At 32.3% G+C, this 144,179-nt stretch overlaps 6 protein-coding genes, 2 long non-coding RNA genes and 1 pseudogene across 14 annotated transcripts; 6 read left to right on the top strand and 3 right to left on the bottom strand.

Annotated features, from left to right (window-relative positions):
• Nucleotides 1-19,181: 19,181 nt before the first annotated feature.
• LOC112720018 (pentatricopeptide repeat-containing protein At4g20740) lies at nt 19,182-24,636 on the bottom strand. Of its 3 annotated transcripts, none has more exons than XM_025770811.3 (4): nt 24,501-24,636; nt 20,560-23,082; nt 20,132-20,290; nt 19,182-19,479 (listed from the first exon to the last, which is right to left on the bottom strand). In XM_025770811.3, the coding sequence occupies exon 2, from the start codon at nt 22,944-22,946 to the stop codon at nt 20,784-20,786; it is 2,163 nt and encodes a 720-aa protein (XP_025626596.1). In that variant the 5' UTR covers nt 22,947-23,082; nt 24,501-24,636; the 3' UTR covers nt 19,182-19,479; nt 20,132-20,290; nt 20,560-20,783. The 3 variants fall into 3 exon arrangements, with proteins under 3 accessions (XP_025626596.1, XP_025626597.1, XP_072062455.1); XM_025770812.3 differs by having other exon boundaries at nt 20,560-23,018; nt 24,501-24,635; XM_072206354.1 differs by lacking the exon at nt 24,501-24,636 and having other exon boundaries at nt 20,560-21,181; nt 21,284-23,434.
• On the bottom strand, nt 24,351-34,202 carry LOC112720867 (cell division control protein 6 homolog B-like; annotated as a pseudogene).
• LOC112720017 (pleckstrin homology domain-containing protein 1) lies at nt 33,892-36,926 on the top strand. The gene has a single exon (XM_072206355.1). The coding sequence runs from the start codon at nt 36,301-36,303 to the stop codon at nt 36,784-36,786; it is 486 nt and encodes a 161-aa protein (XP_072062456.1). The 5' UTR covers nt 33,892-36,300; the 3' UTR covers nt 36,787-36,926.
• Nucleotides 36,927-56,773: 19,847 nt separating this feature from the next.
• On the top strand, nt 56,774-68,148 carry LOC112720016 (villin-1). 4 transcript variants are annotated; one of them, XR_011867198.1, is made up of 23 exons: nt 56,774-56,911; nt 57,669-57,806; nt 58,223-58,322; nt 58,566-58,634; nt 59,494-59,727; nt 60,019-60,196; nt 60,312-60,438; nt 60,780-60,945; nt 61,881-62,031; nt 62,132-62,217; nt 62,315-62,470; nt 62,872-62,940; nt 63,036-63,104; nt 63,198-63,365; nt 63,845-63,973; nt 64,141-64,288; nt 64,425-64,435; nt 64,943-65,083; nt 65,639-65,822; nt 65,902-65,967; nt 66,116-66,332; nt 67,317-67,495; nt 67,768-68,148. XR_011867198.1 is itself a non-coding variant. In XM_025770807.3 (23 exons), the coding sequence occupies exons 2-23, from the start codon at nt 57,751-57,753 to the stop codon at nt 67,879-67,881; spliced, it is 2,730 nt and encodes a 909-aa protein (XP_025626592.1). In that variant the 5' UTR covers nt 56,774-56,911; nt 57,669-57,750; the 3' UTR covers nt 67,882-68,148. The 4 variants fall into 4 exon arrangements, 3 of the variants coding, with proteins under 3 accessions (XP_025626592.1, XP_025626590.1, XP_072062454.1); XM_025770807.3 differs by having other exon boundaries at nt 63,198-63,335; nt 65,639-65,764; XM_025770805.3 differs by having other exon boundaries at nt 65,639-65,764.
• Nucleotides 68,149-87,407: 19,259 nt separating this feature from the next.
• LOC112720013 (non-specific phospholipase C1) lies at nt 87,408-94,406 on the top strand. Its single transcript, XM_025770803.3, has 5 exons — nt 87,408-88,349; nt 88,466-88,638; nt 90,158-90,510; nt 92,209-92,385; nt 93,664-94,406. The coding sequence occupies exons 1-5, from the start codon at nt 87,759-87,761 to the stop codon at nt 93,984-93,986; spliced, it is 1,617 nt and encodes a 538-aa protein (XP_025626588.1). The 5' UTR covers nt 87,408-87,758; the 3' UTR covers nt 93,987-94,406.
• A 129-nt stretch (nt 94,407-94,535) lies between these two features.
• LOC112720015 (uncharacterized) lies at nt 94,536-95,708 on the bottom strand. Its single transcript, XR_003161990.2, has 2 exons — nt 95,267-95,708; nt 94,536-94,787 (listed from the first exon to the last, which is right to left on the bottom strand). It is a non-coding gene; the product is annotated as an uncharacterized lncRNA (long non-coding RNA).
• A 113-nt stretch (nt 95,709-95,821) lies between these two features.
• Nucleotides 95,822-98,356, top strand: LOC112720014 (PHD finger-like domain-containing protein 5A). Of its 2 annotated transcripts, none has more exons than XM_025770804.2 (2): nt 95,822-95,969; nt 97,785-98,356. In XM_025770804.2, the coding sequence occupies exon 2, from the start codon at nt 97,835-97,837 to the stop codon at nt 98,165-98,167; it is 333 nt and encodes a 110-aa protein (XP_025626589.1). In that variant the 5' UTR covers nt 95,822-95,969; nt 97,785-97,834; the 3' UTR covers nt 98,168-98,356. The 2 variants fall into 2 exon arrangements, with proteins under 2 accessions (XP_025626589.1, XP_072062463.1); XM_072206362.1 differs by lacking the exon at nt 95,822-95,969 and adding an exon at nt 96,094-96,114.
• A 15,497-nt stretch (nt 98,357-113,853) lies between these two features.
• LOC112723757 (uncharacterized) lies at nt 113,854-115,357 on the top strand. The gene is made up of 2 exons (XR_003163154.3): nt 113,854-113,985; nt 115,066-115,357. It is a non-coding gene; the product is annotated as an uncharacterized lncRNA (long non-coding RNA).
• A 21,119-nt stretch (nt 115,358-136,476) lies between these two features.
• On the top strand, nt 136,477-139,267 carry LOC112720864 (uncharacterized). The gene is made up of 5 exons (XM_025771955.1): nt 136,477-136,614; nt 136,714-137,065; nt 137,688-138,653; nt 138,750-138,763; nt 138,851-139,267. Exons 1-5 carry the CDS (start codon nt 136,477-136,479, stop codon nt 139,265-139,267), a joined length of 1,887 nt encoding a protein of 628 aa, XP_025627740.1.
• Nucleotides 139,268-144,179: the final 4,912 nt, after the last annotated feature.

The raw sequence follows: 144,179 nt of genomic DNA, 5'->3' as shown, positions 1-144,179 counted from the left end.
CGGTCTTGGGAACTTTCCTTGTTTCTCCTTCCTTCCATATACTTGTCCAGGAGGCCTTGCCGGGCTAATCTTTCCAGTAAGTCTTTGGCAATCACGCATTCATCCGTTGTGTGTCCATATTTCTGATGGAAAGCACAATGTTTACTTTTATCGACAAATCGTTGATCCTGGTAACTTCCGGCTCGGGCTGAAGGCTTTATAATTTTAGCATTAAGGATTTCTTTGATTATTTTCTCTCTTTTGGTGTTGAATCTGGTGTAGTTGTCGAATTTTGGGGTGAGCCTGAATGGCTTCTTCGGCTCTTTATTATTTGGCGATCTTAGAGATTTGTCTTCCTCTTTTCTGGGTTTTCTTTCCGTCCTCTCAGCCTCGCGTAGCTCTTCGATCTCCATCTGTCCAGCCGCTTTTTCCCGGAACTCTTCCAGTGTCTTCGGCTTAGTTACCACAATTGTTTCTCGAAACTTTTTGGGCCAGAAGCCGGCCTTAAGGACATGTAAGTGGACTGCTGGGTCTAGATCTGGTATTTCCTTTGTTGCTTTAGCAAGCCTGGTCATGTATTCCTTTTAGCTTTCGTGCTGTCCTTGTCAGATGGTGGCAAGGTAGTTGAATCCGTGTACGTATATCCTCGAGGCTGCAAAATAGTCAATGAAAGACCTCGCTAACTCTTCAAACGAGGAGATTGATCCTGCAGATAGTTTAGAAAACCCAAGTAATGCAGCACCATCAAGATAAGTAGAAAAAGCTCGGTAGAGTACAGGTTCATTGTTAGCGCCATTAAAAACATCATAGATTGGAATTTTTTAACATGAGCCCGGGGGTCACCAATCCCCTTATATGGCTCCAGTGAAGTGGGTAGTACGAAATTCTTCGGCATCTGAAAATTAGTGATCTCCTCTGAGAATGGGTTGTCCAAAGTCAGCTTTTCCTTTGGTGGGTTGATACTTAGAGGATCGGTCTCGCCCTTAGCCGAACCTTTGGAGTTTCCTCCCTCTTGCTTCTCAACATTGTTGCGGGCGGATAGTTTGGCTATCCTCCGGACTTCCGCCTGTAGTTCAGTGATTTGAGCTAAAAGCTCCGCTTGCGTGGGTTGATGAGCTCCGTTGTCAGTCATGCTTGGGGACCGGGGATCTTGTTAACGCAAAGAAGAAGAGCTAGATAAAGAAAATTATGGGGTCAGATAAATATTCGGGCCCTACGGTGGGCGCCAAATGTTCCGTTCAAGCTGGGCCAAGGTATAGGACTCCTTTTCCGGCTGCTCGGTCTTCGGGAAGAGCTATATGTCACTTGAGGAGATTGGAGACAGATCTCGGCGAGGCGAAACACGGCGGCGAGAACACCTGCAAAAAACACTCTAACGCTCAAGTCAGAAAAGAGTATTAAGGAGTCAATACGAGTATATAATATGAAAAAGGTATTCAGAACCTAGCTTTACTGAGCTATCTGATTTGTTTATATAGATGAGTGACGTGTTTTACTTCAGTTTGTTTATTCCGAGATTCTGTATGTTGTTATCGTTAACGAAATGAATGGGTCACATTTATAATACTCAGTCAAATTATGATGGGGCTTATCCGTACTTTTAGTGCCTCCGGATTATATGGTCGGTTATGAATTTCGGATGTTAGCGCTGAGCTTGTAGGGTACACGTCACAAGGAAAAGAATCAGAAAAGAAAAAAGAATAAATTTTTCTTTTATCTTTTTTATGAAATTAGGAATTTGGTTGAAAAAATTTTACATTATAGACACTTAGCTTGATTAGAAAGTTTTATACTAAAAATATTTAATTAAAAAGAAATGAAAGCTAAGAACCTAGAAATTAATTAACCTATATATTTCGATATGGGACAGGTTCACCCGATTTTCTTTCTCACCAAAAAGAAAATTTCATAAACAATGTTATTATTTAATATTTATTTATGATTTCTTTTATTTACATGGGTGAAAAAAATGCCACAAATAGTTGCATTGAATTGAGTGTTCTTAAATCTCAAAGATTCTTCATTGGGTCACTCTCGTGCGTAGTAACTAGCACATGCAACAACTAACGATGTTCATGTCCGTGAACTGTTATTATTATGAAAATAAAAATTATACATTAAAAAATTAAAATAAAGCGTGACATTGTGACAATTATTCATGTTATGTGTTCCAAGAGAGTAGGACGATCGAGTGATATTAGAGCATATATATGATTAAGTCAAACAAATAAAGCTTCTAAAAGCAAAATTCCAATTAACAAATACATAGAATAGTAATAAGATGAGAAAACAATAATGCAATCGTTTTCATACCAAAAAAAAAAAAAAAATCAAGCATATATCTCTCTCAAAGGTAAATGAATGGAACTTTACAAGGAATTTAGTGAAGTCTATTTTATTTATTTTTAATTTTTAATTTATGTGTTTGAAATATTTGTTATGGAAAGCCACGTTGGTTTACGAAAGCGCTATATGAATGAAACTAATTAAATGAAACAATATATATGTTCAAAAAAGTTGAGCCAACATCATGTGGGAGAAAATGAAATACTACTATATATCTTATCGTTTTTGTTTCACACTTATGCATTGAAATGAAAACATGGGTTTTTTCTTCTTGGTTTCATGCATGAAATATTGAAATGAAAACATGTTAGAAGCATATTCTAGCTATGTGCCATATAGAATTTGCCAAAATGCTATGTATATATATGTATGACTTTTTATTAATCATCGATTGTCATTATCATTAATCATGTATTGCCCCATCCCTCTTTTGTTACTTATATTTTGGCCTATAGCATAACTTCTTTTAATTAAATTATATAAACTCTATTAGGAATATACTAAAATCATTTATTAATGTAGAATATGCATTAAAAATGAGTTAAACCAAACATGTATTTATATATATATACAAATTTATAGGACTGATTTAGTAATTGATTTTTTATGTGTAAATAATATTTTTAAAATACTATATATAATAATACACTAATAATATAAAACGTTTTATATAGTCGTTCAATTACATCTATTTAATTTTTTTAGATGACCATTCACTTATTAGTCAATGCAAAAATGAGTTATTTTTGTTGATGTAATATTTTATAATTGAATACACTTATAAAATTATTTTGCATTAATAGTGTATTAAAATTAAATTCTAATCTTGTAAATGAATTTCATTCATAAAATTGTACCTCCTAAGATTCATACGGTGAACAAAATTTTCATTAGATTTTTTTCTTAATTTTTTTTAACGATTGTTTTAAAGAAAAAGATTATTTTTTGTGATTATAAATTTTGGAACATTTAATAGATTGAATATAAGCATTGATAATTTAACATTTTTATATTTTCAACTAAAAGTTTTTGTTTTACAACCTTAATAATGCTCTTAGACACTCGCTCGTTTATAACATCTTTATAGTAAGAAAATTAAAGTAGAACATAAATAATTGTATGATTTGAACCCTCCCATCATAGTTTAACCCAAATTGATGAAGTTATAACAAATTATGGTAAACTCAAGGTAATCCAGGAGGCTGACCTGATTATATCACTAATTACTAATTAACTATTTCACATAATCTTATCTTAACATGATAAAATTTAGTCAAGCCCTGAACATGATAAAATTTATTTCACTATCACTATTAAGATAGTGACTTGAGCATGAAGAAAGAATATTTCATAGAGAAGTGAAATGATTATAATAAACTGAATGAATCACTATGATTAAGCTTATTGAATGTACATTGTGTTACGCCATATATGTATACTACATACACAAGCTAATAAGGGTAAAGTGAGAAATCTTAACTAATATAACAGAATATGTTATTATTAATTAACCTTGACAATCACAATTCAAAGATATATATTATTATTGCCTTGATTGGTGGTCTGTTGTCATCACTTGCACTAATTATCCAAGCATTAATACATCATGAAAAAATCAAGAGATTTAACACTTTTATTAAGCCAATATATTGAATTAGTACTTAATTTTTATATTATTAAAATTTAAAATTTAAAATTTAATATTTAAGATTTAGATTTATCTAAATATTGATATATATATATATATATATTTTGTTGGTCATATATCATTATTTCGTTAATACTTGGAAATCGTTATTGTCAGAGATATATTATTAGACAAAGGAGAGGAGCTTAGTTTCGACAATAAAGGAGCTATAGTCTCCCAAAATTTTTATAAGAGAACTAGCAGTATTATTACAAAAGAATAAATGTAGTTCAATTGATTTAAGTCTCATATTTTTATATTAAGTTTGTGAAATTAACTCTATTTATTCAATTATTTTTTATTTTAAACATTAATATATTAGACTTGGATTTTAATAGACTTTTTTAAATTAAAAATTATATTGGTTTATTCATACAAATTAAAATATCGTTCTTATTATCATTTATTATTATTATTATCAACAAAATTTTATAATTTTAATATTAGAATTAATTGTAGTAAAATTAATTTCTTTTATCTATATAGTTATTTATTTTACAATAACATCTTGGTTTGGACTTTAATAGACTCTTATAAATTAAAATTTTTATTGACTTATTTATAATCTCATTCTCATTATTATTTATTATTCTCATTATCAATTAGATCTTATAATTTTAATGTTAGAATTAGTTGTACTAAAATTAATTTCTTTTATCTATAATGTTATTTATTTTACAATAACATCTTGGTTTGAACTTTAATGGACTTTTACAAATTAAAAATGTTATTGGCTTATTTATATAAATTAAAATTTCATTCTCATTATTATTTATTATTTTCATTATCAATTAGATCTTATAATTTTAATGTTAAAATTAGTTGTAGTAAAATTAATTTCTTTTATCTATATAGTTGTTTATTTTATAATTTTAATTCTAAAATTTCTAAAGTATTTTATAATATCTGTCTATATATAGTTATTTATTTATCGTCATATTAATAATAAACTTAAAAATAAATATATTTATAAATTTTATTTTAATATAAATACTCTTATATATAATTTTATGTTAAAACTTTTTGCCCTCCAAAAAATCTCTTCAAACTCTATCACTGATTGACAACAACTTATTTATTAAACTATTAAATAAAATTTAAATTCACAGCGAATTTGTCCTTAACTTACTAAGTTGGAGAATATTATGAAAAAAATAACTTAAGCCTTTGAAAAAAATATTTCATGACATGATATCATAATTTTTATAACCAAAAAATTTAGAGTTTAATTTTTATTAGACCCAAAAGAAAAAAAATTAGCGGCATAAAACAAATTATAAGAAAAAAAATTTGTCTAAAAATTCAAAGAAATTAAAAAAAACTCTTATTTAAAGAGTATGTTAAAGATATAACTATTTATGTTTTTTTTATCAATTTAAATTTTTAAAAAAATAATTTAATGAAATTTGCAAAATACTAGCTTGTAGTAATCTTGATCAAGCTCATTTTGTCTTTTCTAAGATATTCTAAAATCATTTGTATTTCTTTCCAGTGGTTAGTATCAGGATCACTACTATATTTTGAAAGCTTACAAATTGCAAATGATATATATTAGGCCTTTTATAATGCATCACATTCACATGCATAAGACTACCACAGTGAAATAAAATTTTGAAAAGTTGTCAAATTTGATTTAAAAAAATTGTACTTTTTTGTATTAATAATTAAAATTTTGAATTTTTTTTTCTTTTTTAGCCGAGTCTAAAATGAATTTTTGCTTGCCTTGGTTTCAAATAAAACTGATTAATATTGGATATATTTTCACAATAAGATACTAAATGAAATGAAAACAATAAAACAAAAATTGGAATCCTTATCGCAAGTTTTTTAGTTAAACTCATGAAAAAGTATTTTTAATGTTTACAATATTATCCTAATTTGTATGTTTTACATGTTTTATTTAATACTTTAATTTATTTTGTTGAAAATAATTGAGACTGAGAACCTTCAGTAATCTTAAAAAAAAAACATTTTAATATATTCAATATTGCATATCTTTTTATTTTAAATTCATGTGGTTGAAAACTACGAATTTTTTATTTTAATAAATAAAATAAATATATTAATTACCAAATTAAATAATTTTAAAAGTTATTACTGAAATTCATCACCTTGTTATATCTCGTTTACACTGTGTATGAGATGAATTTACACATATTTCGTTTACAATGTAAATGAGATAAGACACGTAAACGTCATACGTGTATATTTTGTTCACGCTGTAAACAAGATACGTGTAAATTCATCTCGTTCACAGTGTAAACGAGATATAACTTGGAGACGGCTATATATATATATATATATATATTGTTTACAGAATTTGACCAAGCCAAGCGCTAGTTTGAACTTTTCAACTACTTTCTCTTCCTTTTTACCCCTTTCTGAGCATGTAATCGATAATTACGATTATGGCGCACGCAGCTGGTAACGATAGAGACATCAACAGGCTGAACGACACTTCGCATTACGCTGGGACAGTCGACTTTGCGATTAGTTTTAATTTATTATATTTTAAAAAACCATATATAGATAAATGTGTGTATGTAGCTATGGTTAGGGTAGTAGTAAAGAAGTAGAATATAGCTTGTATAGTTAATATGCAGTACGTAACTAGTAGAATTTTAGAATTCTCTTTTATTTCACTTGTCTTAGGTTGTTAGTTCATAATTATTAGTTTGGAATGCTATCTGATTTAGTTATTTTACCCCTTTTAATTTAATAATTAGAATCTTTTTATATCACATATTAAAACTTACGGAATAAGATTTTTCTAAAAAATATGCAACTAAATATGTAATTACGTTGTTATTTATAAAATCTATAATTTATAAAGAGGTATCTATTTAGGTTTAATATTGTTTTTCTGAAAATATCTAATAGAAATTAAAAACATGGTAGGAACTTTAAATAAATATATATATATATATATATATATATATATATATATATATATATATATATATAAGCACCTATTTAAAAAATTAGTGACATTGTAAATGGTACGTTAAACTTAAAAAAAAATAATAAAAATTTTAAAATTATTTATTGATAATTGTGAACATATATTTTTTTTTTAGAGGCCTCGCCTTCTACCGCCTCGACGAGTGAGTCATACCCTTCCTGCACCGGACGCCATCGTCCCGTATCTGAGAGAGGCTGGATTCGGAGACACAGTGCCTCTCAGAGACTTCACATTCGATAATGCACTGATTACGGCATTCGTGAAGCGATGGTATCCGGAGACGCACACCTTTCATCTCCCGTGGGGTGAGGTTACTATCACCCTGCAAGACGTTGAGTACCACCTAGGGCTATGCGCCCACGGGGACCCTGTTGGGGTGCTTCTGTGACTTTGGTAGGTGGTACCACATGGAGATGTGGCAGTTGGTGGAGCGGCTATTGGGTGCCAGGCCTCCGGTGGCTCCACAGCAGGCGACACAGAAGGAGTCCTTCACATTGAATCTGGTGTGGCTGCAGGATCGTGTTCGACAGATGCCCGTTACGGACGACCTAGGGCCCCTTTGACAGTACGCTAGATGCTACATCATGTTGCTGATCGGGAGATATCTGATGACGGACAAGTCGAACAACTTGGTCCACCTTCGATGGCTCCCACTTCTTTAGGACTTTAGCCAGTGTCGGGCGTTGTCTTGGGGCTCGGCCGTGCTGGCTTGGACGTATCAGTCACTTTGCTCGACAGCACACCGAAGTGTCACGAACATCGTTGGCTGCACTCTATTGTTGATGTCCTGGATATATAGCAACGATTTCCTTAGTGGTGTCCATCGGAGTGAGTGATCTACATGTATCCTATGGCGGCGAGGTAATAACTACTTATGTCTTTAATTTATTTATGAGTTTGTAACTATCTACGAGTTTCTGTATAATGAACTGATTTTATTGGTGTTAGGTTGGTTGGAATACAGCAGCAGAGCAGAGATCAGCATAAGGCCAAGGTCCTGCATTGGAGAGTTTCGATCGACAGGTTACGATTTGATGATGTTAGTACCATGCTTTACCTAACTGCAATTTCAGTTTAGTCGCTTATGTTGCATTTGTTTATAACTACTAATTATTTGTTATGTCACGATTCTCTCAGATTGTATGGAGGGCGCGTATGATGACCCTGCTCTGGAGGCCCTGTGCCCTCCTTGGTTCGTCTAGGAGGAGGAGTGGGGGACATGGATGTTAGTCGTCCCTCTTGTCTGCTTCAATGTTGTGCATTTTCACCAGGTTGGCCGGGTGAAACGTCAATTCATTGGAGAGTAACAGGTTCCTTACACTCCAGTGAACCTTGACAGGTATCGCTGAAACCTTATTTGTATTTGTCTCACTGATCTCAAAGTTAAATTATTACAATATACATATGTAGGCCACATCAACCCCGTCAGACTAGTTACTTGTCTGTATTTATTCCGACAGGTTCCTGACCTCCACTGGCTGGGGTGAGGATGTTTGGTGGTTGACAGACATCGCGATTGGTATGAGCGCTGGGAGACCCGTTTTCATCCAGGTCACAGGATCTCCATTGTCCACACATTTGACACCAGGCCGACGCAGGAGTATTACGATTGGTGGCGTGGGGCTTGCCGTGTGAGGTACCTGTCAGGCGAGGAGGTACTAGAGGATCCGAGGCCTGTCGAGTTACCCGCTGACGTACAGCCCACTGCCAGCCAACCGAGAGACGATCTCCACCTTCCACGGGGCATGCCAGATTGGCGTAGGCGGCGACTGAGGTTAGGGTTGATACCCAGCGACCTTCTCGGAGGGACAGGGGTGCTAGAGATCAGAGACTAGAGGAAGGGGTTAGGCGAGAGAGGTTCAGGCCTTGTCGGGCGCGACTGGATGTAGAGTTCGACAAAGAGGCAGAGTATGACCGACAGGAGGATCATGTAGACCTCTCGTCAGACAGGGAGGATGCACCTACTCCTCCACCTCCACCTCCACCAGCCCACGCACCGCATCCTGCATCCGGATCAGAAGGGCCACAACATCGGGCCATCTGGGACACACCACCACCCGGTTGGTATGATGCAGGACCATCCAGCATCCATCAGAAGGAGCAGATGGTGGAAGAGATATTCTTTGACGATGCCTTCCAGCTTCACACCGTTGATCCGGCACAATGCAGCGCATAGCAAAGTCATTCCGGAATGGGAGAGAGCAGGGTGTCAGACAGTATCAGCATCCATCTGCGCCTGCGTATACCTCGGTGTAGATGCCACAGATATCGCCTGCATCTGGACCGTCATATGCGACGGGGGTATCAACCGGGTTCACAGTATGCCATTTCGCCATCCACACTTTTTTTGTATGAGGGTTTGAAGTGATAGCTCTGTTGGACCGCACCTTACAGGACAGGGATGCTTACGGAAGGGTTGGACTGTATCATAAGCAAGATGACCTTGCAGATGAGACTGTTATTCAGTTGTCGATGGTCCTAGGACATGGTGGGTGCTAAACAACTGTGAACTCCTCCAACCCTCCGGACCTCCCTGACGAAATAAAATAGTGATGTTTAGGTGGCATGCATAAAAAATATGTAATCTATGGAAACCATGAACTACAAGTTATGCCTCAATGAATCTTGAACTCACCAGTATCCGAGCTTCTGTCGAAGGACAACACGGAGACTCCATGGACAGCTATTTGCAGCTTGACGGCATTGCACATGGTACTTCAGTCGATCAGATTCGATCACTTGGTACTCTGCACTCCGGTAAATACTATAGCTCTTCACACCGTGCATCACTGCATCTCGGCATTTGAATCTGTGGCCAACCCGAAACTCTACCCCACCGTCTAGGTTGTAATCCTCCTCCCCATGCTGGAAAACGGAGTTCTCTTGTGCATGGCGTCCAGATCCAACATATGATAGTGACTTGGTACATCGGATAGCGCCGGAATCGGGTTGGGGGGAGGCAAAACATAGCGCACAGCTACCTGAGCGGGCGTCTCTGGTACAAACCCCTCGTCATCACCCCCTCGAAAGAATCACTGTCGCCACTATCGGCAACGTACTCCTCATCAGAGTCTTCTTCACCCATCTCCATGTCCTCCACTAGAATGGCGACATGAACGGGGGTAGTGCGAGAGGTCGATCATCTTGTACGTAGGTCGAGTGAACAGAACTACCGCCACCAACATCTCCAACCTCGGCAGAAAGCTCCATCACTTGCTTTGCCATGATTTTCCCATGGATGTCGAACATCAATCGCACATGCTCGTCTCCTATAAGCCAAATAGTCAAAACTGGAACACTCCATTACCCAGCGGTGCCAGCAACCTATAGCTCACCCATCCGACCTCCCTCGTTTCGGTGCCCCCAAGATTTCTCAATATCAAACTCTTCAACTCGGACAACAAACTCACACGCTGAGTCCGCAACAGAATCGAATTCTCACACTCAAATATCACCTCATTGTCGCCATTTCTCATACGACAATGGGGTAAACACACACAACTATGTATACCCTATTACTGGCCATTGTTGCCTTCTTTTTGTGAGAAAACGGGACAGAAGAAGATATGAAATAAATGTGGAGAATCTCAAGAGTTAGACATCCTTTTATAGCTGTTGAAAAATTGTTTACACGTATCTCGTTTACAGTGTCAACGAGATATACACGTGTGACGTTTACGTGTCATATCTCGTTGACACTGTAAACAAGATACGTATAAATTCATCTCGTTACAGTGTAAATGAGGTTTAACAAGATGACGAATTTCGGTAATAACTTTTGAAATTATTTAATTTAGTAATTAATATATTTATTTTATTTATTAAAATAAAAAATCTGAAAACTATAATGAATAAAAACCTTATTTTAACTATCTTGTATATATAGGTCGATATTTTGAGAGGCCAATTCTACACTTTTTAATTTAGATGTGGAAGGGAGAATGGTGTAGGACGCAGATACGGAGTGTATATATAGGTGCTTTACGCAAGTGTGGTGTCAGGAACAAAAATCGGACCGTCTGATTTTTGAGTACACAAATAGAAGGGTCCGATTACCTTCACCAAAATTTAAAATTCCTCTTCCACACTAATTGGACTGTCCGATTAGTAAGCTTAATTTTTTTTACAAATAAATCGGATGGTTCGATTTCTTCATCCCTATTTCAGAAAAAGCTATTCCAATATCTATGTCTAGCACATTTTCTACAATAATACACAACACACACATACTTCTCATATCCAAAAAAATGAGCCCCAATTCTATGGTGCCTATGACTTGACGCCTAAATTTTGCCTAACTTTTTTTTTGTAGTAAGTTTTGAATTTTTAAAAATTATTTATTTTTATAATTTTTAAATTAAATATTAATTTTTAACTTTTTTTAGTAAATAGGCACCACATTTAGGCACTATAGCATTCACCATTTTGAAATTGCAAGAGAGAAAATAAAAAAGAGCGGTGTAGATCATAACAATATGCAAGATCATACCATTTTCATTATTTTTAGGTTTAATTAATTTATTAGTTTCTATAATTTTATTAAATTTGTAATTAGATTTTTATATTTTTTAATTAAATTTTTATATTATTTTTAATTTTATAATTAGTTCATTTTTATATTAAAAATATTAAAATTAATAGATTATTTTTTTAAAAAATATGTAGTAAAAAAAATTTAATTATATTTTTAATTGTAAATACTTTTATTTTGTGAAAAAATATTTAATTAATTTTAATATTTTTTACATTAAGAAATATTTAATTATAAAATTAAAAACAGTATAAAGATTTAATTAAAAAATTATAAAAAATTAATTATAAATTTAATAAAATTATAAAATATAATATAATAATTAAACCCTATTTTTATGAGTAGCTCTACTTGTGAATAATACAAATGATGAAGAGTGGTCACGGCATTTATAAAAGTGATGGGACATTGAATAATAATGCCCTTATTAGGTGTGAAAAGTCTAAACCATTGTCCCTGTCTGGTGGAGAGTACCTTAAAGCAGTGGGGTTGGTAACTCACTCACAACCAGCACTTTTTGATTGGTAACCTTATGACTTTGTAATTGCAAATTGTTGAAGCCAAACCACACAAATCTTGAAACTATGTCACACATAGAACGAAATTAGAAAACACTGAAAAATAATTATTTTTTGGCACTCATATAGGATAATAATTTCTCTTATAGTGGTTTAGTTATACCTTGTAAATTACTCTAGATCTCTCCATATTGTGTAACGTGTTTTATTTAAATCTTTTAAAATTTTTAAGAAGCAATAATTTATTTTTCTATTTTATTCTTAATAATAAGGTAATTTCAAAAACAAACATGTTATTAATTTTATAAGTTTACACTACTACAATAATAATTTATTTTTCTATTTTTGCAAATTATTTTTATAAGTTAATTTAAAAAACAAACATGTTATAAATTTTATAAGTTTACACATGAATAATTATGTCTCACATTAGTTTTATATGTTAACTGTCATCAAGATTTTTTTTTATTTATTTTTGGGAATATATTATAAAAAATTAATTTTAATACAGTGTCAGTGTATAGTAACTTCATATATATTCAATCATATAATATTATATCAAAAAAATAATAATTATTTTTATTAATTGTATAAATGATCATCTAAAAAAATAGATATAATTATATACAACTGTGTAAAATATTTTACACTATTAATAGATCAAAATTAAGCTGATATTATGAATAGCAAAAGTTTAGAGAGAGCAATAGTGAAAATTTATGTTAATATGATAAAGGGAATATTCCACTTGGGAAGACTCCTTATCTTGATCACTTCTATAGTTACATAAAAAGTTGGCATCGAGTAAATTATTGGAATTTGTTACTGTGTTTCTTATGTAAAGATATTAATTTTTTTTATCTAATCAATAATATAAATTTTTATTTTCAAATTTTTAAAATTGATTTTAATTAATAGAATATGTGACAATTTTTAAACCGTGTATTACTATAAGAAATTAAGAATACTAATATCCTGAAATTATACATGGTACTGTACCAAAATTATTTGGTAGATGTTATGATTTTCTACCACCAATTATTGGAATGAGAATGGAGGTTGAGATCCATGTGGTAGTCCTTCTTTGAATCTATAATTGTAAGGCTGTGATGTCAGCTTATTGTTACATTTATGACAAAAATAGAAATCAGAACGTGAATTGAAATTAGAATGTGAATATGAATGTAATCGCTATATTATAGTGGATTCATCAATGTATCTGCAACCTCCCTTTCTTGCTTTAAATTTTTATTCAAAAATGCTACATAATAATAAAAATTAGTCATTAAAATCAGTTATTATAAATCTATAAATCAGTTATTATAAATCTATATAGATTTATAATAACTGATTTTAATGACTAATTTTTATTATTAAAAATTAGATAATATATAAATATAAATATAAATATAAATATAAATATAAATATAAATAAAAATAAATATTAATATATATTAGATTTCACATTATTCTGTTTCATATATCATATATATAAATAGATATGAAACAGAATAATATAAATTTAGAAAATAATAAGATTAAATAAAAAAAACTATTCTATATTTTTAAAATCAATTTTTTATTATTAAAATATTCTTTTATTTATTTATAAGAATTTAATATTAATATATAAATATAAATCATATTAGATTTCACATTATTCTGTTTCATATATCATATATATATATATATATATATATATATAAATAGATATGAAACAGAATAATATAAATTTAGAAAATAATAAGATTAAATAAAAAAAACTATTCCATATTTTTAAAATTAATTTTTTATTATTAAAATATTTTTTTATTCTATCTATTTCATTTGCTGCAATAGGACGTGTAAACCAAAAATCTATTAATAGATAAGAACACATTCCAACTAATTCCCAAAAGATATAAATTTGGATCAAATTCGAATTAGTAACTAACCCCAACATTGAAGCATTAAAAAAATTCATATAAGTAAAAAATCTCAAATATCCTTAATCGTGAGATATATAATTATCACTATAAATAAGAACCAAAATGCCAACAGTAGTGATTAATATTAACATAATAAGGGTAATTAGTAAATCGATTTTTATTATGTTACATTTTCATTTTCACGCAAAGTTGTTCGTTCGTCATGTTAATAATTAATACTGAAAAAAAATTCAAGTTTTAATTTGATTCATGCATCTACCATAACTGAACTGAATATTTTGTCTCTTTACCATTTATAAAATAACTATTTAATTTTGTCATAAACATATTATACTACTTAATTTTGTTGCATCTGGATCTAATTTTGACTCTAAACATTTGAAGAGATCACTAATTTGAGTGAAGTAAAATCAAGCAATATAATAATTGTCATTTTTTAAAGACAAAACTTTCATTTATAGAATAGTCAAAACAGTGAATGATAGATAGCAGAGAAAACATATAATTTATATCTAATAAAATATATATATATTTTTTACGATCAACTATTATCTAATAGCTAGAAGACGCAATATTTAATTCCAAAAAATTTTAATTGTAATTCCTCCATCGTCAGAAAACTATTCCCTTGATTAATTGGCAGAGAATATAGTACCATGCACATAGTCCACAAAGTTATTGCACTATAAAAAAATAGAATTAAAAAAAAAAAGATAAAATTTATCTTTTATAGAAGAAACAAATTCGTTCACGGTGGTGTTACGTGTGTGTAACCCTAATAAAAAGGTGAGGTTTTATTTAGGCATGTAGATATGTTTAGTAGTTAGAACTTAGAATTCGGATTGGAAAGAAACAGAAAATTTGTTTTGTTTTGTGTTTAGATTTTTTCTTAGAATAAAAATATGAGAAATTAAATTGGTCTCTTGAATTGTCTTATATATTCATATCAAACTTTTGATTATTCTAGTAATTAATAATTTTACTAAAAAATATGTAAAATAATGTATATATGGCAAATAATTTGTTAACAGATTTTCTGAATTCGTAACAAATTTTTGTAAATATAATTATGAGTTTAATTTTGATACGACGACAGTGTAAAGTATTTTATACAGTCGTACAATTATTACATCTGTTCTTTTAAATAACTATTCATGTAGTCAATGTAAAAATAGTTATTTTTGTTAATATAACATTATATGATTGGATGTACACGTAAAATAATTTTACATTAATAATGTATCAAACATATAATTAGACAAAAATATTTTATAACAAAAAATAATCAAAATAATCAAAATTTATCTTATTTAATATTTATTAATTTTAATAATAATAATTAATAAATATTAAATAAAAACAAGTTGGACCTTTTTTTTTCTTTTGTCTCCTACACCACATGGAACTAAACCTAAAATAATATTAAGAGATTGAATGAAAACTTATTGGTCCATTGAATATGGAGCAGCCGTGTGTAAGTAAAACTAGTACACTTTATTTATTTTGATAGATAATTCTGGTTAGCTTTACTTGGGAAACAAAAAATCTTTCCCAGCTTTTTCACTACTTGAAAGGGCATTTAGATGTGGCGTCTGTTGGGTTTTGCAGGTTTATAAACAGCAATTTATTTCCAACCAGATATTTAGAATTTGTGATGTGAATGTCATCTATAATATCTAATATCTATCTTGCTTTTAGTTACTTAATTAGCTTGGTTACACTTTGCTAGCACTACTCTTTAATAATTTAATGTGTTCTTATCTAATTTCTACTTACATGGAGATAGCTCTATCAAGAAAGAAAATTATTTTTTAGCTATCCATGATTTAATAATTAATTAATAATTGTTCATTTTAGTCTTACAAAATTAACAAATCCTCTAACTTCATCCCCCTCTTCTCCATAAAATAAGATCAAATTACATTAGCATAATAACTGATAAGTGTTTTCATAGAATAAATAAACACTTGAATAATTTGTAAGACAAGTTAATATAATTAATTTTGTTGGTCACAATATTAGATATTTGGATTTTGTGACACAAGAAAAGACGTTTATTTACAACCTTTTTTTTTGTACAATTAGAGGGCCACTTACTACTTGATAAAAAGAATTTTTTTTTTTGGAAAAGTAAATTTGAGTGAAAAAGCAAAATTTTTTATTAAATTTATAAAGAATATCTACATTATATATAAATTTTTTTTTGATATACTTGCTTTCTACTACCTTTCTTGACAAAAGTTTATCTAGATACATCAATAATCTAAAAAGTGGAAAAGATATTTATTTTAAAACGAAAAAACACAAAATATATATTAGATATATAACTGCTTGTGCTATCAGACCAAGCTTTTAAAGTAAATAATTTCATACAACAACAATAAAGCATGATCCCACTAAAGAAGAATTGAATGCTAAATTAGGGTTCTTCCAGAAGCGGTTATTGTTTCTACGTGAACATAATCATGCAATAATAAGTCCAAACTAACTCAGCAGAAGAAAAACGTTGAGAAATTAAAAAAAGAAGCTGAATAAATAACATGATAGGGTTTGACATATAATAATAAGAAGAAAAATGTTACACGATCATTAGAATTTATTTGTTTTAGTCATCAATTCAATTTCTTTAGTCTAATTTCTTTAATCTAAAAATTAAACAACATACTTTATCTCATACTTTTAAATATTAATGATTAACTGATGACGGCTAAAATAATAAATTTTGATGACCCTAGCATTCCTCTAATAATAATAATAATATATGAGGACAAGAAGCCAAAATAAAATGCCACTATACCCCAGCACCATGTACCCCAAGCGCCACATTCAATCTTGTTATCTCCTCATCCAATTCTTCTAGGTAGCATTTGTTTTGAAATACTGAGACAGAGATTGAGAGATTAAGACTCAGTATCGTGTTTGTTAGTTTAGAGACTGGTACTAAAATTTCTGTTTCTATCTCTAAAATTTTAATATTTCAGTACTTCCAAAAAGTAGGGACACATGGGACTGAAATTTTTAGAGATGGAGACTGAAACTTTAATAACATTTTATACCTAAAATACTTTCATTTCAATTAATTAATTCTAATTTTACCCTTTGTACAAATTAAATTTGATTTTCGTTCTTGTTTCAATTCCTGTCTCCCATTTTGCACCAAACAGAATATTAAGATTTATTTCAATCCCTGTCTCTTAGTTTTTCTCTCAGTCTCGGTCTTTCCGTCTCTGTCTCTCCACCAAACGTTACCCTATTGTTCTAATCTCAATCTCCCTCTTTGTCACACGCACATTGTGGCTCTTTGTTTAATTTGTTTTCTTTTGCTAGCAATAACATCATCAACCTAATATTGACCAAAATAACTTTCCGTGTTATAGGCCTTATTCTCAGCCACTTATGAACAAAAATCCTAGTGTTGTTATGCATGGATGAGAGGATATTTTTGTAATATGAATTATTCATGAAGAAGAGAGAATTTAGAACACTCGAATATATCCGTGAAAATTTCATATAATATAAGTACCACGCATAAATTTTCACTAAGAACTCTCGGTTATGTATATTTTATTTGGATTAATTTTTTTAATTAATGATAATAAAAATTCAGACATTATTTAAATTATGCGAAATTTTTAGATGAAAGAATAATCTATTGTAAGAAAATATCTTGGTGTTGGAGTGTCCAAGTCACTATCTAGATGCCACACCTAATAGTCTCCATCGGCGATTGCTTCGACTTTGAGGGGCCAATTTTGATTGTTAGCATTCGTGAATTGATTTTCCATTCCTATTCATGCCTAAATATATAGGTTACAAAGTCCTTATATTCACTATGAAATATAAATTGGGGGAGGATAATAATTAGGTTATCTTTGGTTGTCATTTAGTCCTTTTTTTTCAGATATTGCTAAATAAAAATTAGAATCCAAAAAACATGATATAGCATTGTTTGTCCTTTTCAGTTTTTGTAAATAAAAAATATTATCTTGATTAATTCATCACAAATAAAATAAGAGACAAGATAATAAAACTTATCGTACTATTATCACTTTAAAAGTCGTTAAACACATGGAAAATGGCGACTTTTAACTCAATTTTATCTATAATATCTGAATACTAGACTAGTCACGAGTCACGACTGAGAATATTATCAGAACATTCATGCTCATTATTTTGAAAACAAAAATATTTTTTAGTAGATTTTAATTGAGATTACTTCATGTGATCACTTTAATAAGTATCCTCAAACTCTCCAATTTTTTTTCACTAAAGTATTGATCTCCTAATATTTTTTAATAATACTATAATTAAAAAATATACATAAAAAATACAAGTTAAATATAGACTTTTTAATTTTCTATGAATTAAATGTAGTGAAAAAAACATTCAAAACTTTCTATAGGACAACTTTTAACTATACATATGTATGTATGTTTCACATAGTTATTGCTTTTACGAGGGTAGTATCTCATTATCTTTGGGTTTTTTTTTTCAGGAGGATTGATTGGACGGCTTCTAAGTTCTAACCTTAGATATCATACATTACAACACTCATACGCACCCAAGACTAAGTTTCCATTAGGAAAGTCAAATGAATTAGCCCAACTTGCCTAAACCTGCGAGTTAAACAAGCTGACCTATTTAAATCCATTTTATTTATGGACCATAATTTTTTAGCATAGACTGTTTATAACCAGGCCCATAGTTAAACGGGATTGCGCATTTCTTTTATCTTTTTTAAAAAAAATATTTTAACAAAAAATATCACTTACATAAAAATATTAAAAAAAGTCATTTTAGTTAATGAATCAAATTTTTAGGTTGGATAAGAGAGAATGTTGGCTAAAAATACTAATTTTTTGTAAAAAATACAAAAAAAAATTAAACGAGTGGGCTGTTTAGTCCACAAGTTGACCCGTTTAACCCAAAATTTAAATGGATATAATTTTAGAGATAAAAACCCACCTATTTAAACAGATTAACGGGTTGGCTTGACGAGTTTGTCACATTGTGGATTAAAACTATTTTAAGAAACTTCAAACTTCTGGCCCAAAAAAGAAAAAAAATTATCTACGGAAAAATAATCGCTGGATAACATAGCATGGACATGCCCCGTCCCAAAAAAAAAAAAAAAAAAAAACATAGCATGGACATGCATGAGAATTACTAACAAGCATGTCACATCACATGCAAATGTCTTGTCATAAAGCAATTTTCTAACACTAATGAATTGCTAATTTCTCCTCGAGAAGAGAATCGCTTAATTAATATTATGATATTGTCTGGCTGTTATTGTTGAGGAGACAAGAATCACTTTATGGTTGTTGAAAGTTGTAACTAAACCCTAAGCTTAGTTATAAAACTAGAGACCATGACAAATTAATGCTTTTTTCCTACAAGGTGCCTTGCACATCAGGGAAAAAGTAATCTTAAGTATCTTACCATGGCTTTAGCTAGTTGACTGAAAATTCTCCCCAAATAATTTTAACATGCTTTATCAAGGTATATCACCATATATGATGAACCACCTGCATATGCACAAGAACACAAGCCATTAGATTTGTGGTAAAAAACTACAGTAGTGTAAAAGCATCTCAAATGTATGTGTATCAACATAGATACAACAAAGCCTTATCAATAGAGGTAGGCTACATGATCAAACAACACCATTCTCTTTTGATAAGTTCTTCAAAGTTATCCTTGTCTCCTCATATTCCTAGCAACCGGTTTATCCCTTCATCTGATCCACCTTCCCGGTAGTATTACTAAAATCATGTTTACATGGACACTGTGTTATCAAAGCGTAAATGTAGCTGACCCTTCTTGTTACCGGGAAAAATGGAAAACTTGATTGGTTATTTCGAAGTTACAGTGTTGCACAAAAAAGAGCAGGGTATCCAACTATTATCATAGTAAAGATATTTGGCTGAAGATGATAAACAACTCAAATATTCAATAGGGGGAAACTAAAACAGAAATTATAAGTAGAGCATGAATAACAAATCTCTATAGCTGGAAGCTTGGGACTAATTCGTCGCTAATCTCTAAATGCTTTGAAATGATATTTGGCATGAAGTGAAACTGTTATATAAGCAAAGAAAAGAACTCGGAACAGAAAACAAGTCCCTACAAAATGTGCATGCTAATCTAATAATAATTGTGAATTGTTTTAATACATACTTTTGCTCTTGAGATATCAACAGCAATGGTGAATTGTGCTTCACAAATCTTCGTCTGTCCTATTAAATATTAAATTAGTTCCACTTCGGCTCCTTAGGAAAGCATCTTCCTGTATATAATGTTCCAACAAAATGCATCTTGTCGGAATCATCACTGGACCTGAGAAATGAAATTGAGAAGTTACAACAAAGTTTTTTCAATGGGTTACAAGACCTAATGAGAGGAGTGAGAGGATAAGATAAGGAGAAGGATCAAGTGTGAGTAAAAGGATTTCGTATTAACACTTGTATCTATGTAATACTCTTAATTCTACTCATCAAACAATACATTTATGTAAAAAAAATCATGAAGCAACGATGAGCTTATGCTATGGATTAATATCGAATGCACCGAGGTGACATTATTTTGTCAAAGAAGCAACAGATTACCTCGACAGAACTATGGATTATGAGTTATGTCCAGCAACCCAAGTCTGATGCTTTGAAAAATCATTTAAAGCTACCACCACACATATGAACCACAAGAAATAAGATGTTTGAGAAGCAGCCAACCACACCATTGGAACTCTTCATTCCCTACTGCTTTTCTGCATCACTATGCATATTCAACATGTTGAGAGAAGAAATACATCAATTGATCTGCACAACAGTTTTCAACTTGGCAAAAACTTAAAACCCTTTGATTTTAGTTTAGATTCTAAACCGAAGAGCTTAATTCCTGATAGCACCAAGTCTGCGGTCCTTTGCTTTGTGTGATTGATTAGTAATTCGTCATACACAATGGTGTCAGCTTCGGTTAACAATCTGCGATCCCTCAAGTTTGAAAAAACCTTCCTGGCCTCTTCAATTGTTCCGTGCTTAGACATGCCAGATATAACTGCAGCACATGCCACAATGTCCAGAGGGCAACCCTGTTGCATCATCTCATTCAATACTTCAATCACTTTCTCGGCATCATTTGACTTACATGAGTGAATGATGGTAAGACTATATTTGAATTCCATAGGACCACTGTCTATGTTGGCAAGGCAATCACGGACAAGCATCATACCTGCATCAATCTCGCCAATTTTACAAAGCCCCTTGGCAAGGAAACTGTAAGCAGCAACAGAAGGAATACAAGACATCTCAATGATCTTATTGTGATACTCACATGCCTCCTGAATTTTACCAAGATCAACATGGCATAGAATTGTTATACTGTATGTAAATGAGTCAGGTTTCAAGTTTGAGGCATTCATTTCGTCAAAGAGTAATAGAGCCTTCTTTATCTCACCAACCTTGTGTAGAGAATCCATAAGAATATTGTACATTTCGACACTAATATAACCTTTTGCCTTCAAGTGTGTAAAAGCCTCTAATGCTACTAATGGTCCCTCCTTCACCAGAAGGGATAAGAATTTGGCAAGATCATCAATAACTGGAAAACCTAACTTCTCCATCTGCTTGAGAAGCTTGAAGAGTTCTTCCATTTTTTTTGCTTTAGCATAACACAGCAACAATGGTTTCACTGATAAAAAATTTGGCTCAAGGCCCTCCTTAATAGTAACTTGGAAAAGCTTGTAAGCCTTCTCAATCTTATTCACATTGCACAAGCCTTCAATAAGGGAATTATAAATTTCTAAATCCGCCCTATATCCTGAGTTAACCAAATCCTTCAACAAATCGAAAGCCACACCAATCTTCTTTTCCGCCACAAACGACTCTATAAGTGACCCATATATAGCTCTATCTATCAAATGACCCTTACTCTTCATCTCCTTGAAGAACTCATAACCCTCTTCAACCCTCCCTCCTTTCGACAACCCTATAATTATAGTAGCATAAGCCATCACATCAGCCTGAACCTTATCCTTCTTCATTTCTTCCCAAACCCTCAAACAACCATCCAAATTTCCCTCCGGAACCAGCATCCGAACCAAAGCGGTATAAGCAAACACGTCCGGCTTGCACAAATTCACTCTCATTCTCTCCAAAACCTCCAGCATTTCGTCGATTCGCCCGGCCTTACACAGCCCCTTAATCAAAATCATGAAAGTAACAGCCTCTTCCACCAATCCATCCTCCCTAAAATCGTCATAAACCGAGAGCGCAAGATCCAAATGATCCGTCTTTACCAACGCATCCATAACCCTATTATACAAAAATACCCTAGGCTTAACGCCAAACTTCTTCATCTTCTCATACACATAGTAAACCCTAAGTCCCCTATTGGCATCAGAATGCATTCTAATCAAAATCTCAAACTGCTTCTCACTGGGGGGTTTCCCCTGCGAGTCCATAAGTTCGGGCAGCTGGTCAGCTGCCCGGAACCGATTGCTACGGTTCAAGCAATAAGCAAAAGCATTATAGGATGCAAAATTATGGTGGAAGCCTTTCTGCTTACCAGCCCAATGGAAGAATTTGGAGGCGAGGGTAGGGTTTGTTTGGAGCTTGAGAACCTCAGCAACGAGGGTGGGTGGGACCCTACGGAGTTTGTTGAGCTCGGAAACCACGGAGGGGCCCCAGGTGTGGCGGTTCTTGCGGAATGCGTCGATGATGAATCGGGCGATGGGAGAGAGGCGAGGGGAGGAGGAGAATGAGAATGAAGGAGACGGGGAAGGAGGTGGTGAGGGGTTTTGGGGGAGGAAATGAGGGTCCCACTTGTGAATGTCGAAGGGAATGGAGGGTTTCGAGGGGGGTTTCTGGGGTTTGAGGGTTTGGCGGTTCGAGAAGAGACCGCCGCGGACGGTTGGGCGGTTCTGGGAGGGCGTGCGGTGGCCGTAGAAGAAGTATGGCTTGTTTGCTTTGGGGGGTGGTGATGCTGGCGGGGGCATTTCTTAATTGGACTGCGTGCCGTGGTGGTGGTTGTGACTCCGGGGCCGGCAGTGAAAGGAAGAGGAGTGTGACTGTGTGAGAGCGAAGATGGAGCAGAGAAAAAAACTGCGTCAGTTTTACGAAATTTATGTGTGCCTGCAAATTAATATTCTTGACATTAATTTTTGAAGTTTGATTTCAGTTTTTATCTTGTTGTGCAGCAAATTTCTCGATATAGGAGATTTATACAGTAGATATAGGAGTATAGGCCTATGGGCTATGGCAGTATATTTTTACTTCTTATTGGAAATGGGTTTTGAGATGACACAACACAGCACAAACATCCTAGTGAGAGTTAACTGAATGAACCATAGTTGTTAGAGCCGAAGAGGTGATAGAACCAATCAAGCTATTGGGTCATTGAATTACTGACCAGTGAGTCATTGATTTAATTAGTTAATCCAGTTCCACATAAATAAAAAATATAAAATAATAAAAAATTTAAAATTAAAATTTAAAATATACATTTTTATTAGCATTTAAAAAAAATTAAGTCTCAAATTCTGATGGTGTATTTGATAAAGCCATCCTAAAACAATATATATACAACAGCAATAATATAGAACAATATATTACACTCTAAAACAAAAAATTGAATAATCTACCTAAGAATCAACAAGTTATAATCAATCAAATATAATCAACAACAATCAAGAATCAACCGATTTAGTTAATCAACATCATTAATCAATTACTCAGTTAATCAACTTATAACCAATTACTCAGTTAATCAACTTATAACTAAAGTTCTACCGAAATAACCATTTTATAATAAAATTTTATAAATAAAATATAAATAAATACACTAAAACATAATTATAATCTAGTATAAACTTTAAAATATCATTTAAATTTAAAGTATTATAACAACTAAAGTCTTATGATGCTATTAAAAATTTAAAATACAAACTCAAAAATCAAATAACATAAGGGAATATCCAAATATAAAATGTCAACATAAAAATTTCTCATCAATCATCAAAATTCGCAAAAATTTACTGCAGATTCACTGCATTAAGATCATCTTCACCTTTATTTCCACCATGTTACACAGAAGAATCAAAAGATACACAAATGAATATTTTTTGGTTGACCCTATCATCCATAACTGAAAGAAAAATTCATTGAATTAACTAACTAATTCAATTTATGCTTTTCTTTATTGAATTAACTTCAAAACTGACCAATTTACGTTAGCACAACAATGAACAACTTTAACAAAAATTGACAAGATTTAACAAAGATTAATAAAGTTTTTAACATAATTTTAAGTTTTTAACAAGTCAAGTACAAAAATTAACAAAGTTTCCCAATTTTAACAAACTTAGCACAATGATTAAGAACAGAAAAAAGCACAGAATGTCTGAACGAGCACAAAATTGATCATCAATAAAATTTAACAACAAAGGAAAAAAAAATCAAGATTGAGCAGTGAATCAGTAACAGAGTTATCAAATTATCATCAAGCATTAAGACAGTAACAGTGAGCAGAGGCTTGAGGGAGAGCGACGGACGACGGGAAGCTGGCGACAAACACTGGCGAGCTGGTGACGGACGACGGCGAGCTGGCGACGAACACTGACGACGCACACGACGGATGGACGACGGGCAAGAACTGCGGAGCAGGACCTGGAGATGCTCGCGTTGGCGAACTAAGGGAGGGTCTTCGAGAACGACGAACCAAGAGGATTAGCGAACGACCACGGTGAGACAGGAGGGCGGCGCGATGAGGCTAAGGTTATCAAGGAAGGGTTGTGCGATCGAAGACCTTTGGAACTTGGAAGAGCTGCGTGAGGGAGAGGGGAGAGACTGGGTTTCAGTCTTTCAGAACGGCAGAACCCTTTTCCTTTTTTAAATTAAATATCAAAAGTCAAAACGGCATCATTTTAGATAAACCGGCCAGGTTCCGGTTCAGTTCACCGACCGAGAACCGACCAATTCAACGGTTTTTGCACAGTTTCTCATTGGCGGTTTTTTTAGAGGATCGAGCCGATAATGCCATTGGTTCACGGTCAAACTGGCCCGACCAGCCGGTCATATCCGGTCTTCAGAACCATACTTATAACTCAATAACTACCATACTTATAACTCACTAACTAAAATACTGAATAACTTACAAAAAAAAATTAAACATACCTGATGCAATTTGCACTCAGCAGTGGGTAGAGAAGAGGGAGATCGGAAACCAAGCATGGCGACGAAGAGACGCACAGCAGGCGACGAGTCAATGAAGGAGATGTACAGGGGCCGACGGGACGAGACAGTACCCGACAACATTGCAGCAATCGGCCGGTGGTGTGAGCCTCTCTAAGTCGCTGTGTGAGATTGAGAGGACTAGGTCTTAAACTCTCAGGTGGGATCGGGGCTTCGTTAGCCGTTTTAGAGTTTCCTTTTTTTAAGAGAGAAACGATGTTTTATGTTAGGGGGCAAAAAAATGAGCTCTGAATCGATCGATTCGGGTTTTTTAAAACTCGTCGATTCACCTTTTTTGGTTAAGACCAGCCAGTTCGAACTGAGTCTCACCGGTTCATTTTCATGTGCGGTCAAATAGCTCACCCGAACCAACGTTGTGACAAATTCGCCAGTTTTTCAGTTTGACTGGACGAATCGATATGATTTTGACAACTATGGAATGAACTCATGATTTGATAATAAAAAATGAGCCTAATTTTTTGTCAGATGAATTGAATTAGGTACTTGTGATTTAAATTGTGAAGGCTTACAAGAGAATGCAAAACATAGACAATGGTAATTACCTTTTCGAATATCTCAGGATAACAATCACAGATATTACAAAACCTTCATTGACAAATTTCAACTTGAGAAAAGAATCATTTAATGAGGTGATAAATTCTGACCTATGTACCCCCCCCCCCCCCCCAAAAAAAAAAAAAAAAAACAAGCAAGGCGATTTAGCTTTTATTGTTGATGAGAAAAGAATAAGTTTACTGTCGTAACTAAGCTTCCAAAATTTAGAATAAAACCAGAGATAAAATCATGTTTTCTTTCTTTGCTTGCATTGCTCTCTAGGAAAACAAATAATCTGAATATCTTATCACAGCTGTTGCTTGTCAGCTGAAAATTCTTCCCAATTCCCAAGCAATTTCATATATAATGAAATAACCTGCAAGAGAACAAGGAACCAAAAAGTACGGGCATGAGTTGCATTTAAGAAAAATTAAAGGCATGTAAAAATAAGGGCTTCCAACCTTTATCTATGGAGTGGAGAACATAAAACTAATTAATCTACTGTCTCACATCAAGCTAAACCAAAATCACCAATCATGAGTGGATCATTGAAGAAATTTCTAAAAAATCGGATTCCCTGTGTCATGAAATTTAAATAACACAGAAATGTTACTGCAAATTCAGAAAGAAAATGTAAACAAATTATACAAGGTCCTAAAGGCCAAAACCACTACCTGCAATGCAAAAGTAATATCGGCCTTGTCAACTTTTAGTGTTACCCTTTTCAATTTATCCTCTCGTGATGGTCCTAGTTTAATGAGCCCCTGCAGTTATAATATGTTTCATCATTTTACTTATTGCCACTTTGCTTCATTGGAATATTCATACTCAACGGCAGCAAGCTACATCTAGAAATCCATAATCAACTAGTTTAATGAGGCCCTGCAGTAATAATATGTTTCATCATTTTACTTATTGCCACTTTGCTTCATCGGAATATTCATAATCAACGGCAGAAAGCTACATCTAGAAATCCATAATCAACTTCTGTACTGCTTTGTTTCAGATACCTGGTCATTAAGCACTCTGCACATGTTTGAGAATTCCAAGATTCCTGCTGGGAGAATCAGTGATGATTTGCATAACTCAGAGTAAGATTTATATAGCTGCAAGATTATTAGAACCTTAAGAATCAATATATATTTAAAAAAAAAAGAGGAATCATTTAATTTTTGCAAATTCAAAAGCTGTAAAGAGCACCTCTCCAAGGATTGTATCTTTCTTAGATCCACAGAAATGTTTCATGGATGAGCAAAGTATAATCTGCAAAAGGTACAAATTCAGGGGTCAAAGGTTATAAACAGTAGCTTATTTGGTATTAAAAGAATGCTTGTGCAATTAGGATTGGTTACTACTCTGTAAAAAAAGAACAAAAAACTTGATTACATGTTCAATACCTAATGATCCTTGTTAAATAAATCTTCAACGACCACCTACCCTCTTAATATATGAAATTGCTACAGGTGTGTTTCTTTACCCACCCTTCAATGACTTTCAACTTTCTATGACAGCTCAAATGTAGTCAATGCGAATTTTCTGTAAATCCCTGTCCAATTCTAGTTTACACCGCAATTAACTTTATAGTAGAGACTATATTACAGAATTTTGTGAATCCATTATAATTAAGTGTCCAAATAAACATTTCTTTCATTTTCCCCGCTCACTTGATAGTACTCTTAAAAAATAGTTACATTGAAAGTAGAGATCACTTAGCCTAGCTTATATACTTAACAAGAGGTGTTCCATTTCAGTAATTGTGTTAACTGTTAACTCAACAATTCACGAGCATATTCAGGTTAAGGCTACCTGTTGATGATGTGGCAAAGATTGTATAGAATCCACCACTGGTGATCTATATGTGTTTGACAAAGCACGAGCCATATGATCAATGGATCTTAGGCCTTTGTATTAACAATTCTAGTAAGATTGAATAAAATTAAATTAAATAAAATTCCTTATAAATAAATCTAATGTATAGCAATTTTGCACATCATTTAAGTCCTAATATAATCAAATTAATACATTGTATTATAAAGATTGATGATATACGAAACTTGCACTCATTCCATCTATTACTTCCCTAAAGTGCTTTCACATTGTCTTTAGTATAAACCTATTTTATAATCCTCAATTGTCATAACTGTAAATTGAAACCAATTTTTTCTATCACTTACAATATCAAATTCTTGTTTCTTCATGGGATCAGAAACTGTAGCCATATTTTGTTTAGAGGATGATTTCTCTTCCAATTGAATACAGATTCTCTAACTTCTGCTTCTAGCATCTCTATCGCACTCCTGAAAGAAAATAAACAGTAAAAATGATTTTGCTTGAATTTTCACAACCTAAATTGTCAAGGTAATCCTTTACGTAACAAATCACCTCCGCATCATCAAAGATGCCTCATGTTCCAATGGCAATTTCTAAATGTAAGCTTTAAGTTGAAGTCTTTAAGAACAATGAAAACATTAAAAAAAGGGCCTGAAAAGCTCCATTTCAAGTTTTAAATTTTTAATAAAATGAACAATCTAAATGACTAAGCAGATAAGAATGCCAAAATTCAAAATCAGATATTTTTACTTCAGAAATTGAGAAAAGGGAATTATGTGAAGGCTGCTTGGCTAACAGGGATATGCAACAAAAGATGTAAAGTTGTTCAAGTTTGATAATATTTTCATCTATACAAAAAAACAGATTTGAAAGTTGAAACAACTTATATTATATTTAGTATTGTGATAAAGTGACTAACCTAAAAATGCAAAGAGCTTTCCGCATATCCCCAGAAGCTGCAGCAACTTTCTGTAAAAGGCAGTGAACAAGAACGGTACATCACTATATCATTCGTGTATTCATCAGAACTAAATCTGTGAACTAATTCAGAATTGAAATCAACTACAACCTCCAAAATTATATTTTAGACCATGAATGAGAAAAGAATAACAAGGCAGTAAGCCTTGCATTAACTTTGCAATTATAACAATACATTTGAGTACTACTTTCACACAAGTAACGGTTCATACTTATGTACTATCCATGGTATATTGAACACTTCTCTCAGGTGATACATTGAATACATTTTACATTTTTAAATATAGTAAGATAATAGTTGAACTAAACGATCTGATTATCTCTAGCCTCTAGATGAAGTGGCCAATGTAAAATCTGGTGAAATTTCTAAAATCAATTAACAAGATGGTATTTGCTTTAAAAGTTTAAGAATTCTTCCTTGGCAAGAGATTTATATTCAGTTTTTATGTGATCTAGTATCCTAGATAAAGGCATTACAGGACAACAGCAAATGTAAACTTGCGGAGACATTGACAAATGGACTTACCCTAGCACATAGTTCTAGTGCTTGACGTTGAAAGACAGTGTAAGGAAGTTCCTGATGGTGAAAAATAGCTATTAGTAAAAGGGGAAAAATCAACAAGGGGAAATTTAACTTTTGGTTTATTTTTCCTTCAGCTGCCATAAAGATGCATATTCAAATCATAGTATCTATGATAAAGCAAATATGTTGTATGTTTCTATTATAAATGATTTGAGGTGGACATGAGAACAACCTTAAATTTAATAGCAATGAACTTACATTTAGCCTTTCTTCAAGAATCCTAAGGATTTGATCTTTAGAGTAGGAACAAAAAGTTACAACAGTAGGCTTGCCTGGAACATGAAGAAAGGAAGAAATTAAAAAAGTAAAAGACAAAAGAAAATTACAGTCAAACAATGTTACACAAAAGGTTAAACTTCATTGTTAATGCCATTGAGATACAATCACCAAATAGTTTAAAATGAAACAAAAGCTCATCGTAGAAACTTATTGACTTGATTTACTCACAATTAAGAGATGTAAGCATTGGAAGAAATCGATCAGCTAGGTCAATGGCATTTGCTACCCCTGAACAAACAAAAGCATGATTCAGAATAAGCTGAAGCCTTTAAATTACAAGATATGACCAAAAATAGAGTCAAACAATTTTACATCTTGTAAGCAATTTTACCTATTAATATACATCTGGCAAATGGGAAGGGGGTAAGCATGAAAAGGTCATGGAGCACAGCCCGGTCTCTGGTTATTAGGTAATCTAACTCATCAGCAACTATCAACCTATTAACACAAATCCATACACATGTCAAACTTTGATAACATCCAAAATATTCAAAAACAAGCAGCACTACAAATGATATATGTGAGCCATCTAACGCTACAAAAAAAAAAAACACCTGGGTGTATATATTTAACAAACAAGCATGTGTCTTACATCATATTCCTGGTAGAAGATTTCTGTGAATACATGTTATGAAGTTGTTGCAAGGGTGTTGCCAAAACCCTTTTTCCCCGTGATTGGCTCAACCCAAGTATGTAACGACCCAATTTTCAGTATGTCATGATCATACTGAAAATCAAGCGTTACTAACTTGTTTTCCTAAAAATTAATTAAATATTTATTATTAAGCCTGTAATCATATTAGCGCGAGATCGATTTTTCGAAAAAACCAATAATTAAATAAGTACGATAAAATAACACAAATATCAGAGATAGAGATAATATACATCATACATACTACTTACACACATATATATACTGTCATACAGGTCATAAGTTAGCGTACAACCCTTCACATCTTGTTACTATATACATAATCAACACTACGGGCCCTGGTCCATATAGGAAGCCCCTAAGCTGGCGCCCAAAAACTAGCCTAGTCAACTATATACATCCTACTCTCTCAATAAGTCTAATCAAAAGTGAGAGATTAAACACAAAAGCTAGACTAACACAAAAAACTCCCAAAGGCCACATTCTCAGCTCCCAAGCATCAACTGTCGTCGTCGGAGGAAATCTCAATCACATCTCCTCAGGATCCTCGTCCTCATTATCAATAATCTCAAGAGGAGTCATGGCACTCGTGCTGCTGCTCTGCCCCACACTCGTCGGTCCACTAATGGAGGTGGTGTGCAGCTCCTCAGATGAGGGATCAGACGAAGACACTGAGATCTGCTCTACAGGAATATCCCACTCAGATATAGGCTCTGGTACAAACTCCTCCATTAGTGGACCGACAAATGTGGGCCAGAGCAACAGTACGAGTGCCAAGACCCCTCCTGAGATTATTGAGATTTCTGATAATGAGGAAGAGGATCCTGAGGAGTATTTAGAAGTGATTGAGATTTCCTCTGATGACGAAAGTTGACGCTTGGGAGCTGAGGATGTGGCTTTTGGGAATTTTTTGTATTAGCCTAGCTTTTGTGTTTAGTCTCTCACTTTTAATTAGACTCACTGAAGTAGGATGTACATAATTGACTAGGCTAGTGTTGATTATGTATATAATAACAAGATGTGAAGGGTTGTACGCTAACTTATGACCTGTATGACAGTATATATATATATGTAAGTAGTATGTATGATGTATATTATTTCTATCTCTAATGTTTGTGTTATTTTATCGTACTTATTTAATTATTAGTTTTTTTTTTGAAAAATCGATCTTGCGGTACGATCTCGCGCTAATACGATTACAAGCTTAATAATAAATATTTAGTTAATTTTTAGGAAAGCAAATTAGTAACGTTTGCTTTTCAGTATGATCATGACGTATTGAAAATTAAGTCGTTACAAAGTATCTATTAGAACCAGTCATTCAGTCAGTCAAACAAGCAAACAAGACTACAATAATATATGCTTTGGTTTCCTCCTACCTTGGTGAAAATATCAGATGTATTGGCAAGGGATGTACAATTTACTGACAAAACATCTGGCAGTGGAAAACCTTCCTGCAAAGCAGACAAGAAGTGGTTAGTGAAAGGAACAAAAAACCATATTATAATCTAGATAGAGCATTTCAAGTTATAGAGTATGTATAGTGTGATTGCTCAGATAACCCCAAATTGAGCATCAAATGCATACAATTACAATGGGATACTAGTGCATATGGTATTCTTCTAGTCCATGAGGAACATATTAACCCAAAATTGAGCATCAAATGCATACAATTACAATGGGAAACTAGTGCATATGGTATTCTTCTAGTCCACGAGGAACATATTAACAATGTATCAATGGGACCAAACCATTAAGGGGTAAGAAAACTAAAAAAAGAAAATTATCATTCATTACGTCAAAGGATACCACTTCTTACTGCATCAATCATAGTAATTCTTCCATGAATTTCCACCAAAATATCGCAAACTATGCAAGAAGAACACACACCACCAACCAAAAATCATTTCAAGAGATATATAACACATACATCAGAAGGAAATATTCACAATCCTAAAACCAATAATATTGCAGCAAACACAGTATAAGTGTAGCTTACCTCTTTTGCCCAATTGAGTAAAGCCTCTTTCACTTTCTCCATGGACAACGATTTTCCAGTTCCTGGGCACCCGCATATGTGTTAGGATTTGATTGAATTAGTCCCACATTGCTTAGGATAGCAAATGGAGTGGGTGGCCTAAGCTATAAATATGAGGCTAAGTTTTTCATTTGTTTTTGCATCAGTCAGAAACACTTTAAGCTTGTATCTGATTTTTCTTTTCCTCTGTACTCTTTATTAGAAAGTGTTGTGAGGTGTAGTTAGATATTTGCTTTGAGAGAGTGTGGGTGTACTGGGGTGCCGGTGAGAGAAAGAAGTCTATGTGTTGTAACAATTTTCACATAGTGATATTCTCTGGTTGTCATTTGACAACGGCCGTGGTTTTTTCTCCGGTAATTGAAGTTTCCACGTTAAATTCTTGTGTTGTGATTGTGTCTATTTTATTTCTCTGTCAAAGGTATTTTCTCAAGGGGGAATGGTGTATTATTCCTAACAAGTGGTATCAGAGCTTCGGTTTGGTGGGATTTATTCTTAGTATGCTCTGTGGTTGCAGCCTAGTCTGACCTTCCACATCAGAAAAGAATTTTGTCCTGTGGCTTGAGGTTGATCTTTGGTTGCTGTTGTTGTTGCTGGAAGGCAGTGTGACACTGTGAGAGTGCAGTTTGGAAAGGTTCTGGCTAAGGAAAGACCTGGTATTTAAGTGTGTCCATTGTGACCCACCTCTCTTTCCTGTGGACCCTTCCTAGTGCACGGTTGAGTTATACTATTCCAGTATACGGTTGCAACAATGTCAGGATATTCAAGTGTTGTGAAGCTTGAAATAGAGAAATTTAATGGAAGAATCAATTTTGGCTTGTGGCAAATACAAGTCAAGGATGTGTTGATACAATCAGGTTTGCACAAGGCGTTGAAGGAGAATATCTCTGGTTGCTCTCTCTATGAGAGAAGATGATGTTCTCTAGAAGACAAGAAGTCCACAATTGCACACGGGCATTGGTTGGCGTTGAGATGCAAGGTGTGTGGCGGAGTTAGGTTGATGGCTGAAGAACTTCCAGGAAAAGCCAATTTGGAAGTTGCACCATGAATTTTCAGCAAGGTTTCGATCTGTACCAAGGTGAAATGCTTGGAGTGGTCTAATTCCAAGTGAGTATACTTTCATGGTGGAGTATGATAGTTTTCTGAACTATGATTGTCGGTATAGACAATGGCAGCAAAGAATTGTCGGTGTTGACAATGGAAGCTGAAGATGTGTGACTATTTCAATCAAGGTGGAGATTGTTAGGATTTGGTTGAATTAGTCCCACATTGTTTAGGATAGCAAATGGAGTGGGTGGCCTAAACTATAAATATGAGGCTAAGTTTTTCATTTGTTTTTGCATTAGTCAGAAACACTTTAAGCTTGTATCTGATTTTTCTTTTCCTCTGTACTCTTTATTGGAGAGTGTTGTGAGGTGTAGTTAGATATTTGCTTTGAGAGAGTGTGGGTGTACTGGGGTGCCGGTGAGAGAAAGAAGTCTATGTGTTGTAACAATTTTCACATAGTGATATTCTCTGGTTGTCATTTGACAACGGCCGTGGTTTTTTCTCCGATAATTGGAGTTTCCACGTTAAATTCTTGTGTTGTGATTGTGTCTATTTTATTTCTCTATCAAAGGTATTTTCTCAAGGGGGAATGGTGTATTATTCCCAACAATATGTACAAGCTCCCAGCCTTCTCGTGCTCAACGCAGGATTGCAGAACCCCAAAACCATATCCTGCTCCTCTTCTCGACAGACAACTGCGGAAGGTGCAGTTGCAAGGTGCAATGCCTCCTTCACCACTCTCAATTGCTCACCATCTATTTCTCAACAACACAACGCGAATGATCAACACACCAAGCATATTTTCCACAAAATTATGTCCTATCACAAATCTATCTTTAATCTAAGTATAAAGTAAACAATTCGCCACAAAGACAAAACAAAGTTGAAATAAACCCCACCTTTTTCAGATTCCAAAGGGATTTCACAAGTTCAGGTTTCCGCAATACACCTTGATTTTCATCAGCACCAATTTCATTACCCTGCCAGACAATCAACTAAAGATTAACCAATCTGAGCTTGAAAGTATATGACAGCACCAAATTTGCAGAACAAGAGATTCGCATTTGCAGCAGAATGGGGGTATGGGAAACGGAGGTAGTTGTGGGATTCAGCTATTGTTATTATAGATAGAAGGGGAACTGAGATTGAGTTGAGAGTGGGTAGTGTTTTTCGTTGAGCAGGAAAACCTTCGCACTATCATTTTCCTCTTCGCTCTCCCGCCCCCAACCTCAATCGCGCTTGCAACGCCGTATTTTCGATCCCCTTTTGTTTTTTGTTTTTTGTTTTTTTTTTTTTTTTTTTTTTTACCAAGGATAAGAGAGTATGAAGAGATTATACCATTTGAGCTATAACTTATTGGCGTTTTGTTTTCCTTTTAACTTATTAAAAATAATTAATTTTTATGAATGGTAAATTTGTAACTATAAAAAGAATTTTATCCAAATAACTAATTTTTAAATTTATTATTAAAAAATTATTTAAATATATAAATCTAATTGAATAATTATATAAAATTTTTATATTATTAATGTATTAAAATTAATTTTAAAAAGTATAAACAATATTTTCAATTGTATAATCTTTTGATAAAAGTATTTTTGAAATTTATTAACGATAAAAATATTTTAAAATATAATAAAAATAATAAAAAATAATATCTTTTTACAAATAGCAAATGATTTTTGTAGTTAACAAATTATTTGTGTATTTAATTAAAAATTTTGTGAAATATTTAAATAATTATTTAGAAGATATAATAAAATAGGACCGGACATAAATTTTTAGATTCTTTTTTATTTTGAAAACATTTTTTATTTAAAAAATTCAAAAATAAAAATTATATTTCTAAACTATTTCTAGGAAGCTACATGAACAAGTAAATTTGTTAACCAAGTACAATAAAAGTAGTTCAATAAATATATTTGCTCACAAGAATGACAACCATACATTAAAGAAATGGGTGTATGGTTGCACAAGGATTGGATTGGATATAAATTATAATTCTATCTTATTTATACTGTATTTATTGGATCCGGTATAATATCTACATTTTTTCAGGTCGGATTAAATATCGGGTATATCTGCATAACTAAAAAAACTATTTTAAAATCTTGTTGGACAGTTTTTATAAAAAAAAAGTTCAAAAAATCCTTTTTTTTATCGGTTTAAATTTATTTATTCTTAAAATATTATCAATAAAAGTTTTTTTGAATAACAAAAAAATAATAATAACACAATATTTAAGTTTAATTATTCTAAGTTGAATTACAATATAAAAAATTAAAAACAAAATATCATAAACTATGTTATTTATATGAGACGTGAGGATATGCGGATCTGCAGATCAGATCCGCAGATATCACTGCTAAATTTGTAATCCGATCTTATTATAGTACGAATCGGATCTGATAACTTTACGAAAATAATATCCGTAAAATTCGAATCAGATGTGAATAATTACCGTAAATATGTAGATATTATCCTATGTATGTGCAATCCTAGATGTATGAGAGGAAGAATCCCAACATATTCAATGCGTATAGCTGATAGGATTTGGTTTAATATCGTTACTAAAAATATTTGGTCACCTAATTTCTTTTATGAAAAAATATATTTAATTATTGATATTTTTATTATATTTTAAAATATTTTTATTATATCAGTAATAAATTTAAAAAATATTAGTATAAATTTGTAAATAATTTGCTAATTTGAGGGTATTTTAACTGATTTGCTTATATTTAAACTTAATTTTAAATGTTCGTGTATCAAAAATATATTTTAAAAAATATTAATATTTATTTCAAATAGTTAATTAAAAATAAAAATACCTTTCAAAAAATGAAAACTAAGTTGTTTTTAAATTATGGTTATATAAAAAAGCTTTTTTTTTTTAAATTTAAAAAAAATTGTAAATAGATTATAATTCAAATAATATAATTTCAATTTACTCGTGTAGAATCACGGGTTGGGAAAAATCAGATTTTCCCAATTGATAGATCACATCGAAAAATTGATAGAACACATCCGGGTCGGGCGTAGTGAAATTATTGGTTCTAACTCCCAACTACGATTCCACTCACAGAGCTGAGAGCTTATCCCACTGAAGAGAGAGAGACAAGCGAGAGAGAAGAGAGAGAAGAAAACCTTGAACCTTCGATAATGGAGGATCTTTGGCGATCAGCAACGGGTCAAGACCCGCGTCCCGAAGACTACAACGGAATCGAGTTCTGGTCCAACCCTGAACGCTCCGGCTGGCTCACAAAACAAGGCGACTACATCAAAACCTGGCGCCGCCGCTGGTTCGTCTTGAAACAGGGCAAGCTCTTGTGGTTCAAGGATCCCTCCTCCGCTTCCTCACGCTCCTCCGTGCCACGTGGCGTCGTCAACGTTGCCAACTGCCTCACCGTTAAGGGAGCCGAAGACGTTCTCCACAGGCCCTCCGCTTTCGAGCTCTCCACGCCGCACAACACCATGTTCTTCCTCGCCGATTCCGATAAGGACAAGGAGGATTGGATCAACTCCATTGGCCGCGCGATTGTTCAGCACTCGCGCTCACTCGCCGATAATGAGGTCGTTGATTATGACAATAATAGAAACGCTGCTCGCGATGTTGATGCTGGTAACAAGAACGATGCCACGCGCTGATTGTGTTTTTCACGCGCTTTCTCTCTGTTCTCTATTTTTGTTGTGGATTGCTTTGTTTAATGTGATGTGTATGTATAGTTTGTAAAATGTTTCGGTTTTTTTTATCCTTTCTAATTTAATGTTGGTGATTGATAAAGAAATTGGCCTTTTGGTATTTTTGGGTGATGGATGTGTGAGTTTTTTGCTTGTTTGGTGCCGATGTTGCAAAGCAAATCTAGTTGAATCTTAGGTTTGAATTTCTTGTTAACAAAGAAATATAATCTCTAGGGTTTTGAGTGATTTGGATATGTGAGATTTTGGGGGGTTTTGTCTGAAAGGGGTGTTGTAAACCTAGCTGAATTACTAGTGGTAGTGGGGAGTTCTGTTCTGTTTATAAGGTAGGACCAGAGATGGGGTAACTGTGATGATCATTCTCGAAGGTTCAATTCCTTCTTTTGTTATTGAGATCGTAAGCATGGTTTAATTTAGGCCCTGACACATGAAAATTTTTAAGTTAGTCACGAGATTGCATTGAATCACAGAGTGCAGTATCATTGACAAAATTGAACATTCTGAAAAGTGTGGTATACACTGGATTTGGTGATATTCACTATAGTTGGGTTATTCCCTAATGAATGAGATCTTTGGCTTTAAGGGATGATGGCATCTAACTGAGAACTAAGAGGAGGTGGTTGGTAGTTAGATGATCTGATTGGGAGTGTGGTAATTGCCATTGAAGTATCTAAGGCATGTAGTTTCGGTTAACAGATGATTTTCTTTTTGGAAAGTGCTATCTGATGATACCATGTTAGGGACTTAAGGTTGCATTCTGTTGGTTGTGCCTCACAGATCTTAATCTCAGGCATGTCGTTTCTGTTAATATCGTGTAAGGGACTTACAGTTGTATTCTGTTGATTGTGCTTCACATATCTTATTTCTCAGACACTGCTTCTGGTATAGTTAGCAGACTACATTTTTGACTCCATAACATGGTGTGTCTCTTTCCTAATTAACTGAGGCATATTCTGTTGTTGTTTTTGCTTACTCTAGCTGCCTTGCACTCCTCTTAATATTTGTTGGATTTGTTTTTCATATGAATCAATATGAGTTGGTTTCAACGGTTCTTTTAATTTTTCTTTTCCAGAGTTCTTTGTTGATTAAGAAGTGCTTTGGATTTCTTTTACCCTTCATTCTTGACTTCCCCATTCTTTTCTCCTTTACCCTCACTAAGTGTGCAAAACATAGCCGGATATATCAACATCCTGGAATGGTTGGTCCCATAGATACATTTTAAGGACCCCCTTGCAATGAAAGTTAGGGAGCTTCATGAGGGGAGATATGATTTGTGCTTAACTTTCACACTAGAGGACCTTACCAAAGATGTCTCTGCTTTGTGTAGGACTGTAGGGATAGGATAAAGAGTTGTTGGTTTTTATTTTAGTATTTTCAGTTTCAAAATATGTGAAGAAAAATATGAAAACAATAATACAATAAGAAAACGAAAATAGAACAGAAAATACAGGATCTTCTTCAAATTTGTTGCAGAAATTGTCCACTTGAAATTTCAAAACAATTTCCTATTGTACAACAAATTCTTCTCCTGCTTGAGGAGATGTCATTGCCACATCTCAACAAGAGGTTCATTCACAGCAGTATCTAGTGAAATAAGAGCTTGATATGGGATTATGGGATATGGAGGTAGGTTATTAGGATGGTGAAGGATATGCTGTTTTGGTTGAAGAATGAGGGAAAAATACTGATCATGGTCAGAAAAGCATTACACAGCTTGGGCTTTTTTTTTGTCACTTTTTCATATTTTATCCCTTTTATACGATTTTTATTTTTAATATTTTTTATTTTTAGAATTTTGTGAAAAAAAAAGGAAAAACAGAATTTTATTGTTTTTACTTTTTTTTCAAAAAATTCTAAAAATAGAAAAGACTGAAAATAAAAAAAATATTTTTATTGTTTTTATTCACAAAATTCTGAAAAAAAAAAGTTCTGAAAATAAAATATCTGAGTACCTAAACAGACTAAATGTAGTACGTAAACTAAATGTACTCTTCTGAGTTCTGATAATAAAATCCGGATGGGATGGTTCAATTTAGACCAAATATAATTATGTTTTTCTTTTCTTTTTGGACAGTAAATATACTTATGTTTAAGTGATATTATTAATTTATTATGTTCCTTGGTTCTTGACCTAAAGAGTGAAAGCCCTTAATCTTTGCTCCAACGTCCTCCTTATTTGTTACTGCTGATGCATTTCCTTGCACTCGAGATTTGATTCCCCCTTCAATTAAAACTAACAATGTGCGGAAGAATGATTTTGTTACAGCTTTGCTTTAATCCTTCAACATAGCATGGTAAATGTTTTTGTGACTGCTTTACTTTAGCTAGACATGAATAATAATGCTATTTTGCCCAATTTTTTTTTTTGGAATAATTTTTGCTTGAAACAGATGAAATTTATGTGGCAATTTTGTTTATTGGTGACAAAAAAATTATGGGTGGTTAAAAAATTTAAATTGTTTGTATTATAGTTTGGCAAATGTTTTGGCTATTGATTTTATTTTTATTTTATTTTATTGTTGAAATGAAAGTGTCTTGTTCTTGCTTTATATGCATGGCCAGCAAGGGGAAGCAAACTCAAGTAAAATAGTGTTATTTTCTTTTACAAAAAAAAAAACAAAAGTTATTTTCTTTGGATGGTTGGCCACATTCTTTTTATGGTTAATCAATGATCATTGTTATGTTACCCTTTTGCACATCAAGTTAAGAACAATACAAACAAACAAAAATATAGATGAAAAACCAAAAGTAGGAATCGGGTACATTTAATTAAAATTTTATATGGTTGTGTCATTTGTTGCTCTTTATTCTTTTAATTGAGCATTAATTGCTAGGATGATTATGTTTTTTTTTTTAATTGGGAATCGAAATTTATCATACGTTTTTTCTTTTCTCTCAATTCAATTTTGTAATACATTACTAAGTTTTTTTTTTTTGTCCACGGTATCCCTAACAGGCCAATGATTAATTCGTTACAGATCGGAGCTCTATTTAAGGGTCTGCCGTTGGCCAATGAATTGCTGCATGCACAAGGTGGGATTCGAACTCTCGACATTTGCTTAAACGGACGAGTGTATTTAAAGAGAGAAGCACGAACCTAGGAGAAGAAATTATCTCTTCTCAAACACAAACGAACACTTATAATTTTTATGACTTTGATTAAAAAAAATTGGAGTTCTAAAACTTTGATTTGATCATCATCAGGATTGATTTTTCTAACAACGAAGGATTTTTTTAAATAAATAAAATAAATATAAAATTTATCCATATAGATATGCATATAAAAATTTACTTTTTTTTTACTTTGTTACATATTTCAGTTTTGGAAAAGTCTAGGGGTCAGCAACTTTTGTGTTTTCTGGCCAGCACTTAACCATCAAAACAAAAGTGAGTGATCTCTCATCATTAGATGTAATCTCACCCTATTAAAAACACTATTGATGACCAATTGATAGTTACAAAATACTAAAATTGCTGGCTTCCTAACATTCCTCTTTCAGTATTAGAGAGGACATTTTTTTTATTAACATATAATGTTTGCAATTGTGATACATTTTAAAAAAATTGTTGTTCCTATCATATGTTTACTGAGGACGAGATACACTTGAAAAAATTTTCGTTTATACTAAGCACGAGATACATGTTTAAACAAGTAGTTATTTGTGGAACGTGATATGCATAGGACATGAAATAAAAGGGAGAACTGAAGAAATGAAAGCGCAACTCAGTCGCAGCCTCGCAGGGGATATTATATATATAAGCCCCTCTATGAATGTATCTCAATTTCGTTGAGAATGAGATAGTTATTACTTATTAGCGTGTCTCGTTTTTACTGACAACGAAATACATTCAATGAGGAGCACATGTCTTTTTCTAACTGCATTCGTGATACACTAATAATGTATTCTTACTTACCTCGATCGTACTAAGGGTGAGATACACATATGCGTAAATTTTATATTTATTTTATTTATTTAAAAAATTCTGATAAAGTATAATGGGGGAATTTGGATCCATTTGAATCGTAACTATGTTTGGTAACTAGAAGAATTATTTGACATACGTATAAAGAATCTATTTTTAATTATTTAATATTAATTATTTTATTATAAATTTATTCTTCAAAACTTATCTTTTGATAAGGTTTAGGATAGAGGATTTATAATTTAAAATTTATAATTCAAAAATGTTAGTTGACATTGATAAAAAAAAATTAACTCTTTAGTTGTATTCAATTATTTGTGTGATGTCATATAGGAAGAAGTGAAGAACTGCGTTTGTTCCTCTCTCTTTTCAATCAACAAATTGAAGGTATTTACAAATTTAATTAATTAATATTATTCATATTATTATTAATATTATTATTAATATTAATAAATGGTTATTTATTTGGTTGAATGAATATAATTTTTTAAAAATTATATATGTTTAAAATATTGTATTTATTGGTTAAAAGGACACAATTTTTTAAGAATGATGTATGTTTAAAATATTGTATTTATTGGCAATAGAAAAGATACAATCATTTGTATACGTAACTAATCATAATTGCTACGTGCAATATGTATAAATAAGTCTTTGTCCACTATTTCAGAGATAATACAATTACTAAGTGTACAATTTACTCAACCATTAAAAAAATTTCTTTATTCAAGAGAGTTGAGAATTTCTTACTATTACTAATTAAGAAATTCTTAGGTTTCATTGTATCCTGGGAGAGTATTGTCATTAACCATATAGCAACTAAGTGTGGAGACAAATATCTCTCTAAAGAAAACGATCTAATTGTGCCTTGAAACCACTATACAAATATAAGATTTTGTCATCTTCTCATACTAATATACCCAACAATTTTAGAGAGATATTACTTGAAGATGACACAAGATCAAAACACCACGTTCAAGGTCATGAATCAAGAGTTTGTTAAGTTAGATCGCTTAGATGGAACGAACTTCAATCGTTGGAAGGACAATGATGTTTCTTCTTTCAGTTCTCAATCTTGCATACGTGATTGACCCAAAGACTACACCAATTGCCAATGCTGCTGAAAAATTTCACACTGGAAGAGGAAGAAGAAATTGTTCAATTGAAGAAGAAATGTGATGAAGATACTTTTGCATGTTGAGGTCATATGTTAATTCAATCACCATTGGATATTTGAAAATCTTTGGAAGAAAAGTACAATACTAAACAACAAGGAACAGATAAGTTTATTATGATAAAATATTTTGAATTTATTATGAATGATATTATGGATCAAATTCATGAATTATAAATCCTTCTAAATAGACTTCGTGATCCATAAGTGGTGATCCTTAAATCATTACAAGGTGAAGAGAGGTGGAGAATATTTTTCTAATGAATTTGATCACTTTTGTGAATTACATGGTATTGTGCATGAATCTTCCGCTCCATATACTCCCCAACAAAATAGTTTGGCGGAAAGAAAAAATCGTACCTTAGTGGATATGGTTAATTCAATGTTACGAAATGCAAAATTGCCTTACAATTTGTGAGGTGAAGCATTATTGACATCATGTCATATCCATAATAGGATACCATCAAGACATAAAAAGGTTTCTCCTTATAAAATTTGGAAAGGAAGGAAACCTAATTTAAATTATCTTAAAATATGGGGGTGTTTAGCCTTTTATCGAGTTCTTGATCAAAAGAGAACCAAATTGGGGCAAGAGCAAAAAAAAAAGGCACTTTTATAGGATATGCTCAAAATTCTAAAGCATATAAATATTAGACTTAGTGTCTAATGTAGTTATTGAATCAAATTCAACTTCTAATTTAGAATATCTCCAAAATGATACTAATATTTCACAAGAAATATATATGGAGCAACTGGAAAGCTATGTGCTATCCGAAAATGAAAAGAAAGTTTTCAAATTAATTAAGTCTTTGTATGGGCTAAAACAAGCGCCTAAACAATGGCATGAGAAGTTTGATTCAGTGGTGTTATCAAATGGCTTCTCACATAATAGTGCGGATAAATGTATTTACTCAAAATTTACTAAAGATTATGGAGTAATCATTTGTTTATATGTTGATGATATGTTAATCATCGAAACAAATTTAGAAGGAATTCATATAACGAAGGAGTATCTAACTTCTAAATTCAAGATGAAGGATTTGAATGAAGTTGATACAATATTAGGCATAAAGGTGCATAAGAATGAAGTTGGCTTTACTTTAAGTCAATCTCATTATATCAAAAAGATATTGGAAAAGTTTGATCATCTCACAATTAAAAAATTCAATACGCCGTATGATCCTAATCTTAAATTAGAAGGAAACATGGGAAGACCTATAGCACAATTAGAATATGCTAGCACTATAGAAAGTTTAATGTATGCAATGCATTGTACTAGACCTGATATAGCATTTGCTATGTGCAAATTATCAAGATTTACAGAAAAGTCTAGCAATCAACATTGGATATAACAAGAGTTCTTGGTTATCTCATGAAAACCATAAACTTGGAATTACATTATAGTGATTATCCCGCAGTTTTAGAAGGTTATTCCGACACAAGTTGGATTACAAATCTTAGTGACAACAAATTCACTTCAGGATGTATTTTCACCATAGGTGGTGGAGCAATAAGTTGGACCTCAAAGAAACAAACATGTATTACACATTCTACTATGGAGGCTGAGTTTGTAACTTTATCAGCCGCAGGTAAAGAAGCGGAATGGTTAAGAAATTTGTTATATGATATAAAGTTGTGGCCACAGCAGACAGCAGCCATTTCAATCTTCTGTGATAGTGAATCAACCATGTCTCGAGCATATAATAAGGTATATAATGGAAAGTCTAAACATATAAGTTTGAGACATGAGTTTGTGAGGCAACTAATAGATGATGGTGTAATTACCATCACTTATGTAAGATCTCAAGAAAATTTAGCAGACTCTTTGACTAAAGGTTTGTCAAGGGATAAAATCAAAGAGACTACTGCTAAAATGGGATTAAAACCTATTATTGCTAAATGATGGGAATCCAACCTTATTCTAGTAGACCACTAGTTTCAAGGTTTAATGGGTAATAACAAGTTACTTAGCAATTAGAGCACTAAGGTATAGGATTTAATGCTATTTACAATAAATTAGGAGGGTGAGTTTAAAATCTTAATGGAATGATAATATTATCTATCAAAAGATTCCACCTATATGAATATAAGAGTGGTGCCACTCTAATCGAGAATTTTAGAGGTTTTATTCTCGTAAATATTCATGAAACCAGGATGAGCACAAGGCCATATAAGTGCTTAAAATTGTAAACTCTTAAACTTGGAGGGTATAAATAATGTGTGCGATTTTTGGTACTGGCATATGGAGTATAGGTTTAATCGATTAGACACCTATTATTTCGTTAGAACTTTAAAATTTACACTAAAAGAATGTTTAATCTTAGTGACACATTCTTTATGCATATACTTGTATGACATTTAAATTTTGTAAATAGTGGGGGATTGAAGGGTATTTACAAATTTGATTAATTAATATTATTAATATTATTGATATTACCATTAATATCATTATTAATATTAATAAACGGTTACTAACCGTTTAGTACCATTTGGTTGAAGGGACACAACCTTTTAAGGATTATGTATGTTCAAAATAGTGTCTATTGGTTAAAAGGACACAACTCTTTAAGAATGGTGTATGTTCAAAATATTGTATCTATTGGTAATAGAAAAGGCACAATCATTTGTATACGTAACTAATCATAATTGCTACGTGCAATATGTATAAATAAGTCCTTGTTCACTATTTTAGAGATACAAGTACTAAATGTACAATTTACTCAACCATTAAGAAATTTTCTTTGTTCAAGAGAGTTGAGAATTTCTTACTATTGCTAATTAAAAAATTCTTAGGTTTCATTGTATCTTGGGAGAGTATTGTCATTAATCCTATAGCAACTAAGTGTGGGGACAAATATTTCTCTAAAGAAAGCGATCTAATCATGCCTTAAAATCACTACACAAATATAAGATTTTATCATCTTCTCATACTAATATACCCAACACAAAGTAATTAATAATTAATCTTTAAAAAAATATTTAAAACTAAAACGCAATAAAAACATTCAAAATTTAAATAAAAAAATACGTAGAATGAAACAAAATACATCCCATTTAAAGTATAAAATTTAATATTTAAGTTTATTATTGTAGATTTAGAATTTAAATTTAGGATTTATAATTTAAGATAATTAGAGGCCGCGGGTGACCAACAATATTAGTAGTGGTTGGTGGTGAGATGGATGAAATTGTAGTATCGAAAAGGAAAAAAAAAAAAGTAAAAAGGGACAAAAAAATGTGATTCTTTTTTATTGGATTTTTTGGCCAACTTTATATTTTTTGGTTGAATTATTAGCGAACGGTATTAGTTCTCTATAATATATATATATATATGATTGGTTGAGTTGGAATTTGATAACAAACTTATTTTAGTTGAGATTTTAACTCTAACCTAAATAAGCAGTAACATTTTTGGTTAATTATAAGTCAATAATATATTGTCACATTAGAAGGAATATTTTACCCTCTATATTATAAAGAGTTCTAGAGTAATTGCCATAATTTAATTAGATAATAGGATAAAATATGTTGATTGCTTTCTGCCTAATTTCATCATTACCAAAAGTCCAAGAGCATGTGAATTTTTTTTTTTAATGCGAGAATCTACAACATTATTTTAAATTTTTAGTAGACCATGCTATACTGGCTAAATGATTATACTTGAAACATGCTTTCTTTTAATCATTCATATTTTTCCCTCTCCAAGTTGAACGGAGTGACACCATTAATATCTATGTTGGGATAGAGTCGTTAAAATTTTGAAACGTATTCAGTAGAGGTTCACAATCCAAATTAGGTTTAGCAAAATAAAGTTCGTCTTGAATCATATTTGGGTGCAACGATTAGCATTGGAACATTTTAAACGCGTCAAAAATATTGCTATCATTTCCTTTTTTTTAAGTCATGATTTTCATGTTTATAAAACATTTTAGATATAGAAAATAAGACAGAGATCCAAGAATTTGGATCGACAAGAGTATCGAAGACTTGAGAATGAGTCTTTTTCAATTTTTGTGGATAACCTTTCTGAAAATATATCGAAAAAAGAGTTGTTTCAATTGTTCAACTGGACGGGACGTATAAATGATATATATTTATCATGAAAACAAAAAAGTGATAATATATCTATTTTTGCGTTCATACGTTACACTACGAAGGGAGAGACCTTGAAGGCTATAAGGGATATGAATAGGATGAGGTTAAAAGGTAAAGTGATTTTTGTGGGGGAAGCGAAATACAGGAGAATATCGGGTACGAATGAATTGAAGATAACTCAGAGAAAGTCAGACGATCAAAACACTACTATTGGTCAGCCACAACTCAAGGAGGTTTAGGTAGACGCCCGGAGGAATACAACTGAACCAAGAAAAAAGACGAAAGACCTAGATCCACGTGAAAACAAATGGACAAAAAAGGTGGAAGTAACTGTGGCAAAGGAAAATTTGAACTGGTTACAGAGAAGTCTCATAGGAGGGACAACAACTGCTATTAATTTTAACTTGTTGAAAGATCAGATTGCAAAAAATCTGCTTCAAGTTACCCAAGTTCGAAAACTGGGCGCATACAAAGCTTTATTGACCTTTGATAGTGTGTTAAGCGCTGAAGAGACATACACTTTTAAAATGAATAGCCTTCTACAATTTTTCAGTGTCTGGAGATGGGAGGAGTCAGAACGAGTGAAACCAGAAGAGTGTGGTTAGAATGTTTTGGAGTGTTGTTGCATGCCTGGTCCGTTGAAACATTTAAAATCATAGGAGGTCAATGGGGGTGAAGTAGTTGGATGTGATACGATGACAGAATCGTACAATTACTTCAGTGTTGGACGAATGCAAATTGATACTTGTGTTATGGACATGATCAACGAATGGATTCATATTACAATAAGCATTAGCAGATTTGATGTTTTGGTGAAAGAGATGGAGCGCGAAACATATAGAATAGATTGTAAATTGGATAATAAGGCTGATGGGGACACAAGCTGTGAACAGCAAAGGATAAGTACTACAGGTAATTGTTCAGAGGTGGCTGTCAGATCGGTGGAGCAAACAAATCTACCGGATTGGGTAAACCAGGCGGCAGAACTGATGATGGCGGTGACGCGGGTGGTGAAGAAGATAAGGATAGAATGGCAATTTTGGAAAATATTTTGAACGAGTGGGTTAATGAAAATTTAAAACAGAATCCTCTTAATTTGGTAACCTACAAATCAAATAATGATGTTAATGAAGGGAGTGCTGATTTTGTGGGAGAAGCCATTATGAGAAATAGAGAAGATTCGGATGAAACTGTGTCATGGATTTTTGGCAAATTGAAATGTAGGCTGCAGGGGGATGCCATAAGGGGGAGAAGAATAAACACTAGCATTAAGAAAATAGGGCCCACAAATGCTAGTTATCTTGATATGGGCCACACATTGCAAACGGACCCGTTTCTACCATCAGGATCAACCTTGAGGGGAGCTGGGGTGGGCAAATTGAGTGCCGGTGCAGGTCTTGTGGAACCAGGTCTTGTGGAGCACAATACCCTAACATTGAGCCGACCCGTCCATAGTACATCTATGGGACGAAGGCTAGTTGGGGGAGGGGGTGCTGATTGGTCCCAGGACACACGAGCACGACCATCTGGAGAAATGTGACAATGGCTGAACTGTGGGAGTCATGGCTTCAATAACCATGTGGCAGTGGCCAATGGTGGCACTGCATTGGAGCCGGTGATGAATGTTGGGTGTGGGGACACGATGGTGGTTGGGAATGTCGACGGAGCGGCGATTCTGGCTGAGTTGGAGTATGGAAGTTTCAAAGGGATTGAGGGGGCTGAAAATATGGGGTTTGGGATGGATAGAGGTTATGGAGATGATGGTGCTGTCGGTGATAAAAATGGTGGAAGTGGGGATTTTAGTGATGAAGGAAACTTTGGGGATGTCAATGGGGATAACGATTCAAATGGGGAGAACAACACTGTAAGTGAAGCTGAAGATCGAAACTGGAAAAATAAGGAACTAGAGGTCTTTAATGTTGTAAAGGGACGTGGTGGATCGAAGGTATGTCGGAGAATGATGGTGCAAGGAGGGGATGGAGTTGGAGATACTCAAAGGGGGAAAGCCGGAGATGAAAATGATGGGGATATCGGTGACAATCAGAGTGCAACATTGGAAGAGTAAATGCTGGAAAATAAGAGGACATGGGAAATAGTAGTGGAGTCCAGTGTAGTGTTGTACAACGAAGAAGACAATATCATGGCTATCCTCCAAGCTCAAAATGAAGAGATTGCTCAGAAAAGAAGACTAGCGAAACAAAAGGCGAAGGCAAGGTGATGCAGACCTAAGAATAAAAATATAGGCTGAATATGTTGGATTTGATTGAGACTAAAAGGCATGTAATGACGAAATTTGATGTAGCTAGAATCTGGGGGTGTGATAGTGTAAGGTGTGAATATATTGAATCTAAAGGTGCATCGAGGGGATTGTTGAATATGGGATGAAACAATTTTTTAAATGAGTAATTGCTATAAAGGGGAGAGGCTCATATTAAAGTATAATTTTAACTGTGCTTTTTTCCTGGTTTATGGTGCTCATATTAGAAATGAAAAACTTGTTGTGTGGGAGGAATTGAGTTATATAGCAGGATTATGTCAGGTCCCTTGTTGCTTCATAGGAAACTTTAATGAGATTGTTCAAGTGGAGGAAAGAAAAGGTACTACTAGCTTAACAGCATCTGATGACGAATTCAAGAATTGGATACAAGATATGCACTTGGTGAATTTACTGCTTAATGACCGCAAGTTTACTTAGTTTAGAGGTTGTTCTTGCAATTGGATTGATAGAGTTCTGCTCAATCTGGAATGGGTTGAGGAGTTCCCAGAGATTTGCTTAAGAGGAGGACCAAGGAGGCTGTCAGACCATTGCTCGATGATAGTTGGAGATACAAGGTTGAGATGTGGACCGAGACTGTTCCGAAGCCTTGACTCATGGTTCACACATGAAGGTTTTCTAAGAGTGGTTAAAGAGGAATGAAGGGGGCTAGGGGAGATACAGTTTACAGATAAATTGAAGGCCTTGACAAACTTCTGGGGAGATGGCACAGGGACAACTTTGGCGATATGGATAAGAAAATTATGAAGTTTGAAGAAGATATCAAGAAGATAGATGACATGGTTAGCAATGGGGTGTATGACTGAACGATGGAGGCAAGAAGAAAGGCGTTAGTGACTTGTTGTCAGAAGTGGTATGTGAGAAAAGAAGTGCATTGGAAACAGATGTCGCGATCCCGACTCGCGAAGGACATGGACAAAAACACCAGGTACTTCCACAACGTAGCTTCAACAAGAAGGAGGAATAACAGGATTGATGCGTTGGTAATTAATGGAAGGTTAGTAAGAAATCAAGCGAGAATAAAAGTAGCTATCAGAGAGTTTTACAAGAAATTATATCATTAGGAGAAGTCTCATTTGGTGGGCTTTAGGGATGCATTGGTAGATATGATAGCTAACGAGGAAGCTGCGACTTTAGAGGTGTTGCCGTCAGTTGAAGAGATCAGAGATGCAGTGTGGGACTGTGAATCATCTAGGGCATCTGAAAGTAATGGGTACAACATGAATTTCATTAAGAAGTGCTGGGATGAGATTGGGACTGAGTTCACGGCAGCTATGCTGGGATTCTTTCAGACATCCATGTTATCGACAGATTCTAATATCACATGGGTTGCATTAGCACCTAAGTTCATTGGCGCTAAGGAGATTAAGGACCTTCGACCAATTAGCATGGTTGGTTGTGTGTATAAGGTGATTTCTAAGGTATTGGTCAGGAGGACGAGATCAGTTATGCCAAGCCTAGTTGAATAGACTCAGAGTGCGTTTGTCAAAGGTCGAAAAATACATAATGGGCCTCTTATTGCATGTGAAACTGTACATTGGCGTAAAATGAGTGATAAGTTTGGAAAACTCCAAAATAAAATTGATGATGATCAAACATTATTAAAATAATTAATTACAAAATTATTAATTTGGTCCTTAATTAACATTTGTTAATTAATAATGTTGTGTTGTGCAGATCTTAGCTTGGGCCGAAAAATAACAAGCCTAATATAATTTAATATTCAGCCTTGATGCAAAATTATTTTGATTATGGTGGCTGAAACAATATTTTGTTAATTGGGCCAGAATGAATGCAAACAAGCCCAAAAATAACAAATTGGTGCAAAACCAAAAGGCTTGGTCCGAATTGAAAAAAGAGAAGGAGAGAACTTTGCATGCTTAGTTCGGTTACCCACTTTCAATCTTTGATGGATTTCAAATTTATTCAACTTACTTTAATTGCATTGGAACCATGAGAGAGAAACATCAATTGATTTGATTGACATCATTGCTATCACACGTTACTAAGCAAAGGGAAGTGGAAAACTTAATTCATTTTTAATTCTCTTTCTTAGTTCCATTGAATATTGTTCAAATTTCTCTCTCTTCTCTCTCCTTTCTCTCATCACTTTTGGTCATGTCACAGAGAAGAAGAAGCTGCAAGTTATCAGAGTTTAGGCACTGTAGCAGTGAAGCTATGCTCAAGCAAGAAGCCATTGTGATGATAGTATTGGAAAAAAGAAGATCCACAGTAAGGTGTGGCTGAGATCTTTGCCACTTATGGTAAGAAGTGGTAAGGAAGCCTCAAGCTCTCTATACCCAAAAATGGAGAAGATCCAACTTGGCCAGAGGAAGTAGATCCCTTTGAAGCATGACTCGTCTCTACTTTTGATCAACCACCACAGGAGGTAGCTACTGTAGCTACATAGAGGATGAGGCAGAAGATAAGAGCAGGAGGAGCTGTCAAGCAGTCAAGGAATCATCAAGGACTATGAATCCTTCTTGGGGAGCAAGTCAAGATGGAAGGCCCGGATTGATGGATCTTGGTGAGAAGGGATGACACAGAGGTAATTGCATGTTAGTTATAGCATTCGGCCTCCTCTCTCCTCTCTTTGGTCGAACCGGTTTTTGCATGAAGAAGAAGAAGTTGGCTCGGTTCAATAGTTTCAACCTTGGAGGCTTCCCCTTCTATAAATAAGGGAGAACAGCCAGGGTTTGAAGTAAGGAGTTAAGAGTGCAAAGCACAGAGTTCTCATAGCTACCCAAGCTAACAGAAGTTTTTCTCTTTCAATATTTTTCATGTTGTATTTTTCAGTTTAGTTTTGTCTGTCTTGAGTCTCATGGAAAAAGGCAAACAATGAGGTTTGTATGAAAAATCCAAAAAGCGAAAAAAGGCAGAGTATACAAAATTAAAAGAAAAATCCATAAATATCCTAGAGGTCCTTTGTACATCTGTGTTGTGTTTCATGATTCTATGGGAATTTTCTTGCAAGTTGGGTTAGCACTTAGCAGTTGAAAGCTTGGTAGGTGACCAAGTCAAATTCAGGATTGGGGTTAGATTCTGGACTTGTCCCAGATAGGAAGGGTAGTTCCTAGGGAGAATTGGTGTCTGTAATCAAGATGATTATAGTGAAATTCTATCATTGTTGTGATGGAGACTGGATGTAGGCTGCACTGCACTTAGTAGCTGAACCAGGATACTTATGGGTGTGATTTTCTCTCTCTACTCTACTCTAATTCTGATTCTGTTCGAAGGAGACAAAATTGAAAAATATCTCCTCATTGGTTACGAGACAAAAAGAAAAATTCTCTTGACTAGTGACGAGACAAAAGTAGAAATATCTCCTTAAGCGTTTTTAAAAGGACAGCAAGATTTACTCAGCAAAAAAAGGGCTAAGATTCAACCCCCCTTTTCTTAGCCACTGATAACCATCAATGAGGAAAAAGAAAGCAGCAATAATCAAACTGGACTTTCAACAGGCATATGATAGGGTCAAAGGAGCTTTGTGGACATTGTTCTACAGAAAATGGGTTTTGGGCGAAGATGGAGAGAGTGGGTTATGGAGTGTGTAGGCACAACTTCTATGTCGGTGTTGATAAATGGTTCATCAACAAAGCCGTTCAAGATGGAAAGAGGTCTGAAATAAGGTGATCCCCTATCTCCATTATTGTTTGTACTTGTTGTTGATGTACTACATAGAATGATTGGAGAGGCAGTTAGAAATGGCTAGATATCCCATTTATTTGTTGGGAGAGATAATATAGAATTGTCACATCTCCAGTTTGCCGATGGCACTGTCTTGTTCTGTCTGCCAGAGGAGGATACTATTAAGAACTACAAGAGGCTCCTATGATGTTTTGAGTTGATGTCGGGGCTAAGCATCAATTTCGATAAATCCAGCTTGATCCCAATCAATTGTGAACATCAGTGGATTCGAAGCATGTGCAGTTTATTGGGGTGCAAGGAAGCTTCTTTACCTGTCAGATACCTTGGAATTCCTTTAGGAGCTAACCTGGGGTTGATCAAGACTTAGAAGCCAGTTATAGACAAAGTAGAGGAGAAGTTCAGCTTATGGAAATTGAAGATTCTAAACAAAGCAAGAAATTTGGTACTCATCAAAGCAGTATTAAATAGCCTGCCGGTTTATTATTTAAGCTTATACAAGATGTCGAAGGCCATGGCGGAGAAACTGATTTCGTTACAAAGAAGGTTTTTTGTGGAGTAAGAAGGATGGAAGGAAGGGTATGGCTTTGGTTAGATGAGATGTGGTCCAAGCTCCGAAGAAGCTAGGGGGGTTAGGAGTCGGAGATGCGATGGTTCGTAACACTACACTCTTGTTTAAGTGGTGGTGGAGGTTCTCAAAGGAGGAGTGTTCATTGTGGAAGAAGGTGGTATGCTCTTGTAATAATCTCTCCCTTAATGAGCTGTTGTCCACCCAGGCTTTACCAACTAGAGGGGGTCTATGGAAGGACATTTGCCAGCTACAGATTAAGGAGCAACATATAAGAGACAAGATCATAATTGACTTGTCCATGGAGGTTGGTGATGGTAGAAGAACTCATGTTTGGGAGATGGCTGGCTAAGTTGTGGTCCTCTAAAGGATAGGTTTCCAAGGCTCTTTTCAGTTTCAATTCGAAAAGGCTCTGTCATAGGGGCTTGTGGGTTCTAGGATGGGTTAGAGTAGATATAAAACTTCCAATGGAGGCATGAGCTGTTCCAATCGGAGTTGGAACTTGTGAATCAATTACACGACACTTTGCGACCGATTAAATTAACCTTTGATAGAGAGGATAGAGTTGTCTGGAAGTTTGACAGGCAAGATATTTTTTCTACTAACTCTTTTGTGCATGTGCTACAGGCGGAAATACTTCCGGATAACGTAACAAGTTATAGCTTTACTAAGACTCTTTGGAAAGGATTAGTCCCTCCAAGAGTAGAGCTGTTTGCCTGATTTGTCTTGATAGGTAGAGTGAATACAAAGGAAAGGTTGTGTCGGCTAGGAATTGTTAATCAGGGTGATAATTTGTGTGTATTATGTAATAAGGATGTTGAATATGTTCACCATTTGTTTCTTGGCTGTGAATTTACTTGGCAGGTGTGGTGTGATTGGTTAACTAATTTTGGCAGACAATGGTCCTATCCAGATACTATGAAGGAACATTTTCAAAGCTGAACAGGTATTACAAGTAGGAAAGAGGAGCGTAATAAGTGGTTCATAAGTTATTTTGCGGTTGTTTGGAATGTCTGGTTGGAAAGGAACAAGAGGTTGTTTTAGAACACAGGAAAAGATGCTGAAAAAATCTTCAATATGTCTCTACTTCACTACAAAGAGTGCAGGTGCGAGAATCCCTTTTGTTATTGATGATAATGACGGAGATGACATTGAGATAGCTATTGGTGTGAGATTTTACTAGGTGTTTTCAAGAGGTGTTGTTTTATTGTTTTTCTAGCTTTCTCGCTCCACTTGTGTGTTGAGCTTATTTCGTTTAAAAATATATATATTTTAGATATATTATGACATTAATTATAGTTAGTCACAAAAAAAAATATAAGTCACCAAAAAAAAAGACATCAATTATAGTTAGATATATTAATTTAAAATATTAATAAAATAATGATAAATAAAAAATATAGAAGAATAATTTGCAGTTTTTTTGTTTGGCCATTATAATTATCGGCATTCTTTTTAGGTGGTGGATTATTGACATTTGATCTACCTAAAAATGTATTCTAAAGTCTAAACTGAAAAATATATTCAATTTCTTATATTAGAGAGCCCACACAAACCCACTCTATACACACGTGAAATTTATATAGGTAATTAATATCTCTGCTACTCTAGGTTATAAGATTTAACTCTTTAGTATAATGAGTTGTCTATGATTAAGGTTTTGGATATTTCATATATATTTTAAACAATATTCTGGGCAAAATTAGGAATATATTAACTTCAGAGTATTTTTATTTTCAATGATCAATATCAGACAATATAATAATAAATAGGTGAGATGGTGATTTAATATTTTTTTTTTAAATAAAAAACTCAACACAACAAAAAATAGAATAATAAAAATATATAGAAAAGTGTTAGAAAAACCAAAAAAAAAAAAATCAATTTATAGTCATCTCTAATATTATAATTATTAATTATTAGAATAAACATCATTACACTCTTTATAGCTTCTAAACATCTTATTAATAATTTTCGCTGCACTTGTTTTTTTATTTCTAAAAATCTTATCATTTTTTTCAACAAAGTATTCTAAATGATAGCAAAAAATTTAATCAATCATCTTTTATGTTCTTCCTTTTTTATATGCGCTCTTGTCTAGTTCTTAAAAGTATTACTTAATTGTCTCTAGAATTGTTCATAATCTACCATAAGCAATCAACCAAGCACACTATACGTGCTAAGTAGACTCATAATCAAGGAACATGTAGTGAACATTCTCAATATCCTTTTTACATAATACACAAATATTATCCTTTTGATCAATAACGCTAATATACATAATCTCTTCCTATATAAAATAGTTAATAGAATAAAATGTCTGTTTTATCAAATTTTTACATAATAGATCCGTTTTGGTTTGAGATCGAGAAAAACTTTGAAAAGATATTTTTCAACACACCACATGTTAGTCAATTGTCCTCCCAAAATTGAAATTTTCTTCCATCTCCTACCTTCAAAGACAATTCTCTAATTATCTTATCTCTCAGCTCATGCTTCTTTGTTCAGCTACATCAATCATCTTCTTGGTGTTTTTATCCTAAATTTCACAATTATTTTCATAAAAAATCAGCACTTTGAGTTTTTAATCAACTTTGACACTAAAAGTTATATTGAATTTGAATATAAGTACATAGAAGACATGTGTAAGCTGAAAAGATTAAAAAAAAGTATATTGACTCTGCAAGTTTAGCTGTTGTATGTGTGCCATCAGGCATGTTTAGTAAAACTGGTTTTATTTCTTGAAGTATTTTGAAAGATTTCATAGAAAAAATAATATAATTGGTGGTTCTAGAGTCAATGACCCAAGACTTTAAAGAAAAAATAGATAATGACATGATGTATCAGATACCTTCATTGGATAGGAGGGTGGTAGTGAAGATTTGGTTAATGTTATGTTTTGGTTGTTCATCCTACTAATTTAAAAGAGTAAATAGTGATTCCTTCTGATTTGTTATAGATTTGTACAAGGCTCTTTCTTCAAATATGTTCTTGATTTCTTCTACTTCTCTCCACACTCACTACACCATAAAAAAATTTGAGAGTTCAGAGAGTAAAAAAATTAGAACAATTCTAAGATGTGAGGAGAGAAAATGAGAGTTGAGATAAAAAAAAAGTGTAGTTCTCTTACCAATTTCACAAGATGAAACTTACAAGAACAAACCTTAAGTTTCTAGTCTCATTTTCTGAATTTATTTATATACCAACTGATTCAACTCATTTACTAACTAGAAATAAATATCTAATAACTAATTCAATTATTAGTTTATCATTAACTGTCTCATGACTAATTTTAAGTTAGAACTTACTAAAATTATAGCAACTAATAATTGAAAATGAATCTTCTCCAATTTTTTTAACACGGGATAAAATGCAGTGTAATCTCTCATCTTTAATTCTATAAGTGGGACCAAAAATAAATAAGAGAGAGAGCAATCAATGGTTAAATTAAACACTGGATACCATCCAATTTTTTTTCTGCAGGAGAGAATCCACTCCCCTAATAACTAACCACTTATACTATTGCTCCTATGTGATTCATACTTCATGTAATAGTATCCGAACAAGACAGAATAGTTAACCTATTTTATTTTAGAAAAATTTTAAACACACATAAAAAATTAATTATTAAATTAATTATTATATATTTATATATAAGTATATATTATTTAATTTATTTTTTAATACATATTTTTTATTTTAATATATATTTTATATAAAAAACCGAACTAATTATTGATTTTTTTATGGACATCTATTATCTTTGTTTATTTCATCAGGTGCTTTAATAGTTTAAGTTGCACAATTACCACCCTTTGGGCAATGAAATGATGCAAGTGAAAATTGCAAACTTTCATAAATTCTATGTATTGTTTAAAAGTTCCTATATAATCCTTCAAAATAAAGCAGTAACTATAGACATATAATTTTGGTGAATGTTAACTTAAATTTGACTTAACTCACTTTCACTAATCTAAATTCTAAAAAAGGAGTAGGGAGACAGCAAGCTGAGTACTGTTTGATTAATCATGATTATGGATATTGATTAAGCTTAGTGCAAACTGCAAAGTGAACCTTTTGTGGGTCCCTTTACAAGCTGGACGATAAAGTCAAGCATGCTTTCCTTTCTTACTGTTTCCTTCTTTTTATTTCTTCCTTTCATTTATTTATTTTTTAATTTTTTAATTTTTGTTGCTGCTTTTGGTGAAGTCACTTTCTATATACCAAACAGTATTAATTAATCAATATTCCAAATAAACAATTTTTGTTTAGACTTTAGACTTTGAATGTGGCAAAATCGGAATATCCAACATTTGTTCTTTTTCCCCTGCTCTCTTGTCTCTGTTACTTCAATTCAATTCAATACGCGCTGAATCATCTGAACAAACGCAAGGTTTGATCTCAGATTCTGTTCATTCAATTTGTTTTATACATCAAAGCTTTGCAGATTCTCCGTTTTGTTTTGTTTTGTTTAAGCTTCTAGAAACTTCAGATCATTGGAATGACCTTTGACCACTTGTCTTTAGTGATTTCAGTAGCTTAGATATGAACATTTTGTGATTTGTAACGTGCACTGTGCTTGAATGTGATGTTGATTTTGTTACATTCATTTATTGTTTTTTGTTTTGTTCTTTTTGATAAATCTCAGGCATTTATTATTCCTTTGTCAAACTCGCTTGGATTTCTTGTTTTTGGTGGGGACAATCTTGTCACTTCTCAGTAGATTTAGATGTTTGTACTTTGAATTATGGACTATTCATGTTATAGAATGATTCAAATCTTAAAAGAAATAAGCATACTGCAACTCATATGAGAAGTTATCAAGCTGAATAAGAAAATAACTATAACAGAAACATGGAAAAAGTTGATATGGGCTATGATAACAGCTTTCATTCATCGCTGTAATCGCTTGACAGTTGAGTAATCTACACTAGTTCAGTTATTATTTTTCTTTGAATGCCAAGTTTTCTGTTTGATGTTAGTTATTGTATAATGGTAGCTTTTCTTTGCTTAGCTTATTTACTATATATAATACCTAGTTCTCAGCAGAAACTCCTCAAGTTTCATTCTTTCTCATTGCTTTGTCCCTAAATCTTACAAACCAGAATGTGGTCTGAAAAGTGAAATCATATTATTTACATTTGTCTCAGGTTCTGAGGACTAACATAAATCCTGGATTGAAGATTTATCTCATTATCAACTATTTTGGTGGAATATTAGAGCATACAGATAATGCCGGTTGCCAATAAAGACTTGGATTCTGCATTCCTAAATGCAGGAGCAAACCCGTATCCTTACAATCCATTTATGTTAAATTTCCTTATATTATGTCTTAAGTCTATTGAGTATTGACTATGCTCTAATTATCTTCAGGTTCAGTTTTTTATTTTTTATTTTTTTGATGGGCTAAAGAAAATTACAAATAAACTTGTATCTGCTATCATTAGATGAATTTCTTCTTCATTATTGAGGTGATGCTAAGAAAGGAAGTTGGAAAATCGGTTTTTGCATTTTAATAGTGGCCAGTTTTAAAAAGTAGTTGGTGGGCACATTGAAGTGGTAGCCGGGAGACTTAACTTTTTAGTTTAATCTTTGTCTCCTAATTCTTCCAAATTTGTGTTTCACATAAAAGAAGAAATTTTGTTAAAATGGACTTCCTTTCTTTCACCGGCTTTTCTGATTTTCACTTAATTTTCAATTTTAGAGGCTTAGAAATTTGGTGTATTGAAAATCAGCAGTTGGTTCCAGTGTCAAAATCAAGCCATGGAAGATTCTATACTGGAAGTGCATACATAGTTCTGAATGTAAGATACTGGCAACCTTATTTCTTTCTCAGTTCTTTTCAATTCATGAAGTCATTGATCGCTATATCACAATCGAAAAACCCAAGTTTTCAAAGATCCCATCACTATCTTTTCACTGTTTCACTATATTTTTTACTTTACCCTGCTGCTTTTGGATTTCAACTTCACCATAATGTCATTGTTAGTAGTTTTCTCTTTTCTGTATGTGAAATTGATACCTTTCTTTGTGTTTATGGAAAACAGGCAGTTTTTCCAAAAATTGGCACTCCTCAATATGACATACATTATTGGCTGGGAAATGAAACAAAGAAGGTTTTTATCCACTCTTGTTTTACTGTCTTGCTTGCAGTGATAGTTGTTTATTACTCTTAATTCTTTTCAGGAACATTTGTTTTAAGCTTTACTACACTTATGTCTTCAGCCCTTAGCCTTAATGCAGTTCAACATTTTCCTAAAACAATTTTATGTCTTGTTTCTCATCATTTTTTTTATGAAATTAAATTGTTCTCTAATTTGAGTAGACGGTAGAACTTCTTATAGATGTAAAACCAAATGGAAGGGCTCATCAAACTATACTAACTAGTTTACAGTGCTGGAATTTCCAAAATAAAGCTCGTTTGACGTGCCATTGCCGATTTGGCTCATTTCTGTTTATCCGATAGACATCAACAAAAAAGGGACTATTATGTCTATGTGTATTGGATTATAATATCGTGCCATTATTAATAAATGTGGTTAGATAGATTGACTGAGGAAGGATATTTGGTATATTGGATCCAAGAAATCGATGCCTAGAAGCTCATTCCAAAGTTACTTATGTTATTAATGAAAAAAGTTCTATACGATATTAGTTATGGACAAGTGCCATGTTGAAGCAATAATTGTTCTTTCAATGGAACAAATATCTATGAATAGATGAAGGATAGTCCAATAGTTGAAAGTAGAGAGAGAAAGATAAATATCACAGACAAAACTATCATAAAAGATTTAGATTTTAATTGTTTCATTGTTAACATAGACACTAATTTATGTAGCCAATCCCACCTTATCGGACAACTTGGTTGTTGTTGGAGAAAATATGATGAATTAAATAATGAACATAGTAATTGAGTTGCATATGAGTGATGATTAAACAACATGATCTGCATATTGCACTGTTTCTCATAAGCAGGTGGACTCGGCTTTGGCATCAGAAAAGGCACTTGAGTTGGATGCAGCCTTAGGATCATGCAGTGTTCAATACAGGGAAATTCAAGGCCATGAATCACAGAAGTTTCTATCTTACTTCAAACCTTGTATTATACCCGTTGAGGGAGTGTTTACATCAAAGCAGGGGAGCTTGAATGGTGAATACCAAGTCCGCATGTACACATGCAAGGGGGAATATGTTGTTCATGTGAAAGAAGTAAGTTTTCTTTGAAGTTTGATAATTAACTGCTTCTGTCTTCTGATAATGTCAATTTACTCCTTTGCTTACTCCTTTTGATAGAAAATTATAGTTGTATACACTAAAGCTATTTTCTATTTCTCTTGTCTCTCCATAAATATTGTATGATCTTCAAATTAGTTCAACTGGATTTGATTTTTTAGCCAATGATTTTTTCAAGGGGATGGAACATTGATTGTAAGCTTTACATGATTACTACTGTTGATCTGTTTAACACATATCTGTATGACATGCTTATCAATTTGCTAGGTGCCTTTTCTGAGATCATCATTAAATCATGAAGATGTATTCATATTGGACACTGCATCAAAAATCTTCCTCTTCAGTGGATGCAATTCTACTATTCAAGAAAGAGCCAAAGGTTTGGAGGTTGTTCAGTATATCAAGGATAATAAGCATGGTGGAAAATCTGAGGTGGCAACAATAGGTTGGAATATGTGCTTCCTTTCTTTATTCTTATAAGTTATAACCATCTTTTTCTTTTCTTTTCTTTTCTTTTTCTTCTTTTTTTGAGTATAATCATCATTGTATAATTATTGTAGAGGATGGAAAATTTGTTGGTGATTCTGATGTGGGCGAGTTCTGGAGCTTCTTTGGTGGTTATGCTCCCATTCCCCGAGACCCGCATTCTGTGCAAGAATCCGTGGCTCCATCTGTAAAGCTGTTTTGGTGAGCTTCAGAAATTCATGTGCATGTTGCTGGTGTGATTGCATCAATGCGTGTGTTGATAATCCACACTTGCTTATCCTTATTCATCTTAAAGATCTCCAACGTTGTTATATTGGATCAATAGTTGAACTGATTAATATTGATATGCTTAACTTTTACCTTTACAGGATCAACTTAATAACATTAATGTTAAGAAACAATCTAATTCGTTTTGTTATTTGGTTCAAATGAAAATAATTTTTTAAGGAAATGTGTGAGATAGAGATAGAAGTAGAAAGTAATTCTGTTTACTTTCTGAATACCTATGTTACTCTTAACTAAACAGTTTGTTTTCTCAATAGGATAAATTTACAGGGAAAACTTTGTGAAACTGGAAGCGAACCATTTAGCAAAGACATGCTTGAGACAGACAAGTGTTACATGTTGGATTGTGATAGCGAGATTTTTGTTTGGATGGGAAGGCAGACATTATTGACGGAAAGAAGGACAGCAACCAAAGCTACAGAAGTAAGAGTCCCTTTCTTTCAAGTTTCCCTTTTTTCTATTTTTCATGGAAGCCTCAGGTTTTTCTCGGTCTATGGTGCTATCTTTTAAGAGTTAATTTACTTCCAAGTTCCAAAGAATCAGGCATGTTGAGATTGTGGGTTTTAGATAGAAGAGGCAGAAGAGAGAACAAAAGGTAAATGAATAATATTATGAAATAGGATGATTTGATACAATAGACAAGACATTACTCGTATTTATAATAACAACGGGGATAGGAAAGGCGTAATCCTAATTAAATAAGCAAATAATTAAGAAATAACAGTAAATATTAATATTAATTCTAAGAGATCACATCTGATATTTTCCTTAATGTTCTATTGATATTATCTTGATTTCTAACAAGGCATATATACCTGTACTTATCTCAAACTTTCATTCTTTAATTTAAATCCAGCCAACTTAGTGGATCTCTACCACATGCTCACTTTCCACGTTTGTTCTTGAAAATTTTATGTCAGAATCCTAACCATGTTATTATAGAGCCAAATTGTGTCCCCAAAAGAAATATATATTCTTAGGAGGGTTTGATCTTCAGATTTCATATTCTCTATATACCTTGTAGCCACAGTTCTAAATTGTGATCTCTCCGGTCCTTTTTTAATTTGTCACTTCAGCCATATACTCAAGAATTGAAACTAAAATCAATGCTTCATTATAAAATATGTTTATTGAAATGCTCGAGTTTAATTTTCAAAATCTAATTGATCCATTCTATCAATCTCAAACTACATTTCTTGATTAGTGATGTACTTAGATTTTAGTAAAGGGCAGTAAAATTGGAAATTTAGTAATAAATTCTTTGTTGAAATGTGCAAATGACAGATAAGTAAGACCAGGAAATTTTCCTTAGAGTGTTAATGTCATGGCCTATTCTCACTACCATCTCCAAATACCAGGATTTTGTCAGAAATGAAGGCAGATCAAACAAGACTCATTTGACATTTTTGTCAGAGGGATTGGAAAGTCCGATATTTCGGTCATATTTTACTAATTGGCCTAAAACAGCGGAGCCTAGGCTTTATGAGGAAGGCAAAGAAAAAGTAGCAGGTTTAGTACCTTATACAATTTAGTTGTGTTTAAGAAATATGCAATCATTTCCATAACCTGTAGTTAAATTTTGAACATTATTTTTCTTCTTTCGCCACAGCCATATTCAAGCATCAGGGTTATGAAGTGAAAGAGCTTCCGGAAGAAGACAATGAGCCGTCTATAGATTGTTCTGGGAAAATAAAAGTATCTTATTGCTCAAAACCTTGCACTTTCTTGTTTCCAAATAGTCATACTTGTTTTTTAGCCAGTGTTAACCGTTAACTGAATACTGCAAATTCAGGTTTGGCTGGTGGATGGTGATGAATTATCTCTTCTTTCAGTTGCAGAGCTGACAAGGCTTTACAGCGGAGATAGCTATATAGTACAGTATACATTTCCTGGAAATGGAAGGGATGAAACTCTCTTTTATGCTTGGCTTGGCTGCAAATCTGTAACAGTAAGCAATAGGCAATGTTTTTTGTTATGTATCCTGTAGGCAATTTTTTCTACTGAAATTCACATAAATTTATTAAGTATTCAAAGTTGTATTATTTACAGACAATCTATTTCCTTTTCTTTAAAATAAAAATTATATACTATAGGATAGTCTAATGATGTTTTCTTAGTTTGTTGGAATTGCAGCCCATGACATCTTATTTGGCATTAAAATTAAAAGTGATTTGGAAGTGAAATTTTATTTCCAGAAGCTGTCTAAATTTTACCTTCAATCTTGTAATTATTATTTTTTTTTTTCGTAGCCATGAATAAACTCGAATTCATGTATTCGGATAAGGGTTGGTGGTGGTGGTTGTTATTGTGAAGAAACTCTTAATATGTTCTATTATTTTTGGCTTGCAGGAGGATAAAACAGCGGCCATTTCTCACATGAATATTATGGCTGATTCAGCAAGAACTAATCCAGTTGTGGTTAGTGACATTCTTGCCTGCTCTTTCATAATAAGTTGTCGAATAATTATGTGCAACAAATAAATTAATCTAATTTTCATCACATGCCTGTTCAGGCTCAAATTCATGAGAGTAAGGAGCCAGTTCAGTTTTTCTCAATACTTCAGAGACTAATCATATTCAAGGTATGTACACACTATAATCTCATTTTAAGGCTATAGCTCGTAATTTTAATAGAAAGAAGCATGCGCTGAATTTTTTATTTTTCTTGTTGTAAGGGGGGAAACAGTTCAGGATATAAAAAGTTCATAGAAGAAAAAGGTACCACAGATGAAACCTACAATGAAACACAGGTAGCTCTGTTCAGAGTTCAAGGTACAAGTCCAGATAATATGCAGGCAATCCAAGTTGATCAAGTATGTTTCAGTGACATTCTTAACCCAGGGGTGAAAGTCCATTGTATTTTTTTTTTAATCTCTAGTTACTAGAAAAACTGAGTTCCAAGGCTTGAAATGTTAAATGTGTTTTCTCTTTTGAATAAATAAATTAAATTGCATCAGTTAATTCCAAGCTTTAATAAAGCTCTTATTCAAGTTGAGAGCTGGAGTCACTAATATATTTCATTACTAACTGTTTCAAACTTTCAATATCTTGTTCTGATTGTATATGCATTAAAAAATACTGCAGGACTGTAAGAAGTTATACATATTTATAGTTTTTAGTAAATATAATTTATTTGATGGAACCATAATAACATGATAATTAGAATAACTATTTTTATTTGTATTGTTTTCTCTTGGTCTGTTTAACTGATTTAATTGAAAACTGTTGGCTAGCACTAAATTGTATATTGCGTTCAATTTCTCCATGTCGAATTTTCTCACTTTTCTATGCTTTCTTTGATCATATAACATAATTTTTATAGGTTTCAACTTCCCTGAATTCATCCTATTGCTACATTCTGCAAACTGAGGCATCTATCTTTACTTGGATTGGGAACCTATCTTCGGCTCGAGACCATAATCTTCTTGATAGAATGGTGGAATTACTTAATGTATGTCACAGTGCTACAATCTTATCTGAATGCTATTCTCTGGGAAAGAAAATTTAATAGAAGTTTTGGCATTTTGGTTCAGTTAAATTATGTGACTGGACATTATTTCTTTCTTTTTGTGCTATTTCTTCTAATGACCTGTATAACATTTTGAATGCAACTTTCAGCCAAAGTGGCTACCTGTATCTGTGAGGGAAGGTAATGAACCCGATGATTTCTGGGATGCACTTGGTGGAAAGGCGGAGTATCCAAAAGGAAAAGAAATTCAAGGATTCACAGATGATCCACATTTGTTTGCATTGAAAATAAATGGAGGTAAGAAAAATACCCTTTTGAGGAAAATAATCTGCTTCTCACTTGGTTTAGAATTATCCTGGATGAAATGACAGGGAATGCATGTCTAATTGATGGTTCTGTTTCTCACGCAAAATTTATTTGGATTCCATCTCAGGAGGTTTTAAGGTATATTGGTTCTACAAATTGAAACTCTTCATGTGCTTTATAAAATATTATGAATTGGATATCTATTACATATGGTTACATGTGTGTTTTGTTTGGCGTGCGGAGAGTACAAATCATGGTTCCAACTTCCAAGGAGAGGAGTCCATGTTTCAACTTATTTTGATATGTTGCTGAATTCATGTTGGGTTATATTTTAGCTTTAATTTTAAGGTTACCAATTGAAATTTTTTTATAAAAAATATACAAAGTTTAAGCAGAAGGGAAAATAGCTCTCTTTTTCCATTGGACCAAACCATGATTTGCTCACTATAAACCAAAATACACCCTTAGCTTTTGAGAGTCAGCAAAACACATTATTGATGAAGACAGACAATTCAAAAATAATTTAGTTTCATACGATATCGTCTTATTAATTATTATTGTTTCCATGGTTGCCAGGCTTTGTCAAATCATGTTATTAATAGTATCAGATTTGGACTAAGTGTGGCCTTGATACAACATTTTCAGGTGAAAGAGATATACAACTATACACAGGATGACTTAGTTACAGAAGATGTTTTATTGCTTGATTGCCAAAAAGAGATTTATGTTTGGATTGGCTTACATTCAACTGTCAAGTCAAAACAAGAAGCTCTCAGCCTTGGATTGGTAAATTGTCTACTTTTCACTTATGATCTTTTTAAATATATTTTTTCCTGAACTGATAGCCCATTTGCCAAAATAACACTTAGAATTGTGAACTTGACAGTTAACACTGCTTCCTTATCCAAAGCTATATTAAAGGCATTTTGTCTGTTAATGGTCATTTCACTTAGCCGTTTATATTTCCTATACATTATTCAATGTTCATAGCTACTTTATTATACCTTGTAAGTATTCTAATTTTTCTTTTGAAACATTGGACTTTAACCCTCTTGGACTCTGCTATCGAATCAGCTTTAGTTCTTCAGTAAAAAGGAGTCCTGTTGGTTGTGAAAATAAATTTTGTTCAGTGAGTTTAATTATAATTCGTAGAAAATAATTTGGATAGTTTTTTTTTTCCACAGTTTATTATTAATTGTACGATAGCCGTATGATAGGAAGTAATTCTTATTTCTCTATTTCTCTATAAGATGAGATCAAATTTTACACTTTTCAGTTTAATATATAGACTTAACATTTGGTGCAGTATTTTCTTCTCACAATTGAAATTGTAATGAGCAGAAGTTTCTTGAAATGGATGTTCTTGTTGAAGGCCTCTCTCTGGATATTCCTGTTTATGTGGTAACTGAAGGTCATGAACCATCATTTTTCACTCGTTTCTTTTCATGGGATCACACAAAAGCAAATGTAAGTCTCATTTCTGAAGAGTCCAGTTTGACAGGACTGAAACTTCAAAAGACTAGAGGCAATTCCCTGCCACTTTATAGATCATGCTCTTGTCCTAAATCTGATAAACTATTTTAACTGAAATGTGGTTGTTACAGATTCTTGGCAACTCCTTTGAACGAAAACTTGCAATTCTGAATAGAAAGTCAAAACCTTTAGTAGAAGTAAGTGACTTCCTGGACATATTATGTTTCTGTGAATTGTTGGTCTCGTCATGAAAATTTTAAGCTGAGTTTTAGATAGCTTTCAGTTTTATTCCTTTGGTTTATGTGTCTTTCATCACCTTCTTTAATCTACTATTCTACTATTCAGGGACACAATAGAATCCCATTGAAAGTCAACTCTAGGGAATCTACCTCTAATGGTCACAGAAGCATTTCTATTACACCCAGCACCCGAGGAAGAAGTAGTTCACCTGTACCTGGTGGTGCCGGCTCAGATTCTAGGCAATCAGGTGATCGGCTTCTTTTGAGCACTGATTTGGTATCCAAGAAGCTCTTCGAAGGATCTCCTGCCAACAGCAGTGCTGGTAATAAGAATCCTTTTTATACAACAACAAAGTCTTTTCCCACCTAATATGGTTCAACGTGGATAAAAATAATGCTAGTGTCTTTCATAAATATATCTATGTTTAGCCCATATATATTTAAATTTTTTTTAATAAAAATATTTCAAGTTTCTTTCATCAATGTTGTAATTTATTTAGTTCTATGTTGGGCTATATGGTGCATGCTTTTTGCTGATGACATCGTGAAGAGACGCTTTAGAGGTGTACAGTTTTGCATAAGCCGCAATAAGACAAAAATATATGAAATGTAAGTTAAGTAGGAGGAAAGGAAATATTAACACAAAGCGATTCAAGTATCCTGGGTGTATTATTTAGAAAAATAAAGAGATCGAGAAGGATGTATACCATAGGATTCAAGCAGTTAGTCAAAGTAGCGAAGTGTGTATAGATTTATATGCGACAAAAAATGTACTTTTAGAACTTAAGAGTAAATTTTATCACTCTACTATTAGACCATCTATTTATAAGCCAAGATGAGGATGCTTAGATTGATGAGTGACCATACATTTATAAGAGAGAAAGTTAGAGTAGCATCTATTGTTAAAAAATGTTGGAATCTCGTCTTATGTGGTTTGGATATGTAGGGAGTAGACCAGTGGAGCATTTAGTTAGGAAGGTGGATTAGATGGAAGATAGACAAGTGACGAGAGGAAGAGGAAGACCTAAATAGATTGTACATGAGGTGGCCAAGAGAGACCTAATTTATTTATGGATTGTAAAGAAGACTTCATAATTATTCTGTTGTCCAAAGTTTAGGTATGAATTTTAACCATTTGAACAAGTGGGACTAAATTTGGTGTATTACTTGAGTAAAATAGAAATTTCTCACTGCTGTTGGCATCTACAAAATAAATTTTAGTATCTTGCAAATGGATTTCCTGAATGGCATTCAGTTTTTCACCTTTTTTTATGATTATTTCATGGTTTATGTTTTTCTGTTCCCAGAACAAACAATGCCAGTTTCTGGTTCTCCAGGATCAGAATTGTGGTCCTCAAATGAGACTACGAGTATCATTCAGAAAGATAGAAATATTGATGGGGAGAATTTGATGGTACATCCTTACGAGCGTCTGAGGGTGGTTTCTGGTAATCCAGTAACTGGCATCGATTTAACGAAAAGAGAGGTATTTCTTGAACTGAAAAATTCTTGCAGCCAATTTTCTTATATTTACTCAACCTGTTCTTCTAGCAGCTTCAAATTTCTTTTCTTCCTGTTGAAGGATCACTGAGAAAAACCAAGAAGTGAAAAACTAAAAATGATAATTAAGTTCATTACACCATTCATTATTACTTTAAATTTCCATATTTTTTATTCTGTAGGTATTTTCTTCTTAGCCATTTTTACTTTTTTATGCTAAGAAAGTCTTCTTTTGACTATATATTCTGATGAAACTAGGCATATTTGTCCAATGAAGAGTTCCATGAGAAGTTTGGAATGCCCAAAACTGCTTTCTACAAGCTTCCTAAGTGGAAACAAAACAAATTGAAGATGTCCCTGGATTTATTTTAAGGCCAAGGTTTTTCAAGATAATCAAGATCATGGCCAAGAAATGCTTGTATTTTCTTGCAACACTATATATAGGAATTTTCTCTTATGTTGGTGCATATTGAGGTTTTGGGTTTGAGTGGCTCTCTTTTTTCTGTGATGTACATGAACTTTTCCAGATACATATTCTTTCATTTTATCTTACACTCTATTTTGTGATGAATTGATTATGGTTGAGGTATGCGTATTAAGGCTTTCCCTTAATATAAAAAATACAAGTTTATGAGTCGAGTTTACAGTTTAAAGTTTAAGTTTCACGAATTAAGATAAACTCGAGTTTGATTTCCTTGGTATAAAGCTATCTTCACTACATTTCTCAAATTAACTTAAAATAACAGCAATGTTAAGCAACGTTGACCATCTAGGAGGATGCTTGTGAAGGAGTGTACAAGTGCATAACCTTGTTCTTCAGTATTCAAATAAAAAAAAAGAGTTTATATCTATGCAATTGTAACTAAAAAATTGTTATATTAATATAACATTAATTGCGTCATGTCAATAGCAAAATGTACATTTTGATTATGATACTTTCTCTTTTTTGTATTAAACTAGTCAGGAACATGCGTCACGCAAGCTTCATTACAAGATGATGACTTCCATTATTATCAAAACCTTCATAATGAAATGTAAATTATATCCAACGTTGTCAAGGAAATAAAGATCACATCATGTATTGAATATCAAATTTTTCTTTTATTTTTGGAAAAAAAATTATATTGCATATGTAAATTAATAAATAAATGTTTATAATTCCAAACCAAATTATCATTATTTTTAAATTATTTATCTATATTTTTTAATAATTTATCTATATAGTATAGAAAAATTATCAGGTATACCGAGAATATCGGTGTTCCAGTTATTTTAACCGTTGATTTTAATTAATATTTCGGTTAAAACAACTGAAACACCGATATTCCCGGTATAGACTCTGCCTTCACCAGTCACCGCACACATATTTTATCTTTTGTATGTGACTGTGTTGATAAGGAGGCCGTAAATCCAATAACACCTTCAGTGCAAGTAGCAAGGAATAACACATTTGTTGACACAGAAGCCCGGAATGGAACAGTGCCTTTAACAATAAATAAATAACCTGGAAATTAATACTCAAAATTAAGAAAAATGGACAAAAATACACATAATTTTTTACACAGTAGATATACACTCTAATCTTATAATAAGTCATTTGTACACACTAATATCAAATTTTGTTGTTATTTCTACTCTTGTCGCTTGGATAAGTTTTTTGGCAGCAGTAGTATTGTGTAACATGACTCTTTTGATAATACAGTAAAAATTAAATGGTAAAAAAGATTTGCAAATGATTTAAAATTTTTATTCTCTTTTTTTTTTTTTTCAAAATTTACTTCGAAGTTCGAACATATAGTTCTAACAGCTATTTCTGAATTACATCCCTTGATCCACATCTACTTTTTAGAGAAGAAAGGAAAAGAATGAAGATTTTAAATCACTTGAAGATTTTTTTTATTGAAATTTAACAAATTCAATAATTTAATATTTAGTTTTCAATGTATAGTCATAAAAAAGGTCACGTCATACAATGTACAGAGTCATCTGGCAGTCATTACCATCGAAAAAATTACTCAAACGATAAAAAAATAGAAATGACAACGGTACTTAATATTGGTGTGTATAAATGACTCATTAAAAAATTAGAGTGTATATTTATCTATCATATAAAAATTCATGTATATTTTTGTCTATTCTTCTCCAAAATTATAGTTAAAGATTATACTTCATAAGTTTAACAATATATTATGGTGCCTGTCCAAAAGAAAAAAAAACAACATATTATGGTACTAATAAAACAAAAATTATAATAAGTAGTTTCAATTAATAAAGTATTAATACATACTCTATTAATAATTAAAAATTAATAGACAACTTCTAAACTTATCGAGTATGATGTATAATATTAATTTACGGTAAATGTGTTTAATCATATTATTAATAAACTAATATTTAAGACTAATTAGTATATTAGTTAATTATGTATCTGCTATCAAATAGGTCTTTCATGTTGAAGGGCCTTTTATATGAATAAAGTTTTTTTAAGGCATTATTCTATTAATTTTCATTAATCGGATCTGTGTTGAAGTTGTTTGTTATAGTAAATTCTAAAATGTTACATTTTAATAATTTTTGTATAATATTTTAGAGTGTTTAAAATTATTTTAGGTGAATTTGAAATATTTTAAAATGTCTTAAAAAAATTTAAAAAATTCAACAAAAATCATAAAATATTCTAAAAGAATGTAGATATGTATATAAATATAAAGATTGATTTAGAAGAATCTAAAAATATTTAAGGAAATATAGTAAACTAGATATTTGTAATGAAAGTTTTGGATAATTGATCTAGATTATTGATTAGATTTAATCTTAACCGTTTATTTAAAGAGTAGATAACTATAAATAAGACGAGAGTTTGGGTATGTAAGTAATTTGTACAAGTATTTGTATAGTAAAGTGTTATTTTTATCAAAATTTTAATTTTTTTTTATATTCTTTTATATTCTTAGTTCTCTTACTAAATATCAAGAGTTAGGCTGACTTGGTCATAACTCAAGAATTTAAGTGAGTTTAAGTGCCAACACGATAGTGTTAAAGCGTGTTAAAGGTCATAGCAATTCGGGATCAGAATAAAGTTCGAGAAGCATTACAAATAATCTATGGATATGACTATGGAATATGGAGCATGTTGAAACCTAAAGAAAAAAGGGTAATTCCTTCTCTATGAAAAAGCAGGAAGGTTTGTTCTTCAAGCGAGCTAAGAGGTAAAGACCCTGACTGCTTAGAAGAGATAGTTCTTTTGTTGGAGAATATTTTATCTTCTATAAATGTACGCTTTCAAATGATAGAATATGTCAAAGAAATCCTTAAAATTCATATGTCTTGAGAGAATTAGATGTTTTTTTTTTTTTTTTTGAAAAAAAAGCTCCAAATAAAAGATAAGTTTGAGGATGCTTTGAAGCAATTCAAGAAAACTCGAGTTTGACTTGAAGAAATAAAACTTCAACCGACTATTATAAGGGAGATCACAAAAATTGATCTTCCAAAGTTAAAGGAGTTCAATAGCATAAGGGACACTCGAGAGATACTCTGTCGTGTGTATTTTTATTGGTTATTTGATCACTCCTTAAATTTTGAAGTACTTTTTCATTTGTCATAGAAATACGAGTCTCGATAGCCTCCTTGTCATGTTCTATCATTTTTGAAAGGGCATATCTATATAGGATACCCAACAAATAAATTCTTTTTTTAAGATGTTAGAGTCTTTACCTCTTTACTCGCTTAAGGAACAAACTTTCTTATTTTTCCATTGAAAAGGAATAACACTTTTTCTTTGGATCTCAACATACTTTATGGTCACACTAGAAGCTATACCTATAAATAACTTGTATTGTCTCTCAAATTTTACTCTAATATTAAATTGTCACAGCCTTGAACACACTTCAACGCTATCATATCAGCACTTGGATTCACTAAATTTTTTAGTTAAAACTAAATCAACCTAACCCTCAATAGTTAGTAAGAAAGTTAAAAACACTAAATAACATAAAAAAAAATAAAGTTTTGGTGCAAAATAATACTTTACTACACAAGTACTTGTATAGATAGCTTATACACCCAAATTCTAAATTGTCAATTTTTTTTTGTAATTATTCACTTTCTAAATAAACAGTTATAATTAAATCTAATCAACAGTCTAGATTAATCATCCAGAATTTTTGTTACAAATATCTTATCTATTATGTTTATCTAAATTATTTTAGATTATTTTAAATTACTCTTTACACTTGTGTATATATTCATAATCTTTTAGAATATTCTATGACATTTCATAACTTTTTAAAATATTTTAGGATCTTCTAAAACTTTACAAGATATTTTAAAACGTTTTAAAATTATTCAAAATATTTTTAGACACCCTAAAATACTATACGAATAATATTGAATGTAATATTTTAAATTTACTGTGACATGTTGCTCTAATTAAGAGAAAAAGAATAATAAAATATATTAATTGACTAACATTTTCTGTTTGTAGTTGTTTTACTACAAATATTAGTCTCTAATATTTTTCTACAAAATATCTCAATGCCGGAGGAACAATGGCATAAAACTAAATTGTTTAAGAAGGATGACAATGTGGTACAATTTTCCAGGATGCTGACAATTATATTTATATTTTTTTTAAGCCATAAGAAATTCATTGGCTAAATAAGACAACTTCTATGAATTAACGAACCAGACAGAATTAGATTGTAAAAAAATACCGCATCACGACTTAAGCTTACTCTTAGCAAAATAAAATAAAAAAGTTCAAAGTGAAAAATTGATCAAGTCGCATCAATCTCTTATATCGCTAAATTTAAAATTAAAAACAAAATAGTAGCCCCCTTTTTTTTGTTTTGATAATACTAGACGCTTATTAATGAATAGAAGAAATAAGACTTAAGATAGGAAACATTTTAAGTGCATCGAAAAGTATCGGTACTTTAGTTATTTTAATTGTTGATTTTAATTCAGATCAACAATTAAAATAATTGGAGCAATAGTACTCTCGGTGCACTTGAAATATTTCCCTTAAGATAATGCCCAAAATTGCTAAAAACCTTGTCGCCTCATGGTGATAGGTTTTGGATTGCAAGTGCCTTTCGCTTTCTGGGTGTAAAGTGCATGCACCCATTAAAATCCAAAGAACGAATATTCCATTGGGCCGTATAAAATGTTCCATATCATGACATCAGAGTTCCAAATTTTGAAATATAAATGACCACACTTTGGTATCTGACTCCAAAAATATAAAAATAAAATAAAATAAAATAAAAATAATAATAAATAGAACTGTGGTTACACTACGAAATTTGATAGGATCATTTATTCATTTTTAAGTATTTTTTATTTAAAAAAGTATTTTATTTTTTATTAATTAAATAAATTTTAATTTTTTATTTTATTATATTTTATATGATTAATTGAAATTTAAAGGAATAATTTACTAATCAGATTAATTATATATTTTTAGTTTTTAAATAAATTACATATAATATTTTACTTAAAATGAAATTAAAAAAAGTTAAAGTCTATATAACCTACCATTTTATTTATTACCTTGTTATTTTTTAAAAAGTATTATACTCTTTATTTTTTCTAGAATGTATTAGTGTTCAAAAATACAAAGTTACAAAATGACAAGTATTAAGACTTAATACAAATATTTTAGCTCTAATCTTATTTTCTTTAAATATAAAATAAAATTTTAAAAATAACAAGTATGTATATTTTTAAAAATTCTGTTTGTTGAAATACCAATGACGTCAAATGTAAAAAAAAAAAAAAAATTATAACCACTTTATCCCTCTACCTTGTGATAACAAAATTAAGAATTTACTAAAACCTAAAACTATGTGTGAGATCTCTAAAGATGAAATTGAGTTACTATGAATAAATCCTTTGAATGGGTAACAAATATTATATACTAAGTCAATTATCAATGTAGGTTCATTTTTTAAAATATTGGACTGCAATTTGTGTTATGTATTATTATGATGCACTTGTGTATTTTACTTACATATTAAAAAAATAGAAAATTATTGTCCGCGATTTGTTAAAGACAAAAGAAAAAGACAAATAATGAAGGGGTGATTATTGCGAGGATGTAAAAAAAAAAAATTGTAAAAAAGAGAAAATAGTAGGAGCGACTTGTTAGATGGTGGAGGCGACTTGATGTATGGTGGGGGCGAATTGATATACGGTGGGATGATTTGTCAGGAAAAAATAAAAAATTTGAATAGCAGTGACTACAAATAAGGGCTCAGTCAAGACTTGGCATTCATTTTGTTGTTCTTCGTCCTGCTCCTCTTCTTCTCTTATCTGTTTTTGTTTTTTGATATATTTGTTGTTCTTGTATTTAATTTTTAAAAAATTAATGAGAAAAATGATTGATAGAGTTAGTTTGAGAGTGTATTTTAATGGTCAAATTTTATTTCAGATATATGAAGGTATAAGATTTATGTGTGAGAATCTATGTGATATTGTTGTTCCTTTCACCATATTATTTAAAGAATTAAAAGGTATAATTTGTGAAATGATAGATCCGCAAATATTAAAAAGAGTTACTAGTGTTGTGCACAGGTATTCTGTAATAGTATTTGAAAGATTCATACAATTCGAGACCAAGTATGTCACTGATGAAGTAGAGATGCAAGAAATGTTTTCAATATATCATGAAAGTCGATAACAAGATTCCGTCATCGAGCTTTATGTTGAGTTTGAACACTTGGCTTATGGGGCTGAAGACGCCGATAGAAACATGGATTGCGAAGGTTACAATAATGAAAGCGAAGATGAATTTGAAGACAACTATAAAATAGATGATTCAAATGTAGATGGCGACAATGTGAGTTAAGTCTCAAAGTGGTCTCTAAAGTTACATTCGGGCCTCAAATTGATCCCTGAAGTTAATAATTACCCATATTCATCTTTGAAGTTGCACTCCGGGACCCAGAGTCGTCCTTCAAGCATTTTCCGTCAATAGACACCATCGAAAAGCTGATGTGGATTCGTCTCTGATACGCTGGCCAAGTACCGGCTAGCTGACGTGGATTAGTAAATTTTTTTGTGGCAATTTGGTTTCTGAATCAAATTTAAAAACCATAATCCCCAAATTTCTCTTCTCTTCTCTTTCCTTCTCTTCTATACCCAAATTTCAAAATTCTACTTCTGTACTTACTATCAATTTTTATTAAATGATTTGATTGAAAACATGACAAGCTGTATTTAGTTCCACATGCTTCAGAGTCTAGATAAAATAATGGATTCCATAACTCAATGTCTCAAACCATTCACAACCATTTAGTACTACAAAAATGATTGAAAATCCTCCCCCACCCATTACCCTAAATCACGAACAACCAGTTACTGATAAGATTAATGCTGACCATGTTGTAACATTTTTCAGACTCAAGAATGCAGGCTTTCTATGATATCGAATTATGAGTGAACCAATAATAAGTTTGTGCATTATGCAAGATCTAGCCACTCAAGATATTTTGAGTCGCTTAACTCCATCTTTTTCAACAAGGGGAGAAACTATAATAAGAGATTATTATCATTATTATGTTAGCAAATTAGCATGTTGTATAAAAAATTTAGCTATTTAATTTAAAGAAAAAAAAGTGTCTTAACTATTTTAATTATTTCTAAAAAGATATGCAAATGAAAAGTACTTTAGGGCCTTCCCATAGACATCTGGTATTGCTATTAGGCATGCATATTCAACTCAAAAAGCATATTCCTTGTAAATTACATCCACTCCAAATCCGGATAGAATATGCATATTTCTAGTAGTTATAATTATTCTATTTCTTGTACAAAGTGACTTTATAATCAATTCCTCTGAGTAAATACCCATAGTCGTCCCTGAGATTCACGCAAATACCCATAATAATCCCTAAGATCCCGATTTCCCCATTGTAGTCCTCCAGATAGAGCTCCGAGCACTCAAAGTGGTCCCTAGCCATATTTTAGGTGATGAGTCATCACCGGAGCGCTGACGTGGACTTGGATTGCCACGTGGGAGGGGTCCAAAACGTCGTCGTTTTGGGTTTGACACCCTTAAAAGCCAAAAATGACGCCGTACACAAATACTTCACTTCACTTATCTCTTCTTCTTCCACCTTCGGACTTCTTCTTCATCTCCCCATCAATGGCGTAGCCATAGGGTTGTATTCGCTGAGTTTAGGAAAATTTGAGAGAAGAAGTAATCCGATCAGAAGTTGTTATCGTTCTTCCCCTCCTTCACCACCATAAGCACGAGGTTCTGACTTTGTGATCGGACTCAAGGTAACCTTCTTTTTTTTTTTTTCAATACAGTGTTGGTTCATGATATGCAAGTTGTTAGTATAGTTGAGGTTCTGGAGTTTTGGTCTCATTGTAGTGTCTAGGGTTTGAAGGCTGGCTGGGGTTTGTAGGGTTGCTCTATTTAACCTGAATGAAACACGGATGAAACAGGGAGTTGTATGCAGGATTGGAAAAATATATTTTCTTGTGGTGATTAATTTTTTTTAATGCATTAGTAGGCTTTCTTTACATTTTGTCTTAATACATGTTCCCTTGTATTTTCTTTTTGTATTTTCTGTAGGTAGCACCTTATGAACGTCCTGTACTAAGTAAGACTTACCTTTTTCCTGAGTGTAAGTTGTGATATTCTCTCTCCCTCTATGCTATAATTATCTTGATGTGACAATTGGATTTTGCAGCCCCTGCTAGACTTCCTGGTTTCCATGTTTGTGTTGGAAGTGGAAGAGAAAGATTGCTTCCTGAGTGGTATAATGAAAAAGGTGATTATTACGTTTGGTTCATCACAATTATTGGATAGTTTTAAGGACAACTAGGCTCTCATGCTAAGTGAAAACAAGAGTAAATTAGAAAAATGGTCCCTAACAATGATTTTCCAAATGCAAATTTAAATGTTTGATTGCAGGTATAGAGTTGATTCTTAGCACAGAAATAGTGAAAGTAGACCTTGCTGCAAAATCTCTATTTTATTTCATGCCATACTGTTTTATTTCTTTATATGTTTTTAAAGAAGTGCATTATAATCTGATGTAAATTTGCATAATTAACAATGCAAAAATGCTTTATATATAATTGATCCTCAAAAACTATGTTGGGTACTCAAACCAAGTTAATTGAAGATTTATATGCATATAACAGTCCTAAAACTATCATTGCATGATTTGAAAAGGTTTCAACTTTGCTTTTTCAGGTGAAAGATTGGGGGTGTGGCTTGTTCTCTTTCCAACTGTTTATTTATCAGTAGGAATTGCAAATGCATTGATCCTTATAGGAGGGGAAACCATGAAACTCTTCTTCCAAATAGTTTGTGGTCCAATGTGACCTCAAATCCTTTAGGTTGGCTTCTAAATTTTTTGAAAGGTATTAGTGCTGCTCGTATAAAAGAAATGCAACAAAATCTTTGCAAGGTTTGTATTCTGGGTTATGTACAGTCTTTTGCTGCTGAAACCTTGCAAAAACTTTCTACTGTTTCCCAATGCCAATGGCAAGTTTAAGCATAATTTATGTCCCGTGCAATATAACCACTAATCACCCTGCATATTTGTTATTTTTCTAAAATTGATATTTAGTTGAATGTCTTGCTTTCCTATTTGGCATTAATTGCTTTTATTTTGTTTTCCAGTACTCAATGCATTTCCTGTATCCTTGTCCAGCTCAACCATTGGGTCCTGAAGACTTGGTTTGGAGAATGGTTTGTTACTTTCTGTTTTGATATTTTTCGATATGCTTGACCCTCAGTATTCCTAGACTGCTTCTTTTAGGAACTGAATGGCATTGTTCTCCTTTAACTATGGTATTGTTCTGTTTATGATGATGCTACAGATGGCTGGGAAGGTGGTGAAGCTTCATTCCCGAAGATCACAACGTGTAGTTCAAGGGTATGAAAAAGAAGAAGAAGAGATGAAGTCGAAGAGGAGATGAATTATATGAAAATTTGGGGATTTAGGGTTACATATAATACGAAGGACCAACATGGGTACAAATTGGAAATTAGCCAGCTCAGCTAGCCATTGGACCCTCCAGCGTGGCAATTTGAGGCCACGTCAGCGCTCCGGTGATGACTCATCACCTAAAATATGGCTAAGGACTACTTTGAGTGCTCGGAGCTCTATCTGGAGGACTATAATGGGGAAATCAGGATCTTAGGGATTATTATGGGTATTTGCGTGAATCTCAGGGATGACTATGGGTATTTACTCCAATTCCTCTAGTTCTTCTAATTGATTGACATTGTCAAAAATTATAAGAACCTTTAAATTATACAGCCTATTTGTTACAATCTCGAATATTTCAAAAGAACTGTACATCTTTAGTTTTCCTCTGTTAAGAGTTTGGCAAAGAATTTGCTTTTGAACTGCCATAGCACCACCATCTTGATATAATTTGCTTATGTTTTCAATAAAACAATAACGTTCAAACTGATAAAAAATTCTGTCATACAAGACAGTAGCAGAAATTATTTTGAACTGACATAGCACCACCAAAAATTTTTTGCTATCATATAAGAATTTATTTTTGAACAATGTTTTTAGTTTCATATAACAGTAATAGTAACATACTAAGAATTTTGATAATAAGCCAATCAGAATCTGTGATGAACCGATGGTTGAATGAGGAATAAATAATTTCAAATTATAAGGAAAAATCAAATATTAACTAGCCACTAGATAGAATATGCAAATTAAGATAATAATAATTTCAACAATAGATAAATGCATTGCACAAGAATAAGGGTAGATAATAACAATTTCAACAATAGATAAATGTATTTCAACACTAGATAGGATATGCAAATTATGATAACTTGGCAGTTCAATTCTTAAATGGAGGAGAACTTGGCAGCAACAATAACAACAAAGTGGAGGAGTGCAAAATCAACACAATATAGATAAATAAACGCACATGCCCTAACAAAAACAACAAACAACACCATATTTAACGGCTAAAAAAGATGGACTCAGAGAACTGAAGAAATAACAGAGAACATCAAAATTGATCTTTTTCTTTTCCAAACCCTTACTTTAACAGAGACAACGCGGTTAACAACCCAGCACATTAGCAATGACGACGATTGTGCTCAGTGGATCGGAGGCGATTTGGTTTCTCCGTGAGGAAAATATTACCAACAACGTGTTATATCAGAGCCATTGAAGAGTAGGAGAAGAAGAAGATGGGTAGAAATTGGAGTTTAACGTTATAGATAGAATGATACACCACTTGACGTCATTTTGGCCAAAACACATGCCAAAAATAATACGACGTCGTTTTTGGAGTGCCAGCGTGGCAGGAATCGATTCACCTCAGCTTTCCGATGGCTAGTGATGAACGAAAACTGCTTGAGGGACTACTGTGAGTCCTAGAGTGCAATTTCAAGGACTAAATTGAGTTACTATTAACTTCAGGGACCAATATGAGGCTCGAGTACAACTTTAGGGACCACTTTGAGACTTAATTCCAACAATGTTGATTGCACTAATGAGACAGATGTAGAAGAAGTGGCAAATGTACTAGCAAGCCAACATCTGTTTGGGGAGCCGTCTTCTATGCACATTTTGGACCTTACGGCTTTGAATGCACCGGAGTTTTTTGAGTATGCAAATACTGGTATGTGAATATAATATTAGTAGAGTATATTTATATTTTGCTGTACTATAAGATGATGATTCTATTGTGGTTGCTAATTGTAATGTATAATTGGTTTTTGTGTTATTGTTGCAGACCCACCTATTGTTGCAGACGACGAATTTATTATTGGGATAGAATTCAGTTCTAGAGAGATTGTGATCGCGGCCATCAAAGACTATATGATTCGTAAAGGAGTTGACTACCGGGTATACGAGTCTAAGCCAATGTCATTTTATGCCAAATGTGTACAATATGGAAATAATTGTGATTGGCTTATCAGGGCTAGTTTGATTCGAAATAAATATTATTGGAAAATAAGACGTTATAATGGTAGCCACACCTACACCAGATCTATTATTTCTCAAGACCACTGCAAGTTGAACTCAGACACAATCGTAGAAACGATAAAGTCATTAGTGGAAGCTGACCACCCATCTCTGAAAGTGTGATCTGTGAATGTAGATGTTCAGGAAAAGTTCAATTACACGGTGAGCTACCGCAAAGCATGGTTGGTAAAACAAAAAGTCGTTGAGAAGATTTTTGGTGGTTAGGAGGCATCATATGAGGCTCTGCCAACATGGTTTGAAGCTATGTGTAAAAAAGAACCAGCAGCAGTTATGCAATTCGAAACGGTGCTTGTCTATCGAGGGGATGAGTTGACTCAGGATATCCGAGTATTACAGCGAGTGTTATGGAGTTTTTACCTTTGCATTAGAGCATTCAGACATTGTAAATCAGTTGTGTAGGTAGATGGCATACACTTATATAAAAAATACAAGGGAGTTCTGATAGTTGCAATATCACAAGATGACAACGAAAATATTGTGTCTATTGTCTTTGCCATTGTCGAAGGGGAGACTACTGATGCATGGTACTTTTTTCTTTCTAATTTGAGAAGACGTGTCGTGATTCGGGATGATGTGGGTCTTATTTTTTATCGTTATGAGTCTATTACTTCAGTCATAGCCCATAGCAATGGAGCATGGGATCCTCCGAGAGTTATTTATATGCATTGTATTAGGCACATAGCAGTGAACTTCTTGAGAAATTCCAAGACACCGTATTTGCAAAAGCTTATTGTCAACATAGGTATATAACATTTAACATTACAGAGGTTTGAATCTTTTTTATAGTGTGTAAATTCCTAATATCGTTTTTTGAAACAGGCTATTCTAGGACAGTTCATGAATTTAATACGTGATACCAATGACTACATGACCGCGATGAGGTATATACTCGGTGGTTGGATAGAATCTCTCGCCATCAGGAAGCATTCAGCAAGCATTCAGGTTAGTATATTTGATAGGTGAAACGAGGTGTTCGAGGTCTATGAGATGCCATCGGGTATGGAGTACGCAATCGATCTATGCCACTGGCAGTGTGATTGTGGTGATTTTCAGGTGGATCGGATTCCATGTCTCCATATGTTTGCATGTTGTGCGAACCAACGCTTGGATTGGCAAGTTTATGTGATTGAGGTTTACCGGATGCATTAGGTTAGAAAGGTCTGTAGAGCCAGGTTTAGGCCACTGGAAAACCCAACTACATGGTCAGTGGTTGAAGGACCAAGGATGATACCTAATCCTAGCCTCAGGCGAGTGTGGAAAGGGCGTCCAAAAATCACTCGATTCTTGAATGAAATGGACATACGCGAGATGCGTGCTCCAAGGCGGTGTAGGCTTTGTGGTGCGGAGGGTCACAATTGTAGTAGATGTCCTTATAGGGGTGGATCAAGTGCATGGGGCAATGTTCTAAATAGTTAGTGGTTGAGGTGATAACGTATGTGTCACACCATTTTAGTGCCCAATGAGAATGCCTAATTGGTATATTCTCTGTTTGCGTTCGATTGTCAATTTATGTTCTAATTTTTTGTATAGTTTAAATCCTCCCGTGAAGTCTCACTTTAACTACAAAGCAAGCAAAATAGTCTCTGATACATCAAATTTAACATAGTTCAATGTACTAGATTAAAGTCTTAACAATAGCAAACCACAATAACAATAAAGTTCAACATAATCCATGTTTTGAATCATGATAGATAAAAACAACATAGTTCTAAATGAAACAAACCACAATAACAATAAAGTCTAACATAGTCCATGTTTTCAAACACGATAAAAAATAACATAGTCATAAAAATGACAACCTAAACGAGGAGATACTACTTGCTAAACTTGCTCTTTACTACCTTTGCCATACTCTTCATTTTTCTACCAACATTCTTCTTGATTGTTGCTGGAGTAAACCGGTTATGACTTCTTCGCAAAGGATCAATCCATAAGTCATAACCCTTATTGCAAACACATCTAATACCTATACAATGATACACAATAATAATGACATCAACAAGGAGTTGCACATACGTGAATTAAAGATAAATCCTACCCAGAACACAACCATGCATTACTAATAAATTCAGATGTATGGAGTTAAAGTTAACACAATTTATAATACCTGTGGCGGGTGTACACACATCCTTAACTACCACATCATCATCATCATCATCCTCAGTGTTGTCATTATCATCATCAGCATCCTCGTCGTCATTGTCATCCACCTTATCACGGGGTGCATTCACTAAGGTGCATATAAAGGCATCTGCCTCTGGCTCCTCGTCCTCCACCTTGACCTCCTCCTGAATTGTTGCTGCAACCGTGTTAAAGATCAAAACGAGGTATGCTCCCACTAGGACCTGTGGGACGGACAAATTCAACTCCTCGACCGAGACCACTCCTACCTAAGTCAAAGGAGAATGACTCTTAGATGGATCCCCAGAATGCCCAGCATCGATGGCATGTGAAGTCTTGAATCAAAAGACATGCGGCCATGCACCACTTCAAATGGTCTGTCATCTTGATGTTGGAGGATTTGCCTTTGACCTGGATAACTACCCCACTGTGATTGATCTGCATCATAAAAAAACTCTAAATTTGGTTTATAGCAGCTTGGTCCATTTTAGGGATAAAGAACTGTTGTTGGTCCACTTGAGGAGAAAACAACATCCCAGGATCCTGAAGAACTTGTTGTTGTGGAACTGGTTGTGCTTGTGGTTGTAACTGTAACTGTGGCGGCGCTGGTTGTTCACTAGGAGTATTACCTTCGCCCAAGTGCAAGTGACTAGAAAATTCACTTCTGTACCAACTCATGTAAAACTCAGACGCATCATAAGTAATGACTGGATTAAGATCCTTAAGTCGGCGATCATATTGGTCTTGCCATATTGAAATCCACTTATCGTGCGCTACAATCCAATTCAAATTTTTAGGACCTGTCAATACATTGTTATGCGCACCACCAAGATTCTTTGCAGCTCCAAGAATGCCTTGTTGCATACCGAACTGTCACATCACCCTGTCAGAGGAGAAGCACTGGACCATCTAGGTCCTTACAATCAAAACGTGATGTCCAATATAATGATCGATACAGATAGACAAGACATGCTGAACCCCCAACTAAATTTACTTATCTACGCGAAAATTACGGAGCAATGGTAGAAATTTTCAATATACTCCATTGCTATATTTATCACAGAACAAGGTTGTACCAAACAACAACATAATATGAGCTTTTATATACCTTTGTATAACAACAATATCAGTCAAGTCTGTATTATTTTTATACCTCCTAAGTCATGTCAACTTAATGAAATTTTTCCGACAATCACTCCCTGTGGGTGCACTTTTCAAATTGATCCGTGCACTTATCCACTGTCTAGGAGGCTCTGACTGCTTATCGTTAATCCTGAAAGTGGCATGCCATTGCTTTGAAGACCAAAAATCATTGCTACATCCTCCAAAATTATTGTGCATTCACTAGCTGAAAGATGAAAGATATGTATATCTGGATGTTATCTTTTAATTAAGACTATCAACATTGCCAAATGTCCTTGTATTCTTTCCATGCAAGATATTTGTCCAAACTCAATCTTTTTAGAAATTCAACGGCAATTGAATCACAAGGTTCTAGCATGTTCATGTCTAAGTTTCAATAATTTTAAACCCTAAAAAAAAATGTTAACAATAAAAAATAAATTTCCAACATATGATATATACTTTTTAAACATTTACAAAATTACTGGATAAAAATTAATATTTCTCTTTTAAAAAATTATAGCACATAACCTAAAATCTTAACTACTCATCAGATCAATATATATTCAACTAGTGTTTGTTTTAATTTATATATATTGAACCAAGCACAGAATATTAAATATTCAACGATTTAGCTAGTGTTTGTTTTAATGATGTACTATTTTTTATATTTTTTAATAATGAAATGATAGATAAAATATTTTTTAAATTGATCGAATTTTATTTAAACATATAAAAATGTTTGTTTAAGTATTAGTCACTCAAAAAAGTTCATAACATAATATTTTTCTACTCATTACACATTGTTAACTCTTAAGCATTATCTAATACATTAAAAACATAACAAATGTAACAAATTCCTGGGTAAACATCAACAATTAATAATAACACGTTAGGGTGAAGTTTATTGAAACTGTATTATTAATCCTACATACATTAAAAAAATTATTTCACATACTGTAACTAGAATTAGTCACATCATTTTTTTATACATAAACGTATTAACCAAATAACTATAATTAATCACATCATCATAAGCATGTTAACCAAATAACTGCAGTAATAATAAACATTTTAATTAAACTAAATTTTTAAACTACACTATTAATACTAATATACCAAATATAAGTCTTCAAACAACATTAACGACTAAATTCTTATTTTAGTATTTGAGATTCACGTGATTACCTATTTTAGTCTTTAAAATTAAAAATTATTTATAGTGGTCTTCTAGATTTAGATTTGGATATTAATTTGGTCCCTCAACCTTTTCTAGTAATGACTCAGTAAATTAAATGGAGTGTTGAAGTGACACTCTTCCTACTACGTAGACGCTGTAATGACTAGCTGACATAGCAAGATTTATATTTTGGACCTAACTTGGTCCCTGAAATCATAACTTCTGCATCCTCGTCCTCCTTTTCCCCCTAACTTCTCCATCCTCCTCCTCCTCCTCCTTCCCTTTCTTCTCCTTCTTCTCCTAACTTATGCTCAAATAGAGAGAGAGCATCTCCAAACATTCCAGTCTAAAAATACCCGGTGACCATAATATTCCAAGAAACAATATCCTTCAACTTTGTTCTTTCAAAAATCCTGTTTACTTGATCCATCTTACCACACTTGGTATACATGTCAACAATAACATTCTCCACAAAAAACATCATCCACCAACCCACTCCCAACAAGAAACCTATAAAGTTGTTTCCCCTACATCAAAGAACCAACAAAAGTGAAAACAGGAAGTATGTCAACAAGGCTCACAAGATCTGGTGACAACCAATAACGAGTGGTCATTTCAACAAACAATTGAAGTGCTGTATTTGTCTCAAAAGCACGAGAATAAGCAGATGTAATGGAATTCTAAGACACAAAGTCCTGGATGCCCCTTTGGCACAATTCATCAAACATGTTGTGTGCGTCTTGGACAGAGCCACGCCCATGGTACATGCCAACCACAGCATTATAAACGAAGACATTAGAGTCGAAGCCAGATCGTAGAACAACAGTGTGGAAAAAAATGCGGGCAAAGAAAGAGGAAATATCATCACAGGCCTTAGAGACAAAAGAGAAGGCGTAGTGGTTAGGGGTCTACCCATGATCCCTCATCTAATGGTAGAGGGCAACGGCGTCGTGAGGGTCCCGTGATGAAGAGAGCGCCTTATAAGTTGATCCCACCAGAAAACAGAAAGCGACGATCGGGGCGAGGGTGAGGAGGAGGACAGTGGCACGGACGGTGGAGCTGAGGGCAATGATTGTGGCAATGAGGTGGTGTGTGAAGTAGTGGAAAAGGCCCTGCAATGTGACTTGTTGCAGGAGCTTGGCATGGGTTAGGAAACTGCATTATTTCAAGATTGTAGGATTGACTATGACAGTGAAACAAGAATAGAGGTGAATAGTGATGAGTTGTGGGAGCGATAGTTGCAATGGCAAAAGAAGAAGGAGGTGGAGGAGGAGGATGGTGTAGAAGTTAGGGTTTCATGGACCAAATTGGGTCCAAAATACAAATCTTGCCATGTCAGTTAGCCATTGCAGTGTCCACGTGGCAGGAATGGTGCCACTCCAGCACTCCATTTGCTGAATCATTGTCGGAAAGAGTCGAGTGAGAGACCAAATTAGTGCCCGAACTTGAATTTGGAGGATCACTATAGGTAATTTTGAATCTCGGAAACCAAAATGGATAATCGCGTGAATCTCAGGGACCAAAATGGAGATTTAGTCCAACATTAACTAATACTAATTAACACTAAAACTAATTATCACTAATATTAAAAAAATAATTTACATATTTTGGATATGTAAACATTCAATCATGTGTTTTTCAGGTTTAGTAAGATTACGTGTCCCCATTTTTTCTTTAAATTTTGTCTTTCACGGTAGGAGTAAATTTTTTTTCTCTTAGTTAAACTAATGGTGAAAAAGGTGAAAGTAAAAAAGTGAATGTAAAAATGAAGTTCGTTTCACTAAATTTTGTTCTTTAGTTTGTAGAGTCATGGGAGAGATAGAAAAGAGAGTGTAACACATGAAACCCCATCTCTCCACCCAACTAACATGCATGCTCCATGCGTGTCCGAGGAACATACAATTCGAAAAAAATTTCCCCCTCTTTTGGATTCATTGCATGAACGGTCAATCCAAAAAATCCCCCCCCCCCCATAAACATGGATTACATATCAATCGACCATTTCGGAAAAAAACTCCTACCTCAATACTAAATTTGTTCTTTACGTTTAAGGATAATCCTGTTTTGATTCTTAACGTTTAAAGTGTCCTATTTGAATCCAAAAAAGTTTCATTTAGCTTCAATATAGTCTCACTGTGAGGTCAAAGTTAAATAATTAACGGAATGTCCTACATGACAGCAGTATAAGAACAAAATCGATAATATGGAGAACAAGTACAAGCTCTAAAGACACAAAATCAGTCGTAGATGCATCAATACATTTATGATTTATTTATCATTTTTCTTACAATTTGAATGAAATATTTTCTATAGAACTAAGGAGAATGATAAATAAATGTATTGATGCATCCACGGTTGATTTTGTGCTTTAGAGCTTGTACTTGTTCTCTAAATTATCGATTTTGTTCTTATACTACTGTCATATAGAATATTTCGTTAATTATTTAACTTTGACCTCACGGTGAGACTAAATTGAAACTAAATAAAACTTTTTTAGATTCAAATAGGATACTTTAAATTTTAAGGACCAAAATAGGATTACATCTTAATACTTTACCCTTTATTTTATAAATTTTATAAAAAATAATCATTTTTTTATAAAACCAAATATATTTTTTTATTTAATAATTTATTAGTGATTTTTTTTATACATGTAACAACTAACAAACCTTGTTTATGAAATCATAAGACGTCAATTTTTGTGGAAAGGGACCCTCACCCATGAAATAGATTGATGGCCTACATGCTGAAAAGTTTATGTACATGGAAACAAATCTTCACAAAATTCTTGTTAGTAACGTTTTGGGCGTGGAGTTATAACCTCCACGGAACTCAAAAACTTGACTTGGTAAACAAAAACTAAAGAATTAATTTTTGTAATTATTTTATGAAATATAAAACACATGCACACTTAGACTGTGTAACATTTGAATATTGTTATAATATCAAGAACTATTACATTTAAGAATCATTATATGTTACTTTCATATCAATGGTTTTAAATTTTAATACGTATTTAATTTGTATGACTGTATACATTATTATTAGTCTAAATAATTTTAGATAGATATTTAATTATATATTATTATATCATATAAAAATATTTAACGGAAAAAGTTATTAACTTAAAAATTCATACGAAACAAGAAATTAGTTATCGATTTTTAGCCGATGAATATTTGAGGATTATGTCTAGTGACCTAAAAAAATTTAGATAATTATTTAAAAATATATAATTAAATGACAATATTAGAAGAAGAATTACTACCCAAAATTAAATTAAATTAAAGAACATTTGTTTCTATGGTATCCTAAAATCCTAAGATTGCCTCTAAAATGGATTTAAGATACACAATTTTTTTTTTATATTTAGCTTTGTACTGTTACCTCAGTTAAAATATTTGATTGAAAATTTCATTAATTTAAGACATACAAATAATTATTAAGAAAACGGATATAATAATGAGGATAGTCCTAAAAACACTTATAAAATACGGATTCAAGATACACAGAATTTGTTTGGAATAAGTAACATACCTACATAGATCCTTACATAAAATTTGGGTGTTTCGGAGAAAGATGCAAAATATAAACAAATTACAAAACCTTAATTAATTTCCAAACACAAAAGCCAAAAACAAAAAAATTATCTTGTTTTAAAAGCATATACCGTATTCTTTTGTGCTCCTCTTTATATATCCCTAAAAAAAACCAAACCAAACTAAGCAAAGTAACCCACCCACCCATACCAACTTTTTGAATTCCCAATTTTACCCCTTAAACCATTCACAGGTGAAAAAAGGAAAAAAAACAGAACAATACCGGCCACCGGAGAGATGAATCTCCGGCGATCCCCTTTCCCCCTCCCCACCCTCCTCCTTCTCTTCCTCCTCCTGTCTCCCATCTCAGCCACCACCACCGCCAACCTCCACCGCAAAAAAACCCACAAAATCAACGGCCCAATCAAGACCGTGGTGGTCCTCGTCATGGAGAACCGCTCCTTCGACCACGTCCTCGGGTGGCTCAAGAAGACCCGACCCGATATCGACGGTCTAACCGGAACCGAATCGAACCGCATAACCGCCAACGACCTCTCCTCACCTTCAATTCCCGTCACCGACGACGCAATCTTCATCGATTCGGATCCTGGTCACTCCTTCCAAGCGATTCGCGAACAAATCTTCGGCTCAAATGACACGTCAGCAAACCCCGCACCAATGAACGGTTTCGCGCAACAAGCAGAAAACCAGCTCAAAGGAATGTCGAGAACCGTTATGAGCGGGTTCAAGCCGGAGCGGCTTCCGATTTACACTGAGTTGGCGAACGAGTTCGGCGTTTTCGACAAGTGGTTTGCGTCGGTTCCCGCGTCGACTCAGCCGAATCGGTTCTACGTTCACTCTGCAACCTCGCACGGTGCCATGAGCAATGTGAGCAAATATAATACACTATTTTTTTTCCTTTTTCATAAAATTTCCATTTCTATTTATAATTAAAACAATACCGTATGGTATTCAATACTCGTATTCGTATTTGTGTAACGTAGGTGAGGAAGGACCTTATTGAAGGGTTCCCGCAGAGGACAATCTTCGATTCGCTGAACGATAACGGACTCACGTTTGGGATTTACTACCAGAATATTCCCGCCACTCTGTTCTTCAAATCGCTCAGGAAGATCAAGAACGTTGTCAATTTCCATAGCTACGCCTTGAAATTCAAGTGAGCGATGTTTTAGTTTTTACTCATTCGTTAGGGTTTAATTTTGAAGTAGGAAAGTTTGTTCCTTGTTTTTGGTACGGTTTCTTATTTTGGGGAGAAAAAATCGTTTTTTTCACAGTGGATAAAAAAGTAAAATGATATATTTTTTACTTTAAAAATGGACTTTCCGAGACATTTTCTTATGATAAACATCTTTTTTTTTTCTTGAAGATAAATTTATTGTATTTCTTAAATTCCTCTTTAATTTATTAAATATAGAGCTTAAAATGCTTGATTTTCTTTATTAAAGTGTTAGAAATATTTTTAGGTATATTTGTTAATTGTTAGCATGATATACTATTTTAAGAAATTAATTTTGAAAAATAATTGATTTTTTCCCCGAAAAATTATTGAGCTGAGGAGTCTTTGATTATAAGCTATTTACCCGATAGTAGTTGAAATTGAACTGTGAGTTTGTGATAGTGAGACTAGTACAAACTCAAGATTCAACTGCAATAAATATTTTTACATTGGCAATGCATAAAAGAGTAACTCCATAAATTTTTCTTGTATATCGATATTAATATTATTATTGATTATTAAAAAAAGTAATTTATTTTAGATTTGAAACAATTCATTATTTTATTGTCTTTTTTATTTTAAAATATTCCTCGAATAATAAATTTTCACAAGTTTGATTTACTAGGAAACAAGAGGAAGGACGGTTTAATCTTATTCATAAGTTATATTATTTGGAGGAGTAAGATTTTCCCAATTCATGTGTTATTATTAATATATTATATATATTGAAGAAAAAAAACTAAAGTTTTGAATAATAAAAGGTGAGGTATTCTTGATATATATATACACTGAAATCTTTAGTAACTAAAGAAAATCAGGCAAAAATAGTTATAACTTGTCTTATTTAGTATTTATTAATTGTCATGACACTTAATAAATACTAAATAAGGTAAGTTATGGATATTTTACCCATATATATATATATAGAAAGCTTATTTGGTCAAAAAATTTTAAGGTAAACAAATTTAGGAAAGAAATTGCTTTTCAAGAATTAAAAAAATAATATATCCTAAATTCTTATAGAATTAATATTATTCTTATAAAATAGATAAATAGATTAATTACAATAAAATATTTTCATAAGAAGTTAAAACCGTAAAAATATATCTACATGCACTAGTGTGTCATTTAATAGGTTTAATAATTTATTGTGTCATTTTCATTTTTTAAAATTAAAATTGTGAATATTTTACTAGATGGTGCATGAAATTATTCTTAAAAAAAATTGATATAATTTGCACCATTATCTAGTAAAAATCAAGAAAATAGTCAATAGGGTCTCTCTGTATGTAATTGCTCATCTTGACATGATTTTTATGATTTCTATTAGATAATACTGTTGAAATATTTTACGCGCATGAAAATTTGTTTAAAAAGCTTATTTTTTTTCCAAATAATATATTTTATTTTTTTGAAAGAATATATTTTCCTAAACAATTTATTGCAAAATATGCTCTAGGTCCCATGCTAAGAAGGGGAAGCTTCCAAATTATGTGGTGGTGGAGCAGAGGTACTTTGACGTTAAGCTTTCCCCAGCAAACGATGACCACCCTTCGCATGATGTGGCAGAGGGGCAGAGGTTCGTGAAGGAGGTGTATGAGATCCTCAGGAAGAGCCCTCAGTGGAAGGAGATGGCAATTCTGATCACATATGATGAGCATGGAGGGTTCTATGACCATGTGCCTACCCCTGTGGAAGGTGTCCCTAACCCTGATGGGATCATTGGGCCTGACCCTTATTACTTCCGCTTTAATAGGTTGGGTGTCAGGGTCCCTACCTTCTTAATTTCCCCTTGGATTGAAAAGGGTACAGGTCAGTTTTGTAACTTGTGAATTATGGAATATTTTGCTGGTGTATCATTTTATGGGGTGGTGTTTTCTTAATTATTGCTACTTTTGGTGGTTCTGAATTTTTAGGATGTTTTTCTTTCAGCTTTTTCTAAATAGTGATTATGAAATTTTAATTTTGCGCTATAAAGCCTAAAGTTTTGACAATAGAATTATTGAGAAGCTGTTCTTGAAAACTTATGCTATGAAGTAGAAAACAATTTTGTTTTAGATTTTTATATTTTTAATTTTTCTGAGAAATATATGGAAAAAGATTTTTCCCCCTTTAAAAAACTGAAACAAACACACCATTAATGTCATCCAGTGACTTAATTGGTTTGGACGGATTAAATTGAATTGAATCGTAATGACTGTTAGTGAGCCTGATCCCTGCAAAAAATCATGTCAGCTGGTAAAATGAGTCGGAACCAATGTGCCAGCTCTGCCGACTTCGACTTGAAAGAGTGGGAGAGTTCAATAAAATTATAAAAACATGGCTTGTTTAGAAGTGGGTAGTTTTGGCTCGGGTCGGATAACTCACAAGTTAGACGGGTTTGTACCGAGTGGGACAAGTTGGCCCATTTGGCCTTTTCTGTTTGTTTGCTTAGCTTTATCTTTGTTTTATTTCTTTAAATAATTGCATATGGTGATGACTGATGATGGTGTTGATGAAGTAAATAAAAAGAATTATGGTAGTGGTATTAGACTATTAGGTGAAGGAATGAATAGTGTGCAAATTTTCAGCTTTCTTTTTTTTAATATCTCCCCTAGTTTTTGTTTTTCTGGAGTGGAGTACATTGAAAGTTTTTTGGCTTTGCTGCATTTGACTTTAGTGACTTTGGCTTGTCACCAATTTATTTTTTAATTGTTAGTATGGAAAATCCAATGTGGAATGGGATATTTCTTTGTACCTTAGGGCCAGCTTGATCTATACTTTTCATGGTGTACAGATGTTTAGGTTTATCTGTTTGATGATGGTATTTTGTAGATATAACTATTTGTTTGGCATAGTTCTACTTCTATGTACCTTTAGACTTGGTTCAATTATACTTCTGCTTGAAGCTGTACAAATTTTTAGGTTTATCTGGTTAATGATGGTGGCTGTAGACATAATTATTTAGTTGGGTTAATTCTATGTACCTTAGACTTGGCTGAAATATACTTTTGCATCAAATTGTACAATTGACTAGTTTTCTCTCTTTGATGATTGTATTTTTGTAGACACAAGTATTTTATTACTTATCAGTTATATGGGACTGTGTACTTGCTTTGGTTTAAGTCATTTTGGGTCTTTGCATAGGATTTATAATTATATGGTGTGTTGGCAGATCTAAAGAGTTTTGACATACAGATTTTCTACTGTTGCGTGATTCTAGTCACTTTACAGTTGATGGGAAAATTTTGCATTACTTTGAAATTATGTACTGAATTTCATACTTCTATGTGCTTCTGACATGTGGTACTGAGAACTAATTTTGGCCTTCTTTGTGTATACTGATTAATTAGTTTAGATCCTTATCCTTCCAAAAGGTTGGATCTATCAAACCACTTTTCTGTTGATGCAATAACTGTACTTGGATAGTCATAAGCTGTGCCTTGTAACCCAAGTTTTAATTGTTTTGACAAGTTTAACTCTTGTTTAGGGGAGTTTTTAAGCATAAGCTGACACTTAATTGTTTGGCAGTGATTCATGAACCTGATGGGCCAACACCAACTTCTCAATATGAACATTCATCTGTTCCTGCCACAGTAAAGAAGCTTTTCAATTTGAACTCCAATTTTTTAACAAAAAGAGATGCCTGGGCCGGTACCTTTGAAAAATACTTCAACATTCGAGATACTTCTCGTGATGATTGTCCAGGTTTGTCTCTGCCTTTTTTATTGTTTCATCCTACACAGTGAACTTGGCACACTCTACTGGTAGTAAAATTAATCTGTAACCAGTTATAGTCTGGACTACTCATTAAAGCAACATTTTGATGAGCTCAAGATACTTGTCCATTTTGTGTGAATATGATGAATATCTTATTAGCCCTCCTCGAACTTGTTCTTTTGCTGGTGGGTGGGTTAGTTAGGCTGTGTTTGGTTAGTGGGGGGAGACAGATGGGACACAAACATAGAGACACAATAGTGATAGACTCAGCTGGATGGATCTGGGCAGCGTATGGTGATGGTGGTGGAAGAGGAAGCAGCAGCATGGAGGAATGAAAAGGAAGGAAAATGTAGTAGGTATTGGTGATGATGAGAGTAGAAGTGCAATTTAGAATTTTTTAGGGACAAAATTGTAATAAATATTTGTGTCTCATATCCGGTTTTTGCATCTCACCATTTTGAAAAGAACATTGAAGACATGTATGCATCCACTTGTGTGCTCCTATGTCCATAAAAAATCTGTCTCAACAAACAAATGGTGGACATGTACCACCGCATTCATGTCTCTGGTAGACGAAGACACTAACCATAGACAATCTTAGGTATTAGGCTTGCAATGGACAAACAGCTTTTTCTTCCAACAGAGTCTCTGATGTGTTATGAAGAGGCATTAAGGCAATACCGGCGATTTCTAAATGCAGTCCTGGAAACTTCCTGTTTGTCTTTTTGCACTAATGGCAATATTAAATGAGTAAGTTTCCGCTTTTGGCTCTAGCTCAGAAGTGGGTTTGGAAGTATTGTGAAGAGAAAATGGTGCAGCTTTACATACAATAATCCAAAACAAATAATACAAATATTGGGCTGTCTCAACAGAAAATCATATCAAGAGTCAGAAATAACGAAAAAGTCTAATATCTCCAGTTTTTTTTTTTTTTTTTGTGTTTAGCAAATCAGACAAAAAAAAAAGTATAATAAATCGACATTTTACCCTCGTCGGACCAATGTGGACTTCTGACAAAAAGTCGCCCATGGCGGCAGACTGACGGTGGTTGTGGGGGGTAGCGAGTCAAATATTTTCCGTGTTCCATGTCTACTGAACTCACTTGTTGGGAATATTGGAAGTAAATAAATTATTTTGTATTCCCGTTTATGGCTGTTGTTTTGTCATGTTCTATATCCTAGTTCCTTTTGAAACTAGTCATATTCTTGATATCCAAATTTCAAGGTTTTTATTAACACTATTTGTATTGTTGTTTTCTACTTGCAGAGACACTTGCGGATGTGAGTAGTGATCTAAGGCCATTCGGAGCAAGGGAAGACACAAGTCTCTCAGAGTTCCAAGTGGAACTGATCCAGCTTGCATCTCAGCTCAATGGTGACCATGTACTCAACTCTTATCCAAACATTGGCAAGACTATGACAGTGAGAGAAGCTAACAAGTATGCAGAAGATGCAGTGAAGAGGTTCCTTGAGGCTGGAAAAGCTGCTCTCAAAGCTGGAGCTAATGAATCAGCCATTGTCACAATGAGGCCTTCACTCACTAGCAGAGTTCCTGTGGAAGCTCACCACGGTGGTTTGGAATCTTACTGATTCTTTTCACAAAATCAGCTGTAAATATATGTATTAAAATGTTAGGTTTTAGATTCCATGTTAAATTTAGGAAAGGGTTTTTGGGGAGAAGGGGGGATGCAAAAATGGGTTCTGAATGTTATTTTCTATTTAAGAACATTGACCAGTTAACTGATTAATGATGCTCAATATGAACAATCAGTTATTGGCCCTATTAATCACTTTGATGGTTGATTGTTCTTGAATGAAAGGAACATTACTGTGAACGAAATCTTAAAATTTATATTATGTGGTTCCTAGGTAAGGCTGGAGATAAAATTTCTAGGAATATATTGTAGTGGCTAGAATTATAACTTACTAAGCAAAACATTATGTACTGTGCGTAGTGTTATAAATTTATATGAAGCTTTAATGTTAGAGGAGCTTATTGTTTATGCTAAATTTGTGATATATTTAATTTTGTTATTCTTATAGGACTTAAGTTTGTGATACATTGCACGAGCTTTTTAATTTTGTTATTCTTAATTTTGTTATTCTATCCAATTATATGAATAGAATTATGCATGCTAATAAAAAGCCTAATGAAAATTATATTAAAAAAAATAAAAACTTATAGTACTGAAGAAATTATATTGTTGAGCAAGAGAAATGAAATCGTAATAACAACAGACAATTTGCAATCCTTGCAAGAACTAAAATATCTGCGCTTTTGGCTTCCGACTGCAGCGCCCTATCCAAGCCTGAAATGTATAGGAGGACTTGCAAGAAAGCAAAGGTCACATGAACTCAGGTCCCAGCTATGGATGCAGCCTTAACTAGCTACTGTAAAGGGAGAAGAGGGGATTATACACATATTGTCAAGGCTTTGTGGTATAATTACAAATGCTGGTCCACGAACTCAAGAAATTATGCTGCTAGAAAGCTAATTCTAGTAATTCGAAAGGGTGGTAATTTTGGTATCTATTGTGAGTCTAGAAAGCAGAATATGTAGTAATCTTGAACCTTATGGTGTAATTTCTTTAAAATTTTATTCCATTAATTTAAAAGAATTATGTTGTGTACACCAAAATTAACCACTAATATAAAATATATATTAGAATATAAATACATATTAAAAATAAATTAAACTACACATATATTTATACACAAATATATTAGTGGTTAATTTTAATGTAGACTAGCACTTTTGAATTCAAAAATGTTTAGATTCAAACTTTTTTTTATAGCTATACATATATGAAAAAAAAATATTTGAAAAGTAAAATTTTCACCAAAAAACTTCTCAATATCCTATATTTTACCAAAAAAGGGCCCAGAGGGCTACGAACGGCCGGACCACCCAGCACCCACCCGACCCGGATATCATTCGCAATCAGTTCCAGTAGCCCGCCGTTCCTCCTTTGCTGCCGATTCAAGCTCGAACCCTGGCCACCCACGTCTATTGCCTACATACAACTTAATCCCGTTCCGGTTCGGTGCAAACTCCGCCGGAAAGTCTCTCCTATTCCTACTGAAAGCTCTGCCGCGCATCTCCGACAAGACCGTCCCCTCTCCATGGCCATCTCGAGCTTCGGTTTGCTTCTGCTCTCTCCGATTCTATGTTGTATCGAATTCTGTTGAGCCGGCGCGCAGTCCACCTCCGGCCTAGGCGTAATCCACGGTGGTTCCAGGTTCTCCTCGCCGCTTCCCACGTTTGGAAAGTTCGTCTACGCCCCCTCTGTAGTCTGTATTATTTACGTTTTTTTTTTTTGGTCATGCTGTGTATTATTTAGTTAAAGACAGGTAAAATAATAATAAAAAAATTCAAAAGATAGTGGGCTTAGCCCAATTCAACATTTTCAGCCTGGCCCATCTCATGGACAGGTCTCGATTTTTCTCGCATTTTCTCTTTCTCTTTCGCACACTATTTTTGTTCTCGCCATTCTCTTTTTCGCTGCCCAATTCTTTTCTCCATTCCAGTTAAGCGACACCGTTCAAGCCTTCACTTCTCAGTTCTCAGCACAGGTTAGCTCAACACCGCTTATTCTTATGTGTTGCACGGCAAAATTTTCAATTTTTCATGTTCATGTTCATTTTTCTATATTTGTTTCAGCATAGTGATTTTTGTTCAAGCTTGATCTCTGTGATTGTGGATTAAGCAGTTCGTCATGTATGTTGTTAGCATTTCTTTTATTTAATTTTTTTTGTTTAATTTAAATGAATAAAGAAAGAAAATTCGAATTTGATGCTTTTACAGAATGGATATCGTTGAAACAAAGTGAAAATTGTATAGGTTCGGGTTTTTTCGGTGTTGCAGCTGTTAGTGGTGTGTACTGGTTTAACGGTGATTTTCAGTATTAAGGGGGCTTTAGAGTAATTACGCTGTATTAGGACTTATTTTTGAAAATATGTTTGGGTTTTCTTTGTTGTTATCATGGGCTCATGGCTTAGAGAATTTATTCAGTTTATAATATCAACCATGGCAACATCATCATTTCAATCACAATAATGATAGATGATGATCCGGATTTATGAATTTGAATGTTTTAGATTTGGGTTGTAGAGAACTTAAGTTCAATGCGATTTTGTTTATTTTTGCTTAATCCTCTTGTGATGATATTTAAATTTGAGAAATGTTAGGGACCAATCCTTTTTATTAATATTAGCTAGCATTTGGCCAACACTTTATTTTTATATTATTAAAATTTAAGATTTAGAGTTTAAGGCTTAGAAGTTAGGACTTAGGATTTAGAATGGTGACCAAACAATCAGGCAAACATGATAAAATGTTGTTGGTCATATAGCATAGCTTTTTAACTTTTACTTTAATGATGTTATTTATCAATTTAATTGATTGTGACACATGTTTAGCCTTTGGACAGTAGAGTTTAGAGTGTAGACTATGTCTATTATTTTCAATTTAATTGAATGTGTGTGATCATGGATGATGTTCTTTCTCTCCCAGAATTTGTATATGCGGTATCTAAATTGATAATATTTTATCTATATTTGTTGAAATAGTGGCCATCCTACTATCTGCTTTCTTGATATAGCATTTTCGGGACTGGCCACTCCCCACCACTCTTCGGGTTACTAATTTACTATTATGATGTCAAATTCAAACCATAGATTGAACTACTTAATGCTGTATCCATCATTATTCTGATTCTACTTTTGTTTCATATAGGATTTGACCTGTGTTATATATATGGTTTAATAATAAGCCATTGTTTTGCATAAATATTTTATTGTGAAACAAAACTAAGTAGTTTGGTATTAATGCTTCTCAGGCTCTCAGCCTGAGACATTAGTTCTGACTCCTTGCACTTCATATGTTCTTGTGATATTAATCTAATGATTATGTTGCAAAGTTGTATACTGTGGTGTCTATAAATAATTGAGCTGGTATATTTGTTACTTCCAGCGATGTACAGGCAATTCGTTTAATAGTAATACTAATGGATACTTGACCTGTCACTTTATTTTTCCGGGATGTCAGCTAGATAAAATGGAAGTTTTATATATGTATATATATTCGTTTCTGGTAATCAGTTATCTATTGTGATTGTTGACTATTCTCATTATGCATTTTCCACTTACAAGACCTTGTTGTATCCAGTCTAAGGAAGAAACCATTTGAGCCTATGACTTGAATAGGTTCACGATTTTATTGCCTAATGCATTTTGCATACTTTGTTGGCATTTGATCAGAAATTGCTAATTTACTCATCTAAACAATGAAGCTATCCCAATATTTTGCTTGTAGATTTGGTATTTTACCTTGTTTTGCAAGTGTTAATAGTATTTTACTGAGCTCCTTTCATGTTATTCAAATTGCAGTTTGGTTAGAGGTTATCTATATACTCGCCATCTAGCAGGGTGTTGAGAATATGGCCAAGCATCATCCTGATTTGATTATGTGCCGAAAGCAGCCAGGAATTGCCATTGGACGACTTTGTGAGAAATGCGATGGCAAGTGTGTGATTTGCGACTCTTACGTGCGTCCTTGTACACTTGTCCGGGTTTGTGACGAATGCAACTATGGCTCATTTCAGGGCCGCTGCGTCATATGTGGAGGGGTGGGAATATCTGATGCTTACTACTGCAAGGAATGCACACAGCAGGAGAAAGATAGGGATGGCTGCCCCAAAATTGTTAATTTAGGGAGTGCCAAAACCGATTTATTCTATGAACGCAAGAAGTATGGTTTTAAGAAAAGATGATGAAGGTGTAAGAGTGAGATATTTTAATCTGTCTAAAACTGTTTTGTATGTACTTCCTGAGATATCATATTAGAACCGTTGGAGTTGAGACTTTGAGCATAGAACTATATTTTCTTATGCAATTGTTGGTGATGTAAGTGCATGACTTGTTTACTAAGGATCATGCAATTAATGGAATGATTTGAACAAGTTCAGGTACTGTGCTGTGAATTGTGTGCAATTTTGAGGGAAAGATTATTTGGTAAATGGATTAAGAAAAATAGTATTTATGCTGTTAAGAACACTATTTATTGTTTAATTTGTTAGTAATAGTAGTACGCTTTTTAATATTGCAGTGTTATTGTCTCATCATGTGATTGATACTCAAAGAAAGAAGGTCAAAATTAAGTACTCACATTGAATCCTCAAGAAATTTTAAGAACAAATTCTTTGTTTTGAGATTTGAAAACTCTCAAGTTATCTTTTTACTAATTCTCTCGCATTAGTAGTACTAGTGTATGTTCCGTGCTTTGCATGGGATAATAAACATAAAATTATATAAAATTTTGTATTGAAAAAATTAAACGATATATATATATATATAATTTAAAAATATTAAAAATAATTAACATTTATCTTAATTAATTTGAATTGGTTAAGTGGTCATGTTTGAGTAAATATAAGAGTATGAATCTCGTCTTGTGTATTGCAATCTATTAGCTAGTGACAAATCCTTAATAAATGGAGCATCAATATTAATCATTAATTTGCCAAGTTAGGAAATGCCGTAAAAATAATAGTATTTGTCCTTAAAGTAGAATAATTTCTCATTGATAGCAATACTTATGGAGATTTGTCTTTGTTAAAATTTACCTACGACAATTTTATTTGTTGATATCATATTTATTTTTTAAGTCAAAACATTATAATCACCATTGTTATATGTTAAAATTTCACATTTTATGACATGATTTTCAAGTTTTCAAATTTATAGACTTACGTCATTACAAAAATTATTAGATTGATTAATATTTCTTGGTAACATTACCGGAACACTATCGTTGAGTATTAGTTAGTGTGAAGAAAAACCAATAATAACTTTTGTTATTCAATATATAACTTATTCTAGAATAATGCTACAAATCCAAATCTTTTGTTAACCTAGTCTAACCAAGTTTGTCAAACATCACAAAAATTAGTTATGGCTAGCATTATTTCAAGTCTTATTGTTTAATTTGGTTAAACTTGATTCATAAAAAGACGTGAATATGTCGCATTACTCTTTATTCTATTGGAAAATAAATTAGTATTTTCTAAAATGGTAAGTACATTTTCTTCCAATTTCTTACACTGTTTATTTGACAATATTTGCCATTAAAAAAATAACAAATGATCACACTATCTTACATGTACAAAGTAATTTTTTATCTTGAAATTAATTTTGGTTAATGACATAAAATTCAAAATAATTTTTTATTTTCTTACTCAAATTTAAATTTGAATTCAGAATTAGTTAACAACTCATCTTTTTTTAATTTCAATAACAAAAATTTTAATATATATATATATATATATATATATATATATATATATACACACGTAAATAATAATATCTAATGTATTAATTATTTATTTTTTTGATAGGCTAATATATAATTTATTGAGGGTCGATTTATTGTCCAAATTTTTTTTTTTATAAATTTTGTAATATGTAAAAATAGTGATATTATTTTTATTATTATTTAAAAAATTATTCATAATTTTTTTATTACGTAACTAACTTAATTAATAACTTTTATTATTATTTTTTTAGTAAAAAAATATCAGTTTATACTATTTATATATTTTTTAATACTAATAAGTAGGTATTTGTACTATTATACGTATTGTCCTAGATGATGACTTAATTTATTTATTTTGTATGTTAAACAATATAGATAATATCTTGTATTTTAAATTCATTAAATATTAAGAGAACAATTATACAATAAATCATATAAATATCTTTACAAAAAATAAAAAAATTATTTTCATATATAATAATTATTGATATATGTAGTGTTATGTATATATTAAGATTATTTATTTTATTTATATGAGTAATTATTATTATTTTTACTTTTTTATTACATTAGTAAATAATATTTAAAACTAAAAGAGAGAAAAAAAGATAATTAAATTTTTTTTAATTTGAATTAAATTTTTTTGTAAATATATCTAACTTTTTTTATATACTGAATGTTATAATATTTAATAATATAGTATTTATACAACAATAACTCAAAATATTAATCTAAAATATACTTGGACCAGTAAGATCTCAAAGTAAGAAAGATCAACCTAAGTCTATTGTTAAGGTCTCAAATCCAACTTAGATTCATTACCTTAAATTTTTTTGTAAATATATCTAACTTTTTTTATATACTAAATATTATAATATTTAATAATATAGTGTTTATACAACAATAACTCAAAATATTAATCCAAAATATACTTGGACCAGTAAGATCTCAAAGTAAGAAAGATCAACCTAAGTCTATTGTTAAGGTCTCAAATCCAACTTAGATTCATTACCTTAAAGTCCAATGCAGATGAAGTTTACGTGTCCCATCTCAAATTGGCTCAGATTGGATCTCAATTGCTAGTTAGCTATAGTAATGGGTACTTAAGAGAGCGTGACGAACCCCTTTCCTTAAAGCCCAATACAGATGAAGTCTATTCATCTACATGTCCTGTCTCAAATCGGCTTAGATTAAATCTCAGTTACTAATTAGGTATAAAAATGGGTACTTAATGGAGCGTGAGGAGCCCCTTTCCTATCCCTCACTCCCATTTTTAAAAAAATGCCCCTATTCCCTTTACGTCTTTACAAGTCCGCGCTTAATTATCTCCTTAAAGAGTGCGAATCCCCTTGAGTGTCTATAGATATTCTTTAAAAAATTTTGAAAAAATTTAATAAAAAAGATATAATATAATAATTATAAAATAATTAATTCAATATAATTCAACACAAGTCATAACATATTCATTTTAAAAATAACATTTTAAAAAAAATTATAAATTAAACATATTCCAATATAATAACATAACATCATTTTTGAGGCGATACTTAACAACATAATGATGAACTTAATAGGCACACACACATATATATATATATATATATATATATATATATATATATATATATATATATATATATATATATATATATATATATATATATATATATATATAGAAGGGGGCTAAGAATGAGTCCGGAAGAAAAAGAAAGGATTGAAATTGAAAGTAGAAATTAGGATTAAAAAATTTAAAAAATAGATTTATGTATATATAAATTAGTAATTTTATATTCACGTGGATTTAACGGGTCTCATGGGAATGGTACTTATGTCTCTGTCTCCATCCATTTCATGTGGATGTGTTGTGAGGATTTTACGAGTCCCATCAAGTCTTAAATCATAAGTAATTCCCACGAATATTCGTTTCGGTTGATTTTTTCATCATTCCTACTATTGCTAGCATTCGTTGGTTCGTTACATGGAGCTATTTCAACCACTCAGTAAATATTCAGATAACCAAAGTCTAAGTTATATCATTCTCATAAAGTCACATGTATCCTTGTTATAACAATATTAATCGAAGATAAATGGATAAACTCTAAATGAGTACATTTTTCATATATATAACAATAACTAATATCGCATATTATAACTTGTGAAATCATAATATTTTGAGAAGTGATGTATAGACAACTTAAATATTGATAAATCTGAAAAATTTTAGAAATTTGTCTATAGTCTAAGATTAATATATTTTGAAATGATATCGATAACTCAGAGTGTTGAGAGAGAGAGAGAGAGAGAGAGAGAGAGAGAGAGAGAGAGAGAGAGAGAGAGAGAGAGAGAGAGAGAGAGAGAGAGAGAGAGAGAGAGAGAGAGAGAGAGAGAGAGAGAGATGAAGCTTAGATGAATGAATAAGAGAATGAGAATGTGATTATTGTGTAGCGGCTACAGCTGATAGGAGTTTATATACATATGTTGAGACACGTGACTTGCTGCACCTGTTACCACTAATTAGTTGCTAACTAATTGCTAAGTGACTCTAACAAACTTCCGTTATTCTGTTCTATTATCCTGTCATCCCCCCTCAAACTCAACGATTGAGGTTGCTCAATCTTGAGTTTGGATTGAAAGGTTGCAAACCGTGAGGAGCTTACTGCCTTAGTCATGACATCGGCAATTTGAGCATCTCCAGGGATATGATGAATCTGGACTCGCCCTTTGGCTACATGGTCTCGCACCAAATGGAGATCAATCTCAAAATGCTTTGAGCGAGAATGAAGCATAGGATTTGCAGACATTAACACAGCACCTGTATTGTCACAATACACTTTGGGGGTAGGTACAAGAATGTGAATTTCACCAAGTAGATTTCGAATCCAGAGCAGCTCGGCTACCACATTGGCAATGCCACGGTACTCAGCCTCTGTGCTGGAACGAGATACTGCAGCCTGCTTCTTTGAGCACCAAGAAACAGGGTTCGGCCCAAACATGACACAATAGCCAGTAGTGGATTTGCGATCCTCAATGTCTGAGGCCCAATCAGAGTCAGTATATCCTGTAAGGATCAATTCAGTAGGTTTGCGCAGATGAAGCCCCATGGTCCTCGTGCCTTGCAGATACCTGAGGATACGCTTTACCGCCTTCCAATGCTTGTCCAGTGGAGTTTGCATAAATTGGCAGACTTTGTTGACACAGAACGCAATTTCAGGCTTGGTGACAGTGAGGTATTGGAGGCTTCCAACAACAGATCTGTACAGGCTCACATGCTCAAATGGCACACCATCTGTGGATGTCAACTTCAAGTTAGAAGTCATAGGGGTAGCAGCAGCCTTAGAGTCTCCCATGTTAGCCTTCTTTAGCAAATCATTAATGTACTTCGTCTGGGACAGTAGTAGGCCCCCACAAGATGTTCGAGTGACTTCAATGCCCAAAAAATACTTTAATTCTCCCATATCTCTAAGTGAGAACTTGGAGTGAAGTTGTTGCACTAATTTGGCAATAGCCTCTTTTGAAGTTCCAGTGACGATAATATCGTCCACATACACAAGGAGGAACACTGTGGCTTTACTGGTGTGTTTGAAGAACAGGGAGACATCTGATTTAGTAAAGGAGAATCCCAGAGTGTATAGTGCTGCCCTTAGAGTATTAAACCAGGATCTGGGTGCATGCTTTAGACCATAAAGCGACCTAGTTAGTTTGCACATAATTTCCGAGCCACCAATTTCAAAGCCTTGCGGCTATCTCATATATACTTCTTCTTGCAGGCTCCCATTCAAGAATGCATTATTCACATCAAGTTGAGTTAGGGGCCAGTGATTTTGCAATGCTAGAGTGAGAATAACCCGAATAGTGGCTGGCTTGACAACAGGGCTAAAGGTCTCCTTGAAGTCTATGCCTGGCCTTTGATTGAAGCCCTGAGCAACAAGCCGGGCTTTAAATTTGTTGATGGAACCATCTGGATTCTGTTTAACACGAAACACCCATTTGCTACCAATTGCACGTCTGTTCGGAGGCAGAGCGGTGAGCTGCCAGGTACTGTTCTTTATCAATGCTGCATATTCGTCTTCCATTGCTTGTCGCCAATGTGGTATTGTCATGGTTTCTTTGGCTGTTTTGGGTAAAGGGAATGAGTGTAGTTCAGAATTGAAGAGTTTAGGTTTGGTGATGCCGTTCTTGGCACGGGTAGTCATGGAATGAGTGTTAGATGGTGCAAAGAGTGTGGAGACAGCTGCAGGTCTTGAAGGGTTGATGAAATTAGTGGTGTTAGCATGTGAATTGCTGACTTAATAGGCCAAATCTGTAGATTGGGGATCTGAGTTAATAGATTAGTGAGGAGGAACTGAACTAGGCAAGGCGGAATGAATGAGAGGGATAGTTGGGAGGGTGGAGGATAAGGGTGATTCTGGAGAAGGTAATGAACGAGGAGTAAAGCCAAGAGTTGGGTCTTTGAAGGGAAAATGATCTTCTTGAAATATGACATTTCTTGTGATAAGAATCTTGCCATCTGTTTTGAGGAATTTGAACCCCTTGTGGTGAATTGCTGGGCCAAGATAGACACAGGGCTCAGACCTGAATTGCAGCTTGTGTTTGTTGTAAGGGCGAGTGTTAGGGAAGCATAAGCAGCCAAATACTTTCACCATTTGAAGAGAGGGAGCTTTGCCAAACAATTTGCAGCTTGGAGATTGGAAATTTAACACTGGTGTAGGTAGTAGGTTTATTAAGGTTGCAGCAGTCATGAAGGCATCAGGCCAATACTGAACAGGCACTACTGCTTCTGCCAACAATGTGAGCCCCATGGTTGTGATGTGCTTGTGCTTTCTTTCTGCTACACCATTCTGTTGGTGAACGTGTGGACAAGAGAACCTATGCACAATTCCTTCAGACCTCAAGTAGTTAGATAAACACAAAAATTCTTTTGCATTATCAGATTGTAATGCTTTTATCCTAGTACCTAATTGGAGTTCCACCATTTTTTTAAAAGCAAGGAAGACAGAATAAATTTGTGATCTAACAGTTCCTTGGAGGAGCGTCTCTTGGAATCCTGACATTTCACCAAACACTTGTTAGGATGAAATTCAAGCCATACATTATTATCACAAACGAATTGATGAACACTTAAAAGATTCTTCGTGAGTTCAGGAACGTGTAGCAATTTGTTTAGCATAAAAACGTGCTTTGAAGAAAATGGTTTTAAAACGGAACTTCCAACATTAGATATTTGTAAGGCATTACCATCACCCACAATTACTTGCTCATTCCCATTGTAGCCTGTAAATTCAGAGAAGTTGCTTCTGTCAGGAGTCATGTGGTGTGTTGCGTCAGAATTTGGGTACCAATTTGGATCATAAACTGTTGCTTGATCTAGAGGAATGTTGCTCGTAGCAATATTAGCACTAGTTCTGCCAGTTGACTGAGTGCTTCCACCTCCACTACTGTTCTGATTATTGTATCTATACCAGCAATCACGAGCACTGTGACCTGCCTTGTCGCACACTTGACAGACTATTCTATCATAATTTCTTCCATAGCTACCATAGTTTCCTCTTCCTCGTCGCGGATTTGCTCGACCATAGTTCATTCTTCCATTTCCTCGTCCTCTTTGCAAGAAACTGCCTCTATTGCTTGAAAAATTCCTATATCCTTCTCTATCACCATAGGTAGATTCAGAATTGTATCTGCGCTGTTGAGACGGATGAAACTGTGCAACATTTGCCATCATTGGTTTTGGTTTCTTAAATTTCTCTAACCATTCTTCTTGTGCCATCAGCATTGCTTCTAACGCTCCAATTTGAAGAGGCGTGTCTCTAGTGTTGATTGATGTGATAAAGGAGCTATATTCTTCAGAGAGGCCTTCAAGAATGGCTTCAACATGTGCTGATTCATCAATTTGAGCTCCTACTGACACTAATGCATCCACAGTTTTCTTTATTTCTAATAAGTAATTTGCCATTGTACCTTCTTTCTTTGTGTTGCTGAGCTTTGCTCTCAATTGCCTGACCTTGGCTTTCATTTGTGCAGTGAAAAAGCCCTGAAGTCTCTGCCAGATCTGATGAGAGGTTGTACATCCTACCATTCTTGCTGCAAATGACAGAGTCATTGAGGCTAGGAGCCAGGTTTTCAAGAAAGAATCTTGTCTCTTCCAGATCTTGAATTCTGCAGTTACTATGCCATTTCTTTTATCTTCTTCTGATCGAAATTGTGTTGGAACATTCACTCCATTGATGAAATCCACAAGCTCATGAGCTTCGATGGAGGCTTCAGCTTGATCCTTCCAAGAAAAATAGTTTTCCTCATCTAACTTGATTGAAATCGGAATTGAAAAATTGTGCACCACTGTTGCTGGTTGATTTATTGCAATACTTCCACTTACTGGTGGTGGAATAGCCATGGCTTGAGACGTTTCTACCATTGAACCCTAAAACTCTGATACCATGAAATGGTATCGATAACTCAGAGTGTTGAGAGAGAGAGAGAGAGAGAGATGAAGCTTAGATGAATGAATAAGAGAATGAGAATGTGATTATTGTGTAGCAGCTACAGCTGATAGGAGTTTAAATACATATGTTGAGATACGTGACTTGCTGCACCTGTTACCACTAATTAGTTGCTAACTAATTGCTAAGTGACTCTAACAAACTTCCGTTATTCTATTCTATTATCCTGTCATATTTGAATTACATATATGTTATTTATCTTATATATTTTTTATTTTATTTTATAAAGACTTATAATTTTTTTATTAATAATGCCAGTGGCTATAGAGAAACTTTAATTTTACCTTTAAATGAAATTATAGAAAAATTAAAAATAAAATTGGTTGATATTATTTTGACAATTCATTTAATTTTTAATTTAAATCAAAATAAAATTGTATATTCAATATATATTTGTTTGTTTATCCTAATAATTGTATATAATAGATAATATATTTAAGTATATTTTGAAAAAAATAATTTAATTTTATATAATTAAAAGATAACCATGAAATTAAGACTAAGATGAAGTAAAATACAATAAATGTATAAGGAGTAAAAGTAAAATAAATAATTAAAAATAAGATAAAGAAGAAATTAAAAGAAGTAAAAGAAAATAAAAAAAAGACAATATGTATAAAAAAAAGTTTAGTATAATCCATGAATATAAAAGATGAAACAAAAATCAAGATATGTTTTTATTAAAAAATTTTAAGAAAAATATTATGAAAAAAACCTAGTTCTAATGAAAATTTTTTAATATTAATAAATAAAATAATAATTTTTTTAAAAACTATTAATCAAAATACATAAAATTACATTCTGATTCATATATATATATAAAATAATAAAAAATTAATTTAAATTAAATTTATTATTTCTTTTTTTATTTATTATTCATTAAATAATTCAATATTTATCTTAGTCAAATCAAATAATTAATATAATTGATTAGTTATAATTAATGTTATTCATCCTAGTAGTATAACTAAAACATATTGACACGTCAATAATAAAATTAAAACTAAATATTAAGAATAAAATTAAAACAAAATAGTATTTGCTATTTTTTTAAATAAAAATCACTACACTTTTAAAATGCATCACTTTAATACAATGATATTTTTATTAAAAATAAAAATTATGATAAATATCACATATATTTGTTAGTAAACTATATATAAATATTTTAAAAGTATATCACTTTTATTATATATATAAAAATAATTTAGATACATTTAAATGTGACTATTATAATTAACTAAGTATTATATATTTTTTAATAATTTATATTTAATAATTTATCTCTAATAATACATTTAATAATGTAACAGTTAATTTGTTGTATCTGTAAAATTTTTAGTTATAGTAAAAATATAAGATATGATGCAGAAAAAAATTAAAGCGATATAAATTTTTTATTAAAAAATACTTTTTGTTTAGTTTTATAGACATTTGTCTATTTTTTTCAAGTCATAAATTTTAACTGATATAAACTTATGACAGTTAAGTGTACCAAAAAAAATAACAATCAATAAAAAAATAAAATTTAAATAAGACAAATATGTTCTAAAAGAATTAAAATAAAATAAAGGTCTCCAATTATAATTATTCATCATAATCATATATATTTACTTTAGGATTTATATTTAAAAAATTCAGAATATTAATATCTTATATTTTTTATTTTTTCAATTTTAAACTGTCATAAATATTAGTTTTTCTTCAATAATGACATTCTTTTTTAAAAAATGAACATAATTAAATAATTCTAAAAATATATAATAATTTTTAAAATAATAAAAAGATATATAGTTACCTAAAATATAATATTTGTGTCGCAACTGAAAATTAATTGTCAATATGAAAATTATATATAATATCATATCGTAATCAAATAAATATTTAATCAAATAATTTAATATTTATATAATATGACAAAATAAATTGATTAAGCTTAATCATAGTAAGTTCTCAAATTTAAATTTTTATAAATCAAACTTTATTATGTTTTGTCGAAGTAAATTATGCAATAAAAAATTCATAAAAAATTATTGATGTTCAAATAATAGAAATAAGATCATATTAATTATATTTATATAATAATCTAAAATTATAAAATTAAATATTTATCATATATATTAAAATAAAAAATAATATATTCATAAATAAAAAATTATTATTAAAAGTTAAATATGCAGAACAAATTATAACTTATAAAAATTATTTCTAAAATTTATTACATAAATAGTAAAAGTTATGTATCTATATAAATTAAATTATATTAATTATAAGATGTTAAATATCTAATTTAATTAATTAATTAATTATAATTAATTTAATTTAATAATTTAAAAATAATTTTAATTATTTATATATAAAAAACCAAAAAATGATTCTTATAACAAAAGTATTAGGGATCATATAAAAAAGTATTATATATAATAAATTATTTTCATTCCTTTATATATTGCATATTTTGGGTCAAATAAATTGCGTGAATTGAGAAGATAAAAATTAAAAAGCATAGCGGTTACCATAAAAGTTGGAAAGAATCGCGGGTGTGTTTTGTGAAGCATGACGTTCGAGTGCAGAAAATACCAAGTGCCTTATTTGAGATTTTTTATTTTAATAAATAAATTAATTATAATAATTATTGAAATAAATAATTTAAAAAATATTTATCTTTGATAAATATTTTTTTATCTTGTTTACACTGTAAATAAGATAATTTTGTACGTATCTCGTTTACAGTATAAACGAAATATATGTTATCTTGTTTACACGGTAAACGAGATATATGTATTTATAAATAATTAAATATAATTTTTAAAAATAATAAAAAAATATTAAAAAATCTAAATTAGACCAAATTCTTAAATATGGTATGTTTCAAAATAACAGAAAAGATGAACTGTCCATTTAACACGGTCATCTTTTTTTCGAACAGGGATTGATTCTTAATGGGAATTATCTAACCAATCAAAAAACAAGATAAGCCTCAAAGTGGTTCCTGAAGTTGCACTCAAGTCTCATAGTAGTCTCTAAACTTAATAGTTACTCATATTCGTCCCTGAAATTGAACTCTGAAACTCAGAATTGTCCTTCAAGCACATTCTATCCACCTGGCACTATCGGAAAGCTGATCTGGACTCTTTCGTGACAAGCTGGTCAGGTAACGGCTAGCTGACGTGGATTAGTAAACTTTTATCACAATTTGGTCCCTAAATCAAAATTAAAAATTTTAATCCCCAAATTTAATTATTATTCTCTTCTCTATAGTAGTAATCCCTCACTTTTCTTTTCTTCTCTTCTCTGTATAGATGTGAAAGAGACTACAAATTACAACTTCATTAAAAACACGCATATGTTTTGTTAATTAAAAGTCACATATTATATGCACTCATTCAACTCTAGTTTAATTAAAATGTTTTACAAAATTCAATTTTGTATTTTTATATGATTTTACAAAAATCTATCTCTTATATTTACGGAATTAAAAAGTTACATTGTTATTATTATATACTACATTACATTTTCTTTCGAATCCTGTTCCAAAATAATCATGCATCATCATAATTTAACTGTCATTCACATAGTATTAATATAAAGTGTTATATTATGGCATTTCAAATCGTATGACATCTCCATTAAAATGACGTATCTAAAATTTTATTATAACTAAATAGGTATTTCAAATTAATTAAGGATAACATTAGAAAAACAAAAAAATAGCAAAAATTTACCTAATTTAATATTTATTATTTTAGTCTCTAATTAATAAAAAACTAATTAAGCAAAATAAATATAATTAACTAATTTAAGACACTAATTTGATCATATTAAAATATTAATCATATCATATTTTTATTTGCAAATGTTATGCTGATATTTTAATATTTTATATTAGCATTAGAGATGAGATTCACAATTTATGAATTTAGGAATCAATTTAATCATTTTTAAAAGTCAACAAATTTTTATGAACGTTCACGATTTGATTTTAGAAACTAAACTTTGCATTATTTCTTTAATTATATATATCACATAACTTTTTTTATGTTATAATCTCATCATCTTTCGTACAGAAAAAAAGGATAAAAACAGTTAAATTTGTTCAAATAATAGTTGTTAAGAAGACTCTAATTGTTCTTATTGTTATAAGATACTTCAACTAAAAATAAACAAAAAAAAATCTTGTGAATTTGGGATATGAAGATTTATGGCTGTAGAGAAAAGAGGGATCACTATAGAGAAGAGAACGATGATTAAATTTGGGGATTAAAATTTTTAATTTTGATTTAGGGACTAAATTGCACCATAAAAGTTTACTAATCCACGTCAGCTAGCCGTTATCTGGCCAACGTGTCACGGAGAAGTCCAAATCAACTTTCCGGTGGTGCCAGATGGACGGAATGTGTCGGAAAAACGAATCTGAGTCCCAGAGTGCAACTTCAGGGATGAATATGGGTAACTTTTAAGTTAAAGGACTACTATGAGACTCAAGTGCAACTTTAGAGACCACTTTAAGACTTATCTCATAAAAAAATTGTCAAAAGATGAAAGTAAGTGAATGAAAGAAGCAATAATATTAATAATAGGTAGTTAAAAAAAAAGATAACCATGTTATTAATAGTGGACAATTTAACCGTGCACTGATGTATGTTTTCATTTATTTTAACGGTTAGAAAAGTAAACATATTAATGTGTTTATTTTAAATGCACAGTCTATCTTCTCTATTATTTAAAATGGACTATTTATTTTCCTTATTATTTAAAATTGTCTATCTTTTTTATTATTTGAAATATTCCATTGGTAAGAGTTTGATTCAATTTAAATCATTAATATTTTTTATTATTTTTAAAAATAATATTTAATTATTTATAAATACATATATCTCGTTTACATTATAAACAAAATATATAAAAATTAAAAAATTTTCCATATTTCATTTATACTGTACACAAAATAAAAAAATATTTATTTTAATAAATATTTTTTAAATTATTTATTTCGATAATTATTATAATTAATTTATTTATTAAAATAAAAAATCCGCGTTATTAGTCAATTATGAGTCTTCAATGCTTATAGCCTTATACATTACACATTTACACATGTTCTATGCAAGACATGTTTTGAGGTTGAGCATTTCCAGTAACCTTTTCTACATTAATATTTTTATGTTTCCAAGACTAACTCAAATGATTTAAAAGAGGTGAGATGAAAAAGAGATATGGGTGTCTTTTGTGTCTACTCGTATCCTAATAAAAAATAAAAAATTTTTTTAAATACATTTGGATACATTTAATATTATTATATATGAACGAGTTTAATTTTATTTTTAACATATATTCTTAAAATAAATTTAAAAATAATATATATTATTAATTATTAAAATAAAAAATATTTTAAATATTTTATATAATAAAAAATATTAAAAATAAATAAAAATTAATTTATATTTTAATATTAATAAATTAACAAAATATCATTATAATTTATTTAAAAAATATTTTATATTTTAAATATATGTCTTGTAAGATTTTTAAAATTGTGTTTCTGCGTATTTGTATTATGTTCTATTATATCTTATGTTCGTGTCAGTATTTATACATCATAACTATTAATATTCTGATCATAGCAGTTGAATTAAAAAATTAATAAATTCCGGAATCATTTGATAATTTCTTAGTGTTATAGACTATTTTGAAAAATGCTTAAAATGTCAAAGAATAAATTAGACATTATCTAAAATAAAATATCTAGTTGATTACATTTTTAATGTTTTCCAAATATATCTATCTAAATGAGGATAAGTGTATCTTATGTTTGATTCTTTTCATAAAAGTCGGTTGCATGTAATATCTATTTAAATAAGGCTAAATGTCTCTTATAAAAAAATTAAGAGAAAATTCTACTTTTCTTTTCTGTGAGATGTTAAAATAATATTCTATTATCTTCTATTTTATAAATGTATATTTTTCTCTATTCTAACTTTTAAAAAATCTCATCTTTAATCTATTTTAAATTTTTTGTGTTAACTAATATTAACTTTATTTATTTTTTAAGAAAAAAAAATATTTTTTTTTAAAAAATACCCATTAACAAAAATTTTATTTTTTATCATTAAATTTTACTTACCAAAATACCCTTTTAATAAATTATTTTTTTATTGATTAAATTGTATTTTTATTAAAATACTTTTTAAAAAATTAATAATTAAATTATTTTTTCTAAGATACCTACCTTTCAATAATTTTTTAATTATTAAATGGTGATTTTACTAAAATTTTTGTTAACAATTATTTTTATATTTTACTATTAATTTTTTGATATCAATATATATTATTTTAATATTAAATAAAAAAATCTTACCACTGTTAATATATATAACAATTAATATATATTGATATTAAAAAATAATCTTACTAAAATTTTTTATTTAATATTAAAATAATATATATATATATATAGAGAAAAATTAATATTAAAATATAAAAAAATTGTTAACAAAAATTTTGGTAAAATTATAATTTAATAATTAAAAAATTATTGAAGGGTATTTTAGAAAAAAATGATATAATTATTAAATTTTTTTAAAAAATACAATTTAATCAATAAAAAAATAATTTATTAAATGATATTTTGGTAAGCAAAATTTAATGATAAAAAATAAAATTTTTACTAATGGGTATTTTTTTAAAAAATAATTTATTTTTTCTTAAAAAATGGATAAAGTTAATATTAGTTAACAAAAAAAAATTTAAATGGATTAAAGAGGAGTTTTTTAAAAATTAGAAGAGAGGAGAATGTATATTTATAAAATAGAGGAGAGAGGAGTGTAATTTTTTCAAAAATTAATTACGAAATTAAAAATTAATTTTTAAGTACGGTCATTTGGATAACGTATCAAATGTCTGGGAATTAAGATACAGAGGATGCTCTTATAAAGACGTATAAAACGTCTTTTTGTAAAGACACTTATATGTCGTACTATTATTAGACGTATTAATGAATTGATTATTTTTAATTTTTTTAAAAAAAATAGAATAAACCCAATTTTTTTATAACAACAACAATAAATCTAATTGTTATCAGATCAAGTCAAACCGATCAATTTACATAACCCACTTGATCATAGTTTTTTTTTTCTAAAACAAAATTAGGAATATATTTGTTTTTTTATCAAAAAATTTAAACATGATTCGCTTTAGATTGTGTAAATTGGTCGAATCAAATCGGGTCTAATAATTATAGTGCGGACAACTGAGTTTATTATTGTTGCTATAATAAACCGATTTTATTATAGTTTATTAAAAAATAAATTATTAGCCGATTTAACAAAGATATCCAATAATATCATAACACATATAAACGTTTTAAAAAAAGATATTTTCAATATCTTTATCGAAATAATCTCCTTAAGATGTAATCAAGTTAATTTAATATTAATAAAAATTAATTATAAATAATATTATTCTAAACTTTATTATTTAACTTGATTCAACTTTATTCATAAAAAAAACTTAAATATATAACATTACTCATTAATTAATCCACCACAAAGAAAAATAATTAATGACTATGCCTTCCACGATATAGCATCATTTGCTGTAATGAAAATCAATGCAGTTTTCCTTATAAACATATGCACTCAAGCTTTATATTCATTCTACCATGCCATAGGCAAATTAAAACAAAAACTTCTCAAAATTACTTTCAAAATGGCAAAAGCTTCCTTGTTACTTCCTTACTTGCTTCTCTTATTTATCGTAGTCTCTGAATCTGGGGAATCTGGTACACTCTCACACTCTCTCTTTCGCTTGCTTGCTTTCTTTCTTTCTTCAGTGTTTCTATGTGTCTCTCTGATTTATGCTTGAAATTAAAATATTATACATATTGCTTCAAAAATTGATATTAATTAATAGTTCGGCAGGGCTGAAAAACTTTTTTTTTCACACTATTTTTCTATTAGTTCCTCCGCTAAAAATAAGTATCATTTATAATATAGAGTAATATTACTACTCAATGTCCGAATAATTTTTAGTCAGACAATTCGATTTTTAACAAATTTTAATTGTTAAATGAGTTTTTAATTTTTTTTATTTTGTTAAATATATTAACTTTGTTTCAAATTTTAGTAAAATGTTAAATAGATTATTAGTCTTTATCGTTATTTATTAAAATATAACAGTTTTAAAAAAATTTAAAATTCTTATATTTGTCTCTATATAAATGAACAATTTGATATGAACTTTGATTATTTATCTAACGAAATAAAAATTTGAAGAATGATTTGGCAATTATAATTTGTTAAACACTAAAATATTTGACTAAAAATTTTTTAGAAATTGATTTTGATTTGGTTTAGTGAAAATTTTTTAAAAAGGTACTTATCAAACTCCTCATTTTGTATTTGTCCTCGCATTTTTTAAAATATAGAATACTTTTAGAAGTACTTAAAGTAAAAAATTTTAAAGACCAGTTGTGCTTATCAAAATTAAAGAATTTAATATAATTTCATACATTAACTAATATCAAAATTTAATTCTTATATTAATATCTATTATAATATTTTTAAATTTAAAAATTATTTTACCAAATATATATACTTTTTTATTATTTTTGTTTATTAAAGATTATTTTTAATCTAATTTATCAAACATAGATACTATAACTTTTAAAAAATTATCTTTTAAAAATTAATTTTATAAATTATTTTTAGAAAATAAAAATTTTACTAAATTAAGTATTAGTATATATATATAACATGCGCTTTATTTTCAAAGGTAGCATATGTTACAAATTATACTATAAGAATGTAATTTATTTGTATGTATTATGATTTGTTTGTAACTAAAATCTTAATCTTGTCAGGCATGGTTGAGAGAAGTAATTCATGTGTGAGGGATCGAGATTGCCAATATTTGTTTTGTCCCCGATTTCCAAGGCCCTGCACAAAGGAATGCATTGATGGAGGTTGCGGTTGCAATTGCCATCCACCAGCAATGAAACAAGTCTGATCTTTACAATACATGCAATTATATATTTTATATATATGAAAAAGAAAGTTTAGTTGAAGATCCTATCGTTTAAAATAAGATGTAAAAATTCCATTATATTTGGGATTTTGATTTTAATAAAATTTTCCTCAACAGATTTTTTTTTTTTTTTTTTTTGGTGACTCAACAGATATTATTTTAATATTGTGAGATTATTTTTCTCCTGTTAAGTATATATAAAATATCTGTTAGATAGACGATAATGAAAAATTTAAACAATATAAATAATAGATTAATTTCTTGGCTCACTAAAAGAAAAATTCACAACTCAAATAACAAAAAAAAAAAAATTATCCCCCATTTTAAAATTTTAACCATCTTCTCCCTCTCTCAAAACACTACCAGCGCGGTCTCCTACCCCAAGTAGCCCTCACATCGTTGTTCTCTCCTCATCATCGGACGCTATTATCACCAGTCCAGGTGCGGCATCGCTTTTTTTTCATACCGAAATCCTCCTCGCTGCTGAGCTCGTGGACGCGGTCGCTGCTTCGCTAACCATCCCCAACCGGACGTTGCTCTCCACCCCGTCCGACACCAATCTCGCGACCAAGCTTTGTCATTTGTCGCTGGTTCGGCCAGAACCCCCCAACGGCATCGCATCTCCTCCTCACGGCATTGTTATGGGCCCGTCGCCGCCAGATTCTCCTCACTGTCAATGGTTCGTCAACAAGGATATTCAACGGCGTCGTCGGATCGGACTCCTCATCGCGCTTGACTTGTCACACACAGTCATTGACATGGCTCACCCTCTAGTAAAAATAATCATACACTAAAGGATAAAAATAATCATCTACATTTTTAATAAATTAACCATTTGCATACTTACTAAAATGTTTATTCTAAACATTACAACGGTGGTAGGTAACCATCCTTATACCTACTAAAAAGACCATCTTAAACTTTACAGCAGGAGGCTTTGTCGGTGTCGGCGGTAGGGGGCCGCGGCTGGCCAGGAGGTGCAGCAGCGCGAGGTGAGGACCGAAGAATGATGATGACGAGTTTTGTGCGTGTATCGAAGGTTATGGTGTGTAGTATTAATGCGGTTAAATGTTAATCCTAATTTTTTAAATTTTAAAATTAAAAATTAAATAATTAATTAATGATCTGATTTTTCATTTTAATTTTATCTTTTTTTTAATCTATTATTCACATTGTTTACAATTATCATTATTTTTTTATATTTTCTCATATAAAATACATATTAAAAATAAATTAAATAACATATATTTATATAAATATGTAATAAAAGTTAATATTTAAATTTGTCCCTAAAAAACTACCTAATCTTTAAATTGGTCTCCAAAAAATTAAATTAGTCATACTAATTTTTAAAAGATAGAACGTAAATCAATTTAATTTTCATCAGTTAAATAATAACATATCACGTTAAGTGTCATGTCATGACATATTAATGTCACATGTTACAAGATTATTATTTAATGTGTTATATTAGTGACACTTAGGTATGTCATGTGTAATCTCAGAGAGAGAGAGAGAGAGAGAGAGAGAGAGAGAGAGAGAGAGAGAGAGAGAGAGAGAGAGAGAGAGAGAGAGAGAGAGAGAGAGAGAGAGAGAGAGAGAGAGAGAGAGAGAGAGAGAGAGAGAGAGAGAGAGAGAGAGAGAGAGAGAGAGAGAGAGAGAGAGAGAGAGAGAGAGAGAGAGAGGAAAAAAATTCTACAGACAAAGATCCTAGAGTTTTGAATAAAGAAGAGTTTCAACGGTTAGAACTTGATTCCTTCTCGGTTTTTGTCGACAATCTACCGGAAGATATCTCAAAGCGGGAGCTCTTCAACATGTTCAAATGGACAGGCAGAATCATCGATATATATCTGTCGCGAAAGACTAAAAATGGCAGAATCTACCTATTTGCTTTCATACGGTATACAACAAAAGGAGGAGCATTGAAGGCTTTACGGATATGAACAGGTGGGTTCTAAGAGGCAAAAGACTATTTGTAGGAGAAGCGAAATATAGAAAGGAAGGTGTAATGCAATTTAGGAATGGCAAGAACAAGAACGGCAAGGAGGTTACTGAAACTGCAAGACACGGCGCAGGAAGAAGTGATCCAACGAATACAATTGTAAGAGCAGCTGAGGTAAGAGAGGCAACGAAGCCGAGTGGTTCACTTAACAAGGAATCACAATACAACAGTAGGTCGAAGAAAATAGAAGTTCCGATATCGGATGAGAACGTTGTCTGATTACAAAGAAGTCTCGTCGGTGGTACGAAGAAGGCGATCAAGTTCAACGCCCTCCAAAAAAAGATTCTCAGGGAATGGCCGGGAGAAACACAAGTAAGGAAACTGGGAGCTTACAAAGCTATGATAACCTTTGACACTGTGCTGAGCGCTGAAGAAGCATATACTTTTTGAATGAATGATTTATTAAGGCTTTTTCATATGGTATGGAGATGGCATGAGACGGAAAAAAGTGAGTCTAGAAGAGTTTGGTTGGAATGTTATGGAGTTCCATTGCATGCATGGTCACGAGACTCCTTTCGCAGGATAGGAGAGCAATGGGGAGAGGTGGTTAAGATTGATAACTTAACGGAGTCGTGTAGTTCATTCAGCATGGGTCAAGTTCTGATTGATACGTGTGCTTTTGATATGATTAACAACTGGGTTCACATTACAATAGGTACAAGCGAATTTGATGTCCTCGTAAGAGAAGTGGGAGGAGAGGTATACCGGGAGGAGTGTTTCCGGGAGAGCTACCAGGAGTTAGGGGACGGACAAGCAGTACATGCTGAAGAGACGGAACATGAGGAAAATGGCAAAGGGATGAATTATGGTGGCGGAAGGCTACTTGGTGACCGGGATCTGGCGGCTGAGCTCATGCCAGTGAGGTGCAGGAATGATGAATTTGACAAGGGTAATTTTGTAGAATCACTCGTATATTTGAATGAATGGAACAATCAGAATTTGAATTCACATTATAGTGTGGCTAATTATCAGGCATTTAATGAAAAGGAAGATCCTCAGGGATCGTTAGAGAATCATGAGGATATTGACTCGGACAAAACGGTAACATGTGAGTACGGGGAGCATTGTGGTAACAAAATTGATGAGGCTACAAGTAAAAATATTGGGCTGGGAGCAACAAAGCCCAATAAGAAAGGTAAGATGGCCCAGTCTAGAGAGTTGGATTTGGGCCTTGAGCAGGGTGGATCCCCTTGGATCTCTAGCCGGTTTGGTTCTGAACTTGTGTCCATGACCCGGAAAGGGTTGCAAGCAGGGGCTGAGGGCAGTCCACTATTGGCAATCTCAAGACAAAGCGGCGCAGGAGATGTAACGCGGGCTGATGCAAAAGGAAGCGGGCGGTGTTGCGCGGTTGTGGCGGCTGAAGCTCCTCGACCGGAGGGACGGTACCAATTTGAAGAAGCTGTGCGCGATGAGCCTGACTGGATGGATAAGGTGAAGGATGGTGAGAGGATAAAATCCACGGTTTACGGCGGGCGTGAGGAGACCACACGGGAGACAATGGTTGGGGGTTTTGTTGGAAGGAAGATGATGGGGGCAGGCGTCACGACTCGGGAAAACGATCCTGGCCATGGGAGAAGTGGAACGGTCCTTAACAAAGAGGTTGAGGGAAGGGCTCAAAATGCGAAGATGGAGGTGGCAGCAGATATAGTAGATCATGGTCATGGAGCGGGGGCTACTGCTGTAATACACCGTATTGCACAGACAAAGGATCGACATTTTCAGGTTGGGGGCAGGATGCAGAAGCCAAGATATGAATGGATTGATGGGAGATGGGACATGGGATTACGACAGAGGCCAAGAGAAGGCTTATGAGAGCCGTACAGACGAGGTTCAGAGGTTGAGGCTAGCTTGGAGGATGAAAACGAGACTCACAGGGAGGAACTAAGGTGGAGCTGGGAAGAAGAGATGGCAGAGAACAAAGAAGCTTGAAAATTAGCTGTCGAATTCGGTGCCCAGTGTAGTGATGAGGAGGATATCATGGTAATCCTGCAGAAGCAAAATGAGGCAATGGCCCTAAAGCGGCGACAGGCAAAGAAAAAAGAGAAAATACGAAGAAGTCGGCCAAAATCTCGCAACCAGGTGTGTGCTATTAATGTTAAATGATTATAAGCTCTTGGAATATTAGAGGTTTAGGTGGTGCTGAAAAATTCAATATGTTGAAGAATCTCAAAAATAAGTTTAGATTAGAAATGTTAGGGTTGATAGAGACAAAAAAGGAGCTGGTGACTAAGTTTGATGTTATGCGTATTTAGGGTAGAGATGGAGCTAGTTGGGAGTTTGTAAGTTCAGTTGGGGCTTCAGGAGGTTTATTGCTAATATGGGATGAAACAGTATTCAAATTGACTAATTGCTCTAAAGGAGATAGATGGTTGTGTGCAGAAGGGGTTGTGATAAAAGATATTTTTCAGTGTGCTATTTGTCTGGTATATGGACCACATGTGAGATCAGAGAAGATAGTAGTGTGGGAAAATTTGAGCTATATTGCAGGGTTGTGTCAGGTGCCATTCTGTTTTTTGGGTGATTTCAATGAAATTATGCATTTGGAAGAAAGGAAAGAAGCGACTACCCTATCAGCGTCTGTGGAGGACTTTAGATCTTGGATAAATGATATGGAGTTGGTTGACTTGCCGCTGAATTATCGGGGGTATACATGGTTTAGGGGGAGCTCGTGCAGTCGAATAAACAGGAGCCTTGTTACCTTGGGGTGGTTAGAGATGTACCCGGGGACACGACTAAGGGGAGGTCCAAGAGGATTATCATATCACTGCCCGTTGATTATGGAAGAGAGCAGAACGTTTGATGGCCCAAGACCTTTTAGGAGCCTGGACTCGTGGTTCACGCATGAAGGCTTTCTAAGGATGGTGAAGGAAGAGTGGAGGGAGTTAGGTGATATACAATTCCTAGACAAGATGAAAGCGCTGTCAGTTCCAGTTCGGAGATGGCACAAGCAGCACTTTGGGAATATAGCTAAGAGGATAAGGAAGTTTGAAGAAGAGATAAAGAAGGTGGATGATATGGTGAGTAGTGGTTCGTATGATGGTAAAGTGGAGTCAAGAAGAAGGACGTTAGCGAGATGCTGTGAGAAGTGGTATGTGAGACAGGATGTCCACTGGAAGCAAATGTCGAGGGCCCGGCATGCTGAAGAGATGGATAGGAATACTAAATATTTTCACAATATTGCTTCGGCAAGAAGAAGGAATAACATAATAGAGTCATTGGTGATTAATGAGAGATTAATAAGGAATCAGGCAAGAATAAAGGTGGCGATTCGAGACTTCTATAAACACCTGTACTACCAGGAAGCCTCCCCAACAGTGAGCTTTAGATATGGTTTAGTAAATAGACTGGAGAGGGAGGAAGTTGAAGCCTTAGAGATGATGCCATCAGCAGAGGAAGTGAAAGATGCGGTATGGGACTGTGAATCTTCGAAAGCACCAGGGAAGGATGGGTACAACATTAATTTTATTAAAAGGTGTTGGGGGGAGATTGGATCGGAATTCACTACAGCGGTGATGAGCTTCTTTGAGCATGCAAGACTACCAGCAGACTCCAATGTCACATGGATCGCGTTGGCACCGAAATTCGTTGGAGCGAAGGAGATAAAAGACCTTAGACCAATCATCATGGTTGGTTGTGTTTATAAGGTTATTTCTAAATTGCTGACACGAAGAATGAGAAGTGTCATGCCAGGGTTAGTTGGAGAATCCCAGAATGCCTTTGTGAAAAGAAGAAAGATACATGATGGCGCGTTAATTGCATGCGAAACTGTGCATTGGCTAAAACTACAAAGAAAGGCATCGGCGATTATCAAATTGGACTTCCACAAGGCCTATGATAGAGTTAAATGGTGCTTTGTTGATACTGTCTTAGAGAAGATGGGCATCGGCAGTACATGGAGGGCATGGGTTAAGGAGTGTATAAGGTCGGCATCCATCTCTATTCTGGTTAATGGGTCTCCTTCGAAAGCCTTCAAAATGGAGAGGGGACTTCGTCAAGGCGACCCGTTATCGCTGTTCTTGTTTGTCTTGGTGGTGGACGTGCTCAACAGAATGATCGGTGAGGCAGTGAGGAATGGTCGAATATCCCCACTGTTGGTAGGAAGGGATGATATTGAGTTATCGCACTTACAATTTGTGGATGACACAATATTATTCTGTCCGCCAGAGTAGGAGACAGTGAGAAATTATAAGAGGCTTATGAGGAGTTTCGAGGTTATGTCGGGACTGAGCATTAACTTTGAAAAGTCTAGCTTGATACCAGTGAATTGCAGCCAGGAGTGGACTAGTCGGATGTGTCACTTGCTTGGATGCCAGGAGGCAACCCTACCGGTGAGGTATCTTGGTATTAGCCTAGGAGCAAATCCGCGGTTAGTAAAAACTTGGAAGCCGATAATAGATAAGGTGGAAGAGAAGCTCAGCTTATGGAAAGCGAAGGTCCTAAGTAAAGCTGGAAAACTGGTACTCATCAAGTCTGTCATAAACAGTCTACCAGTTTATTACCTGAGTCTGTATAAGATGCCAAATGCGGTTGCACGAAGAATCATTTATCTGCAGCGGAGGTTCTTCTAGGGGAAGGAGGACGGACGACCTGGCATGGCTCTCGTGAAGTGGGAGATGATCCAAGCACCAAAGAAGTTAGGAGGGCTGGGAGTGGGTGACGTAATGGTACGTAATACTACTTTATTGTTTAAATGGTGGTGGCGCTTCTCAAAGGAGGATTGTCCGTTGTGGAAGAAGATTGTGTGTTCATGCAATAGACTGAACCCAAATCAGTTGTTGTCTACTCAGACTTTACCAGTGAGAGGGGGTCCATGGAGAGACATATGCCAACTACAAATAAAGGAGCAACAAGTAAGACAGAAAATGATTGATGGCCTTGCTATTGAGGTAGGGGATGGCAGGACCACCAGATTTTGGGAGGATACATGGCTCAAAATAGGAAAGCTGAAGGACTCTTATCCGAGACTCTTCTTGATTTCAAGCCAAAAAGGATCACCAATTAGGGATTGTGGGTTTTGGGATGGGATAGAGTGGGTTTGGCATTTTCAGTGGAGGCGGGAGCTTCGCTAGTGGGAAACAGAAACCTTGGATTAGTTGCTTCTTGCAATCTGTCAAACTAATAGCAGAAGTGTAAGACAGAGTGGTGTGGAAATTTGATAAGGAAGGCGTTTATACTACTAACTCATTTGTGAAGGTCTTGCAGAAAGCGACTCTGGACGAGGAGATCCTGAGTTACAGATTCACAAAAGAAATTTGGAGAGGTTTAGTTCCGTCTCGAGTTGAGTTATTCACTTGGTTTGCTCTGATTGGCCAGGTCAATACAAAGGATTGGCTTAGTAGGTTGGGAATCCTGGAACCGAATGAGAATATATGCGTGTTGTGTAAAAAAGCAGTTGAAACTGTTCATCACCTGTTGGTTGCTTGTGAGTTCTCTTGGCAGGTGTGGTGTGAATCATGGAATTTGGTCACGTGTGGACAGCCCCTGGCACCTTGAAAGATCACTTTGAGAGTTGGAGATCCATGCCTATGAGAAAGGAGGTACGCAAGTACTGGTTAGTTGGGTTCTTTTCAGTTATATGGAATATTTGGCTACGGAAGAATGGTGTAATCTTCCAGAACAAAACAGCAGGAGTTGTAGAGTGTGCGACACAATCGTTGCGTTGTGCTACGGAATGGTGTGGAACTAGCTCATGTTGTTGATGGCTATGCCGGAGATGACATAAGAGCTGAGTAGTTGTTCATTTTTATCTTATTCTATGTATGCTCCACTTTGAATGTTGAGCTCTTTCTTTTAGAAAAAAAAAATCTGATATGTCATAAATTTATTTAAAGTCAAATTACTGAAATTAGTCCTTAAAAATATACACAAAAATTATTTTCATTTATAAAATTTTAAAAATTGATCAAATTAGTTCTTATATAAATTTCTCTTATTTTTTCTTCATAATATTACATTTTTTATTTTTCTTAATCTTACTAATCTTAATATCATTTTTTTATACTTTAATAAATAAAACTTTCTTCACATAAAATAATTAAAATAATGAAATTCTTACAAAGTTATTTTTTATTTGTATTTTTAAATTTTAGTTTTTTATAGTAAAATTTTTTATTTAAATAATTTTATTAAACTATTATTAATTATGTACTAAATAATTTAAATTTTGGATTTTAATAAATAAATATAGTAGTTATTTTAATATTTTAATCTTTTAAATTGTTTAAAAACGTTAAGTTTTGTTATTTTTTAATTTATGTAATAGAAATCAATAATAAAAAACTAATTTATGGAATCATTTGTTGAACCTTAATATCTTAATCTATTTTTTAAATATTTTTACTACTTAATTAGCGTTATTGTTCTCCGTCTTCTCAATTGTTAGATATTTTTTTTTAAAGTTAATTTAAAAATTTTAATACAAAAATTTAAAATATAAAAGTATAAAATCTAAAAATACAAATAAAAAGATTTGTAATAATTTGATAATATTGTGGGTTTTTTTTTTTTTTTGTTATCGACCTTTTGTTAGGACCTACATTATACTTAGCAGAGTTAATTGATAAAGCTTAGTTAATTACTTAACAACACTGTTAAAGCTTTGTATTGCATATTGTGTAGCCTCATAATTGATCTTGTGCGTGAAAATGGGTGGGTAAATGATTATTACTCAAAGTTGGATAAGGATTAAGGAAGACCTGAAGAGAAAATGTATAGAAGGGCCCAGTTCTTAATCTACAAATAGTTAAACAAAGCAGATCCTATTAGGAAAAATATAGGGTACCAATATATTATCTGCCAACTATAAAGTACGGATATTTTGCTGAATTACCGTATCTGTGTATTAGACACATTTTGGACACGACACTCATGGACACTCGTCCAACACGCGTGTCTATTGTGTCTAACTGTGTCTTAATAAAAAATAAAAAATTCTTCTTCGGACATGCCTAGACACGCCTAAATACCATCACGTGTCAGCGTGTCCAATCTTATTCTTAACATATATTTTTAAAATAAATTTAGATATAATATATATTTATATATATATATATATATATTATTTATTAAAACAAAAAATATTTAAATACTTGATATAATTAAAATAAGACATTAAAGATAATTAAAAATTTTAATTTATATTTTAATAACAATAAAATATCAAAATATTATTAAAATGTATTTAAAAAATACTTTTTATTTTATATGTATGCATGTCTCCGTGTCATGTAAGATTTTAAATTTCACGTGTTAGCGTGTCCCGTGTTGTGTTGTGTCCCGTGTCCGTGTCAATGTTCGTGCATCATAGTCTGCCAACTTATTGTCAACAATAATTAATTATTATATTTTAAACATATATATAAAGAGACATATCTAAAAAATATATCTATAAAAATACTTTTATTAAACACAACCATAAAAAAATATTTTTATTAGACACATTCACAAAAATTTTTTATTAAACATAGTTATAAATAAGAATTGATAAAAATTGACAAAATTAATGTTAATAACGTAGCAAAATTGATTCTATTAATAGAAAGCGTCGTCATGATTTGTTATGATGATGAGGATCAGAATGTTCAAGTTGAAGATTAAGATTGGGAACACATTTAGGAAGATCAACAAAAGAAACTTCTCATCATCATCATGTGCGTGGGATAGTTAAATCTCTATGAAACAAGTGAACACACACAAGAAGCAATCATGATTGGTAGAGGACAATTCTTCAAAATCAAAAGAATTTCTTCTCCTATTTTCTAATTATTTTCTTGTATCATTCATATTTTCAATCAATTATATTAATAAATAAATAAATTAAATTAACTTCAATTATATATATATATATATATATATATATATATATATACTTGTACTATTTAATAAAATCTTTTTAATTTAGCATTAACTACTAACTCTAAAAAATAAAAAATTTAGAATAATTTAATATTATAAACATTAATTATATATTGTAAAATAATCTAAAATTATAATGCAAATTATTTTTAAAGAAATAAATCAAATAATCAAGCATTATTGTTAATTATGAAATAACCTAAAATCATAATGCATTTTATTTTCAAAAAAATCAACCATTAACATCAATAAATAAAAACTATCGTCAAAATACTTAAATTAAAAATATGAGGGATTAATTACTATTAATTATTAATAATATATCGATTATATCAAAAAGTAAAAATATAATTATATGTATTTACATCTAATGGTAATCAATGGCTAAGAGAAGGGGGTTGAATCTTAGCCTCCTTTTTGCTTGACAATACTTGCTGGCCTTTGAAACTATTTCTGGAAACGTTTTGTCTTTTTATCTCGTAACTAGTCACGAGACTTTTTCTTTTGTCTCATCCCCAACCATGAGACTTTTCTTTTTGTCTCGTTAGTCAGCACGAGATATTTTCAGTTTTGTCTCCTGGGCAGCAGAAACAGAAATGGAGTAGAAGAGAGAGAGAATTACACCAAGATATATCCTGGTTTAGCTGCTAAGTGCAAGGTAGCCTACATCCAGTCTCCATCACAACAATGATGGAATTTCACTATAATCATCCTTGATTACAAACACCAATTCTCCCTAGGAACTACCCTTCCTATCTGGGACAAGTCCAGAATCTAATCCCAAACTGAACTTGACTTGGTCACTGCCAAGCTTTCAACTGTAAAGTGCTAACCCAACTTACAAGGGGATTCCCACAAAATCATGAAACACAACACAAATGTACAAAGGAACTCTAAGGACATCTATGGCTTTTTCTTTTAATTTTGCACTCTCTGCCTTTTTTCGCTCTATGGCTTTTTCATACAAACCTCACTATTTGCCTTTTCCATGAGACTCAAGACATGACAAAATTAAACAGAAAAATTACAAAATGAGAACATTGAAGGAGAAGAAATCTGTCAGCTTAGAGAGCTATGAGAACCATGTGCTTTTGCACTCTCACTCCTTGAATCAACCCTAACTGTTCACCCTTACTTATAGGGAGAAGCCTCCAAGGTTGAAACCAAACAAACCAAGCCAATCTTCTTCTTCTTCAACTTGAACCGGTTCGGCCAAAGAGAGAGAAGAGATAACCCATGCAAAACCCAACATGCAATTACCTCTAGTCCTTCCTTGGTCATCAATCTTCATCAATCCGAGCCCTTCATCCTTGCCTTGCTCTCCAAGATGAACTTCTGGCCCTTGATGCTTCATGATGATGATAGCTTAATTTGCTCTAATCTCTACCTCTAGCATCAGGTAGCCACTGCTGCTACTTCCTGTGATGGTTGAGCAAAATCAGAGACAAGCCATCCTTCCAAGATTCTTCTTCTCTGACCGAGATCTTCACTTTCATTTTTGGTATGGAGGAGCTAAGATCTCTTCACAAAATCTTACCACAAGTGAAAGAAGATCTTAGCCACAGCATGCTTTTCATTTGCTTTTTCTTGCCATCATTGTGATGGTCTTGTTGCTTGCACCATCTTCTTTTCGGTGGCTATGCGTAGCTTCCATGGGTGCTGGGTAATGACCGAAAGAGAAGAAAGAAAGATGAGAGAGAAGATGGAGTTAGAAGAAAATCAATTAATTGAAATAGAACAAATTAATTAAAATGAGGTTGCTTTTACTTCCCTTGCTGAGTGGCGTGTTGCTTTAAACCAATCAATCATGTCAATCATACCTTTTCTCTCTCATTTATATTTCCAATGCTAGCAAATTAAATTTTGAAATCCATCCCTTAACAAGAAATAGAATCCGTTGGAAGTATGAAACCAATTTGCTTTCTTTCGATGGGTTTCGGACCAAGCATTGGATCTTTGGTTTAATATGGGCTTAATGTTGATGTTAATAAAAATTAGCCCAATTAAACATAATTTACATCAGCTATATAGGATGCCATACTTTGAACAAGGCTTAATTCTTAAAAGCATATTGAGCTTGTAGTAATAAATCAAACTGGCCCATTTAAAATAAATCAGCCAACATAAACATATTAACATCAAAGCTAAAGGTTAGTTTGCAATAATTCCCTTTTGTATTCGGCTCAAACAGAACCTGCATAGCAAAAATAATTTTCATTACCATATATGAATTAATATTTTTGCATTTAATTAGATTAATAATGTTTAGTCATCACAAATGTTATTTTAGAGTTTTCCAAACTCATTAACATCATTAAGACTATGTTTGGTTGGAAGGAAAGAAATAGAGAGGAAAGAAATAGAAAGGAAAGAAAGGAAAGGAAAGAAATTGAATAAATTTTTATTTTCTTTAAATGTGTTTGGATGAAAGGAAAATAAGAAGGAAAGAAATGGTATAAAAAGACAATTTTACCCTTATATTATAAAATATATTAAAAAAAGTAAAGGGATAATATTGGAAGGAGAGAGAGAGAGAATTAGTTTTCTCTCCATTTTCTCTCCATTGTTGGAGGGAAAGAAAATTGGTGGGTCCCACCAATATTTTTCTATCCCACTTTCTTTCCTCTCCCATTTCTCCCCTTAACCAAACAAGGGAAAATAACTATTTTCCTTTCAATTTCTTTCCTTTTCTTTTCCTTCCTCCCATTTTCACCTCAAACAAACACACTTTAAAAGAATTATCATTACGAGTAGAATTTTGTAAAAAAAAGTGAAATTGTATAAATAGTGAATTTAAAAAATAAATATCGTTAAGTAATTATGATTTTTTTGAAATAAATAGTAAAAAGGTTAAATATTATAAACTATATTCTTTTATAAGTAATCCTTTTAAGTTGTTATGCTTGACATGATTTATTTGTATATCATTTAAATTAACATTACTTTTATAATGATCATTTATTCTTAATAATTATTGTTAGAGTTTAATTTTTGATATCTTACAATAATTATCTATAAAAAAGAAATATATATATATCCTAAAAAAATTATTAAATAAATTTATTCTTTTTGTCCTATTTTTACATTAAAAGATTTTTTGTTTTGTCTTTTTTTTTAACTGTTATATATTATGTTATTAAAATTATTAAATAATATTAGAAAAATTCTTTAAAAAATAGAAATAGCAATGTCACTTTTGAATAATTAATTCAATAAAATTAAAATTAAACAAATAAGATGATTCAATCAATTATACAAATAATAACATATTTATAAATATTAGTAATAAAAATAATCTCATTAATATAAATGACCAATACAATAATTATATGAAAAAATAAATAATTACATAATTACATAATTTTCAAGATCCTATATGGTTGAACTAATAAACAAATCCAAAAATATCTATACGATAACGTCCTAATATTTTAGCATATTAAAAATAATACTATAATTTTATATATCATATATAATTTTAAGTTAACTCCTTAAACACATTATAACATAAGCCGTTTCAAAAAATACACTAAATTGATGAATATCACATATGTCACAACATACATTCTAAATTGTCACGATATTTTAAATAAAAAGAGTATCAATAAGGAGAAATCAATGAATATAACTAAAATAAAGAGTAATAAAATGACACACGAAAAAAACTAATAAAGAGAATCAATAAAAATATTAACACATAAACCACATGCATACATGAAGAATGTATATATTAGTTGTGGATATATATATATATATATATATATATATATATATATGAATTGAAGTGCACATGATAAAAGAGAATATTATAAAATAAAATTATAGTAAGATTATTTAAAAATACCGTAAATATGATACATCTTTTTTATTAATTAGAAACTAGTAGTATGCGCTTAATAATAAACAATTAAAATAGACAAAAATTTTTAAAAGTATAAAAAGAATGAAATGTAGAAGTAGAGATAAAAGAAATAAAAATGAAATAAATTAGAGAGAAAGAGAGAGAGAGAGAGAAAATGAATAAAAAATACATTCGAATCTTGTATAAATAGATGGTATTAAAAAAAATAAATTAGTTAAATTAATTCATATATTTTGTTGTCATATTTATTATTTACTAAATAATTTGATATTTATTTCAATTAAATCAAATAATTAATTGTAATTAATTAATTTATATAAATTATAATAAATTATAAAATTTAAATGTCTAATCAAATTAAGTAATTGATATAATTAATTAATTATAATTGATTTACTTTAAAGAATTAAATGAAATAAGTCGAAAACCCCTCAAGAGCATGCCATATCAACTCCATCATTAAATGTAAAAATTCGAGTTTTATATAATAAAATAGATTCGACATGACTCAATTCATATAATTATTATATCATTCTACAAAATGTAGCATTTTAGTGCAAAAAATACTGACGTAGCATATTTTAGTGTCAATACATAATATATCTCTTTTTTTTCAATTTATTTAAAAAAATATTTTTTTAATTATATAAAAATCAGTATTTATTGAATAATAATTATATTAGTTGTGAATCCTTCTAATTATATTTTTAATCAATCATTATAATTAGCCATAAATAAATAATATCAAAATTGTCAATAAATTTGTTGAAATTCATACTCATGCACGTATTCTAATTATATTTTTAATCAATCATAATAATTAGCCATAAATAAATAAGATCAAAATTGTTAATAGATTTGTTGAAATTCATACTCATGCACGTGTGTGGTGTGTCACATAATTATATATAATTTTGATATTCATTCTAATAATTAAGCTACTAAAAGTTAGGGTAAAAAACGTATATGAGCCAAGGGAAGTTTAAAATTACCTAAATTCGTTAAATAAAATTCTGATACATCATTCTATCAAAGAATAAATTAATGTAATTCGAATCAATACAATTTGAATTAGATTTGTATGTAATTCGAATCAATATGTCACGAATTATAAACTTAGAGTTCAAATTATATCAATTCGAATTAGTAGGGAGACGTGCTTTGAAGGGAGTTCGAATCAAGTTGATTCGAATTACTCCGTTTTTGTAACAAATTCTAATAAATTTTTTTAATGAATTTATTTAAATTATAGTACAAAAAATATTTTATTCTATGCAAAATAATTTTAAAAAAATAGCTTAAAAAATATTTTTAAATTATTTTGCATACAATAAAATATTTTTTTGTAGTATAATTTAAATAAATTTATTAAAAAATATTCATGAGCTATCAAGAATGGGCAGAAGAGTATTGTATAAAGTTCGAATTGTTCACCGTATAATTTGAATAAGGCTTGGTTTGGTAAAGCTTTTACTTTTTAAGAGTAGCTTATGAAAGCTGTCTTTTAAAAGACGACTTTTTAAAAGCTACAGCACTTGCGTTTGGTAAAATCACATTAAAAGTAGTTTTTAATAAGCACAAGTACTATAATTGTGTTTGGTAAAACAACTTTTAAAAATTAAAAAAATATAATAAACATATTTATAACGAAGAATAATATTTTTTTTTCAAATTTTAGAGACCAATAATTTAAATATTTATTCGATTTACTCTTTATATTAATATAAATAGAGTTATCATTAGTCAATAATAAAACTTGTACTGATACGTCTATTACCCATTTATATATATTGACTCACTTATACAATTCACAAAAAATGAGACACATATCTAAGTAAAATTATATGAAGATTGTGTTAGAATTTGTGAAGGTTAGGTTGAGAAATTAGAAATATATGAGGATTCCAATGGCAATATAATGACAGAAAATATGTGTGGAAAAATAAATAAAATATATTTTTAATTATTTTTTATGGAATAAAATATTTTCTTTAATTTCTAAATACAATATTTAAACCCTAATAAATATTTTTAATAAATTTTGTTAATAAATTTATTTAAATTATACTACAAAAAATATTTTATTCTATGCAAAACGATTTAAAAAAATGGTTTAAAAAATGTTAAGAGTACTATAAAAATTTGTAATGTTCTAATGACTTAGGTACTCAAATTTTAAATAAAGTACTCTACATAGTCAATAATAATTTAGAAATTAAAGAAAATATTTTATTCCATACAAAACAATTAAAAATATATTTTATTTATTTTTCCACACATATTTCCTGTCATTATATTGCCATTGGAATCCTCATATATTTCTAATTTCTCAACCTAACCTTCACAAATTCTAACACAATCTTCATATAATTTTACTTGAGATATGTGTCTCATTTTTTGTGATTTGTATAAGTGAGTCAATATATATAAATGGGTAATAGACGTATCAGTACAAGTTTTATTATTGATTAATGATAACTCTATTTATATTAATATAGAGAGTAAATCGAATAAATATTTAAATTATTGGTCTCTAAAATTTGAAAAAAAATATTATTCTTCATTATAAATATGTTTATTATATTTTTTAATTTTTAAAAGCTGTTTTACCAAACACAATTATAGTACTTGTGCTTATTAAAAACTATTTTTAATGTGATTTTACCAAATGCAAGTGCTGTAGCTTTTAAAAAGTCGTTTTTTAAAAGACAGCTTTCATAAGCTACTCTTAAAAAGTAAAAGCTTTACCAAACCAAGCCTTATTCAAATTATACTGTGAACAATTCGAACTTTATACAATACTCTTCTGCCCATTCTTGATAGCTCATGAATATCTTTTAATAAATTTATTTAAATCATACTACAAAAAAATATTTTATTGTATGCAAAATAATTTAAAAAATATTTTTTAAGCTATTTTTTAAAAATTATTTTGCATAGAATAAAATATTTTTTTGTACTATAATTTAAATAAATTCATTAAAAATTTTTATTAGAATTTGTTACGAAAAGGGAGTAATTCGAATCAACTTGATTCGAACTCCCTTCAAAGCACGTCTCCCTACTAATTCGAATTGATACAATTCGAACTCTAAGTTTATAATTCGTGACATATTGATTCGAATTACGTGTTGTCAATGCTTTCAAGTAATTCGAATTATATCAATTCGAATTACATACAAATCTAATTCGAATTGTATTGATTCGAATTACATTAATTTGTTCTTTAGTAGAATGATGTATCAGAATTTTGTTTAGCGGATTTAGGTAATTTTGAACTCTCCTTGGCTCATATACGTTTTTTACCCTAAAAGTTATATACATTATTTTTTTTTTGTAATTCATGAGTCTAAATTTAAGAAAAAATATTTTGTATTAATCTTATAATTTATTTTTTTTATTATTTCGTAGAATAAGAATGTATTTTTTATTTTTCATCAAAATTGATATTTTAAAAGGTACAAGTTATAATTTTGTATGATATCTTTTTGATGTAGTCATTCTATTATTATTCTTTTTAATAATTTGATGGTTGTTCTTACTCAAACTAAATTTATTCTTTTCGTCCAACATTACAGTGAGATTGTCCTTTGTCGTAATCGTTTACAATGCACCACATCCATTAAATACCACCTCCAATTGTATTCACCGATCCAGGTTCTAATTACATGGATGTAAGAGTTCAAAAAAGATGCAGTAAACTCTATTTTACTGAAGAATAATTTGATCTACTCATATATTATGACAAACCCAATAGAATGTGGGTAAAGTAGCTTTCATAGGAGGAGCTCGATTTTTTATTGAGCAATTGCATCCAAAGAGTTTTACAGGCCAAGTTCAAATTTTATCCCCTCCATATTTTTTTACGGAATTAATCTCTACATACAAGTGTTTTGTACTTACAAGCTTTACAAGTCTAAAGAGAACGAAACCCATAAACGCGCTGCTTATGTTACGGGCCTCTTTAACAAACTTTTAAATCAATCCAAATCAATTAACGCGTGAATATATAACTTCCATTTTTCAAAAGATTTCATTTCCTTTTTCGAGTTTCTTGCCAAATTTGTTCGATCTCCTTCGTACGTTCTTTCTTTCCCTTCGATCTCCTTCTGTTTTTTTCGATTTTCATGATTTCTGAAATCAAGCTTTGAAATTGTTACGAAGATAATGGAACTTCAGAAATACATCCAAACGATTACAGAAATACACCCAAAGGATTATAGAAATACACCCAAACGGTTACAGAAATAAACCAAACGATTACAGGAATACACTCAAAAAATTTAAGAAATACACCCAATATCAGGGAGAGACAGTATATTTCTTCTTGAAACCTTTTAATATTTTGTTGGTTAAGGATGAGGCACATGCCAGAGACAATCTAGAAAAAAAGCCTAGAAGAACAGTAAAACAGTACCTTGAATAATGTTTTTTCGTTTTTTCTAGTGATTTTTTATAGAGATTTGTATCTTTTCTTCTTGATTTCTTCTACTCTTCGCAGAATCGTAGTTTGTTTCGAATGTCGCTTGAATCTTGACGGTTTGCGTTTTGATTGAGGAAGAAGAGGAAGAGTGCAGCATAATGAACGTATTGTAAGGCGCGTGCGTTGGACGCTCAATTTAAAGGAGTAGTGCGTGTGTTTTTTTCTTGAATTTGGACCAACTTATATAGCTTGTAAGCCAAAAATGTTTGTATGTATAGCAGGTCCCTTTTATACGTTCAAAAAATCTTTGAAGTGGAGCATACAATGAGATTGAGTTTTCTCAATTTCTTTCCTAATTTTAAAAGTATTATTTTTTGGTGACTATTTTAAAAGTATTATACTTACGAAAAGAAGTAGATATTAATATATGATTATAAAAGATAATATTTATATATTATGAAAATGAAAAATTTGTGTATTAATGTTTTAAATCAATTAATTATATATAGTAATCTATATGATTATATTATTAGAAAAAGATAATATTTTAATTTATTATTAATTATATCAAAAGTCAAAAGTAAATTATACAAATTATACTATCATCTTACAAAATTATTTGTTCTTAAATTAGAAAATTAAATTATTATATTATTAATTAATAATTTATTTTCTAATTGTAAAAGAAATATAATTAAATGTATAGACTTTAATTAAGGGATAAATATATTAGTCTATTAAACGTTATTTTTAAATTAAATTTTGAGAATAAATAATATTTCAAATTTTTTTTATCGTTGAAAATTTCCTAGTTAATTTGCTTAAGGTAGTTACTTTTAGATTTTATTTTTTGATATATTGGTATGATTTTATGGAAGAAACGTGTATATTAATACATGATAATGAGAAGGAAAATATATATTTATATAATATTAAAATTAAAATGCATGTAATAATGTTTTAAATCAATTAGTGGTAAGAATAATGTATATGATTATGTTATTAAGAGAAACACAATATTCTAATTTATTATTAATTGCAGTTAGCATTAATTAATTATCGCAACAATTAATGAATGTTAAATAAGACAAGTTATGACTATTTTTTGCTGATTTTCTTTGGTTACCAAACATTTCTGATATAAATTATAATACAATCAAATATAATTATTTGTTATTAAATTAAAAAATTAAATTATTGTATCATTAATTAATAATTTCTTTCTTAATCTTAAAAGTATTATAATTAAATGTATAAACTTACCTAAAGAGATAAATATGTTAATCTTTTAAATAAAATTTTAAATTAAATTTTGATAATAAAATAATATATTCTATTTTTTTGTTGTTGAAAATCTTATTATTAGTTTATCTTTTGTACGTATTTTGAGATTTTGTTTTCTAAGGTATTAGGTTATTTTATTTTGATGCTCTTTATTTTTTATGTATAAGTATTTTGGGAGCATATAACTATTAAAAAAAAGAAATATTTTGTATAAAATTGCAAATAGAATAACTTCTCATTATTAAATAATGAAAGAAAATAAAAGAAAAGAATCATTGAATAGAACATATATTAGCTAAATTATTATAATTAGGATAAATTTGTATAATACATATAAGACATTGAAAATACAATCAATGTATTATTATTATTATTATTATTATTATTATTATTATTATTATTATTATTATTATTATTATTATTATTATTATTATGTGTTTCTTTATTTTATACTATTATTTGGTATTTGTATAAAAGACAAAAAATATAAAATCATTTTATTTAAGTTAAATATGTTAATTTTGGTTAAAAACATGTTTTAAATATAAATAAAAAATAAATATTTTTTTGGTATATGGCATGGGGTACATATACACTAGTATTCTATTATGGAAATATTTTAAGTGCACTGAAAAGTATCGGTATACCAGTTGTTTTAACTGTTGATTTTAATTAATATTATATATATATTTTTTAATTCAAATCAACGATTAAAACAATTAAAGCATCGATACTTTTGGTACACTTGAAATGTTTCCTATCATTATAACATATCTCCCACCAATAATCTATCCGCTTTATTAGGATAATATAATATGATGATAATGATTGAAAGGAAAATGAATTTTGTGCAGTAACTCAAAGAACAAAGTAAAACAGAAAAAGAAGTTTAACAATAAAAAAAAAATAAAAGATGTAAAATTGAACTATTATTAATCTTAAGTGTTTGTGTATTTTATATGATAGATTAATTTCCTTTTATAGTACTTAGAACTAATTTAAAATAAAAACAATAACCAAAACAAATTCAGTAATTAATAATTTTATTTTTCAATAATTAAAATAATATTTCCTTTAATAATAATAATTATTGATATATATCAAGAAATTAATGTATCTTAATATAATTTGTATTTGAATAAGGAATTTTAATATAGAGGTCTCAAGTTTTATATTGGAAAGACGTGGAGACATCTCTTTTAAAAAAGTTAATTATTAAATTATTTTTTTTTCTTAAGTACGGTAAGTGGGGGTCTTTTTTTGGTTATGGAGGAGGGGTTGGTGTTGTGCTGGAATATGGATTGAGGGGGTGTTACACCGGAATGTGGGACAGGTTTTGGTTAGATTTGGAAAGGAAGTAATCGGATCCTCCGATTTCTATGTTTTGGAAATTTTGTAAGTAAATCGGAGGGTCCGTTTTGCACTAGCACAAAGAAAAAATCGGACCGTGCGATATGACCCAGCAAAACGGTAGGTCCAATTTTTTTGTGTGATTTGTTTTTGGTTCGTTAAAGTAATCGCTGGGTCCGTTTTGTGGTTGAGAAATTTTTTTTTTTATTTACACTAATGGAAATCGGACCGTGGGTTTTCCTTATTTTATAATTTTTTTCGAATTAGGGTATACACCACTCGGACCGTCCGAATTGTGTGTGTATATATATAGGTGCTCAAGTGTGCGAACCAAAGACAGCCGACCAGATCCAACTTTCTTCTTGTTGTTCGAGTTCTCTTCTTCTTTCTCTGGTCTGTAATGGGGTAACTTGGTTTGGGGGAAAAAAAGTTGATGGTAAAATTTCTATTTTTGTTTAAGTGAGTGGGAAGAATGGATGATAGAGTTCTTTTGAAGGTGTATTATTTTGGTCAGATTTTGTTGCAGACACTTGAAAGAGTAAAATTTGTTTGTGAAGATCCATTAGATGTTGTTATTCCCTTCACAATTTCATTTGAAGAGCTTAAAGGAGTGATTTGTGAGAAGATAGATTCGGAGATGTCAAGAAAAATATCATGTATTTTATACAGATATCCTGTACCAGTATTTGGTGGATTCGTCCAATTTCAGACCAAGTATGTAACCGACGAAGCTAGCATGCAAGAGATGTTTTCAATGTACATTAAAAGTCGTGCTCAAATTTTCTTCATCGAGTTGTACGTTGAATTCGAACAATCTGAGACCGACCGAAATATTTTACGAGAAGACTACAATAGTGACAGTGAGGAAGAGTTTGAAAGCAATTACGAAGTTGTCGGTGAAGATGGAGATGTAAATCCAGCCGACGGCGGTGTGGCTCCGAATGTGGCAGACGTTGCAAATGCATTCGCGAACGAAGAGCCATTTGAGGAGCCATCTTTCATGCGAGTTTTGGATTTGGAAGCCATGCATGCTCCGGAGTTTCCAGACTATATGAGTGCAGGTACTCATTTAGCATTTGCAAAAGAGGTTATTTAGACAAGATCAAAATAAAAATACTTTAAGTGAATTAGTATTTAGGTTCCAGTATTCATTTAGTTAATATGTTAATTAGGATTCATTAATAAATATTTCTTAGAGTATTTACGAAGATAATTAGGGATTATTTAGTTAATTTATATTTATTTAGTTACTTAGTTAATTAGGAATTATTTATTAGTTTATTTATTAATGAGTATTTATTATAGTCTTGATGAAGTTATGAAGGCGGTTAGTATTTAATTTTAGTTATTTAGTTACCTTGTATTTACTTAGGTGTTTAATAATTATTTTTAGTTATTTGTTTAATTTGTATTTATGTAGTTATTTAGTTAATTAGGTTATTTTAACTGATTGTTTATAATAGTATTTATGAAGTTATCTGGAAATATAGGTATTTATATTTAGTTATTGAGGATAATTTGTTTTAATGTGTTTGTATTTTTATGTAATGGAGATTTAGATAATACCTTAATGTAAACGTTAGCTATATCATAATTGATGATGTGAGTGATGATTTAATATTTAATTTTGGTCATTAAACAATCATGTATTAAATACTTACGGTGTGGCTGCCTTCTTGGCAGAAGTTCCTTTTGTCGCAGATGGTGAGTTCGCCGTGGGGATGGAATTCAGTTCCAGGGAAGCTGTTATTAAGGCGATGAAGGAGTATACCTTCCGAAGATCTGTAGACTACCATGTGTATGAGTCGAAACCGTTGACATTTTATGCGAAGTGTACACAGTACGGGTCAGGGTGTGATTGGCTTATCAGAGTTAGCATGATCAGCAGAAAGCACTGTTGGGTTATTAGGAGGTACAATGGTAGTCACACTTGTACCAGAGCAACCATCTCTCAGGATCATTCCAAGCTGGATTCAAATACGATTGCCGAAGCCATAAAGCCGTTGGTTGAGGCTGACCCCTCTTTAAAGGTAAAATCAGTTATTGCAGAAGTGCAATCGAAGTTCAACTACACGGTCAGCTATCAAAAAGTATGGTTGGCAAAACAGAAGTCCATTGAGAAGATATTTGGAGGTTGGGAAGCATCGTACAAAGCGTTGCACATATGGTTCGAGGCCATGTGTCATAAGGAACCATCAGCTGTCGTACATTTTGAGATTATGCCTGCATATCAAGGGGATGATTTGGTAACTGATATCCGGGTATTGCATCGAGTATTTTGGAGCTATTACCCATGCATTAGAGCATTCAGACACTGTAATCCAGTTGTCCAGGTGGACGGGACTCACTTGTACGGAAAGTACAAGGGTTGCTTGTTAGTGGCCATTTCGCAGGATGGTAACAACAATATCATCCCGATTGCATTTGCCATTGTCGAGGGAGAGGCCTCTGATACTTGGCACTTTTTTCTCAGTAACCTACGTCAACATGTTGTGACTCGGGATGGTGTGGGGCTGATATCGGACCGACATGAGTCCATAAATGCAACTGTGAAACGTAGTCACGGAGCTTGGTCACCTCCTAGAGCTTTCCACATATTTTGCATCAGTTTCAAGGCACCCTATCTGCAAAAGCTTGTCGTCAATATAGGTAACATTGTATCTTTAAAATCTTGTTATTGATGAAACTGCGAACAATCTATACATCCTGAAACTTATTTGTTTTTTGGTACCTGATATTCTTTAGGGTATTCGCGGACGGTTCGTGAGTATGAACTGCGTTACCAGCGTTTATGAGAGCGAGGCGAGGCGTATACTAACTGGTTAAACCGTATTTCCCGTGAACAGTATGCGTTGGCATTCGATGGTGGCTACCGATGGGGTCACATGACGACTAATCTAGTGGAGTGCATCAACTCAGTCTTGAAGGGTGCACGCAATCTCCTCATCACTGCACTTGTGAAAGCAACATTCTACAGACTTAATGAGTTGTTCACATGGAAAAGAGCAGAAGCGGGGGCGAGGATTAATGCAGGCCATGTTTTTACGGAGCATGCGACCTCCAAAATTCATGCAAATCAACTTGCATCAGGCAACATTCAGGTTAATTGCTTTGACAGGCAGAATGAGGTATTTGAAGTGCGTGAGATGCCAAGTGGAGTGGAGTATGCTGTTGATCTCCGTGGTCAGAGATGTGACTGTGGTGAGTTCCAGGTGGACCGGATTCCTTGCCGGCATGTGTTTGCATGTTGTGCAAATCAATGACTAGATTGGCAGGTATATGTGCATGACGTTTATAAGATGGACCAGGTCAGGCGCGTGTATCGGGCTAGGTTTAGGCCATTAGGGAATCCTACTACGTGGCCTTCTTACAATGGTCCCCGATTCGTACCGAACCCGTACCTGAGACGCGTTTCCAAAGGTCGGCCTAGGATGACGCGCTTCTTGAATGAGATGGACACACGTATGCTACGTCGTCCGAGGCGGTGTAGGCAATGTGGAGCTGAGGGACACAGTTGTAGTAGATGCCGTCAGGGAGGTCCTCCAGGTACCGACAATAATGCCCAGTAGGTTTATATGATATTTGAAGCATTGTATCCTATGTCAATGCCTTGTATGATTAATGAATCGTTGCTACCTGTGTCATTGTACTTTATGGTAATTGAACCATCGTATCCTGTGTCAGTGAACTTTATGATGTATGAACCGGTTTAACATTTGTGAATGTACTTTACGGTGATCGAGTCATTGTAACCTGTGTCAATGTACTTTATTAGATTTGAACGATCGTACATAGTTGCCAGAACCGAACCGATGATCGAACCGATCATACTACAGGTTCACTGGATATTCAACGGTTCATCAGTAGTTATACCGGTTCGAACCGGTTTTCATCCTTACATGGTCCAAATGCCGGACCGGACCGATATAGGATCCGGTTTGTAGGTTTTTCGGTCGAACTGGTCCGGTCCGGTTCAATTCTCATAACACTGCCATCGTAACCTGCTTCATTGTATTCTAATGAACATAAGGAACATCATACTGAAACATTTAAATACAATACTTAGTTGGTACTTATCATACTTTAGTCATACATAAATAGTTAAAGTAAACATTAAGTACCATACATGATACATAGCCTAAACTAACTACACCACAACTACTTTCTCACTGTCCACAATGTTCTTGCATTTCTTCGCGGCCTTTTTGATCACGGACGGAGTGTATCGACTAGCACTACGACGTGGTGGATCAATCCTGAGATTGTAGCCTTTGCCTATCTCACCTGGAGTGCAGCTGTCACCTGTATAAACAACCATCAAACCAAGCAACTGTATAGTATAATCAACATAAACCAACACACCATACAAGAACATAATATCATCAATTGAGACAGCAGGCATATCGTATAATCAACCTAACAAAAATATACCTAACAAAAACATACTATCATCAATTGGCCAGGCAGGTATATAGTTTAATCAACCTAACAAAGAGATACCAAACATAGACATACTATCATCTATTGACCAACCAGTTATATAGTAACATCAACCTTAACCAGTGTACCATACATGACCATAATATAATCAATTGGCTATATACTTATATAGTTTAATCAACCCTACACAACACCCCATACAATAATATGATAATATCAATTGACGGGAAAAGTTTATATGATAATTGTATCTGCATCATTACGGGATTCTTCATCCTGGTCCATGTCCTCATCATCTTCCTCATCCATGTCCTCATCCTCATCTTCGTCGTCTTCCTCGTCATCTGGCTCATCCACTAAGTACTCAGCAGTCTCATGCTCAAAAGTCTTAGCATTTTCTTCAATCATAGTCATTGAAACACGGTTCGAATTTTGACTATTAAGAACTCCTCGACCACCGTCACTCCTACTAGAATCACCAGATACAAACCCTCCAGAAGCACCCGAGTAGGTATCAAATGGATACCTCGCGTCAAACGAATACCTACCCGCCATGAAGTCAGCCTGGTGGCTATGTTGTGCTTGGCCGGCATCTGAGGCCATGAACCCAAGCAACTGGCTAAAAGAACCTCCCTCTCCTGAGTCAAAATGTGGCTGATGTATCGGGAATGACATAGGAAATTGTATCTGAGGTACATACTGGCTTGTGGAATGAGGTTGTTCTTCTGCCGCTGGAAGTGGAGGTGGAGGTGGAGTTGGAGGCGGTGGTGACTGTGGCTCCTGCTCTTTATTATCATCATCCATAACCTGGTCACCCTCAACATCCTCTTGGACCGCAAGATCCGACAAGTTCAAGTGATCACCATACTTTGAACGGTACCAGTACATATAAGTATCTAATGGCTGCTGCGGCATCATGGGTTCATCAGTAAGAACGTGATTATACCTGTTTGTCCACTGCATCACCCAAAATGAATGAGTCGTGGCTGTGGCCCAGTTCAGATTCTTAGGACCAGTTAACACTTCTCCGTGTGCGCGGTCTAGACTCCGTTCCTGATGAGGAACTCCCTGAACGAAACCGAACTGACATCTAAACCTGTCGGTAGCATGCCATTCAATACACTCAAAAGATACCAATGGCACCGTTGCACTCCAAATCACTGAGTGCATGTAGATCTCAGCAGGAATTATATCCGGATAAACACGTTCAGCATAATATGCAACCCAACAAAACTGGTAACAGTAAAGCACGCAAATAATTAAAATCCAAAAAAGTAAATCACTAGACCGGACCCACATGCAATGTAAATATCAAACACACCTGGCCTTCCTGGAGTTCATCCAAGGCCTTCCGAAAATGAGCAAGCTTATGATATCTATAGACTCGATCTCCACGCTCCCAGTTTCGCCACCTAATATAACGGATCTCATTAACACAATTGGTTTCTAAACATGAAGATACAAGGTAAACGTAAGATAGTCTAACCTGTTGGCAAGTGAAAAACTGCGAGGTTCCCTAGGAACCGATGCTAGATATGGTAGGCGCATCCATGCCCAACACAGTAGAAGTGTCAGCGGACCATCTATTTCCTTACAATCAAAACGTGAGGCCCTGCATAAACTCCTGTACAGGTGTGCTAGGCAGGCTGATCCCCAGCTATACTATCCAATACTAGCAAAGTCACTCAGCAGAGGCAGATACTTCCAGTGGACAGATGCCCCAGACTTGTCTCCAAACAAGATCGTACCGATCAACAACATGATGTGGCACTTAACGTACACCTGTATACTGTTCTCATCGGTCAACTGTGACCGTTCTTTTAAATCCCGTAGCCACGTCAGTTTTATGCCACTTCCTCGACAATCCGACTTTCTCAGCGCCACCCCAAATTGATGCAGACACTCTGCCTCTAATGCCTCAAAACTACTCAAAGTCATGCCAGTCACTGGAAGGCCTTCAGTCGAAAGACCAAAGATCATAGCCATGTCTTCCAGTGACACGGCACATTCACCAACTGGAAGGTGGAAGGTATGCGTTTCCGGGTGCCACCTTTCCACTAAAGCATTTACCAGTGCTTTCTGGCATTGAACTACTCCAATCTGACTAACGTGGTAAAACCCAGTTGATCGTAGATACTCCTCCACTCTCTCATCGTACCGATCCGGAGGGACAGGATGATCACATGTCATCATCCGTGAGGCCTACAAAAGCATAGCAAAAGCACGAATCAAATTACACAACTATCGTACATAATTTTAAAAAGCTAATTAAAGAATATAATTATATTGAATCCGAATTACTAAGTAATAACATTTTCATCTCAAATTTTAATTAATGTACATAGAGCCAATATCTAAGCTGCTACAGATAATAATTACTAATACATAGTTTCACTTTTTATGTTTCTAATACTGTTCTAATGTAATAATAGTAAAATCTCAACTAAAACTATAATTAATTATAAGTTACCTAATTAACTATAACAGTTACCTAATTAATTATTAAATCTAAAACTATTATAAAAAATTATTAACATGTCATTCTTAATACTACTCTATTATATTGGATAAACGTCTAAACAACAATTACTTATTTTTAAACACACATGTTGCTAACCATTATTTAAACATATAACCATAAATTTTAAAGTTAAACATTACAGTTAACTTCTTAACTCTAATTACAAAAATTTATAAAGAAAAATTAATTATATTTAAATCCACTTATCTAACTATTATTTAAATATATATTTCTAAATTTCTGAATTTAATTGCAACAGTTAACAACTATAATTTCTAACGCTTTTTATTACAAAAATTTCTAATATTAATTTTTTTGTTTCTAATCTGTTATTAAAAAGGAATCTAAACAACAACTAACCACATTTGAACATATATATTCTAAGTATTATTTAAACATATATTCCTAAATTTCTACAAATAACCATAACTTTTAAAATTATTCCAAAATTTTTTAAAAGCTATTTTTTTTATAATTTATTATATTACAAACTACTCTGACCAAATTATAACCGCTACACACCTTATTTATTTAAACATTTATTTTTAAATTTCTATCAATAAATCTATACACTAATTCATACATATGTTCTTCAGCTCAACTCCTAACAATCATAAACTACTACACTTACACCTTATTTATTTAAAAATTTATTTTTTAAATTTCTATCAATAAATCTATACACTAATTCATATATATGTTCTTCAGATCAACTCCTAACAACCATAAATATCCTAACAACTAAACATAAATATAACTAAATTTAAAAAAAATTAAAAATCTGCAAAAAATAAATAAGATTTAAAAAAAAACTTACATAATCAGAGTATCTCAAATATTTTATAATGTGGAGTTCCGAACGATCAACATTTCTAGCTTTAATTTTTCTTGACATTTTAGCTTTGGTTTCTCACACAGCTGCTGCCAGAACGTTGAGGGAGGAAGAAGATGGAGTTCAAGTGTGTTGGTGGGGGAGGAAATGAAACTGAACTCGTTTAGTATGCATGCACTGAGTTTGGTTGGGTTAAAGGGGCACCGTTTGTGGGGAGCAAGCATTCAGCGACGCGTGGCCTCCCTATACACAAATCGGACGGTCTGCCTAAGTGCATGCAACTCGGAAGGTCCGAGTACCCCTCTTCCATTCGCTGGGTCCGATTTTCATATTCACTGACACCACAGAAAAGTAAAGCTCCCCCCTCCTCCATAACGGTGTT

This window comes from Arachis hypogaea, chromosome 11 (assembly GCF_003086295.3).
Source record: "Arachis hypogaea cultivar Tifrunner chromosome 11, arahy.Tifrunner.gnm2.J5K5, whole genome shotgun sequence".
In the NCBI taxonomy this organism is placed as follows: Eukaryota; Viridiplantae; Streptophyta; class Magnoliopsida; order Fabales; family Fabaceae; genus Arachis; species Arachis hypogaea.
The sequence above is the reverse complement of the archived record's forward strand: the minus strand, read 5'-3'. Positions and strand labels throughout refer to the sequence as shown.

Excerpts from the sequence above, each read along its gene's own strand:
- LOC112720018 (XM_025770811.3), bottom strand. The coding sequence starts at position 22,946 with ATGCCCCCGCCAGCATCACCACCCCCCAAAGCAAACAAGCCATACTTC.
- LOC112720017 (XM_072206355.1), top strand. The coding sequence starts at position 36,301 with ATGGAGGATCTTTGGCGATCAGCAACGGGTCAAGACCCGCGTCCCGAA.
- LOC112720016 (XM_025770805.3), top strand. The coding sequence starts at position 57,751 with ATGCCGGTTGCCAATAAAGACTTGGATTCTGCATTCCTAAATGCAGGA. Across the intron at positions 65,084-65,638 it reads AAGCTCTCAGCCTTGGATTG|AAGTTTCTTGAAATGGATGT; the intron begins GTAAATTGTCTA and ends TGTAATGAGCAG. Across the intron at positions 65,968-66,115 it reads AGTCAAAACCTTTAGTAGAA|GGACACAATAGAATCCCATT; the intron begins GTAAGTGACTTC and ends TCTACTATTCAG.
- LOC112720013 (XM_025770803.3), top strand. The coding sequence starts at position 87,759 with ATGAATCTCCGGCGATCCCCTTTCCCCCTCCCCACCCTCCTCCTTCTC. Across the intron at positions 90,511-92,208 it reads TTGGATTGAAAAGGGTACAG|TGATTCATGAACCTGATGGG; the intron begins GTCAGTTTTGTA and ends ATTGTTTGGCAG. Across the intron at positions 92,386-93,663 it reads TTCTCGTGATGATTGTCCAG|AGACACTTGCGGATGTGAGT; the intron begins GTTTGTCTCTGC and ends TTCTACTTGCAG.
- LOC112720014 (XM_025770804.2), top strand. The coding sequence starts at position 97,835 with ATGGCCAAGCATCATCCTGATTTGATTATGTGCCGAAAGCAGCCAGGA.
- LOC112720864 (XM_025771955.1), top strand. The coding sequence starts at position 136,477 with ATGGATGATAGAGTTCTTTTGAAGGTGTATTATTTTGGTCAGATTTTG. Across the intron at positions 136,615-136,713 it reads CATTTGAAGAGCTTAAAGGA|ACCAAGTATGTAACCGACGA; the intron begins GTGATTTGTGAG and ends GTCCAATTTCAG. Across the intron at positions 137,066-137,687 it reads TCCAGACTATATGAGTGCAG|AAGTTCCTTTTGTCGCAGAT; the intron begins GTACTCATTTAG and ends CCTTCTTGGCAG.